Source organism: Rhinolophus ferrumequinum, chromosome X, assembly GCF_004115265.2.
Source record: "Rhinolophus ferrumequinum isolate MPI-CBG mRhiFer1 chromosome X, mRhiFer1_v1.p, whole genome shotgun sequence".
Classification (NCBI taxonomy): Eukaryota; Metazoa; Chordata; class Mammalia; order Chiroptera; family Rhinolophidae; genus Rhinolophus; species Rhinolophus ferrumequinum.
The window spans coordinates 36,281,758-36,425,936 of record NC_046284.1 but is presented as its reverse complement, the minus strand read 5'-3'; the positions used below and the strand labels follow the sequence as shown (position 1 = coordinate 36,425,936).

The 144,179-nt window shown below is 39.2% G+C and overlaps 3 protein-coding genes across 5 annotated transcripts in view; 2 read left to right on the top strand and 1 right to left on the bottom strand.

The window, feature by feature from the left end:
* ATP1B4 (ATPase Na+/K+ transporting family member beta 4) overlaps positions 1 to 16,492 on the top strand; it is a 22,634-nt gene extending 6,142 nt beyond the window's left edge. The window contains exons 3-9 of the mRNA XM_033130252.1: positions 8,863 to 8,991; positions 9,251 to 9,355; positions 12,284 to 12,481; positions 13,133 to 13,188; positions 15,563 to 15,660; positions 16,161 to 16,167; positions 16,331 to 16,492. Coding sequence (XP_032986143.1) covers positions 8,863 to 8,991; positions 9,251 to 9,355; positions 12,284 to 12,481; positions 13,133 to 13,188; positions 15,563 to 15,660; positions 16,161 to 16,167; positions 16,331 to 16,492 — 755 coding nt within the window. The remainder of the gene's footprint in view (positions 1 to 8,862; positions 8,992 to 9,250; positions 9,356 to 12,283; positions 12,482 to 13,132; positions 13,189 to 15,562; positions 15,661 to 16,160; positions 16,168 to 16,330) is intronic.
* Positions 16,493 to 58,106: 41,614 nt separating this feature from the next.
* On the top strand, positions 58,107 to 61,592 carry LOC117024779 (testis-expressed protein 13D). Its single transcript, XM_033110310.1, has 2 exons — positions 58,107 to 59,498; positions 60,501 to 61,592. The coding sequence occupies exons 1-2, from the start codon at positions 58,534 to 58,536 to the stop codon at positions 60,517 to 60,519; spliced, it is 984 nt and encodes a 327-aa protein (XP_032966201.1). The 5' UTR covers positions 58,107 to 58,533; the 3' UTR covers positions 60,520 to 61,592.
* An 8,110-nt stretch (positions 61,593 to 69,702) lies between these two features.
* Positions 69,703 to 110,602, bottom strand: LAMP2 (lysosomal associated membrane protein 2). Of its 3 annotated transcripts, none has more exons than XM_033103323.1 (9): positions 110,396 to 110,602; positions 99,950 to 100,068; positions 97,304 to 97,517; positions 92,929 to 93,087; positions 91,418 to 91,596; positions 90,512 to 90,634; positions 86,115 to 86,178; positions 85,395 to 85,559; positions 69,703 to 72,355 (listed from the first exon to the last, which is right to left on the bottom strand). In XM_033103323.1, the coding sequence occupies exons 1-9, from the start codon at positions 110,598 to 110,600 to the stop codon at positions 72,213 to 72,215; spliced, it is 1,371 nt and encodes a 456-aa protein (XP_032959214.1). In that variant the 5' UTR covers positions 110,601 to 110,602; the 3' UTR covers positions 69,703 to 72,212. The 3 variants fall into 3 exon arrangements, with proteins under 3 accessions (XP_032959214.1, XP_032959223.1, XP_032959231.1); XM_033103332.1 differs by lacking the exon at positions 69,703 to 72,355 and adding an exon at positions 74,313 to 75,635 and having other exon boundaries at positions 110,396 to 110,601; XM_033103340.1 differs by lacking the exon at positions 69,703 to 72,355 and adding an exon at positions 82,717 to 82,915 and having other exon boundaries at positions 110,396 to 110,601.
* Between the last annotated feature and the right edge of the window lie 33,577 nt (positions 110,603 to 144,179).

Here is a 144,179-nt window from a genome sequence, read left to right as displayed (position 1 = left end):
CAGACACAGATGCCCAATGTAAGAAAAATCATAACAGAATGGGTAATATGAGGCATAGATGGCATAGCATTCCTAAGAACATCAATAAACTCAGAAGCAGCCTGGGCTGCATCAAATTTCAAGGGTTCAGCTTCTCTCATATTTTGAATTTCATCATGAAGCCGAAACATATCTAAAGACACATTAGCATCATGCCAAATTCCTTGAAGATGTAAACGAACCCGATTCCAATCATATTGACTATTATTATACCTTTTAGAAGTAACACATATCCAATGATATTCTGAATGACATTCTAAATAAGATTTAACTTTTATACTCTGAATCACATCTCCCATATACTGAACCGTATCATAGAGGGCATTCACCTTTTGTTCTAATTTCTCATTAATAACTTCTTGGGTCCCTAAAGCCAAAGTAACATTTTTTGAAAGAATATTAACATAGTGAGCATTTTGAATGGTTTGGGATAAGGCTACAGCTGCAGTAGCAGCAGTGGCAATGATAGTGACCAATGCCATAACTCCTGCTATGAGAAGTCCAACGAACCGTTTCTGTCTACTCAAAGCAGACTTAATTTCTTTGAAAATCTGTAAACTTCTTTCAGCATACCAAGGTCCAGAGATATTAACAGGAAGCATAACAAAAGAAGGTTGCTTAAGTACCATAACTTGAGTTCCTAAAGGCACCCATGAAATACAATTTGTTAAAGAACAATTATTACAAGATACATGGAATTGATTTCCTACAAAATACACATTAATATTTCCAATCAACAAAGCATAAGGAGAAGGAACACAAGCGGATACATTAACAGTTTTAGTAACTGCTGACCAGTCTCTGGTCCCATCCTGCAAGACAGTCATAGGAGTACAGGGAGTACCTGATTTACAAAACTCAATCATTTGAACAACTTCATCCATTACTCCCATAAGTCTCCACAAAGTACTTTGCTGATATTGCGTATCAGAAGTCCAAAGTCCAGAGATCAAGTCTCGAGCCCATCCTGACTGGTTACTCCACGACCAGTCAATAATGCATCTCTCCGTCCCAGGGATGTTATAACGGAATGAAACATTGCCAGGGCAGTCTTTCCAGGGAACAGTCTCTGTATTTAACTTTGGATTTTTGTTGCAAGATGGACGCGATGGGGGGATAGGCAAATCGACCTTCCGTCCTCCGGACCGATCTCCTAACAAATTAATGCGAACAGTTCATCCTACTAAAGAATCATTGGCATGCATAAGAACAGAAGAGCTATGTAAACACCCAGAAACAGATCTATTCTTAGCAATACAAATAGGGATACCAATGCCTTTGCCAATGTAAGTAAAGTTCTTTTCCAATCTTGGCTTCATGTGCCCATCAGAAGGCAATCCCAAAGCGTTAGTATCATTGACATAAACTGGAATCTCCGGACCATCCCACACAGCAGGGTGGAGAATAGGTGGATCAGGTACTTAGGCCCAATATGTTTGGTCCTCCTCTGCGTTGCTTTGGAGCATCAGCATCATCAGCAGGTAGAGGGTCCACATGTCGCACCAATCTTTCTGGCAGCCACCGAGGACTATCTGCATCCTGTGGAAAAACACATACATGTCCTCGGCCCCATATGAGGACTGGGTCTGGGCCTTGCCATGATCCAGTAAGTGGATCCTTCCATCTGACCAAAGCCTGAGGGCCGGCAGAAGGATGCCAGAAACGTTCAGCTGCACTCTTACCATAGGCATCCAAAGTCAAAAAATTTTGAATAAAAAGAGAATGAGACAAGTAATTATGGGGCGTTAGGGGATATAACTCCCCCTTTTTTATTTTTTGTAAAATGACTTTTAATGTGCCATGAGTACGTTCAACAATCCCTTGCCCCTGGGGATTGTAAGAAATGCCAGTAACATGATTAATTAAAAATTGTTGACAAAATAAAGCAAAATTTTTTACTGGTATAGCCAGAGCCATTATCTGTTTTAAGTTATTTAGGAGTGCCAATCATGGCAAAAGCAGCAAGACAATGTCTAATAGCATGAGATGTAGCTTCTCCTGATTGAGCAGAAGCAATTACAAAGCCAGAAAACGTGTCTATAGAGACATGGACGTATTTTAATTTTCCAAATTCAGGTATATGAGTAACATCCATTTGCCACAGATTATTGGGACGCAAGCCCCGAGGGTTAACACCATAATGAGGCACAGGCTGTAAATGTGAACAGTCAGGACATTGTTTTACAATCTGACGTGCTGCTTCTCTGGGGATCTTATACTGTAATCTTAGGCTCTGGCTGTTTTGATGGTGGAGGCTATGAGCCTTTTGTGCTTTTTCTATTTGAGTTAAGGCAATAAGCTGCGTGGCAGAATCTGCAATTTGATTGCCTGCTGCTAAAGGACCTGGAAGATTAGAGTGAGCTCTAATATGGCCAATATAAAATTTTTTACAGCGCAGCTGAATGGCCTGTTGTATCTGAAGAAACAAATCCTGAATAACAGGATTACTAGTGCTAATAAAAGGTACTGTTTCTAAATTTCTGACTGCACGAACCACATAATGGCTGTCAGAGAATAAATTAAAAGACTGAGAAGCAAAATCAAGCAGCACCATATGTACTGCTCGAAGCTCAACTATTTGAGCTGAAGCTGGAGGTGTCTGGATCTTTTTAATTTGTTTATTGAGTGCATAAACAGCGACACCATTGTTAGATCCATCAGTAAAAACATTTGGTACCGCAGGAAGAGGAGCATGTGACAAATTGAAGGAAAAATTGGATCATGATGTTGAAAAAACTGAAGCAATTTATGCTTAGGATAGTGATTATCTAAAGTTCCTGTAAAATGAGCCAAGGCGATGGGAAAACTGTCTGTAAACTGCATCAAGCCTTGAATCTGCATTTTTGTAAAAGGAACAACAATCAAATCTGGCTCCTTTCCGTAATATTTTCGAGCTTCCAAACGACTTTCTTGAATTAAGCTGGCCACAAACTCATGATATGGGGTGAGATTTCTCTGAGCAGCTACATGAAGATGTATCCATCTAAGTGGCCCTTCTTGCCACAACACCGCTGTAGGCGTGTGTTTGGTCTCTAAAATATAGGCATGTAAAGGTTTAGAGTAATCCAAAAAGGAGACGTGCTGTTGCTGAATAGCTTTCTCAACCTTAGAGAGAGCTTCTCTTGCGGGCTCAGTAAGAGACCTAGGGGAAGTTGGATCAGAGTCCCCTTTTAGAATTTCAAACAGTGGTTTTAAATCTCCAGTAGTTAATCCCAGAGAAGGGCGCAGCCAATTAATGTCTCCCAACAGTTTGTGAAAATCATTAAGAGATTTAAGATGATCTTTTCTAAGCTCTATTTTTTGTGGAGCAAAATATTGAGCAAACAACTGAAATCCCAAATAGGTATAAGGCTCGCTTCTCTGTACCTTCTCAGGAGCAATAACAAGACCTGAGGCCAGAAGGTTTTCTTTCATATTCACAAAGCAAGCTAACAATACCCCTTCCTTCTTGCAAGCCAGCAAGATATCATCCATATAATGAATGATGTATACAGAAGGAAATTGTTTTCTGGTATTATCAATTGCCTCACTGACAAACTTCTGACACAAGGTAGGGCTATTAGCCATGCCTTGGGGAAGGACCTGCCACTGATATCGCTTCATAGGTTCTTGAAAATTTGGACTAGGAATGCTGAAAGCGAATCTTTTACAATCCTGGGGATGAAGCAATATGTTATAAAAACAATCTTTTAAATCTAGCACTATTTTGTAGGTATCCTTAGGAATGGCAGAAGGGTGTGGTAACCCTGGATGGAGGGCACCCATAACTTCCATAGTTTCATTTACTTTTCTCAAGTCCTGTAACAATCTCCATTTTCCTGATTTCTTCATGATTACAAAAATAGGCGAATTCCAGGGTGAATTAGATTCAATCACATGGCCTTTTTCAAGCTGCTCCTGTACAAGTGCTTGAGCGGCTAATATTTTTTCTTGAGTTAGGGGCCATTGATCTATCCACACAGGCGTATCAGATTTCCAAGTTATTGCCTTTGCAGTTTTTTGGTGGAGTACAGGTAAATCTATGACCCCTGGGGAAAATATCCTAAACCTGTTCTTTGTAAGTTAGGATTGGGTGAAATGGGTTCCTGTCGTCCCTGTCCTTCAATTCCTAAGCCCTGTCCTGGGAGGAGCCCTTGATCAAACATTTGCTGAGTTACTTGAAGGCTTGGGCTAAAAAGATAAACTCCCATATCACTCATAATATCTCGTCCCCAGAGATTGACTGGGAGGCCAGGGATAATATACGGTTGGAAAGTTCCCTGATGACCTTCCTCATCCTGCCAAGATAAAAGATTACTACTTTGTTGAGGAGAATGAGATTGGCCTATGCCTTGTAGATCTGTATTAGTAAGATGCGTCGGCCAGTTAGAAGGCCAATGTTCAGCAGATATGCAGGACACATCAGCTCCAGTATCTAAAATTCCTTGAAAACTTTTCCCATTTATTTTAAGTAGCAACACTGGCCGATTTCTCTTTATTTCCTGAATCCAATAAGCATCTGAGGAGCCAAATCCTTGATCTCCACGCTCCTGATCCTGTCTATTTTTTCCTATCTTGATGCAAGGCAGAATAATTAACTGTGCAATTCGGGTACCAGCAGGTATAGCAGAAATGTTTAATGGTGAGTGTGTCATAATTTTAATTTCACCAGTAAAATCCTCATCAATAACTCCTGGGGAAACATGAATTCCTTTCATGATTGTACTACTTCTCCCTAACAATAAACCTACAGTTTTTGGGGGTAGGGGCCCAAAAACACCTGTGGGCAATGCTTGCATTCCCATTTCAGGAGTTAATACGATGTCGGTGGTGGAACACAAGTCCAATCCTGCGCTGCCTGCGGTGGCCCTGAATAGATCTGTGATATGTTTTCTTTCAGGGACCCGTTCCCTTTTTGTCCCTGTATCTGCTCCGGAATTTGCAGTGCCCCATAACATTGTTGATTCGGGGCCTGGGGCTGGCCCCTCACCCAGTTTCCCTGGATCGGCTTTCCATCCTTATCTGTCTTAGACTTGCATTCATTAGCCCAATGCTTTCCTCTCCTACACTTAGGGCATATATCTGGCGGCTTTTTTGTGGGAGCCGCTGAATTCTCGGGCTCGGCTTTGCGAGGGCATTGAGCCGCTCGATGTCCCAATTTTCCACAAGTAAAACAAGCCCCAGAACGACTCCCTGCATGGAGTTTTGCCTGTTGATACATTACTTCTTTGATAGGTTTGCCTTGTAAAGCTGCGGCTAGGGCTATACCTTGAGAAAAAGACGGGCCCACATCGGCACACAGGCGAATAAAATCAGATAAAGTTCCTTTTTTTCTAAATGGTCTGATAACTGCTTGACAGGCAGAATTAGCATTCTCATAAGCAAGCTGTTTAATAAAAGCCTGAGTGGCCACTGTTGAACCAAAAGTTCGCCCCGCAGCTGTACTAAGGCGAGACACAAAGTCCTGAAAAGGTTCATCGGCTCCTTGTCTTATTTGAGTAACCTGTTCTTCTTTGCGGGAGGAATCAGGCAGCATTCGCCAGGCATCCTTAGCTGCCGCAGCAATCTGGCCGTAAGCACCAGGCATGTAGCCCATCTGATTTCTTAACTCGGCATACAAGCCTTCTCCCGCCAGCATATCGAAAGTAACAGGAATTTGTCTCAATGCATTCTCATTAGCCTTTGTCTTACAATTTTCATAAAATTCTGATTTCCATAAAAGGTAATCGCCTCCAGAAAGGCAGGCATGAGCGATGTGTTTCCAGTCCTCCGGGGGGGTAGCGTCCCCCGTTAATGCATCAATAATGGCCATAGTAAAAGGAGCTATAGGGCCATACTGAGCACATGCCTCTTTCAATTCTTTTACCTGTTTCCACTGAAAAGGTCTCCACTCCCTAACTTGATTTCCTGCCTGATCAGTTCTCACAAAAAGGGGATATACGCCAAAGTGTCTTGTAGATTCTCCTTGCGTGTGAGCTTCCTCACAAGCCAGCTGAAGTGGAGATCGTACAAGTGAATCTGACCCTGGCTTAACATAACCTGGCGGGGGCTTTGTAAACATGTCCCAAATCGGTGGCTGCGGTGGTGGCAGCGGAGGATCCCACACACGGGGTCCCTCAGGAGGCGGCGCAGTGGGATTGCTCACAGGGGGATTTTTACCCCCTGGATTCCAAGGATTGGTATACATAACTAATGAAGGTCTGGTAAGACTTTGAGGAGGCCCGAGACTCTCTTCAGTATACGGCACTCGGGGAGGTCCAAAAAGGCTCTCTCCCTCCCGAGTGACTTTAAGTTCCTCTAGTTGGCCTTGTAGAATTTTTATTTGTTGTGTAAGTGTATGTATAGGATCAGGAGGCTTCCTACTCTCCTGTGCCACAGCCACTACTGGCGGATATTTTTCTCTATCATATCTAGCTGCAGCCTCCTCTAAATCTTCCTGATCTTGAGGGTCTAAATCTTCCCATTGCTCGTCTGGCGGATCTTGACTAACAGGCTCCTTATCATGCTTAGCAAGTCCCTCTGCATACCTGACTTCCTCCCCCTCCTCCTTCTCCTCCGGAGAGGCGGCAGATGGAAGAATTTTTTCATTTCCAGCCTGTTTCACTTTCTCGAGCTTGCAACCTTCCCTCTTTAAATCTAGACAATCTCTAATCAGTGTCCACAATCCAAATGTTTCCACCAGGACCTGCTGCGGTCCATGGACAGTGTAATAATCCTGCAATCTGTCCCCAACCTTTTCCCAGGTTTCCAGGCTGACGGTACCTTCATCTGGAAACCATGGGCAAACTTCTCTTACAAATTCTAAAAATTTATCTAATTGCTCTTTGCTCACCCTGCTGCCACGGGCGGCAAGTAATCTCTTAAGTCCTCTAACATACAGGTCCTTGCTGCTAGCGTGACCCATTTCTTTGTTCCCTAACTCGGCCCTTCTTTCACACAAATTTCACTCAGATGCCCGTCTGGCCGTGCCCCTCTCGGGACCAAATCTGTCGTAGCTAGAGGCGTTTCGGTATAACCCCCCGAACTGGTGGGACGGAGCCCCAATCGCTGTTATGCCATATGACAGAACCGGAACCTCAGATTAGGGCCCAAACAAGCTCCGTAACACGAAGTCGTGGAGCTACCATTCACTCACACACACATTCGACCGAGGGGACTGTGCCTCACTCACCGCGCATCCATGAACTAAGCCCCACAATCTGAGCCGGATCCTAACCACGCGGTGTTCCTCACCGTTACCCCTATATTCAGGTCCCTGTTCGGGCGCCAAAATGTAGCGGACCAGCCGTTACGAGTCGAACAGTTCCTGACAAGGGGAGTGGGAATGAAAAAGAGACACTCACACAATTGATGATGCGGCCGGTCTTCAGTGATCCTGAAGCACGGAGTTTACTTTCCTATACCAATTTATACCACCTGTGTACGTGCAGCTTAACAATCACGAGTGTGCATTACCTCATTGAGAGTAAATTTTTAACTTCTACATAGAAACTACAAAATCACTGAAACTTCCCCAAAGTCATTTTCTCAATGACAAAGCCCACCAATTACCCTGATAATCATCAGTGATCTGTGTCCGGGAACCGGCCACTCCCACCTCATTCCTCAGCAGCTTGCAAGCACCCTCCAGGTGTAGGCAGAGACAATGCCTTAAGAGCTAAAACAAGTTAACCATAAACTGAGCCAGTCTGCAAGGCTACAGAATAACAAGAAATTATGGCTCCCCACAAATTATAACAATATACTGTGATAAAAGTTATGTGAATGTAGCATTAAGTAAAATAAGGTTACCTGAACACAAGCACTGTGATAATTGTGACAGTCAATCTGGTAACCAAGCCAGCTACTAAGTGACAAATAAGTGGGTAGCATATACATCATGGATGCTCTGGGCAATGGGATGATTCACATCCTGGGCAGGATGGAGTGGGATAGCGTGAGATTTCATCATGCTACTCATCACGATGCACAATTTAAAACTTATGAATTGTTTATTTTGGGGATTTTCCACTTAATATTTTTGGACCAAGGTTGACTCAGGTAACTGAAACTACAGAAAGCAAAGCCATGGATAAGAGGGGATTACTGTATTGTTACAGATATAGAGAAGAATATGAGGTAAGTGATAAACTTATTCCCATTTTACCTGTGAGGAATATGGGGTGCAGAGAGGTTCTGTAACTTGCCTAAGTTCACAGGTAGAGATCACAGGTAGCAAGTGTCAATAATTAAGTATAGTTTCCTCCTCCTCCTTTCCCTGTCCTGTGTTAGAGTTCTTTTTGAATAGCAGAGCCACTTAAACTTTTGCTAAAAATGAAAAAGATTTCAAATAAGTGGAGTGAAACCTCACTTTGCTTTGATTAGAGGCAAGTCCAATTGGAAATTAATCAAAAGTTTGAATTATAGACTGTGACAAGAAATACTGTTTTCATTCCTTGAAAATACATACAATCACTGGAACCAAGTTGCTAGGACTCTTCAGGGCACCTGCTTTAATGAATAGCAAAGAATGATTTATACTTAGGACATCAACTCTTGCCCAGAGGACTCCCAAGAAATTTGCCTTCTGTAGTACTTTAAACTCCCCTGTAATCTTGTTCATGGTCATCATTTGCTCAGCAAGCCCTTCCATCAGAGATGGCTGTAAAGGTAAACTGCAATCAGACCTCTAACACAATTCTCACCAATTCCAAATTGGTGAAATCTGAATGTGCAAGGATATGCTGAATCTGGGAATTTTTTTAAAAAGCCATCTTATGTGTTTGGATTGATTCTAGCTCATGAGTTCAAGTGAGGAGGCAGCGCTTGTTGGCAAGTATTGACCACTCTTATCTTGTTCTGCAGGTGTGACCTTAGTCATTTACTTCTTTTTCTACGCCTCCCTGGCTGCTGTGATCATCCTCCGCATGTACACGCTATTTCTGACCATCTGTCCTTACATGCTGACCTTCACTGAGAGGGTGAAGCCTCCTGGTGAGTGCCCAAATGCCCTGTGTTGTCAGAAGTTGCTAGACAGAAATCTGCTTACACAGCATGTTCAGCTTCAATTAATTTTGGTTCTTCCAGTAATGACTTAGGGATTCAATTATTAAGAGTAAAAGTAAAATGGTACTTCGCAAATTACTGTCTTTTTCATTTTGATTGCCTAGGGGGAAATGGTTTCATGGGAATCAACACCAAAAAATTATCCCAAGAATGGGTTAATATATCCAAGACCTGTTTCCATTGCCAGGAGTTATGATCAGACCCTTCGTCCATAGCCTTAACTTCAACTTCAACGTTTCTAAACCTGACACTTGGCAGCATTATGTGATTAATCTAAATGTCTTTCTGCAGGGTAAGTTCCTCCAATTGGTGCAAATCTCTTTAGAAAGGTGATGGGTGGGGATTCAAAATTCACCTGGCTCAGAAATCCCACTCTTACTAACCACAGCCCATCCTAGCTTTTCCTTACCTTGCATCCTCCTCAGCACCTGTAAATACAATCAAAACTGCTCTAATTTGTGGTTGTATATTGCTTTGAAAGCATATAAGCCAACTCTCCAGCAATACGGTAAGTGCATTTAGGCAGAGAACTTGTCTTCTCTTCTTCAACACCTTACAGCACCTAGTTATGTCCTGAGCACATCCAGATGACTCAGTAATGATCGATTATAAAAAAAATAATTTTGGGAGGAGGTAGTGGTGAGAAAAGAATAGTGTTCTCCAGAGCTGGAAGATCCCTGTCTCCTACACTTTCTCAAGCTAAGATAATTCATTTCTTGGAGATCAGCCATCTTGAAGTCAGAGAGCAAGGGTCTTAATTTAACAGCACTTCAGAAAGTAGTTAGAGGGAGTTTAAATTATCCAGAGGTGGCAGACACTCCAACATTGTGATCGGAAGTGTTTTCAAGATGCCTGTCTCTATACCATCATCATATACATTTTCAGGAACAAATGAATGGCTTTTTGAGAAGCCTTCCCACAGGGTAAAAACTGAGGTAGCAGCTTGCTTAGGGTTAAACACAGATAGCTGTATTTATCCAGCTATCAAACAGGAACTCCAGTGGGTTTACATTACTGACCTATTACTTGTGGGAAAAAGCCAGTTAGACTAATATGGTTGGCCTGGCCTAGCTGAAGTGGGGGATGGGTTAGGAGTGACCAGTAGAACATGCACTGAAGTAAGAGGAAAACAATCTTTTATGTGACAGGAAGTGTTATTTAAAAGCATAAATTTTGTCCTTTAACTTTAACCCTGCATAGCAGAGTCTATCATCCCCATTTTACAAATGGGAAAACTGAGGCTCAGAAAGAGGAAGTAATGTGATCAAAGTCTCCCAGCAGCAGAACCAGTATTTAAACCTGCATTCATATTCTTCACATCCTTGCCATTCAAAGCATGATCCAGGGACCAGCCGCATCAGCATCTCCTGGGAGTTTGTTAGAGAGGTAGAATCCCAGGCCCCTGTTGAATCAGGATCATTTTAGCAAGATCCGCCTGTGATTTGTATGACCTTTAAAGCTTGAGAAGGGCTGCTTTTCATAATCTTTTGCTGCTGCCATATGACCAGGAGTTAGAAACTCAGCTTTGTTTGAGTTTAATAATACTTGGTGTTATTTTTGGTAAGTCTAAGCTTCAGATTCCTCACCTGCAAAATGAGGGGGGGGTTCTTTATGAGTCCATGTAGTTCCATTTTGGGCCCCCAAATGTCTTGGACATCATAGCCAGTACAGTATCTTCTTTATTTTCAAAATGCTTGTGAGTTATGGCAAATGTACTGCCAGAATCTCTGACGAGGAAATCCCTCTGAGAAGCTAGTAGGTGGAGAAATACCAATTCTGATCTGATGACAGAGGTGGGGAACGTTAGGAAAAGCATTGCATTTTTCATTCCTAAGCATAGGTAATATGCCCTGATTAAAAGGAACATACCTCTGAAATAGACATCCCAGAGTATCAATTTCATTCCCATGAGGACTGGGATTTTGCAATAATGGTCATACCCATGTCACATTATTTTTAATGGAACTACCTCAAGAGAAACAATGAGCACATCATTAGATTATATTTAGAAAGTTATTATTTGAACATAGTTATAGCTTTGTCTGAGGAATAATAAAGGCTTAGCCATAACTGGAATAGATTTAAAATTCCCAGTTGCTTCCTAATAATATCAAACCCAGGTCACAACCATGTCTAGATGAGGATCTAGCAATACATTTGGACTTTTGCCTCTGGTGGATCACAGATACGCAATCTCTTCTGAAAACCTGAGCTACTTGGAACATGAATACATGGGGGTTGGATCTAACAGGATTACCTGACTCCATGGTTTAGAACCAAATGAGAAATAATGCAGTAATTTCCAAAGCCTAGATCTATGGCATTTAGTAGCCCAAAGATTAGCTCACAGATAGCCCCTTTCAGCTCTTTCCCTGGATATATGTAACTTGGACACATGTTGCATTCCATCCAATGTAAAGGAACACTTAACTCTGAGTGCTTCACGTCTCAGTAGACAAGATCTCACGCCCTCACCCTCTTGGTGGAGATGTTATGGTTGTCATTTGTTTCTGTCTTTCAATCTAAGTTTCTATTTTGCAGTGCTAACTTCCTCTGTAAAGAATGAGGAGCTGGTTTATTTCCTCCTCCCCCTCCTTCTCTGCTTCTTCCTCTTTTTTTCCCTCCTCCTCCTTTTCTTCTTCCTCCCCCTTCCTCCTGTCCCACAAAACACACTTCTCACTCTCTTGCATCAGGTGCCTCTATTGACCTCAAAGGGAGATGTTTTCAAGGCTGAATTTAAAGAGATTTAACCCAGGAGCTTTGCCTCCTTATAAATGCCATGCCTTAACATGATCCAGTCCCTCCTCCAAAATCTTCCTACTACATGCCTATTCCTCTCCCAGAAGTAGAAGAGGCAACCCTCTATGTATACAATATACCATATCTGAAAAGAAATAATGGAAAGTAGAAATTATAAAGTGATTAACATATGACCTAGAAATGGATATCCAAAAGTTCCAAGGGAATGAGAAACAAGGGGACAGGCAAACAATGTGGGCTGAGGGGACTAGCCAGGAAGTCTTCCTGGAGGTATGTTGCTGATGAAGGGCTTTGGGCACTTGATGTCATGTCACAGGGCTTAAGACAGATTGAGTGGGCTTTCCAAGGATCACAAGCAAGCTGGAAAAAGTTTGAAACTAGGGAGAAGGACTAATGAAAACATGGCCTTCCCGTATAGTAGCTGTCTAACATGACCCTTTGTCACCCACACATGCTTTAGGTTATAATGACAGTCTTCAAGAAGAAATAAATGCAGATTGTACCCCAGGGCAGTACTTCATCCAAGATGGCAATGAGGATGAGGACAAGAAGGCCTGCCAATTTAAGCGCTCCTTCCTGAAGAACTGCTCTGGCCTGGAAGACCCTACTTTTGGCTACTCTACTGGACAACCCTGCATCCTTCTAAAGATGAACAGGGTATATTTACCCTTGACACTCTGGTGATGATAAGTGGATGAGCTGGGTAGGAAGGCTCTGGTCACTCCATTTCTCTTGGGCGCTGTCTTTACACACTGCAAATTTGGCCATTTTTTACTGACAGCATCAGTAATATAAACAACCAGACAAACTATCAAGCAACAATTCTTTTTTCCTCCTTGAACACTTCCTATGTCTATTCTTCTCCCACACCCCCAAACCTGCCCTTTGATGCCCTCTGTCAGGAATGAGATCCTGAGCTGTTTGTAACAGGGAATTGACATGGGGGTGGGGTGGGGGACAATTTTCGTACCATAAGAAATGCATTTTCCTTCTCTCCTGCCATGCCTTAGGTATGGGAGAGCCCTCTTGAAATCAGGAAGTTCTTTCTTTACATCTCAGGTTATCTTGCTGCAGTTATTATTGTATGAATATCAGGCACAAAAAGGAGTAAGCTGACCTGTACAGTGCTGAAGATATTTTTCATTTTCTGCTTTTTGTAACTTTTCTGAGAGGGCAAAATAGATTAAGCTTATGCCTAAGGAAGGGATGACTCGAGGGAGATAAAAGCCCTATTTTTACTGTCAAATCTTGTTTTATGTTTTATTTTGTTTTTAAAAAAAAAAAACAATGCTGGTTTTCTTTTGATAAATGGTAGGCTTTTGTCCTGAGCTTGGAGATCCTGTGAAGGTTTCCTGCAAAGTTCAGGTAAAATGCCTTTTTGAGTAAGCATTGCTAGCACATCTATTTCATGTAAAAATGTGGTTCGTCCCTTTCAAGGGCTTGACCGTGGATAGTTGGCTATGGGTTAGAAAGGGTTAATCTTTTCATAATTACACCTCCCTTTAGTAACCTCAAGTCTCCTATTTCCAGAAAGCATTCAATTCCTGCGTGTTTTTGTGTGTAACATATATGTGTATGTGCTGATTTATACCTGAGAAAGCCAAAACCTGAACCTCAGCTAAGGACCATAGCAGGGAACAACAATGTGCCAAGTCATTAACTGGGATTCTGTTTACACTTTTGCTTTTAGCTCTAATTACTTGTTTCTTTGAACTAAACAAACAGCCATTAAAGTCATTAGTCCCTGTTTTTATTGTTTTTTTTTTATTCAAGTTTATTGGGGTGACAATTGTTGGCAAAATTACGTAGATTTAAGGTGTACAATTCTGTAATACATCATCTATATATCACATTATGTGTTCACCACCCAGAGTCAGTTCTCCTTCCATCACCATATATTTGATCCCCTTTACCCTCATCTACCAACCCCCTCCCTCCTTACCCTCTGGTAAAGTCCCTGCTTTTAAAACTGAATTTCACTTTCTGCAGCAATGACCAGTGGCACTGGTGTTGTAATAACAAATGATTACAAGGGAGTGTAAACAGAACTCCACTAATATGCTAATTAACTGTCCTTGGAGGGACCATTAATTGCTATCTCATCTGCACCAATTAGCTCCTTTGTAGGAAAAACCCCTAGACTTGGGGTTTGCTTCTTAAACTGGCTGTAGCACCCTCCTGTTTGACAACATCAACTGCACCCCCAGCCCTGGACAGTTGTCTTGCAAATGTGTGAAGCCAGGTAACTCTGTTCTCAGTACCAGAAATACAACTCAAAACTCCAGTCTTGATGGTGGCAGATCAGAAAGGAGCAAAAGGCAGCATTTATTCACTCAATGGTCCACATTCAGCAAGCATTTATTGATCACTTATTACAGACTGGGTACTTTGCTAGGTGTTGGAAGTGCCAAGATAAATATGACTTTCTGAAATCAGGGCAATCAAGTATTGTAGGGATATTGATAAGAGGCCAGTTCCACATAGGGGGTGGTGATGCTGAAGATGAGCTTTGAAAGGTGAGGCCATGTTTGCCAGATGAACAAGGTAGGAAGGACATTCATTCTGTTCACATGTACGTGACTATACATAAATAAATATACCCACATGTGAGGTGTGACTACAAACTAGTGGAATTGATTCCACAGACCATTCACGAAAAATGAATTTCATTGCTTTTCAGAATATGTAAACACACCATAAAGACCAACTCAGTCTCAAACTAGCATATTAATTGGATTGAATCCTGCTTATAGTTCCCTAGTGGAAGCCATTCACTTTTCAGCTTGCATCGAACTTTGCTAAGAACTGTCCTTTTATATAAAAAAAAGAAATATTAAGAGTCTTTATACATTCTATACTAATCAATACTGGTCAACTCCACGCCTACTTGTGGAAATCAAGCAGGATGAAGTAATTACGAGAATAAATTAAGAACTTAGTTTATACTAAGAATGACTATACTATATTGACAGAAGTCATCACATGACCCTAGTGAGTGATTTGTTAATAGTGATGAACAACTGTCCCTTATTAGCCCCAGATCTCTGCTATTTAGGGCAAAACTAATGCATAGGCAGAATGGACAATCCCCTACCTGACATGATATGATGAGGATAGACTTGTTTATTTAATCAGTTCTAGTAATGGGCCCCTCTTCCTTATCCTCCCGACTCCACCTACTGTACTTAAGCACTACAGAGAATGTGGTCAGATATGAGTTTAGGTAAGCGAACTGTGCACCTGGTCTAACTTCCAAAAGAACTGAGCCCACAATGTGCAAGTTGTTGTGGAATGAGATTTATTAAACATGTTCCAAATTACACCTGCCTCAGCTCCCAAGTCCAACACTGGGAGCCAGACCCAGTATGATTCTTTGGAGAGGGGCTGGCATGGTAGGCCCTCTTGCCAGAGCAGCACCAGATACTGCAAGTGCTTTGGAGCCCTCTGTCTGGGTCCCCTAGAAACCAGCAGCATAGAACCATACTGAGCACCTTCAGCCTCCTCACTCCAGGACCTTCCATTAACTATTTTTTGAACTGAAAAGCCAAGGCATAGTCTCTCCCTGAAATGCTCCTCTGGGGACATCCAGGCTGAGCTATGCCACACTCTGCTTTTGTGATCTTCTTGGGACAGTTGGTTGTGTGTCACACAGTGATTTCACCTGGGATATACAGGTCCCTTTAGTTCAGGCTCCAAGTGAGTGACCCAGCACCCCACATATATCTGCTTTTACTTACAGAGAGGCAATGAAAACGACATCCGATCCATCAATTACTACCCAGAGTCAGCTTCTTTTGACCTCCGCTACTACCCTTACTATCCCTTTCGCTCTTTGCTGTCAGAAAGGGCTCAGAAGCAAAGGAAGGGCTGGCTGGGATCTATGTGAATTAGGGAGCAGCAGGCAGTAACAGAGGGGTGGTAGCCCACCCTATCAATTTCTATCACTCCTTTCCATATCTGAAGAAATCTGGGATATAGTCTGGTCTAACTCATTCAGTTTACAGATGGAGAAATTAGAGTTCAGAGAGAAGTGACTTGTCCCATTACACATAACTAATCAGTGGCAGAGCCAGGAGCAGACAAAATCATTCCCATTACACTCAGTTATGCCCAAATAATCCTACTTCCGTTTTTCTCCCATTTGAGGCCTTGGGGCAGTGAAGCCTTCATCTCTAACACAGAGACTTGACAGACACTAGTTCTGGTTTGATTTGTGGTCTCATATCCAAAATGTCATATCATACTTAGTTAAAATTGGTTTTCCCCAGAGGACAATCAGACCTCTGACAGTGACTTCTGAGAGAAATGTATAATTTCTCCACTGTCCCAATTCAGAGAAAGCATGTTATTTGCTTCAGCCATTTGTGACTTGGCATCATGGGATTTACTCATTTCCCTTTTGGAGCTTATCCCATCCTGCACTGAATATCTGACCATTTCCATCTTATTACCCTCCCACACAGCCACCCCTCCTCACACTTAGAAATCATTATTCTTCAACCTACAGGTTAACTACACCTCCTTGCTGGTGGCAATGGACTTTACAGATGTGGTAAAGAACCAAGCCATGCCTGTGCAGTGCCAACTGAAGGGCAAAGGCATCATAAATGATGGCATCAATAATCATTTTGTGGGTAGGGTAATCTTTACTTTGAACATAGAAACCTAAGAACTTCAGGAGACCACAACCAGTGGTTATGTTTCTGTTTTATTTCATGTTACCCCTGATAGCACCTGAATACTTTTTCTCCAATCAAGACTGTGGGGACAGAGCCCCAAAAAGCAGTTTCCAGGCTCTCGGCCTCACATAGAAAGGTGTTGGCTCAGGTAGTAAATGGCCGTCGACTGTGATCAAATGGCCAGCAGCTGTGGCTAGTTGGCCGTCAGCTGTAACCAGTGAGCCATTGGCCACGAATATAACTGCTGTGGCTACGCTAGCAAAAAAAAAAGGGGGCTAGCAAGAAGATGGTGGCTGAGCCTGCAAGCGGCGCAGTGAGGGTTGAGAATTGTGTGGCTCCTGTTTCCTGTTTCTCCAACCCAGTCGCCAGCGAGAATATAATGGTATGACTCCCCTACCTATGGCTCCGTGGGTGTTCCTTTTTGGCCTCACCATGTCCTGCGTTCTTATGTGGGGAGAGGGACCAGAGACCCTGCAGGCCGCCCTGCGTGACACTTGGCGTAGTCAGCAGGATACCCCGCAGACCCCGCAGGCCGCCCTGCGTGAAAACTGGTCCAGCGAGTGTGGGGAGCCAAGGTTTCTTGTAACTCTGGGCCTTGCAGACTGGCTCAGTTTATGATTAACCTGCTTTTGCTCCTAAGGCATTGTGTTTGCCTGCGCCTGGAGGGTGCTTACAAGCTGCTGAGGTATGGGGTAGGAATGGCTGGTTCCCGGACACAGAGGACTGATGATTATCAGGATAATTGGTGGGCTCTGTCATGGGATAATGACTTTGGGGTAGTTTCAGTGATTTTGTAGTTTCTATGTAGAAGTTAAAAATTTACTTTCAATGAGGTAATGCTTATTTGTGATTGTTAAGCTGCATGTACCCAGATGGTATAAATTGGTGAAGGAGAATAAACCCGGTGCTTCAGCATCACTGGAGACCGATCAATCGCATCATCATTTGTGTGAGTGTCTTTTTTCATTCCCACTCCCCCATTTAGGTACTGATCGATTTGTGGCGGCTGGCACGCCACAAGCGAGCAGGGTCTCCCGCACGACAAAGGACGCAGGGAGCAGGGTACGGTGCAGGCCAAAGCTCTCCGAAGGGCGGTGGAGCAGTTTGTGCCTATGAACACTTAGTTGCAGGAAGACTAGGAGGAGCAGCTGCCTGAGAGCTGGAGCCCCGTGGAGGGGTGGGAAGACGTGGACGGTTCCCCAACCAGCAGAGGCCGGAGAAAGCGAAGGTTGTTTCGGCCCTGTGAGCTGGGAAGTGCTTGCTGAGGCAGCCCGGATGCAGGACTTGTAGTCCCAGGAGGAAAGGCTTGCTGAGTCCTCCGTGGGAGCTGAGGGTGAGGTCAAGGTCACCCTCACCCCCAGGACAGCCCTGGCAAATGACTATGGACTATGGGGAATTGCCTTCCATCCCTAATTTAATTGACCACTTGACTGTTTGGGAACATACCACCATGTAATGGAACTGGCGGATATTTGCTTTTGTGTCTTGACCGGTCGCCATCGAGAATATGTAAGCACCTTGACTGTGGGCCGCTATTGTTCCAGCACGGTACCCTGAGAGGCCCAGAGAGGGGCAGTGCCCTGAGAGCCCTGGCTGTGTCCAGGAAGTCTGGCTGTGTCCAGAGAGAGTGGCAGTGCCCTGAGAGCCCTGGCTGTTTCCAGGAAGTCTGGCTGTGTCCAGAGAGAGTGGCAGTGCCCTGAGAGAGTGGCAGTGCCCTGAGAGGCCCTTGTGTGCCTGGGTAAACTAGTGGTACCCTAAGAAGTCCAGGAAGTCTGGCTGTGCACAGAAGTACTGGTGGTGCCCTGAGAAACCCTGGCTGTGACCAGAGAGCTTGGCTGTGTGCAGGAAATAGCTTTCACCTCCAGGCTCCTCGCATAGGGCCCCTCGTGGAAGACGCTTGTCGCGTAGATTGTGAGGCGAGACCCTGTAGGGGTGGAGTGTGGGGACAGAGCCCCAAAAAGCAGTTTCCAGGCTCTCGGTCTCACATAGAAAGGTGTTGGCTCAGGTAGTAAATGGCCGTCGACTGTGATCAAATGGCCAGGAGCTGTGGCTAGTTGGCCGTCAGCTGTAACCAGTGAGCCATTGGCCATGAATGTAACTGCTGTGGCTATGCTAGTAAAAAAAAAAAAAGGGGGGCTAGCAAGAAGACGGTGGCTGAGTCTGCAAGCGGCGCAGTGAGGGTTGAGAATTGTGTGGCTCCTGTTTCCTGTTTTTCCAACCCAGCCGCCAGCGAGAATATAGTGGTGTGACTCCCCTACCTATGGCTCCGTGGGTGTTCCTTTTTGGCCTCACCATGTCCTGCGTTCTTATGTGGGGAGAGGGACCAGAGACCCTGCAGGCCGCCCTGCGTGACAAAGACACAGCCAGATGGACACCTAAGATCATCTTTCCTTGCCTTTGACATATGTATGAAATGACATTGAGGGAGCTATTTGATTTTTTAAAAATGGTCTCTCCTGATGACAAGTAGATTATATTAATTTCCATCCCCCCCACTTAAAACTAAAACCTATTCTTGCTGTTAGACGTCTCACTACAGTATAAACACAGTATCTGATAAAATTCACAATATCAATGAAGGAAAATTTTTATGATGATTATCAGTTCATCATGTTTTCTAAAACTTTGTTATTTTCAGAGGTGAAATTCCTCCCAACCAGGCTGATAACTAGCCCCCTCCCCCTTTTCTCTCACCTGCCTGGCAAGGTCCTTCCATGGGAATCACCAATCAGACCAATCCAGAATAAACTTGGGCCACCATACCTAGGGAGCTATATATCCAGGGATGCTTGAAAAACTGGCTGACTCGCATTGGCAACTAAATACTGATTCAAAGACTAGGTTATCTTTAACTGGGACAGAAAGCAGTGCTAACTGGGTATGGTTCTGGATAGAAATGAAGACTTTCCCTGTGACTTTTTTTGGGAGGTGGGACCAACTGCAATGGGGGAGAACACCTACCACAGGGATGTGATGGGTATTTGATTCCTTGCTCTCCAGTGTAGTCATCCAAAAACAAGCATTCCGCAAACAGGGTTGTCTCAGCTTCAGGAATAGGAAAGAACAAGGAAGAAGATCTCCATCAGCTATTTTTTCTTGCACTATTTGTTTGATAGTAGTGTGATATTCCTTGAGACCACGAGGGATGGGTGTGTTGACCTCCCAGCTCTGGGGATTGAAATCAGAGTCTGCCAACTGGTAAGACAGAAAGCTCCTGCCAGGCCAGTCTAAATCCAAGGCCCATTAGCCAGTTTTTCATTTACTTAAAAAATGATATGAGGCAGATGTTTATCCAGGTTGTGGATCAGCACGGCTGCTTTGCCTTATTTTTGGCCATGTGACCATTCTACTGCTTCACACTTCCACCAGAGGGAGGGCTGGGACAAGGAGAAAAAATGAGCATTAGATAATAGCACAGTGTCCCAGGGTCTGCAGCAAGCTTAAATGCCACCTAGAAGCATACAGAGTCTGAATCTCCTCTATGATGTTTACCTTCTCCTCAAACAGGGAACTCGCAGTCTGGTAGTAAAGACAAACAAGTGAAGAAGTAATTACAATGTAATGTGATAAGAGTAATAAAATCAGGATGTGAAAATGCTATGGGAACATGAGGAAAATTAACTCCAGCTGACATAGTAGCAGACAAATTCTCATGCAAAGTCACAATCACAGAAGTCATCAAAACGGAAGTGTGAGGTGAGCCTCCGGAAATCTCCCCTGGAATTCAACAAATTCAACAACTATAACTCCACAAAGGACTCCCTCCATGGCAGACACGCAAGATGAAGAGTCTTACTACTGAATACACCTAAAGATGGGTAAATGGCGCGAGCAGGGGACGAGGGAAGGGAGAAGTGCGGAGACGGACCTGTGTGGGCGCAGGACGCAGACCTAGCTCACTGCTACGAGCTCGCTGCATCCCAGAACTACCGCAGCTGCAGGGGAGGGAAGAACTCGGACTGCTAGGGCTCCGTTTATGGCCCACAGGGCTGAGGGGACAGCATATAACACGGCTGAACCCAAAGCTCACAGCAGAGACCTCGGAGCAAAGACTCAGGGAAGAAGGCTGAAAACAGTGGTTTAAGCCCTCACTGCCGCAGAGAACAGAAGCCTTAGGCACTGAGACTGGCCGCCCCCTCCCCAACCTCCCAGAGCTCGTCCCGGCCCCAGCTGCCCAGTACTACAAATGAAACAGTAGCAGTATCAGATAAAAAGAACAGAATATATGCTGTTCTGAGAACTGTGGTCCTCAGACACAGATTCACAGCACAACTAGTTACGGCAAAGGAGAGAGAGGTGTGGAAGCAATACTGGCTGTGGTGGTTGTCACCACCATTGCTCTGGGCCACCTCACACAACGCACTCTGCCCCTCTCCCCACCTATCTGGGTGGATCCCTGCAGGAGTAAACAGAACTGCTGAAACACACGGGCTCTGAATCTGGTGCAGGACGAGCTTTGGAACTTCAAAAGCTCTCTGCATCCCCACACGAAAACAGTGCACCATAACCCAGGCGAACTGTTAACAGAGAAGCCCACCTTCCCAGGAATCCCCCCATTGTGTGAGAAGCTGGAATAGTGCAGAGAAAATGTAACACTACAGTGTGAGAGAGAACAAAAAGCCTGCAGTCGGAGAGAAAATAAAACATTCTACCAACACGTACTGAAAAACAAAAGAAAGACATCTTCCTATCAAGCTGTTGTAGAGGACACTTCTCTAGATGTACAGGAAGAGAAATAATAAATCAGTAATTGCCATGAATAACCAAGGCAACAAGACAGCTCAGAAAGAAAGTGAAAAATCTCTACAAAAGGAACTTAAAGATATGGAAATATGTGACTTAAACGACAGAGAATTCAAGATTGCAGTTCTGAAAAAACTCAACGAGATGCAAGAAAACACAGAAAGGCAGCTTAATGATCTCAGAAACGCAATCAAAGAGCAACATGAGCATTTTACAAAAGAGATTGAAATTTTAAAAAAGAACCAAATACAATTTCTGGAGATTAAGAACTCAATAGAAGAAATTAAGAATGAAATAGCCAGCTTAGGTAGTAGACTTGACCAGATGGAGGAAAGAATCAGTGACATCGAAGACAGAAACCTGGAAGTTACACAGATGGAAGAAGAAAGAGACTTGAGACTTAAAAGAAATGAAAGAACTCTACAAGAACTTTCTGACTCCATCAGAAAGAGCAATATAAGAATAATGGGCATACCAGAAGGAGAAGAAAGAGAGAAGGGAACAGAGAATATATCCAAAAAAATTGTTGATGAGAACTTCCCAAACTTGTGGACACAACTGGATCCTCGAATCCAAGAAGCAAATAGAACACCTAATTACCTCAATCCCAACAGGCCTTCTCCAAGGCACATTGTATTGAAGCTGTTTAAAATCAACGACAAAGAAAGAATCCTCAAGGCAGCCAGGGAAAAGAAGATGGTAACCTACAAAGGAAAGCCCATTAGATTACCATCAGATTTTTCAGCAGAAACTCTACAAGCCAGGAGGGAGTGGAACCAAATATTCAAACTATTGAAAGAGAGAAAGTATGAGCCAAGAATAATGTATCCAGCAAAGATATCCTTTAGATATGAAAGAGGAATAAAGATCTTTCCGGACATACAGAAACTGAGGGAATTTTCTAATACACGACCTGCACTACAAGAAATACTAAAGGAGGCTATTCGACCACCATCAACAGGGACAATTTGTGGCAACTGAAACATAAAAAGGGGGAGAGCAAAGGCCTGAACCAGAATATGGGAATGGAGAAAGTAAGTGTGCTAAAGAAAATGGAATACTCTAAATATCAAACGTTCTTTTACTTAAACTTAAGGGTAACCACTGAAGAAAACTCCAGCACTGAAATACATACTGTAATAAAAGAAGAAACAGAGGGAAACATCATAGAATACCACCATACAAAAATAATAGACAACAACAAAAAGGCAAAAAAAAAAATGCAGACACAGCCTTACCAGAAAACTAAAATTAGAATGACAGGAAATCCTCACATTTCAATAATCACCTTAAATGTAAATGGACTGAACTCACCAATAAAAAGGCACAGAGTAGCAGATTGGATCACAAAACTAAACCCAACCATATGCTGTCTCCAAGAGACACATCTCAGCTACAAGGACAAGCAGAGACTCAAAGTGAAAGGGTGGAAATTGACACTCCAAGCAAATGGTACCGAGAGAAAATCAGGTGTAGCCATAATGATATCAGATGAAACAGACTTCAGGGTGAAAAAGATAACAACAGACAAAGATGGACATTTCATAATGGTAAAGGGGACTATAAAACAAGAAGACAAAACAGTCATCAATATTTATGCCCCCAATCAGGGAGCAACGAAACATAAAAAGCAACTACTAACAGAACTAAAGGGAGAAATTGACCAAAACACAATTAGGTCATAGGAATGGCGGCAGCGGGGCGCACTTTCTGAGTTCTCCTCCGGATCTTATTACAAACCGGACCTATAACCCATCAAAGAACTCTTTGCTCATCACACAGAACAGCTAAGAGACTCATGGAAGGATTACTTGAAGGTGCTCTAATTGGGCAAGCAGGGGAAGCAAGGAAGGGAGCAGAGTGAAAACGCGTGGGCCCACGGCGGGGTCTCGGCTGGCAGCGGCGGCGGCGAAAACCGCGGTGACACCCGCAGTTCTGGGCACGCACGGGATCCCAGGGCGAAAAGGAGAGCACAGAGACCAGGAGGTGGGCTCTTTCCCTGCGTCCCACGGCTGATTTCTCACGCCGGGAGGGCGGCTAGTGGGACCTAGGGCGGACAAAGAACACAGACTCCATACCTGGGCCCCTCCTCCGCCCCGCTCTTCCAATCCTACACCTGCCCTTCCAGAGACTTAAACTGGCCCCTGAACTGAGGAGTAGTGTCAGATTACAGAGGAGCCGTAGTAGTGCTCAGGCTCTGAGAAGACTGACAGGCAGCCCTGACCCAGGGAAGAGGCTGGGAAGAGTGTGATTTTGGCTGGGCTAGGAGAGAAGAGACACTTCCACCCCTAGCCACCACCTTTCCTGGCCTGCGGGAAGAGGGTGACGCGCGGCTGGGCTGGGAGAGAGAAGACCCCTCCATCCCCAGTGTGACGTGCCAGCCGCCACAAATCGAACAGTACCTGAATGGGGGAGTGGGAATTAAAAAAGACACTCACACAAAATGATGATGCGGCCGGTCTTCAGTGATCCTGAAGCCCAGAGTTTACTTTCCTTTACCAATTTATACCACCTGTGTACGTGCAGCTTAACAATCACGAGTGTGCATTACCTCATTGAGAGTAAATTTTTAATTTCTACATAGAAACTACAAAATCACTGAAACTTCCCCAAAGTCATTTTCTCAATGACAAAGCCCACCAATTACCCTGATAATCATCAGTGATCTGTGTCCGGGAACCGGCCACTCCCACCTCATTCCTCAGCAGCTTGCAAGCACCCTCCAGGTGTAGGCAGAGACAATGCCTTAAGAGCTAAAACAAGTTAACCATAAACTGAGCAGTCTGCAAGGCTACAGAATAACAAGAAATTATGGCTCCCCACATCTCCCCCTTTTTTATTTTATAGGAGCAAAACCCATCCGGCTAGGATGGCGAGGTGACAGCGCCTGACTTAGGTGTCTCGGGACGCCGACTTTAACTTATCCATCCTTGGAACTTATATTTTATAATACAAGCCCTGTCTTAGGTGTTGAAGCGGTGCCTAAGTACAACCCGTCTTTGACTATCCTGTCCCTCTGAATGCTCGGGGAGGAAGGCTCAGGGCTTTGTCTTAAGTTTAAGCTGATGGATGTCAGCTTGCAAGTCTAACATCCTGCTGATGAAACATTTGATGAGAATGGGGAGAAGGCACAGAACCAAACAGACACAGATGCCCAATGTAAGAAAAATCATAACAGAATGGGTAATATGAGGCATAGATGGCATAGCATTCCTAAGAGCATCAATAAACTCAGAAGCAGCCTGGGCTGCATCAAATTTCAAGGGTTCAGCTTCTCTCATATTTTGAATTTCATCATGAAGCCGAAACATATCTAAAGACACATTAGCATCATGTCAAATTCCTTGAAGATGTAAACGAACCCGATTCCAATCATATTGACTATTATTATATCTTTTAGGAGTAACACATATCCAATGATATTCTGAATGACATTCTAAATAAGATTTAACTTTCATACTCTGAATCACATCTCCCATATACTGAACCGTATCATAGAGGGCATTCACCTTTTGTTCTAATTTCTCATTAATAGCTTCTTGGGTCCCTAAAGCCAAAGTAACATTTTTTGAAAGAGTATTAACATATTGAGCATTTTGAATAGTCTGAGAAAGGGCCACAGCTGCTGTAGCAGCAGTTGCAATAATAGTAACCAAAGCCATAACTCCTGCTATGAGAAGTCCAACGAACCGTTTCTGTCTACTCAAAGCAGACTTAATTTCTTTGAAAATCTGCAAACTTCTTTCAGCATACCAAGGTCCAGAGATATTAACAGGAAGCATAACAAAAGATGGCTGTTTAAGTATCATAACATTAGTTCCTAACGGTACCCAAGAAATACAATTTGCTAAAGAATAATTACTACAGGATACACTAAATTGATTTCCTACAAAATGTACATTAATATTTCCAATCAAAAATGCATAAGGGGAACATTAACAGTCTTAACGACAGTGGTCCAATCTCTAGTCCCATCTTGTAAATCAGTCACCTGACTGCAGGGAGTGCCTGATTTACAAAACTCAACCATTTGAACAACCTCATCCATTGCTCCCATAAGTCTCCATAATGAATTTTGCTGATATTGCGCATCAGAGCTCCAAAATCCAGAAATTAATTCTCGGGCCCATCCTGACCGGTTACTCCTCGACCAGTCAACAATATATCTGCCTGTTCCAGGGATGTCATAGCGAACAGGATTATTGCTAGGACAATCTTTCCATGGAACAGTCTCAATGTCCAATTTCAGTTTTTTATTACAAGATGGACGCGATGGAGGGACAGGCAGATTTATTTTGCATCCTCCGGACCAGTCGCCTAGCATGTTGATGCGAACAGTCCATCCAACTAAAGAGTTATTAAGATGCATAGTAACAGGAGAACTGCGCAAGCACCCAGAAATTGACTTATTTTTTGCAATACAAATAGGCAAACCTATTTCTATACCATTATAAGTGAAATTCTTTTCCAAATGTTGTTTCATGTGTCCATCAGAAGGCAATCCTAGGGCATGAGTATCATTGACATAGACTGGAATCTCAGGACCTTCCCATACAGCAGGGTGGAGGATTGGTGGATCGGGAACATAGGCCCAATACCTCTGGTCTTCTTCTGCATTGCTGAGGGTCATCAATGTCATCAGCAGGTAGAGGGTCCACATGTCGCACCAATCGTTCTGGCAGCCACCGAGGGCCCTCTGCATCCTGTGGAAAAACACAAACATGCCCTCGGCCCCATATGAGGATTGGATCTGGGCCTTGCCAAGAGCCTGTAAGTGGGTCTTTCCATTTGACCAAAGCCTGAGTGGCAGCAGACGGATGCCAAAAGCGCTCTGCAGCACTCTTACCATGGGCATCCAAGGTCAAAAAATTTTGAATAAAGAGAGAATGAGACAGGTAATTATGGGGCGTCAGGGGATACAACTCCCCCTTTTTTATTTTTTGTAAATTGACTTTTAATGTGCCATGAGTGCGTTCAACAATCTCTTGAAAACTTTTTCCATTTATTTTAAGCTGTAAAACTGGCCTATCTCTTTTTATTTCCTGAACCCAATAAGCATCAGAAGAACCAAATCCTTGGTCTCCACGTTTCTGATTTTGTCTATTTTTTCCTATTTTTATACGAGGCAAAATGATTAGCTGAGCAATGCGAGTTCCAGCAGGTATGGCTGAAATGTTTAAAGGTGAATGGGTCATAATTTTAATTTCTTCAGTAAAGTCCTCATCAATAACTCCCGGGGAAACATGAATCCCCTTCATAGTAGTGCTACTTCTTCCTAATAATAAACCTACAGTTTTTGGTGGTAATGGCCCAAAGATCCCTGTGGGCAACGCTTGCATTCCCATCTCGGGAGTTAATACGATGTCGGTGGTGGAACACAAGTCCAATCCTGCACTGCCTGAGGTGGCCCTGAATAAATCTGTGATGTATTTCCTCTCAGGGACCCGTTCCCTTTTTGTCCCTGTATCTACTCCGGAATTTGTAGTGTCTCATAACATTGTTGATTCGGGGCCTGGGGCTGGCCCCTCACCCAGTTTTCCTGGATGGGTTTTCCATCTTTATCTGTCTTAGACTTGCATTTATTAGCCCAATGCTTTCCTCTCCTACATTTAGGGCATATATCTGGCGGCTTTTTTGTGGGAGCTGCTGAATTCTCGGGCTCGGCTTTGCGAGGGCATTGAGCCGCTCGATGTCCCAATTTTCCACAAGTAAAACAAGCCCCAGAACGACTCCCTGTATGGAGTTTTGCCTGTTGATACATTACTTCTTTTATAGATTTTCCTTGTAAAGCTGCAGCTAGCCATACCTTGAGAAAAAGACGGTCCCACATCTGAGCACAAACGGATAAAATCAGATAAAGTTTCTTTCTTTCTAAACGGTCTAATAACTGCTTGACAAGCAGAATTAGCATTTTCATAGGCAAGCTGCGTTATGAAAGACTGAGTAGCAACTGACGGACTGAAAGTCCGTCCTGCAGCTGTGCTGAGGCGAGACACAAATTCCTGGAAAGGCTCATCTGCGCCTTGTCTTATTTGAGAAACATGTTCTTCCTTACGGGAAGTATCGGGCAGCATTCACCAAGCATCTTTAGCTGCTGCGGCAGTTTGGCCATAAGCGCCTGGCGCAAATCCCATTTGATTTCTTAGGTCAGCATACATGCCTTCTCCTGCTAGCATATCAAAAATAATAGGGATCTGTCTTAAGGCATTCTCATTGGCCTTCTTTTTACAATTTTCATAAAATGCTGATTTCCATAAGAGATAATCGCCTCCGGAAAGGCAAGCATGAGCAATTTTCTTCCAGTCCTTTGGAGGAGTAGCCTCACTGGATAAAGCATCTAAAATTGCCATGGTGAAAGGGGCAATAGAACCGTACTGTACGCAAGCTTCTTTTAATTCCTTTACTTGCTTCCACTGAAAAGGTCTCCATTCTCTAAACACATTTCCTGTCTGATCAGTTCTTTCAATAAGAGGATATACTCCAAATTGTTCCGTAGACTCCCCCTGCTTGCGAGCCTCCTCACAAGCCATTTGAAGAGGGGAGCGCACAACAGAATCTGAACCTGGCTTAACATAACCTGGCGGAGGCTTAGTAGACATGTCCCAAATCAGTGGCTGTGGTGGTGGCAGCGGAGGGTCCCACATATGAGGTCCCTCTGGAGGTGGTGCAGTGAGGTTAATTACAGGGGATTCTCCACCCCCTGGATTTCCCGGATCTCTATAAGGAATCTGGGGAGGCCTGGGACAATTTTTCCCTTCCCTAGTAATCTTGAGTTCTACTAATTGTCCTTGAAGCATCTTTATTTGTTCTGCAAGCGTAAAGATAGGATCTACAAACCGCCTGCTTTCTTGAGCCACAGCCATTATGGAATATTTCTCCCTGTCATATTTAGCTGCAGCTTCTTCTAAATCTTTCTGATCTTGAGGGCCTAAATTTTTCCATTGATCATCTGGAGGTCCCTGGCTAGCAGGTTCTTTATTATGCATAGGAGCTTCCTGGGCACAGTCAACCCCCTCCCTTTTTTCTAGCTCTTTATTATGTTTAGCAAGTCCCTCTGCATATCTGACTTCCTCGCCCTCCTCCTTCTCCTCCCAAGAGGCGGCAGATGGAAGAATTTTTTTTATTTCCAGCCTGTTTCACTTTTTCTAGTCTACAGCTCTCACTTTTAAGATTTAAGCAGTCTCTTATCAAAGTCCATAACCCGAATGTTTCTACAGGGACCCGCGGAGGTCCTTGGACAATATAATAGTCCTGTAATCGTTCTCCAAACTTTTTCCCAGTTTTCAAGCTGACGGTACCTTTATTTGGAAACCTCGGGCAAACTTCCTTTACAAATTCTAAAAATTTACCTAATTGTTCTCTGCTCACCCTGCTGCCACGGGCGGCAAGTAGTTTCTTAAGTCCTCTAACATACAGATCCTTGCTGCTAGCGTGACCCATTTCCCTTTTCCCTGACTCGGCCCTTCTTTCAAACAAAGAAAGCAATCAGATGCCCGTCTGGCCGTGCCCCTTATGGGACCAAATCTGTCTTAACAAAGGCGTTTATGACAGAACTGGAACCTCAGATTAGGGCCGAAACAAGTTCCGTAACACGAAGTCGTGGAGCTACCATTTACTCACACATTCATTCGACCAAGGGGACAGTGACTTACTCACCACGCATCCATGAAATAAGCTCCTCAATATGAGCCGGGCACTAACCACGCGGTGTTTCTCACTGTTTCCCCCCGTATTCAAGTCCCTGTTCGGGCGCCAAGTGTGATGTGCCAGCCGCCACAAATCGAACAGTACCTGAATGGGGGAGTGGGAATGAAAAAAGAAACTCACACAAAATGATGATGCAGCCGGTCTTCAGTGATCCTGAAGCGCGGAGTTTACTTTCCTTTACCACTTTATACCACCTGTGTACGTGCAGCTTAACAATCACGAGTGTGCATTACCTCATTGAGAGTAAATTTTTAACTTCTACATAGAAACTACAAAATCACTGAAACTTCCCCAAAGTCATTTTCTCAATGACAAAGCCCACCAATTACCCTGATAATCATCAGTGATCTGTGTCCGGGAACCGGCCACTCCCACCTCATTCCTCAGAAGCTTGCAAGCACCCTCCAGGTGTAGGCAAAGACAATGCCTTAAGAGCTAAAACAAGTTAACCATAAACTGAGCCAGTCTGCAAGGCTACAGAATAACAAGAAATTATGGCTCCCCACACCCCAGCCCCCACCCTTTCTGGCCTGCCTAGGGCAGGGCAAGTGCAACTGCAGAGACACTCCCAGGGATCAGCAGTAAGCAGCTCTGGGCTTTCAGCAGCTCAGAAATCTCCCACCCGCACGCCCCCCCATGCACACACACACTGAAGAAGTGCCCTAAGACTCAGGAGTACTGGACACGGGGCTGGTGGGGCTACTCTCAGTGTGCATATGTGCAGGCAAGGGCAGAAACTGCACTGACTTTGTAAAAACTATCATCCAGACCCCTCAGGCCCATGCATTTAAATCTACAGTCCCAAAGTCACTCTGGGCACCAGGAGACCGGCTCTGCCTGCGCAATAAGCAGGGGGATCTTTGGTACAGCAGAGGACAACCTGGACATTACTTGGTGGGCATAAGCCAAGACTGGCGATGCTTTTTGTTTTGCTTTGTTTTATTTTGTTTTGCTTTACCTTTATATCTTTGATATCTTTGCCTGTGTCGAGTGGGGGTTATCGGGTGTTTTTACATGTGAATGTATGTGATTTGATTTTTTTCTTCATTGTTGTTGTTGTTGTGCTTGGTGATTTGATTTGTTCTGAAACTGCCATACAAGGGCCCAGCTTAAGAGGCACAAGATTCAACATATCCAGAGGCCAACTCCAGACCAAACCAGAGTACTACTGGGTTTGACGTACAAGTCACACACCCAGAGGGAATTCTCTGCAGGCAATAGAGCCCATAGAGGCCAAACCACATTTAAGTGGTCAACTCTCACGCAGCAGAATGCCCTGCGGTGGGCAGAGATAAGTCTCACATGAGTCAGCCTAGGAGTTAACCCCACCTACTCACAAGCAAAAAGCAATTAAAGATCTTCTTCAACAGGACAATATACACAACACAAGAGTCACCTTGGAGCACACGCAAAGAAGAATGAAGTAGTGCAAGTCAAATATAAAGGACACATACTACATAAGATAACCTAGCAAGAACTAAGAACTCTAGGGAATCTACCTAATACATCACAGCAAACACAGAGAGTCAGCCAGAATGGGGAAACAAAGATACACGTCCCAAATAAAAGAACAGAAGAAACCTCCACAACTGGAACCAAATGAAGCAGAGGTAACCTTTCAGAGACAGAGTTCAGAACACTGGTGATAAGAATTTTTAAGGGGCTTATAGAAGACATAAAGAAGGATGTAGAAATCATAACAAACAACCAGTTAAAACTAAAGAACACAATTAATGAAATTAAGAACTCGATTGAAGGAATTACCAGCAGGTTAGATGAAGCAGAGGATCGAATCAGCGACTTAGAAGACAAGGTAGCAGAGATCACCCAAACGGAACAACAGAAAGAAAAAAGAATAAAAAACAATGAGGATGGCTTAAGAGACCTCTGGGATAACATCAAGCACAACAACATGCGCATCATAGGAATACCAGAAGGTGAAGAGAGGAAGCAAGGCATTGAGAACATATTTGAAGTAATAATGTCCAAAAAATTCCCCAACCTGATGAAGGAAACCAACATACAAGCCCAGGAAGTGCAGTGAGTTCCAACCAGGATAAACCCAAACAGGTCCACACCAAGACACATTATAGTTAAAATGGCAAAGCTTAAAGAAAAAGGGAGAACGCTAAAAGCAGCAAGAGAAAGACAGAGGGTTACATGCAAGGGAACTCCCATAAGACTATCAAATGACTTTTCTACAGAAACATTCAAGGCCAGGAGGGAGTGGCAGGAGATACTTAAAGTGATGGAAAACAAAGGACTACAACCTAGATGGCTTTGTCCAGCAAGGCTATCATTTAAATTTGATGGAGACATAAAGAGCTTTCCAGAAAAAAAATAAGCTAAAGGAATTTATTGCCACCAAGCCAGCATTGCAAGAAATACTAAAAGGACTTTTGTAAAGAGAAGAAAGATCAAAACAACCTAACTACAAATTTAAAAATGGCAATAACTATGTACCTATCAATAATCACTTTAAATGTAAACGGATTAAATGCTCCAATCAAGAGACATAGGGTGGCTGAGTGAATAAGAAAGCAAGACCCTTGTATATACTTTATACAAGAGACTCACCTCAGAACAAAAGACACACACAGGCTGAAAGTGAAGGGTTGGAGTAAGATATTTCATGCAAATGGAAATGAGAAAAAAGCTGGAGTTGCAATCCTAATATCTGACAAAATAGACTTAAAATGAAGAACATATTAAAAGATAAAGATGGGCACTATATCATAATAAAGGGGTCGATCCGACAAGAGGACATAACCCTAGTAATCATCTATGCACCCAACATAGGAGCACCTAAATACATAAAACAGGTACTGACTGACATAAAGACAGAGGTCAACAGTAACACTATCATAGTAGGGGACTTCAACACACCTCTGACAACAAGGGACAGGTCTTCCAGACAGAAAATCAATATGGAAACAACAGCCTTAAATGATACATTGGATCACTTGGATTTCAGAACATTTCACCCCAATGCTGCAAAATACACGTTTTTCTCAAGCACACATGGAACATTTTCCAAGATAGACCATATGTTAGGCCACAAAACAAGTCTTGATAAATTTAAGAAAAATGAAATCATACCAACTGTCTTCTTGATCACAATGCTATGAAATTAGAAATGAACTACAGGAAAAAAACTGGAAGACACATCAATTCATGGAGACTGAATAACTTATTACTAAATAATGAATGGGTCAAGCAGGAGATCAAGGAAGAAATCAAAACATATCTCGAGACAAACGAAAATGAAAACACGACGACCCAAAATCTATGGGATGCCGCTAAAGCAGTCCTAAGAGGGAATTTCATAGCTTTGCAGGCCTACCTAAACAAACAAGAAATATCACTAATCAACAGTTTATCTTCACACTTAAGGGATCTGGAAAAAGAACAGCAAAATAAGCCCAAAGGGAGAACAAGGAAGGAGATAATAAAGATCAGAGCAGAAATAAATGAAATAGAAACCAGAAAAACAATACAAAAGATCAATGAATTCAAGAGTTGGTTCTTAGATAAGATATACAAAATTGACAACCCTTTAGCCAGACTCATTAAAAAAAAGAGAGAGAGGACCCAAATTAATAAATTCAGAAATGAAAGAGGAGAAGTGACAACGGACACTGCAGAAATACAAAAAGTTTTAAGAAGTTACTATGAGCAACTATTTGCCAACAAATTTGACAATCTGGAAGAAATGGACAATTTTCTAGAGGCATACAACCTTCCAAGGCTAACTCAAGAAGAAACAGAAAACCTGAATAGTATGATTACCACCAGGGAAACTGAATGAATAATCAACAATCTCCCAGCAAATAAAAGCTCTGGACCAGATGGCTTTACAGGTGAATTTTACAAAACGTTCAAAAAAGAATTATTACCTATTCTCCTCAAGCTCTTCCAAAAAATCCAGAAGGAGGGAAGGCTTCCAAACACTTCTTATGAGGCCACTAACACCCTGATCCCAAAATCAGACAAAGACACCACAAAAAAAGACAACTACAGGCCGATATCTCTAATGAACATAGATGCAAAAATCCTCAACAAAATATTAGCGAACAGATTTCAGCAATACATTAAAAAGATCAAACACCATGATCAAGTGGGATTCATCCCTGGTATGCAAGGGTGGTTCAACATCCGCAAAACAATTAATGTGATACACCACATTAACAAAATGAAAAATAAAAATCACATGATCATATCAATAGATGCAGAAAAAGCATTTCATGAAATCCAACAGCCATTTATGATAAAAACCCTTAAGAAAGTGGGAATAGAGGGATCATATCTCAACATAATAAAGGCCATATATGACAAACCCACAGTTAATATCATACTCAATGGGGAAAAGCTAAAACCATTCCCCCTAAGATCAGGAACAAGGCAAGGTTGCCCACTATCTCCGCTTCCATTCAACATAGTGCTGGAAGTTCTAGCCACAGCAATCAGACAAGAAAAAGAAATAAAAGGCATCCAAATTGGTAAGGAGGAAGTAAAATTATCATTGTATGCAGATGACATGATACCATATATAGAGAAACCTAAAGACTCCACCAAGAAGATCTTAGAGCTGATAGATGAATTTAGTAAAGTAGCAGGATACAAAATTAATATTCAGAAATCAGTTGCATTTGTATATACCAATAATAAAACATCAGAAGGAGAAAGTAAAAAAACAATCCCATTTACAATTGCTCCAAAGACTATAAAATACCTGGGAATAAATTTAACCAAAGAAGTAAAAGATCTGTACTCAGAAAATTATAAGACACTGAAGAAAGGAATGAAAGAAGATATAAATAGATGGAAACACATCCCATGTTCATGGATAGGAAGAATTAATATAGTTAAAAGGTCCATACTGCCTAAGGCAATATACACATTCAATGCAATTCCTATCAAACTGCCAACGTCGTTTTTCACAGAAATAGAACATATAATCCTAAAATTTATATGGGAGCATAAAAGACCCCGGATAGCCTCAGCAATCTTGAGAAATAAGAACAAAGTGGGAGGTATAACAATACCTGACTTCAAATTATACTACAAGGCTACAGTAATCAAAACAGCATGGTACTGGCATAAAAACAGACACATAGATCAATGGAACAGAATAGAGAGTCCAGAAATAAATCCATGCCTATGTGGCCATTTAATCTATGACAATGGAAGCAAGAATGTACGATGGGGTAAAGACAGTCTATTCAATAAATGGTGCTAGGAAACCTGGACAGACACATGCAAAAAAATGAAGCTGGACCACCTCCTTACACCATATACAAAAATAAATTCAAAATGGCTTAAAGACTTAAATGTAAGATCTGAAACCATAAAATACCAAGAATATATAGGAAGAAACTTCACAGACATTACCCGGAGTAAGATTTTTACTGATATATCCCCTCGAGCGAGGGAAGTAAGAGAAAAAATAAACGTGGGATTACATCAAACTAAAAAGTTTTTTCACAGCAAAGGAAACCATCAATAAAACAAAAAGGGATCCTACTGAATGGGAAAACGTATTTGCCAATGACATATCTGATAAGGGATTAATATCACAAATCTATAAAAAAACTCACTCAACTCAACTCCAAAAAAACAAACGATTAAAAAATGGGCATAGGACTTGAAGAGACATTTTTCTACAAAGGACATACAGATGGCAAACAGACATATGAAGAAATGCTCAACCTCACTAACCATCAGAGAAATGCAAATGAAAACCACAATGAGATACCACCTCACCCCAGTCAAAATGGCTATCATCAATAAATCAACAAACAACAAGTGCTGGCACTGATGTGGAGAAAAGGGAACGCTTGTGCACTGTTGGTGGGATTGCAGATTGGTGCAGCCACTATGGAAAACAGTATGGAGGTATCTCAAAAATCTGAAAATGGAACTACCCTATGATCCAGTAATTCCACTCCTAGGAATCTATCCGGAGAAATCCAAACCTCCAATTCAAAAATCTTTATGCACTCCTATGTTTATTGCAGCACTATACACAATAGCTAAGACATGGAAACAACCGAAATGCCCATCGGTAGATTAAGAAACTGTGGTACATTTATACAATGGAGTATTACGTAGCCATAAAGAAGACAGAAATCTTACCATTTGCAACAACATGGATGGACCTAGAGAACATTATGTTAAGTGAAATAAGTCAGACAGAGAAAGATAAGTACCATATGATCTCACTTATATGCAGATTCTAAAGAAAAGAATAAGTGAATGAACTAATCAGAAACAGCTTTTGAGACAAAGAGGAAAAACTGAGGGTTGCTAGATGGGCGGGGGTGGTGGGGGTAGGGGGGAAGGTGAGGGGATTATAAAGCAATCAGTAACCACAAGATGGCCATGGGGTTTTGAAAATTAATTTGGGGAACGTAATTTAGTGGTTACCAGAGGGTAAGGGGTTTTGGGCGGTGGGATATGAGGGAAAGGGGGATTAAATATATGGTGATGAAAGGAGAACTGACTCTTGGTGGTGAACACAGAATGTAATTTATAGATGATGTGATACAGAATTGTACACCTGAAATCTATGTAATTTTACTAACAATTGTCACCCCAAAAAATTAAATAAATAAATAAATAAATAAATAAATAAATAAAACACAATTATACTAGGGGACCTAAATACATCACTGACAGCAATGGAGAGATCATCCAAACAGAAAATAAAGATGGAAATAGCAGTCCTAAATGACACATTAGATGAAATGGACATAATTGACATATATGGAGCACTTTCTCCAAAAACATCAGACTATACATTCTTTTCTAGTGTACATGGAACAATCTCAAGGATAGACCATATATTGGGACATAAAATCAGCCTCAGCAAATATAAGAAGATTGAAATCATATCAACCATATTCTCTTATCACAAGGCTTTGAAATTGGATATCTACTGCAAAAAGAAAGGTGGAAAAACACAAATACTTGTTGATGAAACAACATACTTTTAAAGAATGACTGGGTCAAAGAAGAAATTAGAGGAGAGATCAAAAGATACACAGAAACAAATGACAATGAAAATACATCCTACCAAAATTTTGGGGATGCAGCAAAAGCAGTTTTAAGAGGCAAATTTATATCATTACAAGCCTATCTCAGGGAACAAGAAAAATCCCAAATAAATAACCTCATGTTACACCTTAAAGAACTATAAAAAGAAGAACAAGTGAAACCCAAGGTCAGCAGAAGAAAGGAAATAACAAAAATCAGAGCAGAACTAAATGAAACGGAGAACAAAAAGACAATAGAAAAAAATTAATGTGACAAAGAGCTGGTTCTTTGAAAAGATTAACAAAATTGACAAACCGTTGGCTAGACTCACTAAGATAAAAAGAGAGAAGACACTAATTAACAAAATCAGAAATGAAAAAGGGGAAGTTATCACGGATACCACAGCAATACAAAGGATCATCCAAGAATACTGAAGGACTATATGCCAACAAATTCAATAACCTAGAAGAAATGGACAAGTTCTTAGAAACATATAGCATTCCAAAGCTGAACCATGAAGAACTGGAAAATCTAAACAGACCGATCACCAGTAATGAAATTGAATGAATCATGCGAAACCTTCCCAAAAGCAAAAGCCCGCGACCAGATGGCTTCACTAGTGAATTCTACCAAACCTTCAAACAGGATCTAATACCAATTCTGCTCAAACTCTTCCAAAAAATTGAAAAGGAGACAGTACTCCCTAACACATTTTATGAGGCCAACATTACCCTGATACGAAAACCTGGTAAGGACAACACAAAAAAAGAAAACTACAGACCAATATCTCTGATGAATATAGATGCAAAAATCCTAAACAAAATTCTAGCAAATCGAATACAACAATGCATTAAAAAGATCATTCATCACGACCAAGTGGGGTTCATCCCTGGGGCACAAGGATGCTTCTATATCTGCAAATCCATCAATGTGATACATCACATAAACAAAATAAAGGACAAAAATCATATGATTATATCAATTGATGCAGAAAAAGCATTTGACAAAATAGAACATCCATTTATGATTGAAACACTTAATAAAATAGGTATAGAAGGAAAATACCTTAACATAATAAAGGCCATCTATGACAAGCCCTCAGCTAATCTCATAATTAATGGTGAAAAACTGAAGCCCTTTGCTCTAAATTCAGGAACACGACACGGCTGTCCCCTATCACCTCTGCTTTTCAACATATTGTTGGAAGTCCTTGCCGGAGCAATCAAGCAAGAGAAAGGAATAAAAGGCATCCACATTGGGAATGAAGAAGTTAAATTATCACTCTTTGCAGATGACATGATGCTATATATACAGAAAACCCTAAAGACTCCATCAAAAAGCTATTAGAAACAATCAACGAATACAGTAAAGTTGCTGGCTACAAAATCAACGTACAAAAGTCCATTGCATTCCTATATACTAACAATGAAATCTCAGAAAAAGAAATAGAAAAAACAATTCCTTTTGCAACTGCAGCAAAAAGAAAAATATACCTAGGAATAAACTTAACCAAGGATGTGAAGGACCTATATGTTGAAAACTATAAGACATTTTTGAAAGAAACTGAAGAAGACACAAAGAAATGGAAAGACATTCCGTGCTCATGGATTGGAAGAATCAACATAGTTAAAATGGCTATATTACCCAAAGCAATATACAGATTGAATGCAGTCCCCATCAAAATCCCAATGGCATTTTTTAAAGAAATAGAACAAAAAAATCATCAGATTTGTTTGGAACCACAAAAGACCCTGAACAGCCAAAGCAATTGTAAGAAAAAAGAACAATACTGGAGGTATCACACTCCCTGACTTTAGCTTGTACTACAGGGCTACAATAATCAAAACAGCATGGTATTAGCAGAAAAACAGACACATAGACCAATGGAATAGAGTTGAGAACCCAGAAATGAAACCACATAAATATGGACAGATAATTTTTGACAAAGAAGCTAAAAACATACAATGGAGGAAAGACAGCCTCTTCAATAAATGGTGCTGGGAGAATTGGAAAGCCACGTGCAAAAGAATGAAACTCGACTGCTATCTGTCACCATGTAGCAAAATTAATTCAAAATGGATCAAAGACTTAAGCATAAGACCTGACACAATAAACTACATAGAAGAAAACATAGGTACTAAACTTATGGACCTTGGGTTCAAAGAGCATTTTATGAATTTGACTCTAAAGGCAATGGAAGCAAAAGCTAAAATAAACAAATGGGACTATATGAAACTTAAAAGCTTCAACATAGCAAAAGAAACCATCGACAAAATAAAGAGGCAACCAACTGAATGGGAGAAGATTTTTGCCAACAGTGCCTCCGATAAGGGGCTAATATCCAAAATATACAAGGAACTCATAAAACTCAACAACAAAAAAGCAAACAACCCAATTGAAAAATGGGCAGAGGACCTGATGAAACATTTCTCCAAAGAGGACATACAAATGGCAAATAAACATATGAAAAAACGCTCAACATCACTAATCATCAGAGAAATGCAAATAGAAACCACAATGAGATATCACCTCACCCCAATCAGAATGGCTATCATCAACAAGACAAATAGTAACAAGTGTTGGAGAGGCTGTGGAGAAAAAGGAACCCTCATACACTGTTGGTGGGAATGCGATTGGTGCAGCCACTATGGTAGGCAGTGTGGAGGTTCCTCAAAAAATTACGAATTGAATTACCATATTACCCAGCAATCCCTCTCCTGGGTATCTACCCAAAAAATCTGAAAACATCTACACATAAAGACTCGTGTGCTCCAATGTTCATTGCAGCTTTGTTTATGGTGGCCAAGACATGGAAACAACCAAAATGTCCTTCGATAGATGAATGGATAAAGAAGTTTTGGTATATATACACAATGGGATATTATACAACGGTAAGAAAAGATGATATAGGAACATTTGTGACAACATGGATGGATCTTGAGAGTATAATGCTAAGCGAAACAAGTCAGACACAAAAAGCAGAGAACCATATGATTTCACTGATATGTGGTATACAAACGAAAAACAACAAAATAACAAGACAAACAAATAAGAAACAAGAACTCATAGATACAGACAATAGTTTAGTGGTTACCAGAGGGTCAGGGGGGTGGGGGGTGGTATTTGAGGGTAAGGGGGATCAAATATATGGTGATGGAAGGAGAACTGACTCTGGGTGATGAACATACAATGGGATTTATAGATGATGTAATGCAGAATTGTACACCTGAAATCTATGTAATTTTACTAACAATTGTCACCCCAATAAATTAAAAAAAAAAAGATATTTCATGCAAATGGAATTGAGAAAAAAGCTGGAGTTGCTATACTTATATGTGACAAAATAGACTTTTAAATGAAGAACATATTAAAAGAGAAAGATGGGCACTATATAATAATAAAGGGATCGATCTGACAAGAGCACATAACCCTAGTAAACGTCTATGCACCCAACATAGGAGCACCTAAATATATAAAACAGGTATTGACTGACATAAAGAAAGAGATCAACAGTAACACTAGCATAGTAGGAGACTTCAACACACCTCTGACATGGGATGACAGGTCTTCCAGACAGAAAATCAGTATGGAAACAATGGCCTTAAATGATACATTGGGCCAGTTGGATTTAAGTGATATTTTCAGAGCATTTCACCCCAAAGCTGCAGTATACACGTTCTTCTCAAGTGCATATGGAACATTTTCCACGATAGACCAAATGTTAAGGCACAAAACAAGTCTTGATAAATTTAAGAAAATTGAAATCAAACCAATTGTCTTCTCTGACCATGGTGCTATGAAATTAGAAATGAACTACAGGAAAAAAACTGGAAGACACACCAATTCATGGAGGCTGAATAACTTATTACTAAATAATGAATGGGTCAAGCAGGAGATCAAGGAAGAAATCAAAAGATATCTCTAGACAAACGAAAATGAAAACACGACGACCCAAAATCTATGGGATGCCGCGAAAGCAGTCCTAAGAGGGAAATTCATAGCTTTGCAGGCCTACCTAAAGAAACAAGAAACATCACTAATCAACAGTTTATCTTCACATTTAAGGGATTTGGAAAAAGAACAGCAAAATAAGCCCAAAGGGAGCAGAAGGAAGGAGATAATAAAGATCAGAGCAGAAATAAATGAAATAGAAACCAGAAAAACAATACAAAAGATCAATGAATCCAAGAGTTGGTTTTCAGAGAAGATAAACAAAATCGACAAACTTTTAGCCAGACTCATCAAAAAAAAGAGAGGACCCAAATTAAGAAAATCAGAAATGAAAGAAGATAAGTGACAACAGACACCACAGAAATACAAAAAAAAATAAGAAATTACTATGAGCAATTGTATGCCAACAAGTTAGAAAATCGGGAAGAAACTGACAATTTTCTAGAAGCATACAACCTTCCAAGGCTAACTCAAGAAGAAACAGAAAACCTAAATAGACTGATTACCACCAGGGAAATTGAATCAGTAATCAACAAGCTCCCAACAAACAAAAGCCCTGGACCAGATGCCTTTACAGGTGAATTTTACAAAATATTCAAAAAAGAATTATTACCTATTCTCCTCAAGCTATTCCAAAAAATCCAGAAGCAGGGAAGTCTGCCAAACACTTCTTATGAGGCCATTATCACCCTGATTCCAAAATCAGACAAAGACATTACAAAAAAATAAATAAATCGATATCCTGAATGAACACAGATGCAAAAATACTCAAGAAAATACTAGCAACCAGAATTCAGCAGTACATTAAAAAGATCATACACCATGATCAAGTGGGATTCATTCCGGGTATGCAAGGGTGGTTCAACATCCACAGATCAATTAATGTGATACACCACATTAACAAAATGAAAAATAAAAATCATATGATCATATCAATAGATGCAGAAAAAGCATTTGATAAAATCCAGCAGCGATTTATGATAAAAACTCATAGATAAAGTGGGAATAGAGGGACCCTATCTCAACATAATAAAGGCCATATATGATAAACCCACAGCTAACATCATACTCAATGGGGGAAAGCTAAAATCATTCCCCTTAACATCAGGAACAAGGCAAGGTTGCCCACTTTCTCCACTTCTATTCAACATAGTGCTGGGGGTTCTAGCCACAGCAATCAGACAAGAAAAAGAAGTGAAAGGCATCCAAATTGGTAAGGAGGAAGTAAAATTGTCATTATATGCAGATTACATGATACTATATATAGAGAACCCAAAACACTCCACCAAAAAACTGTTGGAACTGATAAATAAATTTAGTAAAGTAGCAGGATACAAAATTAATATTCAGAAATCGTTGCATCTTTATATACCAATAATAAAGTTTCAGAAGGAGAAATTAAGAAAATAATCCCATTTAGAATTGCCTCAAAGGCTATAAAATAACTGGGAATAAATTTAACCAAAGAAGTAAAAGATAAGTACTCAGAAAATGATAAGACACTGAAGAGAGAAATTAAAGAAGATACAAATAGATGGAAACACATACCATACTCATGGATAGGAAGAACTAATATAGTTAAAATGTCCATACTGCCTAAGTCTATATACAGATTCAACGCAATTCCTATCAAACTACCAAGGACGTGTTTCACAGAAATAGAACATAGATTCCTAAAATTTATATGGAACCATAAAAGACCCCAGAATGCCTCGGCAATCTTGAGAAATAAGAACAAAGCGGGAGGTATAACGATATCTGGCCTCAAATTATATTACAAGTCTACAGTAATCAAAACCGCATGGTACTGGCATAAAAACAGACACATAGATCAATGGAACAGAATAGAGAGTCCAGGAATAAATCCATTCCTATATGGTCATTTAATCTACGACAATGGAAGCAAGAATGTACGATGGGGTAAAGACAGTCTATTCAATAAATGGTGCTGGGAAACCTGGACAGATACATGCAAAAAAAGAAGCTGGACCACCTCCTTACGCCATATACGAGAATAAATTTAAAATGGATTAAAGACTTAAATGTAAGATCTGAATCCATAAAATTCCTAGAAGAAAATATAGGAAGAAAGTTTACACACCTTACCCGGAGTAAGATTTTTACTGATATATTCCCTTGGACAAGGGAAGTAAGAGAAAAAATAAACATGTGGGATTACGTCAAACTAAAAAGTTTTTCACAGTAAACGAAACCATCAATAAAACAAAAAAAGGATCCTACTGAATGGGAGAAGATATTTGCCAATGATATATCCGATAAGGGGTTCATATCCCAAATTTATAAAAAACTCACTCAACTCAACTCCAAAACAACAAACAACCCAATTAAAATATGGGCAGAGGACATGAAGAGAAATTTTTCTGAAAAGGACATACAGATGGCAAACAGACATATGAAAAAATGCTCAACCTCACTAACCATCAGAGAAATGCAAATAAAAACCACAATGAGATACCACTTCACCCCAGTCAAAACGGCTATCATCAATAAATCAACAAACAACAAGTGCTGGCAAGGATGTGGAGAAAAGGGAATCCTCATGCACTGTTGGTGGGATTGCAGATTTGTGCAGCCACTATGGAAAACAGTATGGAGGTATCTCAAAAATCTGAAAATGTAACTACCTTATGACCCAGCAATTACACTCCTAGGTATCTATCCGGAGAAATCCAAAACTCTAATTCAAAAAAATTCGTTCACCCCTATGTTTATTGCAGCACTATACACAATAGCCAAGACATGGAAACAACTGAAATGCCCATCAATGGAAGACTGGATTAAGAAACTGTGGTACATTTATACAATGGACGATTACACAGACATAAAGAAGAATGAAATCTTACCATTTGCAACAATATGGATGGACCTAGAGAACATCATGTTAAGTGAAATAAGTCAGACAGAGAAAGACAAATACCATATGATCTCACTTATATGTGGAATCTAAAGAAAAGAATAAATGAATGAACTAATCAGAAAAAAATCATAGACTATAACTTGAGACAAAGAAGGACCCAATAATCCCACTTCTGATATTTATCCGAAAAAACTCAAAACACTATTTTGAGGGGACATGGGCATCCATACGTTTACTGCAGCATTGTTTACAATGGCCAAGATGTGGAGGCAGCCTGGGTGTCTATCAATGGAAGAATGGATAAAGAGGAGGTGGTGTATGTATCCAATGAAATATTGCTAGACCATGTAAGGGAATGGGTTCTTGCCATGTGCAATGGCATGGAGATGAGTAGAGTATAAGACAGACAAAGACAGATGCAATGTGATTTCACTCATATGTGGAATCTAAAGAACAAAATAAACAAAATAGAAACAAACTCATAGATACAGAAAACATTTTGATGGTTGCCATATGGGATGGGAGTTGGGGGTGTGAGTGAAGAAAGGGGAAGGGATTAAGAAGTAAAAATTTGTTGTTACAAAGTAGTTATGGAGATGTAGGGTACAGCATAAGAAATATAGTCAATAATATTATAATAATTATGTATGATGTCAGATGGGTACTAGATTTGTTGGGGGTGATGCCTGGGAGGGGCAGGGGGCAGGGTGTAAAAGATGAAGGGATTAAGAAGTACTAGTAGGTACAAAATAATCATGGGGATGTAAAGCATAAGGAATGTAGTCAATGATATGGCAATAACTATGTATAGTGCCAGGTTGGTACTAGAGTAGTCAAGGGGATCACTTCTTAAATTATATAAATGTCTAACCACTGTGCTGTATACCTGAAGTTAATATAAGATTGAATGTCAACTCTAATTGAAAATTTGAAAAAGGGAGGGAAAGTTGAAGGATAATAAGAGGTCCAAATTTCCAGGTATAAAATAAATAAGTCATTCTTGTCTCCCCACGTGGGTTCTGTCTTTTCTGTTCCACCTCCTTTTCCAGCCCAAATGTGCTCTACTTCTCCTTCCCCAGTACTTTGCTGTCCTCCCTCTTCAGGTAATGATCACAGATGTGGCCATTGGCACATCGTACCTGCCCTTCCTGCCTCTTGGTTCCACTTAGCTGTTAGCCTGTCTGCTGCTTCCTCCATGGGCTTCTGAGAGATGGGGAGTTTGCAGGCAGACATGGTGTGGGAGCTCGCTTCACTGGAGGACATCTGAATGCCAGAAGTGACCAGCCTGCTGCCTTGGAGAAATGGTTCACCCACACGAGGATGGTTAGGAGACCTCAGCACAACCAGCCTCTGTCCCAGGGGCCAGACTTGACGGTATTCAGATCAACGTGCCTCTCAGGACTGTTCTCCAATCAGGTGGGAGACATTAGTCCTGGGACATGGGCCAAGACCACGTAGATCCACAAAGCCAAGAACTGCCCAGTGGAGTATCTGTTATCTCCAATTCAAGCTCTGAGCCACAGGGAATATCTCCATGGAGGCAACAGGGCAGGGTGGAAAATTCCCTGGAACCTGCCAGCAATTTGTTGCTTACGGCAGGTGGAATAAAGAGTTGTCTGTTTGGGTATGAATAAATAGATAAATAAATAAATAAATAAATAAATAAATAAATAAATAAATCATGGGGATGTAATACACAGCATAGGGAATATAGTCAATAACATTGTGATAGCATAGTATGGGATCAGATGGTGGCTGGACTTGTGGTGATCACTTCTTTAGGTATATAAATGTTGACTAATTATAGTGTACCCCGCAAACTAATATAATATTGTATGTTAGCTATATTTTTAATACAAATCTTTAAAAAAAATAAAAGCCGATAAAAAATAAATGATCACCATGATATGTCTATAATAACCAGAATGTATAAAGAACACTTACAACTCAACAATAAAATGACAAATAACCCAAGTAAAAATGTAGAAAGAATTTAAATAGATATTTCCCCAGAAAGATATATGAATGAAGATAGGAGTATGAAAAGATGTTAAACATCATTAGTCATTAGGGAAATACAAATCAAAACCATGCCCACTGAGGCATCAGCGGTGGTAAGTGGAGGGTGAAAGAAATTTAGAATGGATAGTAGAGGAAGATGAAATGATGACTATCAATTGTGAACCCAAGACTGACTTCTATAATGTTGGTTGTAGTTTGTAATGCTAACCGTTCTCTTTTAAGTTTGCCCTCAAGAGGAGGCGACCCTCTAGAGTCCTGTAGAATCTGCTCCTCAAATATTTATAGAGAAATGTATCCAAGCGGCACAAATGGTGGATTGTGGCAGACAAAGAGATACACTACCTAGATCCTTTTTCAAGGGTGAATTTGCTGCTCAACTCTGGAAAGGGCAGTCAGCAGACTATGCAGCTGTCAGCTTCTTCACGGTGTGCCTCAGCTGCAGATTCTCTCTTTGCCCAAGTTACATCCTTCCTGGGGCAGCCCATATGTAGTACCTGAGCGAGTTTGACATGGGACCACTCTGATGGGACCAATATTCATTACAGAGCTCTCTGTGGGGTAACCCAAGTCTTTGTTTCGCTTACATCATACGTCAGCTTCTCCATTGGCCCAATCCTTCTTTATCCGCCTTCTACAGGTGTAAATCTCTAACAAACATCTTGCACCCTTACTCCATTTCAGCACCTATTTCTGGAGAACCCAAATGGTAATACCAGCCATGATGTTCAGATCCAGATTTAGAGGAAAAAATATATCTTGGTATGTCAAAATATACTTTACGTTGGCATTTTTAGTGGCATAAATTTATTCACAATATTTCCTTACAATTATTTCAATGTTTGTATGAATCTATAGTAATGTGTTTTCTCTCATTCCTATGTAGGTAATTTGTGTCTTTTAGCTTTTTTTCCTTAAATGAGTCTGGCTGGAGGTTTATCAATTACATTGATTTCCTTAAATACAAACATTTGATTTCATTGATTTTCCTCTATATATTTCTATATTACTGTTTTCTTCTTCATTGATTTCTGCTTTTACTATTATTATTATCATTATTAATATTAATCATTTTGGGTTTAATTTGCTCTTATGGTTTCTTAACATGGAAAAGCTTCCATTGAATTGGATCTTTCTTCTTTTCTTTTTGTTTTTAATTATTATTAGTTTCAGGTGTACAAAACAACATAATGATTAGACATTTACACCCCTCACAAAGTGAGAACCCCAAGGCTACTATCCACCTGACACCATGCACACCTATTACAATACCATTGGCCATATTTCCTATGCTGTACTTTGCATCCCATGACTATATATCTTTAAATAATAGTTGGTATTCAGTATTATTTTATATTAGCTTAAGGTGTACAGTTTAGTAGTTCTTTAGATTCCACATATAAGTGAGATTATATGGCATTTGTCATTCTCAGTCCGACTTCACTTAGCATAATGTCCTCTGGGTCCATCTACGTTGTTACAAAAGGTAAGATTTCATTCTATTTTATGACAGAGTAATATTCCATTGTATCAATGTACTGCAATTTTCTTTATCCAATCGTCTATTCCTGGGCATTTTGGTTGTTTCCATATCTTGGTTATTCCAAATAGCACTGCAGTAAACATAGGGGTGCATATATATATATTTTTCAAATCAGTGTTTTTTGGATTTCTTTAGATAAATACTCAGGAGTGGAATTGCTAGGTCATATGGCAGTTCTACTTTTTTTTTTTTTTTACAACATAGAATGCAATGTTTATTAAAGGATAATTTGTTTATTAGTTTCAGGTGTACAAAGCAACATAATAGTCAGACATTTACACCCCTCACAAAGTGATAACCTCCCTCCCCTAAGCTACTACCCCTCTGACATCTTATATAGCTGTTACAATAACATCCACTATCTTCCTTATGCTATACTCCACCTCCCATGACTATATATATTTTTTTCTTATAGGTGACATACAATATTATTCTACTTCAATTTAAGTTGTACAGTGCATTGGCCATGCATCTACACAGTCTATGAAGTGAGGTAGTTCGATGTTTAATTTTTTGAGGAACCTCCATACTATTTTCAATAGTGGCTGCACCAATTTGGAATCCCACCAACAGTGTATGAGGGATCCCCTCTCTCCACATCCCCGCCAGCACTTGTTGTTTGTTGATTTATTGATGATAGCCCATCTAACAGGAGTGAGGTGGTGTCTCATTGTGGTTTTCATTTGCATTTCTCTGAAGATTAGTGATATTGAGCACCTTTTCATATATCTATTGGCCATTTGTATGTCCTGTTTGGAGAAATGTCTATTCAGGTCTTCTGTGAATTTTTAAATTGGATTGTTTATTTTTTTGATGTTGAGTTATATGATATATATAACTCAGCATATAATATATATTAACCCCTTATCAGATATATCATGGGGAAATATTTTCTCCCATTCAGTAGGATGGCTTTTTGTTGATGGTTTCCCTTTGCTGTGGCAAAACTTTTTAGTTTGATGGAATCCCATTTGTTTATTTTTTTCCTTTTGTTTCCCTTGCTCAAATAAATACATTACTAAGGTTAATGTCTGAGAGTTTACTTCCTATATTTTCTTCTAGGAGGTTTATGGTTTCCAGTCTTACATTTAAGTCCTTAATCCATTTTGAGTTTATTCTTGTATATGATTGGTCCAATTTCTTTTTTTCTTTTTTTGCATGTATCTGTCCAGTTATCCCAGCACCATTTATTGAATAGATTGGCCTATGTAACCCTATGTAAATTCTTGCTTTCTTTTTCATAGATTAAATGACCATATAGGCATAGACATACTTCTGGGCTCTCTATTCTGTTCTATTGATCTATGTGTCTGTTTTTAGGCTAATACCATGCTGGTTTGTTTAATATGGCCTTGTAGTATAATTTGATATCAGGTATTGTGATACCTCCCACTTTGTTCTTCTTTCTCAAGATTGCAATGGCTATTCGGGGTCTTTCATGGTTCCATATAAATTTTAGTGTTATTTATTCTAGTTCTGTGGAAAATGCCATTGGTATTTTGATAGGGATTGAATGGAATCTATAGATTGCTTTGGTAGCAAGAACATTTTAACTATATTAATTCTTCCTGTCGATGAGCATGGTATATGTTTCCATTTATTCGTATCTTTTTAATTTCTCTTTTCAATGTCTTATAATTTTCTGAACACAGGTCTTTTACTTCCTTGATTAAATTTATTCCTATTTTATTTTATTTTGATGCAATTGTAAATGGGATTGTTTTCTTAATTTCTCTTTCTGATAGTTCATTATTGGTGTATAAATAAAGCAAGCAATTTCTGAATATTAATTTTGCATCCTACTACTTTACTAAATTCATTTATTATGTTGAGGTATCTTCTCTCTATTCCCACTTTGCTGAGATTTTTTATCATAAGTGGATACTGGATTTTGTGAAACACTTTTTCTGCATCTATTGATATGATCATATAATTTTTATTTTTCATTTTGTTTATGTGATGTATCACGTTAATTGATTTACAGATATTGAACCAGCCTTGCATCCCAGGAATGAATCCCACTTGATTGTGGTGTATGATATTTTTAATGTATTGCTGAATTCTGTTTGCTAATATTTTGTTGAGAATTTTTGCCTCTGTTGATTAGGGATATAGTTTTCTTTTTCAGTAATGTCTTTGTCTGGTTTTGGAATCAGGGTAATGATGGCCTCATAAAGTGAGCTTGGGAGCCTTCTCTCCTCTTGGGTTTTTTGGAATAGTTTCGGAAGAATAGGTTTTAATTCTTCTTTGAATGATTGGTAAAATTCACCTGTGAGGCCATCTGCTCCAGGACTTCTATTTGTTGGGAGCTTGTTGATTAGCAATTCAATTTCATTGGTAGTAATTGGTCTGTTCAGATTTTCTGTTTCTATCATCGCTTCTCGGCCTTTTGGCTAAGATCAAGTGTAGATTTTCTGTTTCTTCTTGATTCAGCCTTGAAAAATAGGATGCTTGGAGGCATTTATCCATTTCTTTGAGATTGTCCAATTTGTTGGCATATGAGGTCAGACAAGTTCCTGAACTCATCCTAGAAAAAGTGCTACATATCTCATTGCTAAATATCACTATGGTCACCTTCAAAGTACTACCCTTGGGAAGCTATGCACCAATGCCAGTGTCTAGTCCACCCTTCAAAGCAATTTTGGAACTCTTTTTCTGGAATGACCATCAGAACTGTCATCATATTACCTTTGATATCCTGAATGTCATCAAATTGTCTTCGTTTCAATATTTCCTTTATCTTTGAGTAGAGAAAGAAGTCACTGGGGGCCAGATCAGGTGAGTAGGGAGGGTGTTCCAATACAGTTATTTGTTTACTGGCTAAAAACACCTTCACAGACAGTGCCGTGTGAGGTGGTGCATTGTTGTGATGCAAGAGCAATGAATTGTTGGCAAAAAGTTGAGGTCATCTAACTTTTTCATGCAGCCTTTTCAGCACTTCCAAATAATGCATAGTAAACTTGGTTAACTGTTTGTCCAGTTGGTACAAATTCATAACGAATAATCCCTCTGATATCAAAACAGGTTAGCAACATCGTTGCAGCAAGTTCGCAAACTTAATTGTCAGACTATGTATATTTGCTCATATTATTCTAAATTTTTCTGTATTTCTGTGATGTCTGTTGTCACGTTTCCTCTTTCATTTCTGATTTTATTTATTTGGAGCCTCTCTCTTTTTTTCTTGATGAGTCTGGTTAAAGGTGTGCCAATTTTATTTATCTCTTCAAAGAACCAGTTCTTGGTTTTACTGATCTTTTGTAACTTTTTTAGCCACTATTTCATTTACTTCTGCCCTGACCTTTATTATTTCCTTCCTTACACTCACTTTGGGCTATTTTTTTTCCAGTTCTCTTACGTGTGAAGATAGACTGTTTATTTGAAATTTTTTTTGTTTCGTTAGGTAGGCCTGCATTGCTATGAATTCCCCTCTTAGGACTGCTTTTGCTGTGTCCCATAGATCTTTGGTCACTGTATTTTCATTTCATTTGTCTTGAAGTATCTTTTTATTTCTTCCTTGATCTCATTGTTGACTCATTCATTATTTAGTAGCATGTTATTTAGCATCCATGCATTTGTTTTTCAGTTTTGTGTGGTTTGTTGTTGTTTATTTTGTAATTGATTTCTAGTTTCATACCATTGTGGTCAGAGAAGACACTTGATATGAGTTCAATCTTCTTAAATTTACTGAGACTTGTTTTGTGGTCTAACATGTAGTCTTTCTTGGAAAATATTCCATGTGTACTTAAAAAGACTATATTCTGCTGCTTTGGGATGAAATGCTCTAAAAATATCAATTGAATCCATCTGGATCAGTGTGTCATTTAAGGCCGCTGTTTCCATGTTGATATTCTTCTGTCTGGAAGATCTGTCCATTGGTGTCAGTGGGTGTTAAAGTCCCCTACTATGATTGCGTTACTGTTGATCTCTGCCTTTATGTCAATTAGTATTTGCTTTATATATTTAGGTGCTCCTACATTAGGTACACAAATGTTTACTAGGATGATGTTTTTTTGTTGGATTGATCCCTTTACTATGGTGTAATGTCCTGTTTTGTCTTTTGTTATAGTCTTTGTTTTAAAGTCTGTTTTGTCTGATATAAGTGTTGCTTCCCCAGCTTTTTTTCTCATTTCCATTTGCGTGAAATATATTTCCCTCCTTTTACTTTCAGTCTCCATGTGTCTTTTGATCAGAGGTGGGTTTCTTGTAGACAGCATATGCATGGGTCTTGTTTTCTTATCCACTCAGCCTTTTGATTGGAGTATTTAATGTATTTACATTTAAAGTTATTATTGTTAGGTACATAGTTATTGCCATTTTATTATTCATAGTTTTGATCTTCATTTGTTTGTTTTCTCCTTTCTTCTGCTTAAAGAAGCCCTTTAACATTTCTTGTAATACTGGCTTGGTGGTAATGAATTTCTTTAGCTTTTTCCTGTCTGGGAAGCTCGTTATCTCTCCTTCTGTTTTAAATGATAGCCTTGCTTAGTAGTGTAGTCTTGGTTGTAGGCCCTTGTGTTTCATCACTTTAAATATTTCCTGCCACTCCCTTCTTGCTTGCGAAGTTTCTGTTGAGAAATCAGTTGATTGGCTTATAGGAGCTCCCTTGCAAGTAACTAGTTTTCTTTCTCTTGCTGCTTTTAGGGTACTCTCTTTTTCTTTAACCTTTGGCACTTTAATTATGATGTGTCCTGGTGTGGGCTTGTTTGGGTTTATCTTGCTTGGGACTCTCAGTACTTTCTGGGTTTGTATGTCTATTTCCTTCACCAGGTTAGAGTAGTTTTCAGTCATTATTTCTTCAAATAGGTTCTTGGTTCCTTGCTCCCTCTCTTCTCTTTCTGGTACTTCTATGATGAGAATGTTGTTATGCTTCATGTTGTTCAAATAATCCCTTAAATTATCTTAGTTTTTTTAATTATTATTTTTTCTTTTTGTTTTTCCTATTGGATGTTTTGTGCTACCTTGTCTTCTAAAACACTGATTTGATCCTCTGTTTCATCTAATCTGTTGTTGGTTCCTTCTAGTGTATTCTTCATTTCAATTATTGTATTCTTTGTTTGTAATTGGTTCTTTTTATGGTTTCTATGTCCTTCTTTACTTTCACTATCTCTTTTTGAAATTCTCACTATGTCCTTGAGTATTCTTATAACCAGTGTTTTAAACTCTGTCTCTGGTAGGTTGGTTGCCTCCATTTCATGTAGTTCTATTTCTGGAGGTTTTTCCTGTTCTTTTATTTGGGAAATGTTTCTTTGTTTCCTTATTCTGGCTGCCTCTCTGTGTTTACTTCTATGTATTATGCAGCTCTTTATGTCTCTCAGTCTTTTCTGGGTGGCCTTCTGTAGTATGTGTCCTGTGTGGTCCAATGGTGTAGTCTCCCTGATATCCTCTGCATGCATTCCAAGAGTGTCCCTTGTGTGTATTGTGTGTATTCTCCTGTTGTAGTTTAGCCTTGATTGCTTTTGGCAGTGGGTGAGATTGACTCCCAGGATGACTGTGAGGATTGGCTATGCCCACAGTGTATGAGCTGCTGTGTAGGGGGTGATTCCTCAGAGGAGGATCTGCTGCTGCAGGTTCTTGTTCCTGTTGAGACCACCCTTTGGGTGTGCTGCTTGTGTGGCTAACCAAGTAGTGCTCTGGTGTGGTCTGAAGCTGGCCTCTGGGTGTGTTATTTCTGGTATCTCTTGGGAGGGGCTCCCATGCAGGCCAATTTCAGTTTTGCCTGTGACTGGCCCCGGGCTGCCTGGTAGAAATCACAAAGCTACCATGTTTCCCCAAAAATGAGACCTAGCTGGACAATCAGCTCTAATGCATCTTTTGGAGCAAAAATTAATATAAGACCCAGTCTTATTTTACTATAAGACCGGGTATAATATAATATAATATAATATAATATAATATAATATAATATAATACAATATACACAACATTACATAATATAATACTGGGTTTTATATTAATTTTTGCTCCAAAAGATGCATTAGACCTGATTGTCCGGTAGTTGTTTTTTTTGTTTGTTTGTTTGTTTGTTTTTATTGTGGTAAAAAAAAATACGTAACATAAAATTTAACAACTTAACCATTTTTAAATGTATAGTTTAGTAGTGTTCAGTATATTCACATTGTCATGAAACAGATCTTCAGAACTTTTTCATCTTGCAAATCTGAAACTTTATACCCATTAAACAACTCTTCTTTTCCCCCTCTCCACCAGCCCCTGGCAACAACTATTCTACTTTCTGTTTCTATGAATTTATATACCTCATATAAGTGGACTCATACAGCATTTGTCTCTTTGTGGCTGGCTTATTTCACTTAGCATAATGTTTTCAAGGTTCATCCATGTTGTATCATGTGACAGGATTTCCTTTCTTTTTAAGGCTAAATAATATTTGATTGTATGTATATACCATACTTTGTTTTTCCATTTTTTGTTTTGAGGGGGTGAAGGGAACAGGACTTTATTGGGGAACAGTTTGTACTTCCAGGACTTTTCCAAGTCAAGTTGTCCTCTCAATCTTAGTTGTGGAGGGTGCAGCTCAGCTCCAGGTCCAGTTGCTGTTGTTAGTTGCAGGGGGCACAGCAGGGGGCACAGCCCACAATCCCTTGCAGGAGTCCAACTGGCAACCTTGTGGTTGAGAGCCGGCGCTCCAACCAACTGAGCCATCTGGCCACCCAGGAGCTGAGCGGCAGCCCTTTGACTTCATTCTAGTTGTGGAGGGCGCAGCTCACTGGCCCATGTGGGAATGGAACTGGCAGCCCCGTTGCCCAGAACCCTCACTCTAACCAACTGAGCCATCTGTCTGCCCCTGTTTTTCCATTCTTCCATCAATGGACATTTGGGTTGCTTCCACCTCTTGGATATTTTGAATAGTACTGCTATGAACATGGGTGTGAAAATTTCTTTTGGAGATTCTGTTTTCAATTCTTTTGGATACATACCCAGAAATGGGATTGCTGTATCCTATGGTAGTTCTATTTTTAATGTTTTGATGAACTACAATACTGTGTTCCCTAGCAGTTGCATCATTTTAAAATCCTACCAACAGGACACAAGGGTTCCAATTTCTTCACATCTTTGCCATCACTTGTTATTTTCTGTTTTTGTGATAGTAGCCATGCTAATAGGTGTGAGGAGATAGCTTGTTGTGGTTTTGATTTACATTTTTTAATGATTAGTAACTACGTTTGTACATCACCTTTGGAGAAATGTCTATTAAACCTTCACTCTCTCCTTGTGCCCCACATCTGGGCAAGCTAATAATAAAGCCTGAAAACATCCTACTTTAGTGCAGCAGGAGTTTCAAAACATAGAAGCCTTTGCCCACACAGAGGAACTGTCACCCCAGCCCTAATCCTAACCACAATTAAAATCCCAAACCAAACTCCTTTCCTTGGTTTCTTAAGCCACTTTTGGACCAACTTGAGAGGCCTGGCTGCTCTCCACAGAAAACCCCATTATGTAAGTAATAAACGTTTTCATACCCTCTTAGTGTGTATGTGGTGTCATCAGTCTTGACGTCTGAACCAAATTTTGGGTGAGGGTTCAACCTGTTCCTGCATGATGGTCACAAAAGATGTCTGTCATATCTTTCATCATGGCCTCCAGGTAACTACTGCAACTCTAAACAACACATCTTCATACCAGCATCGCAAGTATGAGTGCTTATGATGGAAGATTTTCACATCATTGGTCCTCTATCTATCACAAAAGAAAATGTTTCCCTGAACCCCCCAGCAAATTTCCTGATATGTCTTACTGACCAGCACAGGGTTACATGCCCACCTCTCACCCAGTCACTGACAAATGAATACAAGATTGGCTGAGCAAATCATGAGATACTGCCTAGGGCCTCACATATCATTGTCTAAGCAATGTTAGAGGTTCTGTTAGCAAGGAAGAAAGTAGGATTTGCTCTTGGCTATTAACCAACTGACAACATCTGCCACAGGAATATTGATACAGTCCTTTTTCAGATATTTTATGTAGAATTTTTACAGATGGGTCAGTATATTTTATACTATATTATTTTGTACACTGTTTTCCTGATTAACTATTAAAATTGTGTTGGCTTCACACAATGAACTGGAGAGCTGTTCATCTTTTTCTATGGTGTGGAATATACACCTTTAACTTACAATACGCATCTTTAACTTATTTCAATATATCTTTAGGTAAAAAATGAACAAAACAAACAAGCAAAAACTCACAGACACAAACAACAGTTTAGTGGTTACCAAAGGGTAAGGGGAAGTACGTAGAAGAGGATAAAGGGGGTCAAATATATGGTGATGGAAGGAGATTTGACTTTGGGTGGTGAACACACAATGCAATATATAGATGATATATTATAGAACTATAAACTTGAAATCTACATAATTTTTTTAATCATGTCACCCCAATAAATATAAATAAGTAAATACATAAATAAATAAATATTAGAACTGGAAAAAATAAAATGGACAGATATCAAGGCTACTCAACATCTTGGCATAGCTAAGAAGGTATGCTAATCAATATTTATTGAATGCCAGCAAGGAAAAACAATGTGATGCTAGATCCTGATACCTCACAGCACATCAATTATATCTGTTTTGCACATTATTGATGCTCAATAAATGTGTATTATTTTCTTTAAAAAAAGAGTTATTATAATCTTTTGTGTATAATGCAAGAATCTCACTACAAGGAATTGCTCTTGGATATTAACCAAAAGTTACATAGAAATGTTGGTACAATCTCTTTGCAGCTATATTTATAAGTAAGGTGGGTCAACAGCATTCTTTTTGGTAATATATTTTTCTCATTGGATATTATATTATAATGGCTATACAAAATGATCTTGGGAGCTTTTCACATTTTTCTATGTCTGAAATGGCATATATCATAACTATCTGATTTTAAAGGCTAAATAAGAATTAGTATGGAATCATTTTTGTGCTTTTAATAACTGACTACACTCTATGCTTCTGTAAGTTGCAGTGCTCCAGGAACTCAGTCCTCTAAAGTCTGGTTGTTAAATACCATCAATTCACTATTAATTTCTAAATTTATATTTCCAAACCAATTTCTCCCCCATGCTCCACGCCTGTATATCCCAGAAGGCCTACTTGATACCTCCACAATGGTCACAAGGAGACATCACAAACCATATCTCTGAAATAGTACTCTTGCTTTTTGCTTTCTTCTGCCAGTCTTCTCCATCTCAGAAATGGTAACACCATCCACCCACTTACTCAAGCCTAAAAACTAGGAGTCACCCTTGTCTCCTTCCTTTCTCTCAGTCTTTACAATCCTTATACAAACAATCTAAATACCTGCTAGTTTTACTCTCAAAATGTATTCTCAGTCCATATATTCTCATGTCCACTAACATCACTTTAGACTAAGCCAAATCATGATCATTTCTTGCTGGGTAACTGCAACAGATTCCAAACTGTTATCCTTATTTCTACACTTAATTCCATATACAGGCATACCTCATTTCATTGTGCTTCCCTTTATTGTGCTTTGCAGATATTGCTTTTTTTTTTTTTTTTTACAAATTGAAGGCAAGACCCTCCACCAGCAAAAAGATTATGACTCATTGAAAGCTCAGATTATGGTTAGCATTTTTTATCAATAAAATTCTTTTAAATTAAGGTATGTACATTGTTTTATTAGACACAATGCTATTGCATACTTAATAGACTACAATATAATATAAACATAAACATAACTTTTAGATGCGCTGGGAAACAAACAAAATTATGTGACTCGCTTTATTATGATACTCGCTTTATTGTGGTGGTCTGCAACCAAACCCACAATATCTCTGAGGTGTGTTTGTAATCCCTATTCTATGCAACATCCAGAGTAACACTGTTCAGATCTGATAACACCACTACTAGAAACACTACGATGTTGCCCCTTCATACCTTAAATAAAATTCAATCTTTTTTTAAGTTTTTATATGATATTTTTATTGGAAAATTTAGTAATCTGTAACCAAAGAAAATAAAAGTCACCCAGAGATACTATTGTTAAGATGTAGTCTGTTTCTTTCTACATGAAGATTTAGAAAAAAATGAAATTGCAGTCATATGCTGTACATAAAACATCACAGATTGCTTTTTTTACATAACATTATATCATGTGCCTATTCTCTAAATAGTCTTGTAAAACACTCTAATAGCAGAATTACCTTCTATTTACAAGTATCCCATAATTTATGTACCGTATAGGATATTTAAGTTATATCTAAGCTTCTACTATTAAAAATAAAGCTGCCATTAACTCATTTAAATATAAATTTTTACTATATTTCTCATTTAATATTCAATCTTCTTAATATTGCTTCTGAGTTCAATATGACACTTTTGTCTATGTTTCCAATATCATCTCATTCCACTCCATACCTAACTTACCATGTTCTCACCACCCTGGGATCTTTTCTACTCCTTGAAGATTTGGAGCTTTTCTATACCAAGACTTTCGCCACTGGACTTCTGGGTCTCAGATCAAATATTACCTTTTCATAGACACCTTCGTTAAATTCCTTCTTTACAGGGGCAATCTCAAACTACTCTGTAATCTATCTCTCACATCAATTTATATATTAACTTGATATCACAATGCTTATTTACCTTTTTCATTTATTATTCCAATATTATTATGCTTATTTACCTTTTTCATTTATTATTTCATTTATTATTCCTCATATAAATGGCATGAGGGCTGGGAATTTTTCAATATTTTCCACCACTTTTTGTCAAGTGAACATACTATGTGTTCAATAACTATGTGTCAAAGGAAGAAAAATGTATGGATCTGATGATTAAGAGAGAGTCTAAGTTGGAAATATACAATTGTGATAGAGGTAGTATTTAAAATTATGAGAGTGACTAAGCTCATCCAAGGAGAGCATATAAAATGAAAAGAGGAGGGGTCTGAGGACAAAACTGGGGAAACATCAACTTTAGGGCCTTGGGCAGAAGAAGAACAAGCAGTTCAAAGAAACTGAGAAAGATAGGTCAGGGATAGGAGGAACATCAGTAAATGTGATGTCACAGAAACCAAGACAAGATGAAATGTAAAGGATGAATGGTCAACAGAATTAAACCCTATTGAAAAATCATGTGAAAACTAACGTTCACAGTATCTACTAGCTTTTATACTGAGGTAGGGACTGCTGGTGATCTTATCACAGAATTTTCACTAAATTTGGGGGAGGGGGCAAAAACCAAAGTGCAGCAGGTTAAATGGTGAAGGGAGCACAATGAAGTGGACATAGTGTAGACAACACTAATGAGAAGGGAGAAAGGCCACGACATAGGATACAGGGAGGACATTATTCTAAGGACAGAGGGAACTTGAACAAGTTTGTATATGGGGGGAAAATATCCAGTAGCACAGGAAAACGGGGACAATAAAATGTGTTGAAGTCCCTGAGGAAATGGAATAGGACGGACTGGGATCTGTAGCATAAAGACAGGATTTATTTTAGCAAGGAAAGCTAAGGGACATCATGGCTCAATCGCTTGATTTTCTTAATGAGAGGAACTTCAAGGTCATCTGCTTAGAATGAGGAAGGGAGGAGTGCAGACAGCTTGAGACTGTATAGAAAGTTTGATATAGCAACTGAGAGTTGCGGAAACGGGAGATGAACCAAAAAGAGACCACCATGCACCCACTCACCCGACTCCTAGGTTAGAAATTCATTCCGCGTGTCTGGGTGTTATCCTTCAGAAGCTCTTGGAAACAAGAGTAGTCTCTGGGCACACTGAAGTCTCCAGCTCAGTCACCCAGCCGGCCTGCCCTGTAGGAGGCGTTGTGCCAAGGAAAGTAGGTCTCGGGCAGAGCCCAGCGCAATCGCCCAACTTGCCCGCCAAACAGGGGTCGCACTGCTGAATCTGGTGTGTCGCAACACGCCTTGCGGCATAACTCAGAGCCCATATCTGTGACGTGTTACTTAGTCGACCCCGGTAGGGGGTGGTGTGGGAAGTGAATCGGCTTCACTCTTTGTTAGGAGAACGAGTGGGAGACGAAGGAGGTCGAAGAGGAGGCCAAGACTGGGCAAGGACGGAAGTAGGACTGAGCGAGGAGGTGAGGGGCCGGTTGGGAAGTGGCTACCGCTTACAACAGTAGCGGTGGGGGAATCTGCTGACTAGGCCGCGGCAGCCATGGCCTTAGACTTAGGGGACGTCAGGAGTGGTTTCCGCCACATCGAGGTAGTCATGTTCATCAACGAAGAGGTGCTCAATAATGGCGGCGGCCCGGACTTCTACTTGACCTTCCGCTCGCGGCCCTGGAACGAAATAGAAGATGAGCTGCGATCCATTATAGCTGACCCTCACGTGCCACAGGCCACCAAGAGGGCCTGTACCTGGAGCGCGCTAGCTTTGAACGTGCGTGTGGTCGCGAGGCAGCTGGAGCAGCAGGCGTACGGGGTCTCGCGGCTGCAGGAGCAGATGGAAGAGCGCGAGACGGCTGCCTGGGCTCTGGCTTCCCAGCTGCAGAGGCTACGCAAAGAGCGCGATTTGCTGGTCTCCCAGTTGCGTGGAGTGCGGGAAGACCTGCGGCAGGCGCTGAATGACTGCGAATCTATGCGCCGCTGGCAGCCGGCAGAGAGGTGGTCCCAGGAGGTTGTAACAGAGTCTCGACCCCAGCGGCTCGGGTATGATGTGTGGCCTATGAATGCGGATGAGCGAAACAAGGTGCTAGTTGAAATGAGGCAGCGTAGGAAGGATGTGGATTCCCAGAGGCAGGAAGCCCAGATGGTATCGACAACGGGTGTGCCCTATGTGCCAGGATCTACAAGTCCCTGGGCCCAGGTTGTCGAAGCCCCTCTGCCAATGCCATTCCCAATGGCGGTACCCACCACCTCCCGCAGCCATAGTGGTTTCAGGAGGAACAGTAGCAGGAACCGAATTCCCACCCCAGATGCCTACTGGGATGATCTACCCACTTGGCATGTGGCCTGCAGTTGGGTCCCAGGAGGAGATGGCTCTTCAGCTGAACCAGAGAATCCAAGGCCAAGAGAAAGGTCCTGTGAGGCCCCACTTCGTAAACCCCTCAGGGCACAGCTGGAGCCAAGAAGACCAAAGGAAGCAGCAACCTCAGGGACAGGTGCCCACACTACCAAAAGGTAAGAAATCCTTTGAATCCCAGCAAGAGGAGAAACTTGCCACAGACCTCAGGAGGAGGGATCGGGCATGCCTATGGTATAGAGTGTGTTTAATTTTTCCTGGCACTTGGCTTGCGATAAATGCAAGAAAATCTATATACTAAGTGAGGTAGGAAGCCTTGACCCAAAACAAGCTCCTCACTGAATTCAGGGATATAGAAAAAGAATGGACACATACTTCAAAGAGAAATCAATTTCTGGAGGCCCCCTTCTGATCAAAAACTGATTTTTATTTACATCATAGAAAATTTGAAAACCCAGCAAACAAAAATTTTCACTATGCTACCATCAAGCAATAAGCATTTTTAACACATTAATATATCTATTTCTGCATGTGGATCTCTTTCCCCCAGTTTCATATTGTATATGTGTGTATATAATGCATATTGTTTTGAAGAAAGATGAGATTCTATTGAATATGTTCATTAATCTTTTAAAGGAAAATTTCTCCAATTGCATTTCAGTTCACAGATGGTAGACTCTGGATGGCTGTTGCCCTGGAGAGGCTGCCATGATGACACATTGTCTTTTTCTCCTTTCTGTATTCTCTTTAAACTCCTTTCTCCCATAATACCAGGTCTTTGGCAGATAATAACCATTTATTTATTTATCTATTTATTTTATTATTTTTTGACATTTTAAATTTTTTTATTAAATTTATTGGGGTGACATTGGTTAGTAAAATTATATAGGTTTCAAGTGTACAATTCTATAATACATCATCTATATATTGCATTGTGTGTTCACCACCGAAAGTCAGTTTTTCTTCCATCACCATATGTTTGATGCACTTTACCCTCTTCTGAGAATAACCATGCTTTTAGAACATAAGATGTATATGGGGAACTGCTTTTCCTTGAGAATGCTATTATTATGCTATAAACTGCAGTAGTGTTCATATGTGCTTCTTGATTTGGTTTTTATAACATTCATAGGTGAGGGCTTGTTCTTTGTGTCTCTAAGCTCCAGGAACATTATATGAAGTTGAAAAAGCTCCAGCTCCCATTGTGTGAATTCTCACAAAATACCCTTCTGGCTCTCAGCAAGCAGCCTTCACCTCAATGAGACCTCAACTGGCTAGAGCTAAAAAAGAATGTGAAGGAATCTGGCACACATCTTGGAACAAGGAAGAGCAGGCAGATTTTTATTAGAATGTAATGCTTCTGTTGGGGAAAAGGGATTGACAGCACAGTTCAAAGAGGATTTGGAAGATAGTGTTAAATTTTAGATATTATAGCAATTTTATTGCATGTCATTCATTAATTAAACAGTTATTAATTGTCTAATATGTGTTAGGAACTACAATTATATGTTATTATCTGGTGCACACATTATAACCCAGTTAGGTGAGTTTTGATTAGATGACAGGAGAAAGCCTAATTTGAGATGCAGTGTAGACCAGGGGTGTTTACTTTGTTTAGCATGTACTGTGGCTTTTGAGTGAACCCAACTGAAATAATGTCAAGATCCATTTCTACAGTTCTGGAGGCAAAGTGAGAGAGACTTTCATGGAAGGACTTGAATAACTGAATAGCTCATCACATCAATCCCAGTGGAGACGAATGTGCAGTGGCAAATATAGGGAAAGTGGCCTCACAATTATGGGAGCAGGACTTTTCTGATACTCTTGCTGATTTCCTCCCTTGAGAGGGACAGCTATCCTGGTTGTCTGAAAAACCGCTGGGTGACTGTCTTAAAGAAGGACAGTGCTTGGGCTTCAGCCTCGGCCACTTTCACTATACACTCAAGGCTTCAGCCGCGGCCACTTTCATCTCAAGTCCCTTTCCAGTCAAGAGTGGATGAAGAACAAAATGGATTCCAAGGACAGACATCATGCTAACATCATTGGGACATCATTGGGAGGACTAATTGGATTAAAAATAGAATGGACTGGGACGGGCACTCTTGAGAATGCCCCTGGGCCCCTTGTCATCCACTTGGTGTGTTGTTTGTTCTCTGGACTCCCCAGAGGCAGGTGAAGCCAAGGGGGTGGGAAATTAGATCAGCTTTCAGTCTGAAAAAGATGGCCTAAAGTTTGCCCCTTGAGATCCCAGTTCACCAAAGGTTTTTCTCATTCTAACTAGTAATAAAGTGTGTGCACTTGCTGGCTGTGTCTTCTGTGTAGTGTGCATCTCGGTAGGTTTGCTCAGAGGCAGCGGCTTAAATCTGCATCTTCCCTCCATCCCACTGAGGTGAAAGTGCTATCTCATTCTCTATTGAAGGGCCCCTCTTCTTCCCAAGAGTTACTCAAGAATGGCTGGGGGAGGCTCTGTTGGCCCTTCAATTCATTTCATCATTGTGCCTGCTAGCCTCACTTTCCAAGTCCACATGATCTTTCAAAGGTGGGCGTGTCTGCTGCTCCTGGCCCTGTAAGGCACAAGAGGTGAGGTGGTGAGGGGGCTTCTGCCTAGGCTGGGAGACCTAATGCTTGGGGTCCAGCCTCCCTGTGTGCACCAAGAAGCCATTTCCTTGAAGCCCTGTCTCTCTGAGTAGAAATTTCCCTTCTGCGTGTCTGTTCTCCAAAGCACTGTCCCCTCCCTCCTGTGCATAATCCCATCAAGGTGCTCAGGATTCTGGAAAATAGCCAGGCTTAGACAGTCTGCTAACAAGACAAATGTTCCCTGAGGCAAAGTGGGGTGGCTGGCTACAAGCTTGGTATAAGGGCAGGGATGGGGCAGAGCACAGATGTGATCCTGCCCCACCAGCTTTCTCCCTTCCCTCGGAGGCCTGATTACTGGGAGGCCTTGGTTGCTTGGGAGGACACTGAGAAGGAAGGGAACCATCAGGGACATCAAAGCACGGTTTTCTGGACTGGGGGCTTGGTTTTGTGATACGTTTGTGTGTGCTGCTGATAACACCCTGGAATTTTGGAAGGATGGGACACAAATGAGACTTGGGAATGTTATAGTACATTTTAATCTGGTGGTTCTCAGTGTGTGGTTTCTGGACCAGCAGCATCAGGAACACCTGAGAACTTGTTACAATTCCAAGTTTTCATGTTCCACCCCCGACCTGACTCTGGAAGTCCTGGGGGTTGGGCCTAACAGGTGTTTCTAATGTCCCCTGAAGTTCGAGAAACTTTGTTTATAATCCATAGTGTAATGTGAACAAATCACCCTAGATCTCGTTATGGTTAGTTCATTTAGGGTTTCACAACACACTCTGATGTCCACTGGAATGTCTGTAGCTCTCTATGAAAGCAGACCCATCCCTGGGTATAGCTCTTCTATAGCTCAATATGATTACCCAATATTTCAGGGATGACTCTTCATAGCAACCTGCATGAATCTTTGGCCAGAATCATTGATGTTGGCTGTCAATTATCCCTTCATTTTGGGCTGGACACATAGAGGTAAAGTTATTTAAGAGAAGAGCCTCAGCTTTTGAGCCAGAGACCTGGGTTCATATTCCTGCTTTGCTATTCACCAGCTGTATGAACTTGAACAAGCCACTGAATTTCTCTGATCCCCCAAAAGTGTTGGCTCCTTTCCCCTACCCTCAGGGTTCTGCTCTGTGATGATTAGGTAATGGGTATAAAGGATACCCTTTGAGTGCCTACTTATACCACTGAGTCCCTCCTGTGTGACACTTTACGGCCATCATCCCATTGATGACTGTTACAGATCTGTACAGATATAATAGATACCTCTATTAATAGTTATTTAAGAAGGATATTTTACTCCCATTTTATAGATGTGGCAACTCAATAACTTGCCCAAAGTCATTCAGGTGGGAGTTGGTGAAGCCTGGGTTCTAATCCCAATCTGCCTGGCACCAAACTCCATGCCCTTTCTACTGTATCACAGTGCCTCAACCTCTTGCCCTTACCAATTAATAGCAGTTAACAGGGTCTATCAATACCTTGACTGATAGAATTGACTCTGAGTCAAGAGGCAGTCTGGGGGAGTGGGAAATAGGTGGAAAAGGCAAAAGAGTCAGGTTTGGTAACTGTGGAGTTTCGGTGCTAGAAAAGAAGGTGTTGGAATAAGACGATTGTGGACATGACTTCCAGAGGTGTCAGCCAGTTGAAACCAGCAGAAATAGAGGAAATGAAGCAGCATGCTGTGATTGGTATGTTCCCTGCCCCACCTCCACAGAGCCCCTTGCCATCAATACTTTCCACTCCCATTCCTCTGGACTGCAGTAGTGGCTCCAATCCAGACCTTTCTTGTGGCGGACTCTGCAGGCAGCATGTGGAAAACTGTCGGGATGGGGAGAAGCACCTCTCAGGCGTCACAGGAGGCAACAACAGACTGATGGTAAGTGTGCCTCTGCATCCCTTTGGGGGTGAGAAAGCTGTGCATTATGCATGGTAAAGGCCAGGTGATGGGACTAATGAACAATGTAAGATAATTTTTCTTTAACAAAAATTTGTTTCAAATGAGGGGAGACCCCTGATATCTATAGGAATGGAGGCTTCATCCTCATGGAGCCAGCTCTCATTTATGAGCAGAAAGCAAGAGAGAGGCAAGGAAATTCAAAACCCACTCTCTTGGGAAATCATTTCCCTGAGGCCCTTTCTGATTATCAAAGTAAACTTGACTTACCAAACAGGAATATGAAAAGCAATTAGAACCACTCACAATCCCAAAACCTGGAGGTGACTGCTGTTCATATTTTAATGTATTTACTTTATACACATACATACACACACACACACACACACACACACACACACACACATATACATACATATGCATATGTACCAATACAGGATGAAGTCCAAACTATTTCGTAGCCTCCTCAACTGTAGTAGTGGCTCCAATCTGGACTCCTCCTGTGGGGTGTGTAGGGACAGGGAGAAGCACCTCTTCGGTGGCAGAGGAGCAGTCATAGATATAGATATATCGATATAGATTTATTTACTGAAACAGAATAACGGTACACATTTCTTTCCAACATTCGTTTTTCACTTAACAGTAACACACGAGCATAGTCTCATATTCGTGTTATTTGAGGATTTTAAATGGCCATGTAACATTCTGTCGTGTCAATGTTTCAATTTACTTAACTAGTTCTATTTTATTGGGCATGTAGATTGTTTTCAAATTTTTGCTTTCACTCTCAGCATTATGTTAGCGTGCAGTTTTCTGTACCATGGCCAAGAATAAATATGATGATTTAAAATATCTTAACCAGTTTGAAGGATATCTTGTTTTAATTTATATTTCTTTGCTTACTAGGAAGGTGGAATATTTTTTCAAGGTATTTATCCATCTGGATTTATTCTGTCATGATTTAGCTATTCATGTTCTTATTCAAGTTTGCTCACGGAATATTCATCTTGTTTTGTATTTGATAGTAAGGATATTAACCTAAACCTTTGTTATTCTTAAGATTGCAAGTATTTTCCCTTGTTTGTACTTTATCTTTAATTTTGTGTCTGGTGGCATTTTGATGGTCAAAAGTATTAAGTTTTCATATATTGAGATTTTTCGTCTTCCACTGTCATTTTTTCTTTTTCTTTTATTAATAATGAAAGGACTTTGTTTTGAGATAAGATATATAACCATTTATATTTGATTCTATATCTCATATAGTTTAAAAAATTTGAACTTTTTAATCATCCCTGAGTTTATTTTGGTACTTATTGTGACATAGGTATCTAAACGTATTTTCCCCCAAAATAATTAACCTTGTATCTCAGCATAATTTTTTTTTAATTAAAATTTATTGGGGTGACAATTGTTAGTAAAGTTACATAGATTTCAGGTGTACAATTCTGTGTTACATCATCTATAAATCCCATTGTGTGTTCACCACCCAGAGTCAGTTCTCCTTCCATCACCATATATTTGATCCCCTTTACTTTCATCTACCATTCCCCTCCCCCCTTACCCTCTGGTAACCACTGAACAATTGTCTGTGTCTATGAGTTTCTGTTTCTCACTTGTTTGTCTTGTTCTTTTGTTGTTTTTGGTTCATATACCACATATCAGTAAAATCATATGGTTCTCTGCTTTTTCTATCTGACTTATTTTGCTTAGCATTATACTCTCAAGATCCATCCATGTTGTCACAAATGGTCCTATTTCATCTTTTCTTACCACCGAATAGTATTCCATTGTGTATATATACCATAACTTCTTTACCCATTCATCTATTGAAGGACATTTTGGTTGTTTCCATGTCTTGGCCACCGTAAATAAAGCTGCAATGAACATTGGAGCACATATGTCTTTATGGATAAATGTTTTCACATTTTTGGGGGTAGATACCCTGGAGAGGGATTGCTGGGTCATATGGTAATTCTATTCGTAATTTTTTGAGGAACCTCCACACTGCTTTCCATAACGGCTGCACCAGTCTGTTTTCCCACCAACAGTGTATGAGGGTTCCTTTTTCTCCACAGCCTCTCCAACACTTGTTACTATTTGTCTTGTTGAGGATAGCCATTCTAACTGGGATGAGGCGATACCTCATTGTGTTTTTTATTTCCATTTCTCTGATGATTCGTGATGTTGAGCATTTTTTCATATGTCTATTTGCCATTTGTATGTCCTCTTTGGAGAAAAGTCTCTTCAGGTCCTCTGCCCATTTTTTAATTGGGTTGTTTGCTTTTTTGTTGTTGAGTTTCATGAGTTCCTTGTATATTTTGGATATTAGCCCCTTATCGGAGGCACTGTTTGCAAAAATCTTCTCCCATTCAGTTGGTTGCCTCTTTATTTTGTCGATGGTTTCTTTTGCTGTGCAGAAGCTTTTAAGTTTGATATAGTCCCATTCATTTATTTTAGCTTTTACTTCCCTTGCCTTTGGAGTCAAATTCATAAAATGCTCTTTGAACCCAAGGTCCATAAGGTTAGTATGTAAGTTTTCTTCTATGCAGTTGCAGCATAATTTTTCAATGTCCTATTCCCCCCCCATTGATCTGAAAAGAGCATCTTTATCAAATATCAAATACACAGCTGTGTGTGTGTGTGTGTGTGTGTGTGTGTGTGTGTGTGTGTGTCTTGTCCGTTAAACTTTTGGTCTATTCTTATATCCATCTAACATTTGATTCTGGCTTTGTAGCACATTTTAATAAATGCAGTACAAGATATCACTCATTATTCATCTTTTTCTAAACTTTCTTGTCATCACCTGTTTATTCTCTCAGTTAAAGCTTTATAATTTAACTCTATTCTTTAGAGTCCCGGATGTCCTTCCTTCACCTGGATTCTGTGAGACTTACTCTATAACTTCATAATTCATTCCTTTTTTAAAAAACTAGGTTGAGTTGATTTCTTCTCCTTAAGATTTTATCTCAGCCCTATTCTTGCTCTTCACTGCCTCCTTCCGTGATCTTGTCTAAACATTTGACTGTCGTCTTTAGGATAAAGATCCCAATCTATATCACTAAAAAAGCTCTTGTTTATTGCTTACTATGTATTTGGTGGCATTATGTTATTTAATTCTCTTTAAAAAACTACAAGATGGGTAGTAGTATCATCTCCATTTTACAGATATAGAAACCTAGGCTTAGAGAGGTTAACAACTTGTCTAAGCTCACACTGGTACTGTGTAGTAAGATCCAGGATTCAAGTTCTGTTCTGACACATCTGCCATGCTATACTATATAGCATTTAAAAGAAGGAAAAATGAATACTAAAAATTCTGTCTGCTTTAAAGTTGAAAATTATAGCAACTAGTGATACAGACTTCTGTTTTGGAATTGAAACTGACACCAGAAGCAATATGCCATAGTAAAGGGAGGTTGTAATGGCAGAGTGCTTAAAGACATCACCTCCAACTGCTGGGCTCTGAATCCCAGATGCATTCAGTGGGTTAATAGCACTCTCCACATACAGCACTCTCTACAGTGCCTGGCACACATTGATTCTAAGATGTACATTTTTTCACATTTTAACACCTTTGAAACCTGCAGGCCTCTCACAACCACAGTTTAATCGGCAGTATTTATCTTACAATTGATGGCATCTGAGATTTGATGAAATAAGGTATTAAGTGCTTAATAACAGTTTAGCTCTCTAACACACGATGACCACTCATCCATTCAGCAAATATTTATTCAGTGTGAACTATGTGCCAGGCACTCTCTAGGGACTGGAACAGAGTAGTAAACACAGCAAAAATTCCTGCTCTCATGAAGTTTACCTTCTAGTGGGAGACATACATGAAACACAGATTAAGTAAAATATATAGTGTGTCAGATAGGTGATAAGAAGTGAAACAGAGCAAGGGTAATGGACAGTGGTGGGGGCAGTGAGTGCAATTTTAAATAGAGTGGTCAGGGAATGCTTCACGGACTGGGTGACATTTGAAAAGAGAAGTGAATGGAATGAGAGAGTGAGCCATGATTGTTGCAGGAAGATCTTTCCAGGTAGAAGACAGGTCAAGTGCAAGGGCCTTAAAATGAGAGCACCCTCGGGATCGTTGAGGGGTAGCTAGAGGGCCAGTATGGCTGGAGTGGCTCGAGTACAGCAGAACAGTAGATGAGGTGGGGAGGGGAACGCTGCAGATTAGGGCTAGACATTTGAAGTTTGTGGGTAAGGATTCTTTGAAATCCTTTCAAAAAGGCTTTAGATCTGAATAGGAACTGCGTATTGGGGCACAGAACCACCTAGCAAGAACTGCTGAGTGTCATGGCTATACTGCACTTAAAACCAGGGGATGGCTCAGGGTAGGGATGGTATTAATTTAGGGAAAGTGAAGAAACAGTTCCATTTAGTCTCTTAAACACATTAATGCAGTCAAAATAACTCATGGTGCAGAACAGTTTGAGGGCAGAATGATAATGATACGTGATCAGAATAACTAAATGAGAATACTCTGAAAAAAAGTGACATTCAGGGCTTAAACATCACTGATGAGGTACAGCACAAACTGGCCTTGGTTTGATCTTTCAAAAGGCATGCTGCCACAGCATCTGTCCACCCCTCAAGTGGGTTGGACAAAACTCAAGTTATTTTAAGACTATTGAAGAACATTTGCAGAGTGATTACATATAGAAGAGTACAGAAATCAGAGTTCTATAACCACTTAATGTAAGGCGTATCTTTTAAAAATATTCTTTCTTAGAAACCAGGATGCATAGTGGTTAAGAGCATAGTCTTTAAAGGCAGACAGAACTAGGCTCAAATGTCAGTGTTGTCACTTACTCCCTTGTGACTCTGGCTAAGTAACCAATTCAAGCCTCAGTTACTTCATTGGTAAACTGGGAATGATACTGCCCAAACTCAGTTGTTATGATTAAATGAAATAATTTATGTAAAGTTTATAGCACTGTAACTGCTCGATAAAACTACAGCTGCTTTTTCCTACTAAAAATGCATTATATGCCAAGATTTCTCCTGTTCATTATGCATAGCTCTTGAAACAAAGGGACTCAAATTTACAGTCATCGAAATACAGATAGTAAATAAGTCATTGGGAGGTAACATACAGCATAGGGAATATAGTCAATAATATTGTGATAGAATGGTATGGTGTCAGATGGTTGCTGGACTTATCATAGTGATCACTTCTTTAGGTATATAAATGTTGAATAACTATTGTGTACACCTGAAACTAATATAATATTGTACGCTAACTATATTTTAATAAAAATCTTTTAAAATACAGATAAGTAAAAGCAAAGAGAAAATGAAACATTTCTTCAGGATTCTAAAGGCAGTTCTAGCATTCAGAGTATACACTGAACTTAAAAAAGGTGAACCACCAAAATGATTTTTTAGATACACAGTAACCCTTACAGCAATATAAAGAACCACTCCTCTTGCTATCAGTAATCTTAAAGTGCTTCATTCAGAAGCCCTGTGAAGTGCAGAGTTGTGAAGTATATTCAATGAATTAGCTGAGACAATAAAAATAGGTTATATTGTGAACCTCCTCCTCAGTCCCATAAATGCAAGGTAAGGCCATTTTCCGCCCTTAACTAAAAGCCATTAAATGTCTAACAATCAGAATATGAAATCCCAGTACTCAGAAACTATAGAGAGATCCACTGTTTAATTCCTTCTGCCACCAAAAATTACCCCCTATGTAAAATGGAGTGTTATCATTTAATCCAATCATATAACAATTGAGCATCAGACTTTGTAAGGAATATGACGGAATTTTCAGAAAATGGATAGCTCCTCCTGTGCCCCGCAATATTGCTGAGCTGTATCTTGCTCAGAATGGCATGAACTTCAGTGAATACAGTTCATTAATGCAGATAGACAGATGTATGCTAAAAGTACATTTATTAAGAAGCTCTTACATTTGTTAGATTTCCATATTTTATTCACAATATTTTCTTGGAATTTTCATGAACAGATAGGCCCCCACATATCTGAAGTGTCTGAACTAATGGTTCTAATGCCTTCATAACACACTTGGTTAATTTGCAGACCTATGAGATCATACGATTCCTATTGACAATTCAAGAGACTAGAATTTGAGGAACTTAGATTATACAAATCAATCCAAGCTCTTAAGGCTGTGCACATGGAATAAAAATGAAGTTACCCATGGTGATATGGATTGTATGATCTTTATTACTTTTAATCCATTGATCTAAAAATCACACAGATCAGATCAAACAGGAGTACCACAATATGCTTTATTTTGCAGGTATTACTTAGTTCATTAAATTGATATATCCAAAACTTTAGTTAGCAGCAAGCATCAGTTCTTTCAAAGCTTAGGTAAAAAACAATTGTTTTTATTCATGAGCTCAAAGTCCTACTGTCTGATCCACTGTTGTACTAACATAAAAATGAATTCAGTGGGCAAAGCTAATTGAACACTCAGTTCATAGATTTGGGGCTTCCTGTATTTTATCGGAGTTGAAGCAGTGTTTGTTTTAACCCTCTGTTAGTATTTTGTATTTTAATCTTAATTCTCAAAGAAGATTAAGCACACATTTGCTAATTATCTAAGAGAATGCCATGATACTTAATGAAGAATTAGTGATATTAGTCTCATACTTAAAAGGTAGAAGACTTTTAAATGAATCTGTAATTTTTAATGTATCTCAATTTCTAATTCATATACTTAGCAAGGTCACAACTGATATAAATAATCTAGCTTCTAGACAATCATCTCAAAAATATTTATTGAAATGAAGCCACTGTTCTTTATGGTGCCATCATTTTGACCAAATAATAAACAAGCAATTGTTTTCACAGGAGAACATTTAAAAAGAAAACATTTTTTATACACTTAGCAAATAGAGGAGAGCTTGAATCTGCAAGTCAGAACTAGAATGTTCTAAGGGAGAAGTAATTGAGCAACCTGACTTTCTACTCGTTTGGAATATGTGCTTTTGAGATGCATATATAGGTAAAATAGTTGATAAATTTTCTTTCTTTTTAACAAAATGTTCTAGTTCCAGTTATTGGCAAAGACTTCTGGCATCAGTTGATGGCAACAATACAGTGGTGAACATCTGCATTGTGCTGAGAGGTAGATGGGGACTTGATCCTTGCATTTAATAACAAACTAACTTCGCTTAAGATTTAAGCTTAATTTTTTAATCCTATGGAACATTTTTGAAGTGAAGGTAGATCTTTGGAAACTTTTGTTTTTAGTTATATGGGGATAAAATTGCTTGATATAATAAACATCTGCTTTATGCTAATAACAGGTGTACAAAGCAGCCATTTGAGCCCTAGAGAAATACAACACTGTACTTCCAAATCAAAGGGCAATTCAACAGCCTAGCCAACCAATCAGATACTGGGATGAGTGGTCTCTAGTACCTTACTCCAAAAGCCAGAGCCACTAGACTAGAGGTCTCTACCAGGATATGTCTATATCGAGATCAACACAAATAATCATAGTCCAGTTTTGGCTAGGCAGCCATCTGACAGATGACACTTCAGGGCCCACTAGAAGCTTTGAGAAGAAAGAAATCAATACTTAAAAATATCAATTAGAACTTATTCATATAGGGAATGGGAGAGTGCAGGAGGTACACAAAGTATAGAAGTTTTGTTTTGTTTTTTAATGGAGGATGAATTAACTTTCTGAACAAGTTAAGACTCTAAGGGGGAAAAATCACATTGTAAATCATAACCCTAAAAAACCATAACCTACCTACTCTATATCAATACCTTTTTTAAAAGCTGAAGATCTTACTTCATCCTGTCAAGTCTGAGATAATCAAAATATTCCAAACTCCAGAAGGGAAAAAAAATACATCCTTGTTAAGATATAGTAGCCACTAACAGTAATAAAGAAAACAGCCAGACTTTTGCTATTAAACACAGTATCATGAAGCCATTTCTTTCCTTCTTTTTTTAACTAACAGAAAAACACAGATTTAAATAATCCTGATCAGGAGGTTAGGAAAGTCAGTCTTATTATGAACCAAATTTTATGTTTGCCTCCATAACAGCTTTAATTTTGCAAATATCAAACAAAGTAGCAAAATACAAGTAACTGCAACATAAAATTATACTTCAAGTAGAAATTCTTTCATAATTGGATCCAAAGGCTTAAAATTATTACTAAAAAAACATAGTCTAAGCCACAATTTTTTTTTCAATTACACTTTAACAAAGGAAGGAAAATAGAAAAACAAAAGAAACTGGTCCGAATACATTTTTTCTTAAGTGCTACTCATGCCCAAGTTAGCTAGCAATTCAGTGAGGTTAGTCTGCATATCAAACAATCGATTGCGTAGCATTTCCTGGCTTTTAGCCAATGGAAACCTGATGGCAAATAACAAGAAGCACTAAATTTAATTGACTACACAGACTGATATCCAGTACGACTTTTCCTTCTTCCAATCATATAAGAGATAAAGACAACAATTATAAGGAAGCCCAAGGCCACACCTACTGCAACAGGAATAAGAAAGTTGAGGTCAGAGTCACCAGAACATTCTTCAGCTGTTAGAAAAGAACAAACAGAAAGCAAGGAAAGAAAATTAGTAAGGAATGCAATTAAGCAGAAACAAGCAACAAGAAACAAGCATTTTGAAAGTGTACATAGGTTAGTCTTTTAGAGCATTACCCAGATTTTCTTATTTTCTCTATATCCACCCAAATATTTCTAAGCAACCGATCCTCTTACAGCTCTCATTATCACTTCATCTCAAATCACACCAAATTTCTCAGTACAAAAAGCAGAAGTTAAGGAAAGAAAGGGAAAAGGTCCAAAACACAGAATTGTGCTTACCTAATATGGGTATTTTTTTATGTTTAAATGTCACTGGGGGAAAGAACTGTCATCTACACTTAAGACCATTGCCTGCGTATTTCCACACTCCCTTTTTCCCTTGCCACAACTACCATCAAAATACAAATAAGAATTCTGTATGAGTAATAAAATTTAAGTTGAGTAAAAAGAACTTAAAATCAAGAAAATGCAGTATAATTTTTTCACACAGGCAATAGGTTAACCATTGGGTTATACATAATTATTTTTAGCTGAGCAGTAGCCTGGAAGAATAATAGCAGAATCCAGTACATTGCAGTCCATTCCACTGGAGCACCAGGAAGGCAATGTGTGCAACATTGATTTTTAACTCTGGATTCAGACAGAACTGAGTTTGCATCTTGACTCCATCAGTTACTAGCTAACGGACCTTGGTCGTTATTTAAACTGGGCTTCACTTTCCTCATCTGTAAAAGGGGGATAATAATATCTATATTATGATGTACTTGAGGATTAAATACAATTGTATTTCTAAAGCATCTGATACACATCAGATGGTCAACAAGTGTTCATTCCCTTCTATTCTCCTCCCATGTTTGTGATCCCATCCAAGGAGGTTTAGGTTTTCAAGTAGCAAATAGAGATAAAAATAGGAGTGTTTCAGTACATTATTATTGCAAAAGCCAATATTCAGTACTTTAAAAAAATACTTAAACAAAATTGAGATCATGTGTTATTTATTGAAAGTAGTTAGTACAGAAGCTCAAAGTGCCACATTCTGAGTCAGACAGAGAAAGATAAGTACCATATGATCTCACTTATTTGCGGATTCTAAAGAAAAGAATAAGTGAATGAACTAATCAGAAACAGTTTGGGAGACAATGAGGAAAAACTGAGGGTTGCTAGATGGGCGGGGGGGGGGGGGGGGGGGGGAGGGTGAGGGGATTGGAGGGCAGTCGGTGACCACAGGATGGCCACGGGGTTTGAAAATTAATCTGGGGAACGTAATTTGGTGGTTACCAGAGCGTAAGGGTGTTGGGGGGTGGGGGATGAGGGTGAGGGGGATCAAATGTATGGTGATGGAAGGGGAGCTGACTCTGGGTGGTGAACACACAGTGTGATTTATGGATGATGTGATACAGAATTGCACAACTGAAATCTATGTAATTCTACTAACAATTGTCACCCCAATAAATTAAAAATAAATTTAAAAAAAAATGATCTCATAATTTCGTTTAAATGAGTTTTACAATTGAGTGACTAGATTTCATTAGGACAATTTTTATCAAAATGCTAATAATGATTTTGTTGCCCACTAGGTATGTAACCTTGGTGAAGTCACTTCCCTTTCTGTAAAGTTATAGGATTAGAGTAAATAATCTTTAAGGTCCTTTCCAGTATAAGCCTAATGCAATTAACATAATGTGACATTTGGTGTGATTTATAATTAAGTAATAATGTATTTTCCTCTAATTTTATCTTTTCTTCCTCTTGCACTTTTGTCATTCGTAAAAAAAGAAAGCCAGTTGCTATGGTTCTAAGTATATGAATTTCAGTAATTACAGCAGCCTGTGTTGAAAGACTTTACTGTATTTTACTGAAAGCCTTCAGAGACTGATAACTGGGTCCAAAATACTGTAATCAGTGAGTTACAGAAATTCTGAACAAGCCCATATAATATAATATATATATATATATATATATATATATTGAATTAATAAAATAATTATTTTAATGTAAAAGTCTTCTCAAGTCTACCGATTAAACTTCCTTCTTATCTATACATTCAATAACTGTACTGCATGTATAACAAGGAGTATGCTTCAATAGGGACTGATTATCTAGCGCATTTTAATGCCAACAGCTTCTTTCTACCCCCTCATCTATGACCTGGCCCACAAGGGCTGTCTTGAAGAAGCAAGAGCCCAGTTGCTATGCTTCACTGCATCCCTTCTGAGATTGCTATTAGCTTACATTTCATGAGTATCGACCTGATGACAACACTAAATACATTTTAATGCTCTAGAGATCAAGATGAGGTAGAAAAACACAACACACTCTGCCCTAATTAGTTCATAGAATATTTCTATCTTTCAATGCTAATTAGGCATCCAAAGAAGAGAATGACACAAGAAAAAAAAGTGGTTAAATATGCTTGAATCTTTTCAGTCTCTATCGCTGAAAAAGAAACAATTTTTAAAAAACAAATCCTGAAGCCAGTTTAAGTTCTGTTGTGGCCTTTTGAGTCTGTTACGTACCTAGGGAAAAAAATCACAAGCCTGAGATACTCGCTTTATCCTTAACTCAAAGAAATCAGCAAAAAGTCACATAACCTAAAAAATGCTGATGGTCCTGAGGACATTCAACTGAAAACCAAGTTTGAACATATGTGATGGGCATTTATGCCACATCAATATTTATTTAATGGAACTATATGCAAAGGCATTGTGATGAATTTAAATCAGGATAGTTCTTATACATTGAAATAGAATACCAGTAGTAAAATAATATTTATAATTCCATTAAGAGACAGCTACATATTTTATTTGTATAATTGCCATATTAATAAGTTTAAGGCATCTTAGGTTAGGATCAATTTTGGCCAAGGCTTCTTAAGATAGACCTTAACACATTGCACACCAATGTTTTCTTTAAAAAGTTTGTCTTCAGGACCAGTAAATACAACATTTTTTATTTTAAGTTGATCAAAGAGAACAGTTTTTATTAATAAAGATTTATCTCAAAATGCTGGGACTGATTTAAGAATTAGTTTCAACACATCGTGCTTAAGAAGCAAAGTGTTTCAAAACTAAGAGACAAGAAAATCCTGTTATGTGCATGTATTTTTATATAACCAATCAGACTGCAGGTTCTAAAATTGCTCATATCCAGCATGATGGCGCTTGAGACCAATAAAGTAAGACAGCAACACTAGAATAAGTACTCCTGCCAAGGCTGCTCCCACCGCTATGGGCACAAGGAAGTTGTCGTCATCTGCACTGCAGTCTTGAGCTAGATGTGGAGAAAGGACAATTGAGAACAGAAACAGCGACAAAATTTCAAATCTGTAAATTTTAAGTTAAAATGGTAGGACTCCCCAATATACATATTTGTTTTTTACACCAAGGTAGCAAGTCATTGACATTCATTACCAGCAAATGAGATATTCCACAAAAGTGATTTTCTAAATAATCAAATCGTACACTTTTAAGTAAACCCCCCAAATGCAGTCATTTTGGATAAAAGCTATATAAAATGATCACATACTTCCCAGATTTTTTAAACAGAAGATAATGGATAAATATAATTAGCCTTTCCTTGATGATCAGGCTGTAAGCTTCCAGAGGCAAACTGTTATGTTAAAGAAGCACAGTGCCTGGAACACTGCAGATGTGAAGTATTAATGAAATGAACCAAATGAGCTATACAGTGCAGACCTAAGAACTCAATGCACAGCAATCTGGGGTCACCTAGTAGTGGGAAAAGATAAAAACTGGCCTTGATGGCATAACTGTTTGTCTCAAGATGTTCAGTCTAGTGTGAGAGTCAGACAAGAAAATTGGCAGTTGTAATTTCAAAATGGGCTGTAATAGGGGCAGGCAACAGACAAAGAGTCATGTTTCAGAGGCGCACTCAGTCTTGTTATACAAGGCATACTTTGAAAGAATTGACACTGGAGCTGGGTTTTTAAGGATGAGTAGGAATTAACCATGCAGGTAATGGGGAAAAGGCCTTCCAGATATAGGAAACAGCACAAAAATAAGGAGGGTAGGAAAATATGGCACAGGGGAAATGCAAGTAGGTTCACATAGCCAGAACAATGGACCAAGAGGTACTCTTGGCTGGAAAAGCAGCAGAAGAAGGGTACTAGGACCAGCTCACAAAGACATTGTATGCTGTAGGTAGTTTGGCCTTATACTGATGGCAAAAAACAAACAAACAAAAAAACAGTGCAGCAGGATTTTAAGCAGGGTATTTGTTTCAGAAGTTATGCCAGATGTAAGCCTGGTGGTATTGTTAGTGCCCACATGTCCAATAATACTGTTTCCCCAAAAATAAGACCTAGCTGGAAATCAGCTCTAATGCGTCTTTTGGAGCAAAAATTAACATAAGACCCGGTATTATATTATACCGGGACTTATAGTAAAATAAGACCGGGTCTTATATTAATTTTTGCTCCAAAAGACGCATTAGAGCTGATTGTCCAGGTAGGTCTTATTTTCGGGGAAACACAGTATGGTTCTGAAGTGGGTTAACAATGTGTAGATGCATAAGGAAAGACTAGAGATCCACTTAGAAGGCGGAATTGACCAAATGGATGTTGGGGGTGTGGTAGGAGATAACTGGATGGTTTCCAATTCCATGCTTGAATGATTATGTAGATGCCAGCACCATTCATCATGATAGGAATATAAGAGGAAGAATACATGCATTTCGGTTTTATTTGTAGTCGTTTTTGTATGAGTTTTTTTTTTTGCGGGGGGGGGGGTTTTGGCATGTGTGGGGAGGGTGGAGAGGAATATGTGGAAGAGGGGGACATTCAGAGATCTGCTGAGTTTAAGATACTTGTGTCCCAACCAACTAGTTGATGAACCTAAGTAGTAAAAACCATAGACAAAGATATTTCTCAGTGAGGGCAAGTATTAAAAAGAGGACCAGAGACAAAACCCTTGGGAACAGCAATATTTGAGGGAGAAGGAAAAAGTGAAAAAGGCAGGTAGAAAATGGTGCTACAGAAGCCAAGGAAAAACACAGTTTCAAGTAGCATGGGAGAATAGTGTAAAATATTAGAAAAATCTGAGAAATGCCCATTGGATCTAGCAATATGGAGGGTGGGGGTTATGAGTCAAATTGCTGTAGGTTTAGGAGTGAATGGGAAGTGACCAGTAGGAGCTCAAGAACTTGGGATGGGGAACATACTCTTCATTTTCAAGAAGTTTAGAAGGCAATAGGGAGGTAATTACAAGTGGGACATATGGTCAAGAAAGGCTATCTTCAGGGTGGAAAAGACTTAAACGTATTTAAAGGATGAGGGAAGGAGCCATTACCATCTGACAGGTTGAAGATGCTGAATGGTATAAGTTCTCCTCGAAGGTAGGATTCCAAAAGCACTAACTAGGAAAACAAAACCTACTGAGACTGGAGAGGAGGAAAGGATGAATGGTGCAGATGGAGATCCATTTGCAGAATGAAGAAGGCTAGGATGCTGAATCACCATTTCTCACTATTTTCTATTTCCTTGCCTCTTACTGCCCTAGTTTTCCTCCTAGCTTGCAACCTACCAAGGATGGATAAATCAGATAATTAAGCTTATTAGAATTGTGCCGAAAATAAGAATTTTTTCTGATTGTGCTTGCATTTAAGAAATGTGCCATTCTAGCCTCTGGAGCAACAACTCAGAACAAGAGGTAGTCCTGAAGTTTATGGACTTTATGACATCGATGGCTCAGTGATCTTTTTTATTTGCTTCTCGGTTCTGTTAAAAATCCAGGTATCTGAGGTTGCCAGATGTGACTTGTGAATATATGATGTTAAGAATACCCAGTTAGGGGGGCGGCCTGATGGCTCAGCTGGTTAGAGCGCAAACTCTGAACAACAGGATTGCCGGTTCAATTCCCACATGGGCCACTCCACAACAAGATTGAAGACAACTAGCTGCCGCTGAGCTTCCCAAGGGGCAGCTGGATGACTCAGTTGATTAGAGCACGAGCTCTCAACAACAAGGTTGCTGGTTTAATTCCTGCATGGGATGGTGGGCTGCGCCCCCTGCAACTAAAGATTGAAAACGGCGACTGGACTTCGAGCTGAGCTGCGCCCTCCACAACTAGATTGAAGGACAACTGCCAGGAGAAACACACTGTCCCCCAATAAAATTTATATGTATACACATACATATATATGTTCATGTATATGTATGTGTATATATAAACAGTACCCAGTTAGCTCCTCACCTTCAATTTCCCAAAGTATACCACCCAGCAGATAAACTATTAGGGGACATGTACCATAAAGTATTATACCTTGGATTTAATATAACTTGATTTTTTTAAAAAAATCATTAATTTCTTATTCTGGTAATGGATTCATAGTATTCTTTCCCAAATTGGGTATTTGACCTAGTACTGAAATGACTTTCATAAATACTGTCAATAAGGCTATCATGTAAGACAAAAATCCCCAGAGTAGAGCAAAAAGGTAATTCCACTAATACAAGGATCTTTCTAGATGTTGTTACTTACTTAAAATGCTCTCAATTAGCATGTGAAGTACTAATTTATAATAACAATTGATTTTATGAATTCTACCTTTAAGAATTCTGTAGGTAATGGAAAGAAATTTTGGTAAAGCAGTAATATTAATAGGATCACATCCTGAAGAAAAAATCTCATTCTATAAATCATTTTGATCTAATCTATTTGCCTAATGTACACTTGAAAAGTTATTCATTAAAGAGTTTAATAGTCACAGAAGCAGTGAAGATTTTTAAAGATAAAGAAGTCACAGACATTGAAATTTCAATGAAAAGTTTTATGTAGATTAAAAATACTGCTATCTTCGACTTTGTCAGTTCAGAAATCTTTCAAATACAATTTTCAGCTAAATTTGAAAGCTGAGATATACATTTATTACAAAACATAAAACAAAAATTCCTCTTAAAAACCAATTGTGTCAAATTTTTCTTTGGAAAAATCAGCATTAAGAATCACATTCTTTTGTGACACCTTATTTGTTATATGCCTTTTAGATCTATAATCAAACTGAAGTATACATGAATCTTGAAGATACTTGAAGCTACTCAGTATCACCCAAACATGTCTATACTATTTTCAAAAACAAGATATGGCAATTATTGAGAAGAAAGTTAGCTACCAAAGTAAAAGATAAGGAGATGGGTGGAAGAGAGATGAGCCCAATTTAACATTATCTATCTAAAGAGAGATGAAATCCTATAATCTTAAAAATATCAGAATCTTGTGAGAATTCCTCCTAAAGAATACAAAGAAACTTCAGATGGTGCTTTTTTACACTGTATGTAAAGTATGTACTTGATACCTAACAAGGAACTTCTTATCAGATCCTTCTAAAATTACTCAAATCTTCAATGAAATGGCAACTACCACTCAAAAAAAATAGAGCAACAGGATTTTAAAGCCCTCATCCCCTAGATGAAGAAGCTGAGACTCCAGAAGTTAAGGAGCTTGGCCCAAGTCACATGGTAGTTAGTAGCAGAGATGGGAGTTGTAATGATTAATGGCAGTCACATGGCTTAACCGGGTAATCCAGAGGAAATTTACTAGCCAGATTGCTAAGGTTTTTGTGTGTGATATACTAAGGTTCAAGTATTTTAGGGTATCTGAGAGAGATTACACACAATGCTATTTTGGTTCGGATCAACAGCTTGGATTATTTGGCTGCAATGTGCAGCTGCTATGTATAGATATTAAATATCAGCCTCAAGGAGTTGAACAAGGTGCACAATGAAATAATCTGAAGGTTTTATAAATATTTTGAACACTGGTTCCCCAATTAGCTACCATATTCAGCTGGGGAGCTTACACACACACACTCACACTCACACAAACACACACGCATGCCTCATCCAAGTCCTGCTAAATTAAATCCTCTAGGGATGGAGGCTGGAATCTGAATTTTTATAACAAGCTTCCTAAGTGATTCTTATTCTGTAGACATCCCAGCATCAGTAGAGACCTATGTATGGGACCACTCTTCCAGATAGTAGTAATACAACAGAACAGTTTGGAAATAATTTAGTTCTACTTCTAAGCTCTTGAAAAGTTTTTCCTTTTGGAAGCAATTGCCATTATTGTGGTGTACAAAATCTTGACTTTAACCAATGGGGAAAAAAATGTGAGCAAATTTCCTTAAGAAATAAAAGAATCTTTATTGTTTGTTTTAAAAGCAATATGTTGAGCAAATGGACAAGCAAATATCTAAAGAAGAATACCATACATCAACTAGTGGTTTAAACATTTGAGGAAAAAAACATAAGAAGTATTTACATGGACCAGTTTCTTAATACAAATGATAAAACATGAAAATACCCAGAACCATAGAGTATTAGACCATCAAGGTGTAAACCCAGTACAGCAAATGAAACTACGAAAGGTCAAAGAACATGTGGCTTTTGGAAATAATAATGTCAATAACCATATATAAAACTGGCCCATGTAAAACACAGAAATATTCAATGAAGTCAGATTTTCTAGAAAACAGTGCTGATTAGAGGTATTTTAATATGAATCAGGTATATAATCTAATTGTAGAAACATTAATAGCGATAAGCCAGTGCCACCCACTTGTGCTTCCAATTTTTTTTTTTAAAGCTGCTTTGTTTTGACTCATGAGAAATATCTAAGGCCTACGTTCTTGTAAGCATTATCCATTCTTCTAAGGTTAACAGTCTTACACTAACACATTATTTAAATAAAAATAATTTTAAAAAATCAGATTTATATTTAGTCTTTCAAAAGTGCCTTAAAATGGTAATACAGCTCAATGTAGCTTTAAGAGAGGGGCTGGTGAAGAATCTAATTCTGAGCCAGTAAGACTTTCAGGCTACTCTAAACAGAGAGCAAATTTAAGTGGGAGAAAATATTTAGCACTCCACTGTAACTCGAAAGATAGTTACAGACATACACATGCTAACATGCAATTGCTTGTGTGTGTATGTGTGTGTGTGTAGCTAGACTACCAAATTAATTCAATATCAATCATATTTTCAAACCCAGATATCTCATTTGCTAGTGAATGGGGGGACATATAATCTCCCACCCAAAAAAACTCAGGAACCTTCGATATATGGCTGCATATTAACAAATTTTTAATATTTGCTCAGCCATTCCAATAAAAAAAATCCTAGAAACAGCAAGAATACTCCATGTGTTAACTATCAAGTTGAAATGTTTTGCTTTCTCATATAAACATTAGGTGGTGCAAGGTAAATGGACAACTGGTACATCTCCCCACCCCATATGACAAAACTGAACACAAAATACATGAATTAATAATGATTCTACCATAATGAACAATAATAATCTAGGTTTTGATTTGCATAAAACCATTTAAATGGGAAAGCCAAATTAGTAAGTGTTGTAGCAATCAATGTAAGCTGGAACAAAGACCAACTTTTTAATGGACTAAGAAGACCAAGACTTTTGTGTTAGGTACAAGTTACTTTATAAGTGTAAGTGCACTTCCTTATCTAGGTTCTAAGACATACTGACATTTCTTCTTCAAGGAAAAGACAAGAAAGGAATAAAACACAGTACCACCACCAAGGATACTGGAAGGCTAAAGAGAAGTCTACATTAACTTTAGCACTGTATGTAAAGGCCAATTTATAAGTACAAAGGATTAATGTCCAAAATTGGCACTGCCTAGCAATTATCTCTAAAGCACCTAGAAAATGGACTGAAATGCCCAGTTTGGAATAGTTTTATATCTTGCAATTTAAAAGACTGAAATATCCAGTTCTTTAAAAAAGGATTAAACAATAACCTTAACACTTCTTCTAAAATTTAAAAAGCTTTTGAATCTTTTGTTATTATAGTCACATTAAATAAAAATGTATTCAAATAGCATTCATTGCTAAGAACATAATAATACTAAACTCTGTCCAAATCTACTAGCATATCTCTCATAGGTCAAATACACAGCAATGTCAAAGCAGCTAAGTTAACCTGCAAACAAAATCACAGAAAAAAATGCAAAAGGAGCAAGTACAAATCCACTGTAGAATGTGTTGTCTCAATTTAACTACATGCAGGAAAAAAAAACCTCTTTTTAAAACTGTTTTTCCTAAACTATATTTCTAGTCAGAATAGCGAAAGAAAACAAATAAATACTATTTCAAGACAGTAAAATACAACCTATAATCCAGGTGATTTTGCACATGCCTTTTGCTGTGGAAATAATAGTTTTAAATCCTTTGGTTGGGGAAATCAAAATCATGTGACTAATTTGTAATTTATAGTTTTTGGAGTGTTTGTATTTATTTAAGTATAAAATCCCCCATATTACTGGTTCTAAGATCAGAACTACAATTAAATATACCTTAAATTGAACAGTATTGCATGTTGTAACTTGTACTTGCTTTATTATTTTGTAACAGAGATCACATATGGATTAGTATTACAGAGTCTGATATCCAGCATAACTTTTTCTTCTGCCAATTAGGTAAGCAATCACTATAACGATAATCAAGCCTGAAAGACCAGCACCAACTATAATTGGTATTAGAATGGTGTCATCATCCAGCGAACACTCCTGGGCTGTAGGTGAGAAAAATTGTGTAACAAATAATGAGTATAATCAAAAAAAATGTACAACAGTAAAAGATGTTGATTCAAAAGTCAGAAATGCTCTTACAAGTTCAACTTTAAGTAATTAAGACATGTATATTTAATGATAAACTACAGAAAATTATGGATTGTTCTAGAATTAAAATCCTAAAACATGTTTGTCTTTCCATTTGTGTAAGTGTGTATATATAGATATTCATATATATATATGAATACATATATAATTATACCTATGAGTAAACACATACGTGTGTGTGTGTGTTTCTTTGTTTATATTTCAAGTCCTTTCCAAAATAGTAGTATTACTTTATCAAAAATGAAGACAGCTAATATAGTCCATTTCACACAGCCAAATTAGCATCTTAGTGGTAGAGTGAATGTCTTTTGGGACCAGATCAGGAAGGTTTAATCACGAGATTAGAATGACCAGGCTTGCTCTGAAATCCTTTAGAACAGAGATGGGCAAGTTATATATAGCCTGTGGGCTAAACCTGGCCCAAGAGCTAAAAGTGGCTTTTAAACATTTTTAAATGGTTGGAAAAAAACAAAAGAATATTTTGTGAGACATGAGGATTATAAGAAATTCAAATTTCACTATTCACAAATAAAGTTTTATTGGAACACAGTCATTCATTTGTTTATTGACTATGGCTGTTTTCCTGCTACAATAGCAGAGTTGAATAGTTGTGACAGATACCACGTGGCCTCCAAACCTAACTTACTGTCTGGGCCTTTACAGAAAAATTATGCAGATCTCTAACTTAGAGTACATTATTTTAGTGGCTACAAAAGTCAAGAAACTAGGACTTCTTACTAATTTGTGTGTGTTTATTACATTTATCAATCTGGTCAGGACTGACAGTCCACAGGCTATTTTTTTCTATGTTTAGGGAGTAGTCTGATCCAGTAAAATCCAATCAACACTGTTTTACCTTACTGCAAGTCTATTTCCCCCTCCTGAAGTATTACCAATGTGTTGTATTTATAGATACCCACAGTCAAGAACCTAGCTCCACAAATAGATTATGCATTCATTATCAATATTAAATGTTGTATGTTCCTTTGGGTGACATTTTTAATTCTATGAACATAAAAAAACACAGTTTCAAATTAGACAAAGGACAGAGCTCATATCTATTACAGCTGACTAAACAGGCTTGAACAAATGATTTTAAATTTTAAACGCAAATCTGAACCTAAATGTAGAGTAACAATGTAGGGGAGCTAGATAAACACTCATAGATAAAACTATTAGAGGATCAAAATAATTGACGTAAAAAGAAAAACAGACAAAAGGGAAAATGAGGTTTTGAAAAAAATTTTGAAGTGTGATTAACCTCTAGTCACAAGAATGGTAGGTTGAAGAGCCTACCATTTTGGCCTAACCAATTCAGGCTAGGTATTCAGCACTACTACAAAAATACTTCAATGGCTCACAGCATTCACTTTTTTTTTTTCTTTCTTTCTTTCTTTCTTTCTTTCTTTTTTTTTTTTTTTAAAGAAGGGCGCAGCTCAGTGGCCCATGTGGGGATCGAACCAGCAACCTTGGTGCTACCAGCACTGTGTTCTAACCAAGTGAGCTAACTGGCCACCCCAGCACATTCACTTTTAAACACAGCTTCCACTTTTCCTTCTAAACCATGGAATTACATGTTAAAAATGCTGTAGATGACTGGAATAGCTGTGCTCAGCAGAACTGCAATCCACAAACCCCAATTCTAAATAATCAGTTTAAAAGGATAAGTCAATTAAGAAATTTTATGCACTTTTTTCTTCATGTAAATTTTAATCTTGTAATCTCAAATGCATCTTTCATATTTGTATAAACACACTGTATGTAATGAGCACTTCACAAAGTTTGCATTAAAAATCTGATAAACACTACCATCAGGCCCGAGTAGATCTTCAAAAAGCCTCATTCACATGCTTTTAAAATTCTCCAGACCATTCTGGCTGGCCAAAATATAGTTCACGGTATTTGAAGTTTTGCTACTACAATCTTTTATCTCAACAAAATAAGACCAAAATGCTTTTATTCGAGTATGAAAATGCTTCCAGTGAAAAGACGGCCTCAAGAAAGCAGATGCAAGATACCCAAAGCTGCTGCTCCTAAGTGCCACCCTTCCCACAAACTAAAACATAGGGAGAGTGTTCCTACGTTAAGTAAAGCTCACTTAAAGCTTCTATTGGGGGGGGGAGGAAGCTTCTATCCGTTTTTAAGTTAGCTTTAAGAACTTTGTTGCAAATAGTTTTCAGATCACAAAAAACATCTAGCTTGAGTAAAATAATGAACCAAATATAGAGTGATATAACTTGGTCAAGGCTATGAGAACTCTACACGAGTTGGGTGGTGAATTCACATTTCTGTTTCAATGCTTAAATTTCCAAGACCCAAAGTTAAAGTCAACGTAAGAACATAAATTATTAATAAAACTTGCTTGATTCTTACCTGTAGAATACTTTCCTTCTACCACATTGAAAGGCTGAACCCTAAGATCAAAGGTATTTATCTGAAATGCTCCAGACACTGAAACCGTCTGCTCTTTATTGCACATATAAGAACTTCCCAGGGGGGCATCCCAGTAGGTAAGATTGTTATTTGCAATGCTGAAAACTTTAAAGAAAAAAATATGTTAATAATTTCTTATCCTATCAACATAAAAAGAGGGCAGTCTTCAGGATTTTTCAGTGAAGTATGGGAGCTTGGGGTACAGGGTCTACCTACAAAAAACAATTCTTCCAATCACTGGGTTCCCTACCTTTTTAAAAAACAAATTAAGTATAGTTTGATACAATATTATGTTAGTTATATTAGTTTCAGGTATACAATATACTGATTCGACATTTTTATACCTTACAATGTGATCACCCTACTAATTCTAGTAAACATCTGTCACTGTTCCCTATCTTTCTATAGATGTTTCTATAATCTAAAATTCAGTCACACTCTTAACTATTAGCCACCATGCTTTGAAAATACGAGATACTGTAAAACATAGAATGCTATAGTTCTAAGTTTCTGATTTTTAAGTTGTGGTCAAGGTCAATTTTCACATGCAATCTTCTGTCCCATTAAATAAGGCACTGTTTGGTAACAAGACGATTATGGTTTCTATTCCTTCTGTGTAACAACCCACACTCTTTTCCCCAAGGCCAATTCTTTGCTTACCAGAGCCATTAACCAAATACATGCTGACATTCACTTCCTTCAAATAGAATCGGTTTTCATTTTCCTGTTTGAAAAAGAGCTTCCAGTTAATCAACACATCTCAATTGTCTGCAGGTACAGTTACTATCTACAGAAACAAAGCAATCTAATACTATTACCCAAAAAATAAAACTATAGATTAGACCTGGGCCAGCAGAATAAACTGCAACTAAGTAAAGAGAACTCAAAATGTGACAGGAATCCTTTTCCTTTGCATTTGGTTTCCAATTTTTGGATCAGAGGTATAGTCATGTGGTTCTCAGACACTCAACAATTCATTGCCTCCATTTTATCCCTCCTATCACTTGCTGAGCCCTCATCACCTCTAGCCTGGATCACAATAGCCTCTTAACTGGGCTCCCTGCTTTTCAGCCTCTCCAGCTCAATCTTTCCTTCACTGTTGTTATCTTTCTGAAGCACTCATCTCATCTGCCAGTCATTCCAGTTATTTCAGTGCTTGGTATGTACAAGGTAACAAATCAAAGTGCTCCAGGAAGCCAGCAAAATGAACCAGACTTGGATCCTGCACCCACTATGTTTGCAATCTGCCAGAGAAGATAAGCTAAATACAACAGTACCCCCCTTATCTGCGGTTTCGCTTTCTGCAGTTTCAGTTATCCACTGCCAACCACAGTTCGAAAATATTAAATGGAAAGTTCCACATATTTTGAGAGACCACATTCACATAACTATTATTATGGTATATTATAATTGTTCTATTTTTTTCATTATTATTGTTAATATCTTACCATGCCTAATTTATAAATTAAACTTTATCGTAGGTATGTATGTATGTATAGGAAAAAACATAGTATATATAGGGTTCTGTACCATCTGCAGTTTCAGGCATCCCCTGGGGGTCTTGGATACGTATCCCCCATGGATTGGGGGAGCTACTGTACATAAACATATTACAAAAAAGAAAGTGTTAAGTTATGAAAATGAAAATTACTTCCAACTAGAGGATGAGCAAAAGTAATGCAAGCTTAGGGATGGGCCATTTGAATTCGGTAGGATTCAATTAGGAAACAAGCAGAAAAGGGTATTTGAGAAGGCAACAGCATGAATAAAGGTAGAAAATAAGTATAATCACAAGTACACTAGCATCTGAGAACTTACTAAGTGCCAAGCACTGTTCTTAAAACATTACACATGAAGCATCATTGAATAATTACAACACCCTTTTTGAGATGGGGTAATCGAAGTACAGAGATTATTAAGTAACTTCCCAGAGGCTATATGGTTAGTAGTCAGTGAGCTGGGATTTGAACTCAGGAAGTTGGTTGCAGAGCCTGTGTGCTGGTTACCACTGTGTTTCCCCGAAAATAAGACTGGGTCTTATACTAATTTTTGCTCCAAAAGACGCATTAGGGCTTATGTTCAGGGGATGTCATCCTGAAAAATCATGCTAGGGCTTATTTTCCGGTTAGGTCTTATTTTCGGGGAAACACGGTACTGTCCTCTCCTACCTCACTGGATGTGCACAGGAAACAGGGTGAGGGAACCATGAGACTCATGAAGGGGGAAGGAAGGAAACAAAGATGGATATGCAGATTACATTGCATGGTCGGTGGGAGGAAGGCTAGAACTACTTTGCTAGGGAACTTAGATGTTATGATGGCAAAATAAAACCACTGAAGGTTTCTGAGGAAGAGCTATGCTTCAAGAAGATTAAGCTGATCACAAGTACACTAGCAGAACACTGAGGGAATGGAGGAAGAGGAGGGACTAGTTACGAGGCTGAATAGTCCAGGTAAGAGGTAACGCTGGCTGGAATCAGGGCAAAGGCAGTGGGTAATGAAAACAAGGTGACAGACTCAGAAGAATTTCAGGAGGAAGCATAAAGGAGGATTTGATCACCTCTACACATCTCTCCTCCACTTAGGATATGTCTCGACTCAGCATTCAAGGCTTTCCACAATTTGTCCCAACTACTTTTCCATACTTATCTTTCACTAAACATGATACATGCCTCATTCTCCTGGTTGGTGTTGATTGTGTTCCTTGATCCAAGGGTAACCCATACTTTTGCACTTATTCCCCCTATGTACAAATCTGACCCATCCTTGAAGTTCTAGCTTAAATATCATCTCTTCCATTAAAACTTCTCCACTCGCCGCCAGCCAGAATTAACCTCTCCCTCCTCTATACTCCCACAGCACCTTGTATTTCCCTCTGGTCTAGCACTCATCCTACTTTGTATACGCCTTCCTCAGTACTCTATGGCCCACAGAACCAAGTTCAAAAGCCTTAGCATGACATTCAAGGCCTTCCACAAAAATGGTAATAATTTTTGTATTTCTATCTTTACCACTAAAGTGTGGCCACCTTAAGAATATAGGCCTTCTTTGTATCCCATCATAGCATTCTATAAATAACACACTCAAATTCAATAAATTCTATTTAGAAGCATCTATCATGACAGGGTTGAAGGTAAGATGGGCCCCAGTGAACCCTGGTGACATTGCAGGTGTTTCCTGAGTTTTCAAAGTGCCTGTAGCATGGTTAAAATGTCACTATTATGGATTACATTTTAAAATAGTCTGCTGGGTAAATTAAATATCACAATTATTAAACGTTAAATATTTCTCCATGAGAGTCAGAAGAAATCATGGTCCTTTTAGGATCTTACCATAGCTAGAAATACCTCTAGGAAGGCCTGCTCTCATCACATTGGAAAGGACAAGCTTAACTAGACATTTTTAATAGTAATTCACTGGTGATATATGTACTATAATAGAGGGATGATTTGAATGTTAGAAAAGGGAAGATTTTTGTAAACCTTTCTAAAATATAATTGTTTGATATAATCCTCAATTACTTGGCATCTATTCCATAAGGAAAAAAGGCTTTCGACTCAAGAAACCAAGTTCATATATGGAACAAGTAACAACAGACCTAACTTTTTCTATATCAGATGTTGAGACTCTTTACCCATCCCTACATACAATAATTTGATTTAAAAGCAGAACTGTGGTTTTTTTTTACCCACTTATACAATAACTCTTAGTTTGAGAACTGTTGGCAGTTCAACAGTTTCCCTCACCAATAGCTATTCCCTTTTCCATTCCCATTTGCTATAACATGTCTACACACACACATCCCTCAAAAAACTGTGGAGATAATAACTGCTTCTGAGAAGGTGAAAAGAAAGGTCCCCAATGACTAATTTATGCTAGCAAGAAGTAGAGAATGTATACTTAACGTGGAACTTTCTGCTTAAGGTTCAGCCCTTGATACAAGCATGAACAACAAAAATCTGAATGCTGCCATTATAAACTGGCCTGATTTAATGAATTAATGCACGTAAAGTACTTACACAGAGCCTTGTACATACCAAGTACTCAAAAAATGTTAGTATTGGGCCGGCCCGGTGGCTCAGGCGGTTAGAGCTCCATGCTCCTAACTCCGAAGGCTGCCGGTTCGATTCCCACATGGGCCAGTAGGCTCTCAACCACAAGGTTGCCAGTTCAATTCCTCAAGTCCCGCAAGGGATGGTGGGCTCCGCCCCCTGCCGGCACCTTGAGCTGAGCTGCCTCCCGGATGGCTCAGTTGGTTGGAGCACGGGCTCTCAACCACAAGGCTGCCAGTTCAATTCCTCGACTCCCTCAAGGGATGGTGGGTTCCGCCCCCTGCAACTAAGATTGAACACGGCACCTTGAGCTGGGCTGCCTCCCGGATGGCTCAGTTGGTTGGAGTGCATCCTCTCAACCACAAGGTTGCCGGTTCAACTTCCGCAAGGGATGGTGGGCTGTGCCCCCTGCAACTAGCAACGGCAACTGGACCTGGAGCTGAGCTACACCCTCCACAACTAAGACTGAAAGGACAACAACTTGACTTGGAAAACAGGCCTGGAAGTACACACTGTTCCCCAATAAAAGTCCTGTTCCCCTTCCCCAATAGTTAGTATTATTACTGATACTATTACAAATAGTATAGCCCCCCAAAAAACTAAATTATTATAGTAGACAAACATGAGTTTCCTAACCAATAATAGAGAAAAATATTATGGAAATTACTTTATATCTTTTATATATATACTTTATATATATGGATAGATTAGACAGTTTTTTGATGTGGGTTAATTCTTGCTCCTACCCTAAGGTCTATATAATAGCAGAATAGATGCTTTTGGTAATGATTAATATAAAAGTCCAGCCCACAAACCACTGAAGTGACCCTGAGGGATTAACAGGGATTAATGGACTATACTCTATAATTAAGTAGTGTTGAAATAGAAAATAGAGGTAAATAACCCCCCACAACACAGACACACACACACGCACACACCACCTACTTAGACTTTCAGATGTGTTTCTAAGAGAATGAACCTGATTTTAGAAAAACCTATTACTCACCACAGCAAAGACAAAGTCAAGATATTTAATGTTGCTGCTGTTCAGCCTAAGTAGAGCAGTTTGAGAATGGCAGCTGCCAGTGAAGTCAGTTGTATTGGGGTTGATGTTAATAACTGAAGCAACCTTTAAGGGAAGAAGAGGGGGGGAAAGGTACGGATAAACCATAAATGTCTATAGCAAAACCTTATACTCTAATAAGACCAACTTCAGTGGAGAACAAAAAAATCCTTTTGCCTGGATACTTAAGTTTATGGAGTCTTACTTTCAAACAAAGTTGGCACAGGCCTTCAAACTATGACTCAGACGACTTTAAAAAAAAGAAAAACAAGAGGAAAGCTTCCTAACTAATGAACCAAATGAAAATACACATATTTTATGAAGCATATGAGTCATCTGTCTAGCTTGTTTAAGTCATGGGACTCTGGAAATGGGATTTGCTCATTGGCACACCCTCTGTAGCCTCAGTGGAACATTGCAACCAGAAGTGCCATCCTGTACTGGAGCATATCTATATGATTTGAGTCATCACATAGCTGGAGAAACAGCTGCACTGTTTCTATACATCAATCTAAAGTGTGTTTCAGACAAAACTGTGAAGAAGTTATATTTAAACTGACTAAAATAACGATCAACTGATTATACACTGATCTACTGATGGCAAATAGAATCTAAACCCAAAGAGTCCCTTAAACTGTTGTTTCCTCCTGGCCAAAATAACAACACCTTGACAGTAACATTAACTCTTCAGGGTTATAGTAACTGCAAACTAATCAAAACTCAATGAGTCAACATCAAATCTCCAATTAAAACGGCATCATTCTAGTAACACTACTCGGGCTGAATGTAGAATACGTTATTTGAAAAGAGATGCAAATAGAATGTATCCATAAAAATAGACAACTATACCTTATCTTGAGTTATGTTCAGTTGCAGCCCCATGGTAGCCAGAAGACAAGTACCATTGCCGTTATTAACTGAATAGGATCCAATCTCTGGTTTTTCCTTTGGAGTAGGTGTTGTAGTAGGAGATGGCACAGTAGTGGGCACCACTGTGGTTGAAGTTTTATCTTTATCACACAGAAACTCTAAAACAAAGGACAAAATAAACTAAAGTAGACATTTTCTTAATTCATACGTTCAGGGAAGAGCAAAATATTTCTCACAATAGAAGTCCAAAAGGATTATATTAGGGGAAGAGAATACCTTGACAGGACATTTTAAATCAAATGAGGTAGAGTTCTTAAACTGCTGCTTCATATGCAGATCATCTCTAAGAGTTATGAGACAGCAGACAGGTTCCAGACACATCCAAATGCTTTATCTACTCACACATGGCCACACATCCATTTTTTTCAGACCTTTAAGTCCCTTTATTCCCAAAGAACTTTACCTGCCTCTGATGTGAAAACCACAGATTTAAGTTTGAAAACATTTTGCACCAACCTAGGCCTGCCCTCTTCTCTCCCACATACAACCACTGTAAGAAAGGATAGTGTGTACCAGAAAAAAGTTTACAAATCATTGAAGGATTTAAATACAAATGGACCTTTTATTCATGTTACCCCTACAACAAATCACAGGCATTTGAACCTCTTTTTAGGAAGTGTTGGTAGTTTCCTAGGACTGATGAATGAGAAATTATTACATTTCCATAAAGTCATATAAAAATTTTTAAAAAATTTATAAAATTCAAGATTAGAATCCAGAAATCTAAATTCTATGCTTTTGTCTTGGATCATCAATAGCTAAGGAGCTGATGATCAAATACTATTTGAGAGTCTCTTCAAAGACTAGGTTTTATCAGCTGAAAATACTATGGGTAGAGCATTTTAAAAGACCATTCCACAACATGTACATCATAAACTTAAAACTATAAGTTCCACAAGAGTAACAATTGCTATTATTTATAAAAACTTTACAGTCCAGTGTAAACTATAAGTCTTAACTCTTTCACTGTGTTAAATGATTTCAAGTTTTTTTTTCAAAATGTGTCAAAAATCCACAAAAAATAATATGTTGACATTTTGACTATTTTATGCATTTAATAACATTTTGAGCTGCTTTGTATATAAATGACATTTTTATTTTAAACTGTTGTTATATAGTAATAAATTTACCATTATATTGAATTTTAGAAAAAAATACTCAAAACATACTAAGTGGCATCAATTATATTTAAGTATAGATAAATTAGAATTTTCTTTTTACAAAAAAAATTATTACAAAATGTTACACAATATGGCATACAAAACACCTCTGTTGTTGATAGTGCAAGCCACAGGAAAACATACCCAAACGTCACAGCAAAAGAGTTAATATATAAATGCTTGCAGGTAACGACTTCAACTAAAGCTACCTGATATACTCTAATCTTAAATTAAGACCCAAGTATAGAAATATACACTTTAAGCAGTCACCTTTTGTGCTCACTGTGCCATTTTGGACAAAAGCTTGTACATGAACATCCCAATAGTGTTGGACTACACAATTCTTTTCTAAAGTTGATATACTATTGCATCTAAAGATGTCATTCAATGGAATTCCAAACGCCACAGTGTCATAAACAGTAAACAGTCCTGTAAAACAAGATTAACAATAGCTGTTTTCAAGAAGGTAAGGAAAATGTGACAATATAAATATATATTAGACTCTTCTCTTTTGTCTGCCTGTCCCATCCCATCCCCTAAGTGACAAAGGACATGGCATATTCAGGGAATGGCAAATTCGCTGTGGCTGAAACAGGGAGTAAGAAGATGTGATGGGAGTTAGGAAGGGAAGACACGTTGCAGGTGGTCACACACTTTGAAGCATCTTATACAATCTATGGATAGGTTAGTTGGGCTTTATTTTGTTAGCAATGGAAGGTTAGCTTCAGTTTTTGAAGCCGGAAATAAATAACATGCATACAATTTAAGAAAGACTGCAAAATTGTAGAAGATAGGGAGGGGAGAAAAATTTTAAGGAAAGTCATTTAAGAGGGAAACCAGTTAGAATGCTGATGACCTAGTTAAGGTGAAAAGCGGGGAGGGGGGGGTTGCCTAAATAGTACTTTGTGATGAAACAATGAAGAGAGATGGATTAATCAAGGATTTTATTTTTGTGCTACTAATCTAAAGTAAGTTATAGTAACTAAAATGAGCTTTTGAAATCTCTTCCTGGATAGAATTTAAAGACTATTCCATTTCATGAAATCCTCAGAATATAAAAGCAATAAGTTGCAGCCATTCTGTAGACTTTTTATTACAATTACTATAGTAAAACTTCAAAAGACTGTGATCACACTTATCTACCCAAATGACTTAGTTTCTTTTGAAGAAGCAGCAAGGAAGGAGGGCATTCAAGGTCCTTAATATAGGCTGCCTTTTGTGCCTCTCCAACATGTAGCACAAGGCAGCCAATTAATGCTGCCTTGGCACCCCCTAACGGCCAAAGGAAAAATTCTTTTAACTAATGAACTAGAACATTTTTTTTCCAAAACTGTTTCTCACCGTTAACATAAGTGAACAGATAGATACATGAACTCATTGTACATAGATAGACCTCAAAAACAAATGAGTGTAAAAAACAAGTAGATATATTGGAGTTGCACTATAAAACTATATCGATTTTAAGCTATGTATTGCTTATGAACATATAATATTGACATATCTATTCGTCAAATATAAACACATAGACAGGAAGGCTACACTCCAAATTCATGACAGTGGTTGTCTCTCAGGAGGCAGGGAGGAAAATGGCTCTGGGGAGTGGGTACAAAGGAAACCTCATGTGTATCTGTAAGGTTTTCTTTTAAAAGATGAGGCAAGAAGAAAGAAATCTTACCATTTGCAACAACATGGATGGATCTAGAGAACATTATGTTAAGTGAAATAAGTCAGACAGAGAAAGATAAGTACCATATGATCTCACTTATTTGCGGATTCTAAAGAAAAGAATAAGTGAATGAACTAATCAGAAACAGTTTGGGAGACAATGAGGAAAAACTGAGGGTTGCTAGATGGGCGGGAGGGGTGGGGGGTGGGGGGGAGAGTGAGGGGATTGGAGGGCAGTCGGTGACCACAGGATGGCCACGGGGTTTGAAAATTAATCTGGGGAACATACAGGCCGGCCATATTAGAGATGGAAATAAAACTTTCTTAACGTTAAAAAAAAAAAAAAAAAGAAAAGAAAATTAATCTGGGGAACGTAATTTGGTGGTTACCAGAGCGTAAGGGGGTTGGGGGGTGGGGGATGAGGGTGAGGGGGATCAAATGTATGGTGATGGAAGGGGAGCTAACTCTGGGTGGTGAACACACAGTGTGATTTATGGATGATGTGATACAGAATTGCACACCTGAAATCTATGTAATTTTACTAACAATTGTCACCCCAATAAATTAAAAATAAATTAATAAAAAAAAAATAAAATAAAATAAAATAAAAAAAGAAAAAAAAAGATGAGGCAAAAATGAAGAAAAAAGGCATGTACTAATTCTGAGTAATGGGTGCATATGGGTCTGTTATATTATTCTCTGTACTTTTCTGTATTTTAATCATGAAAAAATTTTTAAAAAGAAAGCAGTTTCAAAGTCACTTCAATTACCAGATGCCTAAAAATAAAATACTAAATTATTTCAAAAACCATTAACAGTCCATTTAAAGAATCCCTTTTAAATTCTAAATAGTTTCATATATTACACAGATGCCAGTGATAAAAAAAATTGCACTCTCACTTCTTTAAAATAAAAGGGGGGAGCGATAGATGTTAACATTTTAGGAGTCTACCAAGTCTGTCAGATATAAACCCCACCTCCTTTCCCTGCTACCTCCTTGGTCCAGGCACTCATTACATCATCCCTTAATTCCTTATAACAGCCTCCTAAACTGGCCTCTGCCTGTAGTCTCCTTACTTCCAAATTAATCCTGCAGAACATTCTTTATAAACTACTGTCTCTACCTTTGTGATATCATTCTCCTGCTTAAAAACCTAAAATGGCTCCCCTAGTGCTCACCCCATCAAGCTAAATGTCTTGCCTTGGTTTCCAGGGGCCCCTATAATTTAGACCAACTGCCACCTAGCTAAACTGATTTTCCTTCTGCTACACACACAGCCTCTATTTTAATCAGGTTGCTCTCCAATTACTGCTGCACATATCATGCCTCCCCCTACTGGAAATACTCTGCTCAAAATTCTCTGCTTCCTCAAATTCTACCATTAGCTGAGTTTCAGCTCAGGTCCTACTTCTCTACCCAGCTTTTCACTCCTCCAATGCATGCTAACCGTTCCTTCTCTCTGCTCCTAATCAGGACTCCTTGTGACAATACTTTGAATCTGGCCTCTTAATCACAGGCATGCACAGATGGGCTCAGGGATTATGTACCATATACAAAGTTCACTCTATACTTTGACAGAGAGGGTCCAGAGCTTCCCTCACATTATCAGAAAAGATTAATGAACCCTCAGTGCCCCCACACCCTGCAAACACAAACAACAAGTTCACACGGATCTCAATGCTTTCTGATTTTTCCATACAACCTGGGAAAACAATTTCGCTTTGTCTCTCCAACTAGTCTTTAAGCTCCTTGAAAGTGAGATGCAAATCTTATACTAGTTCTGAAAGACAGTGTAGGGCACAAACCTAAGTATCGAAGCTATCCCATAACAAACTTGCTTTAGCTATCCTCTCAATCTAAGAGATTAGTAAAAAGAAAACTAAGATTTAATTTCTAAGTCTCAGTCTGTGATACCTCCCAAGTTTTATATGAACTCATTCACTTCTGGGTCTTTAAAATATGATCTTTTGATATCCATATATCCAAATGAGTCATTTACCCCCAGGTCTAGGCAACTGAAGCCCACCTACCTGTTTCTGGGGTCAGAATGAAATACTAATCGGTGAGAAATGCTAAGGTCCTATAATACAAACACCATGTTAACGCAATCTCAATGGAGGGGGAAGAAAGGAGAGAAATATATCCCTAACAGAATGGAAATCTCCATTATCCATGCCTTCAAAATATTTTAATACACAGTTCAGTTTCTAGTAGTTACAAGAGTGACCTTATTGCCAATGCTTTTACAAGTCCATTTTGACCTGAAACTATCTCATAATAGCAGCAAATGTTACCTTCAGTCATTTTACTTTTAATTAATTGTCATTTACTTTTCAGTCAAAATCTTATCTATTAGGTTGGTGCAAAAGTAAATGCAGCTTTGCAATTATTTTTAACCTTCTAAACCGCAATTACTTTTGCACCAACCTAATAAATGACAAAATGATTTGAAGAAACATTCTGCTGGTCTCAGGTTACTAAACTCGTACACATTTAAAATAATTATTAGTAAAGGATTTGCTCATTGATTCAACATTTGTTGAGTACCCACTATGGAATGAAATAAATAGTAATAGTTAAGTTCATGAACTCTGTAGCTCAAAACTAGCTCACCTACTTACTAGTAGCTTCTGTGACCTTTGGGAAAGTCGTTTAATCCCATGAAGGCTCATTCTTTTTACCTGTAAAGTTGAAATAATATTTACTTCCCAGGCTTACTGGTAAAGATTAAGTGAGATGCTGCTGGTAATGCACTTAGGATACTATCTGGTACAAAGTAAAGCACTCAAGCAATGACAGCAAATACCATCGCTGTGTTGAACACTATGCTGCATATGGGGTGAGGAGGATAGAAAGACATGAATTTTCCACTCTAGTTAGGAAGACAGACATACATAAGGATGAATTTTAAATTATTTACATTTTTTATTATTAGTAAAGAGCAAGAGAACATAAAACAAATCCAATTCTTAAAGTTACCTTTCTCTTTAGCATCAGGAAATGTTGTGTTATCACTAGTGTCATAGGTAAATGAAATGCTGTCAATTGAATAAGTAGACACTTCCTTTGTAAAATTCACTGTCCAGGAAAAACCAGATTCAAATTGCACCGCGATTTTGGAACCATTCTGATAATCCCCACAGATGCTTCCACTGTATGTTGCATTGCCAAGGTCTGAAATGTTTACAGTTGTCTAAAAGAAAAAGAAGTTTGTTTTGTGGATGATTAGATAAAGAAGACGTGGTATACAAGGACTAACAATTAAGTTCACGAACTTGTTGCAACGCTGTTGCTAACCTATTTTGATGTCAAACAGATTATTCATTATGAATTTGTACCAACCGGACAAACAGTTAACCAAGTTTACTATTTGGAAGTGCTGAAAGGTTGCATGAAACAGTTAGACGACCTGAACTTCTCTCCAACAATTCATGGCTCTTGCATCACGACACTGCACCACCTCACATGGCACTGTCTTGTGAGGGAGGTTTCAGCCACTAAACAAATAACTGTATGGAACACCCTCCCTACTCACCTGACCTGGCCCCCAATGACTTCTTTCTTTACCCAAAGATAAAGGAAATATTGAAAGGAAGACATTTTGATGACATTCAGGACATCAAGGGTAATACCATAAGAGCTCTGATTGCCATTCCAGAAAAAGAGTTCCAAAATTCCTTTGAAGGGTGGACTAGGCACTGGCGTCAGTGCATAGCTTCCCAAGGGGAGTACTCTGAAGGTGACCGTAGTGATATTCATCAGTGAGGTACATAGCACTTTTTCTAGTATGAGTTCACAAACTTAATTGTCCAACCTCGTATATAATGGAACACTACTCAGCCATAAAAAAGATGAAATATTGCCATTTGCAACAACATAGATGAATCATGAGAGCTAAGTGAAATAAGTCAGACAGAAAAGGACAAAAACCATAAAATTTCACTCATATGTGGAATATAAAACAAAAAGTAACAAACTAACAAAACAAACAAAAACAAGCTCATAGATACAAACAACAGAATGGTGCGTTACCAGAGGGGAAAAAGGGTGGGGGGAGGGCAAAGTGGGTAATTCCATTACCGTATATTATATATATGGAAGGAAACTAGACTTTGGGTGGTAGGCACACAATAGAGTATACAAATATAGTATTATAATCTTGTATACCTGAAAATTATATAATGTTATTAACGAATGTTATCCCAATAAATCTAATGATAATATAAATAAGTAATAATAAAAGAGATGAAGTTGAAAAAGAAAAAGAAGTTTCTGGATAAGGAACAAACAGGCAGTAATGAACACCAAGCATTTCTGAACTATGTGCCACTTCAGTCTACATCACACATCCCCCATAGCCAGGCTACCCTTTGCCTGGTTTGCTGTGTAAAACAGTCTCAGATACTTCAACTACACACCAATCCTCTGGACAAATTCATGTACTATGTCTAAAAGGAAAAGGAAAACTGGTCTGAACTTCTGTTCTTCAGTTAATTTTTTTAAAGATTTTTATTAAAATATAGCTAACATATAGTATTATATTAGTTTTATGTATATATCGTAGTCATTCAACAGTACCCACCTAGCACTATACAGTTATTAACACATTGTTGATTATGTTCCCTATGCTAAAGAAGTGATCACCATAAGTCCAGCAACCATCTGACACTGTATCTTCAGTTTATTTTTAAAGAAATCAGGTTGTAAGTAGGCAGCACCTTAACTAAAGGAAGTTAAGAAGGCAAAAGGATTGTGAGGATACCGTCAAAAAAGATTTTAATAACAAGCTTTTAAAAAGGGGGCAAGCTTTGGGCAGGCCCGGTGGCTCAGGCGGTTTGAGCTCCACACTCCTAACTCCGAAGGCTGCCAGTTCGATTCCCACATGGGCCAGTGAGCTCTAAACCACAAGGTTGCTGGTTCACCTCCTCGAGTCCCACAAGGGATGGTGGGCTCCGCCCCCTGCAACTAAGATTGAACACGGCACCTTGAGCTGAGCTGCCACTGAGCTCCCGGATGGCTCAGTTGGTTGGAGTGCATCCTCTCAACCACAAGGTTGCCGGTTCGACTCCCCCAACGGATGGTGGGCTGTGCCCCCTGCAACTAGAAAACGGCAACTGGACCTGGAGCTGAGCTGCGCCCTCCACAACTAAGACTGAAAGGACAACAACTTGAAGCTGAATGGCACCCTCCACAACTAGGATTGAAAGGACCAGAACTTGACTTGGAAAAAAAGCCTGGAAGTACACACTGTTCCCCAATAAAGTCCTGTTCCCCTTCCCCAATAAAATCTTAAAAAAATAAAAAATGAAAATAGAAAGAGGGCAAACTTTGACGTTAGTACATGTTAAAAACATTACAGAAGTGTTAGACCTGAATATCATATAGTCTTCAGATCATTTGCCCTTAAGCAACTCCAAGAAAAACTCCAAAGAACCAATTAATTAAAATATTGTTTACAACACTAATTAGAATACCTTCAAGTATACGTGTTAAAACAACAACACAGAATTTAAGTGTTAAGTCAGTTAACATATGAAATCTTATTTGTATAAATGTACATAAAGGACAAAAAAGAGAAGAATTAAATTCCTGCTATAAAATTCAGAGAAAAATAAAAATACTTACATAATTTTTGCTTGTAGTCTCATAGCATATTGTGAAATTCATCTGCCATTTTGCATAAAGGCAAGTGGCTTTTTCTGAATCTGTCAAATTAAGCTCTAATGCATAAGATGAGACAGCTCCTAGATTAAAAAGACTAAGATTTTAAAATTGTACTACAAAAACACATATAAAATAAAAACAAGTTCCACCCACCACCAAAGTTCAGCCAGCTCTAAATTGAAACAGTATTTTTAATAGATATGGTATCTTGATGATTGTTTTTCTTTGTATTTTTAGTGGAATTCTATTGATAAAGTTAGCATTACCCCTTCGCAAAAGAATGGTTACTCAACCTAGAATGCTTAGGTAATGACACAGACTGGTGACATTTCCCTTTTGCCTCCTAATAATAATTTCCATATTCATCTGTGCCTTGCTAGTTTTGTTTTAGGCAATTATAGTTTGCCTGTTAGTACTTTTGTCTTTTAAAGTAAATAAGGTAAGGGGAAGCTTGGAAGGGGTGTTAAACTCCTACTTCTCTCAAACCAGCTCATGGTACTTTCTCTGCAAAAATAACAATAGATCTGACGTTCTATGGCCTTGCTACTTTAAAGCCTGTCACAAACTACATGACATGACATGACAGACAGATGTCTTGGTAAACTACTCTCTTTTGATGTGAAGAGGTGGGCATGTGTACCATGTGACCAAAGGAACAGAGTTGCAAAGGTTGTTAGATCCATAAGCAAAAGGTTAATTTTTATAAATGTAATACTGGTTCACCCCTTTGTTTCACTTTAAAATCCAATTGATTAGAAAGGCTGATGGATCCTTTGACGTGGACTCAAAGTCACTTCCTACATTCTCAACCTACTGCCTCTTTAGGCAGAGAAACCTTACAGAGAGAAAAGCCTTAGGACTTTTCAGCTAACTTGAGTCAGATCTACTACACTAGGTTAAACATAGGGAGGACATTACCTATTATACTGTATACTGAAGAGCTTGAGGACTCAAAGTACTATATGCCAGCAAACACGCCAGCAACATAAATGATGGACAACCATCTAAAGATTTTCTTCAGTCTCACACATTACCCAAGGAGTGAGCTCAGAGTGAGCTGCTTTCTGTTAAGATGCTGCAGATCCTTTAATGATATCTGAGCAATCCAACATCATCTAGCAAGTAGGGACGTGCTATAGACTACAGAGAATAAAGTCCTAAGAGGAATACCAAGAAGGCATGCCTGAGCAACAGCTTTCAAGCCATATATAAAAGCCTACTGTCAGGCTCCAGAGTCTGGGCTGCCTTGCCAAGCCTGAGTATTATGTTAAAACTTGTGGTTACTGGCAGTGCCTAAATGTATTGGCTAAGGCTCAAAAAGCCCTTGTGAGGCCTAAGTAAGTTTTACAGCCATTCTTTTCTAAGTAAAATATGGAAGGGAAGTGTCATCCCTGATTCAAGGCTACCCTGTAGTGGTGCTGAGAACTCCAGCTTATAATTTTTCTAATTAACTGGAGGCCTACTTTTTATATGCTGTCTCTCTTCATCTTGTTTAAAGCCCCTAGTTTTAACATATTCTCCTTATATTCAAAGCATTCAAAATTATTAGAAATAACCAAGACAAGCTTCACATGTATTACTTTCCAAAGACATTAGAGTAACAGAAAGAAAACAACATAAAATAATAATAGTTAGCAATGTGGGCTGAGGTGAGAGAAGTGAAGCTTTATGAAGCAGAAGGTGCAGGTTATGGTTCAAATTTACCACGATGAGATTTGACAATTAAGTTCACAAACTTGTTTGCAATGATGTTGCTAACCTTTTTTGATATCAGAGGGATTATTCTTTATGAATTTGTAGCAACTGGACAAACAGTTAACCAAGTTTACCATGTGTAAGTGTGGAAAAGGCTGCATGAAAAAGTTAGATGACCTGAACTTTTTGCCAACAATTCATGGCTCTTGCATCACAACAATGCACTAGCTCACTGTCTGTGACGCAGTTTTTAGCCAGTAAACAAATAACTGTATTGGAACACCCGCCCTACTCACCTGATCTGGCCCCCAATGACATCTTTCTTTACTCAAAGATAAAGGAAATATTGAAAAAAAGACATTTTGATGACATTAGGGACATCAAGAGTAATACAGTGACAGCTCTGATGGCCATTCCAGAAAAAAGAGTTCCAAAAGTGCTTTGAAGCGTGGACTAGGCTCTGGCATCGGTACATAGCTTCCCAAGGGGAGTACTTCAAAGGTGACCATAGTGATATTCAGCAGTGAGTTATACAGCACTTTTTCTAGGATGAGTTCTCAAACTTAATTGTCACACCTTCATCTATTAAATTCAAGATGTCTACCTACCAATTTATGAGATCTGAGAAATGCCCTGAGGGCTCCAGCACATTCTGTTCTAGTCCCTTCACAGCCTCTCTCCCTGTGAGAGCTATTTCTTCCACAGAGCTTACTTCACTTTCTGGTCTATATCTCCAACTGTACAGGGACAGCTTTTACTCAAAAACCTATCACCTCAACAATTCCAAAACTAAAATTAATTCTTCTGCTTCCTCCAAATTGGTCCCCTTCTCAGCCTCTCTAGCTCTGAATGAAAGGCAGCACCACATACTCAAGCTCAAAAGTTTGAGAATTAAATTAGCTTCTACTTCATTCTCTGCATGAAGTCCTACTTATTTTTCTCCTTCAAATTTTCTCTTAAATCCAATCTTTGCCTTTTATTTCTATTTCCAATCCACCTCCCCATCCCTAAATTACTACAGATGCCCTGTAGCTGCTCCTAGAAATACTGCAAGATTAATGGTCCTTAAATACCTTTCCCTTTCAGGACACTTTCTTGTTCAAAAACTTTTCCTGGCTCCAAAATTCCCATATTAAATTTAAATTCCTCTGCTTGGCTTTCAAAGTAATCCTTAATCTTTCCTACCCTATTCTTTCAACTTCTCTCAAACCGTCTTCCCAGAACACACCCTTTGATACCAGTTAAACTTGTTCCACTGGACCCAAATGCCATGCTGTATTCACCTGCTACCTCTAGGCTTCTATTGTACGTAACATTTGGAATTTTTTTTTCTTTTACTTACCTAAATGTTCATCTCAGGAAGAATTTCACTCTAAAACACCTCCCCAGGCTGCCTTTTGTTGTTTTTGTTACAATTTCTGGCAGATACTACTGTCCACTATAAAAGCTGAAAATGTCAGGTATTTGCTTTCCCAGGCTCCCCTACAGCGAGGATGGGATGGATCCTGTGCCAGGCTCCACCTAACAAAGGTATCCACACCAGATTTTGAATAGATGGGCCACAGAATAGAGCCAGGAATGGAGCTATCACCCTCAGGTGGAAGTAGCTACAGCAGGATCAAGGTCCCAGGGACAAGGCAAGCAGAACTGGTAGTGGCAGTGGCCAGTGGTACAAGCTGCAATTTAATGATTGGCAGTGGAACTACAATTCAGCATGATTTGGGGCACTGAACGAGGCTTTGGGATATATAGAGCTTGGAGCTCCAGTAATTCAAAATTACTTAGTATACATATTTTATAACGTAAAATTTTATTGATGTGCAACATGAATATGGAAAAGTACACAGCATAACATGCGGAAGGGAAACGTGCACATAACATTAAGCATATAGCTAAAAGAATATTAATATTCACAAACTGAACCCATTTGTGTCAAGAAACAGAACATTCCAAGTACTCCTGAAGACCACCTGGTTCCCCCTTCCAGTTACCATTTCCTTCCCATGGGCAACCATTATCCATTATCCTGACTTCTAACATGATAGATTAGTTTTGCCTGTTTTCAACTTGATATAAGTAGATCATTCACTGTGCTGTCTTTTGTGCCTGGCTATTTTCATTCAATATCATGTTTGTAAGATTCACCCCGGTTGCTGTGTGTAACTGCAGTTTGTCCATTCTCACTCTGTATGTATAGCTTTCTATTATTGGGTGACCACTCCACTATTCATCTATGCTATTGTTGATGGGCATTTGGATAATTTCCAGTTTGGCTCTAATACAAATAGACACATCAGTGCACACATGTGTATGTGCATCTGTTGGGTCTAGGAATGAAACTGGGGGGGTCAAAGGGTATGCACATGCCCTGGTATCTTTTATAACAAATTATTTTTCTTCTTAAAATTAATCAGATTTTATTTGTGTTACTTATAATTAAGAACTTGGACTGATATGCTATCCATTTTTCAGCAGCCATTTTCTCTACAAAGATTCCCTTGACTATGGAAGGAGAATTAACTCTGGGTGGTGAACACACAATGTGATATGTAGATGATGTATTATAGAATTATAGAATTATACACTTGAAACCTATGTAACTTTACTAATCATTGTCACCCCAATAAACTTTAATTAAAAAAAGCCCTCGAGGAGTAGTCATAGTACACATCCCCACATTTCAGTATATCTTATACTATTCTGAATTATTCAGTTATTTTATGCCTGTAAATACTGCCCTCCCTATTTTCATATGCTCCAAAACAGCAGTTTTAAACTGTCACTTCACAACAAACTGATGTATCATGGCATATTATAACATAGTAAGTTGTTAACTAATAAAAAAAAGTACCAAAGTCTGTGAATGAATTATATATATGGATAGATTCAAGATTCCCTTTTGATAATGCCTTTACAACTCATTTGAATTTCAATAAGCTCCTTTAAACAGATGATCTTATCTATGCCACAGCCCCTAAGGAGTGTATCTTTCATATGAATGCCATCCATCATGGGTATCATGGTGATGGAGGCTACGTCTATTACAGTTCCTCTATCTCCTATCATTACTACCGTAGTAGTGCTGAATACATTATTAGATTCTCAATAAATACTGATTGATTGTATCAAGGTAAAAAACACCCTGAAATAAGGACCTGAAATATAGCTTAATTTATTTATAGGAAGGCCAATCTTTTACCTCTTCCAAATCATGAACCCAACCTATCAGTCTTCTGGATACTCCTTCAACCCCCATGTCAGTTTTCCCAATAAATTTTGACATGGATTCCAAGCTAGGAATAATACCTTTCTCATAAGGTAAGTTTATAGTTGAAACATTTACAATTCAGTAAAAAATCTCCAGCAAGCCATTTCCATCCTGATTCCTGTGTTTGATTTTAGAACAACCAAAAAATTTTTGTTTAAAGGCTTTATGACATTAAAAAAACAGTTTATGAATCTATCCTAGAGTATGTAATTATAGAGCTGAGAGTTCATTCTCCAAAGGAAGAAAAAGGCATACCTCAAACTGAACTTTTTCAAATTCAAATATCCTCTCAATCTTGTTTCCAAAGAGATCATTTATAGGTTATTTTAGAATTTAAAACTTATTTCTCCAAGTATAAGTCACTGCAAAAAACTGGCTGTTTTACAAGTCTATTTGACCCAATGAAGCTGAAAAATATACATTTGTAAACAAGACGGGGGGTAGGGTGGGAACCTAATACTAGTAGCAAAACAAAATCAATAAAAAACAACAACAATGATCTAAGATGCAATATTATGAGGTGATTAAGAACCCCATCCCTGGAGTTGAAGAGCTAGAATTCAAATCAGGCTGTCCAATTTACTAGCTGTGAGACTTTGGGCAAGTTAACCTTGCAAAAAATTGCAGTGTGTGTATTTCTCTAATAGGTTCTTCGAAAGCATGTAAACCCTTCAGAGCTAAGAGAACTTTGCCAAGCAAGTTAGAGATTCCAGCTTACAAGCTTCCCTTTTAGTAAACACAGCACCTAAAGGGATGCTTCCCAACTTTTAGGTATATGTTTACTTTCATCATATTAAGTTATGTTTTCTTGTCCTCAAACTCATCAATCCAGAATGATGTTGAGCAAAGGGTCTTTAAAAAAAAAAGAAAAAACAGGACATAGGTATACAATACCTATACTCTTTCTTTTCTATTGATAGGTTTGTTAAGTCAGATTAACTGTTCCTCATTTACAATCCCTAATATAGGTATAATCATCACATTCATTTGCTGATACTCTTGATTTCTGGTAAATCTCTTAAAAAGGAAAAGTAATGATTGTAAGTTACAAAATAATTTAATTTTTTAAGGTCAGAGGGTGGGTAAGGAAATAAAAATCAACACTATTCAACTAATGGAAAGAACTTATTGCTGAGTGGTACCTGGCAGACCTCCAGAACTCATTTGCAATGCACAGTAGGATACCAACAAGTACTTGTAAAGTATACTTTCCGATCAGAGGAGATCTCTGATCACTTTAATACAAAATTATGATCGGAATGCTTTTGTCACTATAGGAGGAAGATCACTTAAGCCAGCCACAGTGCTGTGAAATAATCCTTGATCACAAATTCCACCCAAGGATAGAGGAAGAAAGCTGTACTCATGGGAAATATTTGAATATCTATAATCTTATCAAGTCTGATAACCAATGACTCATGAAAGAATAATAAGCCTATCCTTTCAAGTATCTCTATTATAGCTAGAATAATTTTAGGAGAACCTTGAAATCAGTTTAACCAAATGTGGTAAGCTACAGAAAAATCTCTGTGTTTACATTCTCTTTTAAATCACCTCCGAAAGGAGAGAGGTTGATTCTTTGTGAAAACCTTATTCTCCTGCTCATCAAGGACTTCCTAGTTCTCCATGTTAACCTTCACTATGTAGGTATATCTAGAGGGGTACAGGTAAGATACTAGCATTATTATATGAGATTATACTTTAGTAAATAGGTTTATAATTATCTGTACTTCTTAGCACTGATCTTGAAGTTCTCAACCCAAAGACACAAAAAAACTTGCAAAACATAATATAAGGTTCAAGAAGAATAAGGAGATCAAGCTGGTCTAGTTCACCATCATATACCCAGTGCCTACCAATGAATACCCTCAACAACAATTTATGGAGGATTAACCATGTACGAGGCCCTGTGCTAGGTAGGCACAGGGAATTAACAGTACATAAGATAGTCTCCGTTCTCAGAAACTAACACCATAGGAGAGACTTGACTGGTACTGGAAGAAAAAAAGAGTAGAAAATAGGCTAGCCTAATAACTTAAGAGTTTGGGAAAGACAAGATTTACTCCTATTCCTCCAGCTGCTCACCTGGCTGACCTCCTTCCAACACTCAGTTCTCTGCTCAAATGTCACACAACAATCCGAGGCCTTCTGAACCCATCCCCACTCCTATCATCTGCTCATTCTTCTTCCGAATTACCTTTCACATTTTCTCCAGTGCTTATCACTATATGAAATTATGTTATTTATCTGTTTGGGATGTCTTCTGACTCTAAAATGTAAGCACCATGAGAGCAGGGACCTCATCTGTCTTTCCCGTTGCTCTATCTATCCCTTTCACCTAGTATAGTGGCTGGTACACAATAGGCATTCCATAAACATTTGTGAGAGGGAGGGGCTCCAAACAGTGAAACACACACTCAGGATATTTCTATGAGTTTTTTCCCTGACCAGAAAAGCCTCAACCCTATAAAAACCAGCAGTCACTAGTTGTAAGAATCAATAACACAGAAGACTTCTGAAATCTATAATGTCACAAAAAGGGAACAGTTAGACAATGATGCTAGGAAAGGATTTTCATCCACTACTCTCTTCCTAATGCCTATATATAGCTCTTCTCCAGAAAGTTCTCTAGTCAGTCACAATTCATTCAAATAAATATCAGCATAAATTAATCTCTGTGAAAAACACCAATATATAGACTCTAAGAATTCTTTCTATACTTACTCTGAAGCAGCGATTTTTAAAAAGTAGAGTTGCCGGTGGAGCTGGGATAGAATTATAGTCACAAAGTGAAAGTGGCACAGCTAGAGCACTAATGTTAATGAGACTATAAATTCAGTACAGATCCTCCTTCATGGGTACTCTCTGCAGTACCCAGGAACAGCATGACATTCATAACAGGTACTTTGCAAATATTTATTGAGTTTTCAAAAACCCATTCTTGCCATTTTGAAATATAAAAGCAACGTGCAAAATGCACCAAGCAACTGAGGACCTGCTAAATTCTCAAGAGACAAAACCACATGGAAGGAGTTTGAGCACCACACTGAACCACCAGCTGACAGAAAAAAGCACGGTATAGAAGAGATGATTTCTACTCCATCCTGGTACTTTTTAAAAATCTGATCTGGGTATATTATTAACTTGTACTCTTCCAAATCCTATTCTGAACTTGGAAGTGAAGGTAATCAACCTTGGAAATCTTCCAAGAGGATGAATCTAGTTAGTCCCAATCAATAATTGGCAAACTAGCAGATGAGCTGATGGGTTCTTTTATGTGCTTCTTTTTGCCTGTTTATTTTCTGCAATGAGCAAGCATTGCTTTATAAAAACAAAACAAAAGCTTTCATTAAAAAAATTAATGACATGAAAATCAACAAGTAGAACAACTATTTTTTTTCACTTTCTCTAAACAATAAGTGCTGTATTTGTGCAGATTCAATTAGCAATGAATTACTGGTTAACATGCCTTGTTCGGATATGTTCTAGACACTGATAAGATGCTTTTCTGGTAAACATGCCTCTCTTAGGGTTGCTGGGCCCTCAGTAAGTGCTTCACAGTGATGTTTAAGCTTTGAATTCTGCTTGAACAAAGCCTCCACAGCCCCTTTTCAGGGCTACAGAAGAGTTTCCTGCACTGTGTGGACAGCTGACTAGATCAGGATTCACAAATGTTTAGGGTGTCAGGACCCCCTTTACCCTCTTATTCACTGAGGACCTCAAAAAGCTTTGGTTTATGCCAGTTATATCTATTAGTATTTGCCATATACCATTATCAGAGCCAACAGAATGGTGATGTCATCACTCATTATGTAGTCTATGGAAAACTCCACTGTGCAACGGTGAGAGGATGAGAGTGAAAAAGACAAATAACTTCTTAGTATTCTTCTGGAAATAGTTTTGATCTGACAGGCCCCCAGCAAATATCCTTTAGAATCAGTAGATCAGATCACCAAGAACCCTTCCAATGCTATGACTGGAGCAAAATTTCTCAACTTTGGCACTATTGACATTTTGAGATGGATACTTCTTTGTTGGGGGGAGGGTGCTGTCCTGTACATTGTAGGATATTTAGAAGCATCCCTGGCCTCTACCCACTAGATTCCAAAAACAATCACCAGTTGTGACAACTAAAAATGTCTCCAGGTATTGCTAAATGTTCCCTGACTGAGAATCCACTGTTTAAGGGTGTTGGTTTTATTCTACTGAAATGTGAATTACAAGATGTGTACCTCTCACTGTCTTCTCAGGTCCCTAATATATCTATTTCTTCTCCACTCCCATCTGAGTCTATTCCTTCTGGGTTTTGTTTGTTTGTTTTTGTTTTGTTTTAATTAGGTCACAAACAGTAAGAGTCAGTGGGTAGTGACAAATAGGATTAATCAGGTCAGGAAGAGACATTCTGGTCAAAGTTCACCTTTCAGGCATTAAAGTTAGCAGGGACCCACTGCTTATAGAGGAAGGGTGTCACAGCACCATCAGGCAACATTCACCCAGCCATTCTGAGGACCTGGTAACAACCCAAACCTTAGGAAGTTGCCTACCCTCCTCCTCCCAAAACCAGGTAATAGACCAGTTTGTATGATAGGGAAGAAGAAAATGAGCTTCTGAAGGCAGAGAGGCAGTATACAAGAGTCAGATACACCATCTCTAAAATCTCGCATCTAGCAGGTCCTCCCAAACTGAAACATCTGGGGATTTTCTGGCTGGGAGGAAGTAGCAAAACTGTAGAAAACTGACATCTTTAACAACTCCAAGTCAGATATTCACTCCCCACTGAAGTTTCCACTCATCACTTTAGTCTCCAGAGGTTGCAGCCAAGTTTTCTTGCCTGGAAATTGCCCCTGCCACCTTAGATTCCCTTCTCCCTCAAAACCCCAACTACCAAACTCAAATCCAGCATCATTCCTCATCTCTTTAACCACCCTTCCTCCACAGCCTCAAATTCTTACCCACAAAAGCCCCAACCCTCTTACTGTCCCTCAAACTCTACTACCATATCTGCCACCCTTCCCCCAAGCAGGCACAGTCTCTTTCCTCCCCAATTTTCTCTCGCCCCAGTTTTCCACCATCAAAACTCTTCCTTGATCTTAGGCAACCAGGACTCTCCTAATTGTCTCTGCCACCCCAAAATCTGCGTGTACCACCCTCCTACGCTCACTCCTTAATATCTCCCCCAAGTTACTCTTCCTACTCCTTCGGCGTCCACTCCAGCCCCCTTACTTGCCCCTTCTTACTCTGATGGGCCTTTCTTCCCCCACCATCCCTCGGTCAGGCCTTCTCTAGGTCACTGCTCCCCACCCCAGGGCAAGCGCCACCGCCCAGTGTCAGTCGTTCAGCCTCCCAAACCCTTCCCCCTAGGACAAGTCTTGCCAGTTGTGGCCTTTGAACTGGGCGCCCAGGGCCCAGGCGGAGAGACTGAGCAGGAGGGCCCAACAACTCACCCAGGACGAGGCAGAGCAGAACGAGCCCCGAGCCTGGAACCGGGGAGAGGCGGAAGCACACCATGTTCCCGCAGAGTAGGCGGTGGAGGCGGTGACGAGAGCAGCAACACCACGGAAAAGGCTCGGTAGAAACGGGAAAAGACAGCCACCGACCACCGACAACACTGCTGCAAAAGCCAGGACTAGGCGCTTCAGCGCGAGTCATAAGACTAGGGGCGGGGCTCTTCCTTGTCTTTAGCCTATCTCTGCGCTTAAAAGCGGCGAAAGGGGTGGTGATGATGTAGGGGCGGGTGGCTAAGTCGACCACGCCCTGGCTTTTTGGTTCACAATCATTCTTACGCTCCTAAGAGGTATACGCGGACGGCCTTATTTGAGGCTAAAGAGAGCGGATGAACTTTCAGGGGGTATAGGTAGTAGAGATTATTTCAGTTCCGACTCCTTGAGGAAGAAGAGAATAATTTTGCTGAAGTTAAAACGGTTGCTAGGCATCACAACGTAATACATACAAAAATCATACATGATGATTCTTTAAACACTGTTGTTACCTATGCAATTCATGCTGTTAAATGGGCAAGGGAGCTAGGTGATAGTATGGAGTCACTGACCGCCAGAGCAAGAGGTGGCTTTGAAGTTCACTAAGTTACAACACCCTGTTTTTCAGATGGGGAAATTGAACTCAAAAAAAGGAAGTCTTTTTTAAATACAGAAAGAAGGAAAATGCGGTAAAGAAAAATGAAATAGAAAGATAAGGAGGGAAAAAAAGAATCATCCATATTTGTGCTACCCAGAGAGAGGCACTGTTTATCTGTCTATCCATCCATTCATCCATCCATCCTTCCTTCCAGTTGTTTCTCCTATGCATATACACATGAAAATATTCTTTAATGAATTCATACTAAACATACTATTTGGTATACTTAACAGTTGAACAGATGAAACCTAAAATATTCAACAAATGAAAGCATTCAAAAACTATAAAAAAAATCTTAAATTGGGATAAAGCACTGCTTCTCTTTTTTTAAGTTTGTTTTTGTTTTTGTTTTGTTGTTGTTTTCATTTTTTGCACTGCTTTAAAATGTTAGTTTCTGGGAATTTTTAATAACGTACAGATTCCTGTACCTCATTCCCCAGAGATTCTGAAACAGTAGATCTGCGGAAGTCCTAGGAATCTGTTTTCTTAACAAGAGCTGTTTCTCAATCCTGGCTGCATGTTTTAATCACTTGTGGGGCTGTAAAACTAGAGATGACCCCTTGGTCCCACATCCTGAGATTCAGATTAGCATGGCGTGGGGCCTGGGCATTGTATTTTTCTCAAAACTCCCCAAGGCAATATTAGTGGGTCAGAGATGATCTCTAAAGTGGCTCCAGCTTTACAATTCTAGGGTTCTATAAGAGTAAATGATCACTTGAGTAAAATATAAGGAAACAAAGTGCCCCAATGATTCAAATAACGGGTTTAATAAATTTTTGCCCTTAACCTTTTGCAGATGTCATCAAGTAAAAAAAAATGGAACGCGGGGCCAACAGGTGGCTCAGGCAGTTGGAGCTCCGTGCTCCTAACACCTAAGGCTGCCAGTTCGATTCCCACATGGGCCAGTAGGCTCTCAACCACAAGGTTACCTGTTGAACTCCTCGACTCCCGCAAGGGATGGTGGGCTGTGCCCCCTGCAACTAAGACTGAACACAGCACCTTGAGTTGAGCTGCCGCTGAGCTCCCGGATGGCTCAGTTGGTTAGAGCAGTTCCTCTCAATCACAAGGTTGCCGGTTCGACTCCTGCATGGGATGGTGGGCTGCGCGCCCTGCAACTAACAACGGCAACTGGATCGGGAGCTGAGCTGCGTCCTCCACAACTAAGATTGGAAGGACAACGACTTGACTCTTCCCCAATAAAGTCCTGTTTCCCTTCCCCAATCAAATCTTAAAAAAAAAAAAAATGGAACGCAGTAAGACAGAGCAGCCTTAAATGCTAAATCCCCCCATCACAATCTTGCCCCCTGACAAAACAAATGCTGGTTCTTTGACTGGGACAGGCACCCATGAGACAGAGCAATGTTTTTGAAGTAGCAGGGAAATTGTGGGTATTTAATCAGAAAAATTAGGCTAAAAATACTCAAAAGTTTGTTTGATCTGAGTTTCCACAGTCACACCTGTTTAATGTTTGCCCCTAAACCTTACAGGAACTCCTCCCTTTTGTACGCAATTTCTCCCATTTTCCCTGCCTAGTTGAAAGAGCTTGCCCCAGGCTCTTCTGCAGTGGAGGCAAGCCTGTGGGACTAGGACCGTGTTTCCCCGAAAATAAGACCTAGCCGGACAATCAGCTCTAATGCATCTTTTGGAGCAAAAATTAATATAAGACCTGGTCTTATTTTACTATAATATAAGACCGGGTCTTATGTAATATAATATAATATAAAACCGGGTCTTATATTAATTTTTGCTCCAAAAGACACAATAGAGCTGATTGTCCAGCTAGGTCTTATTTTCAGGGAAACAGGGGACTATATTTGAGGGACACAAGGAGATCCCCTTCCATCTCAGCTTCGTATCTGTTGACTTGATTGTTAATACTGCTGCATCTAAAGTGCTTTTGTGTGTACTTCCTCTCTTGCCATACCTCATACCTCCCCACTGGGCAAAAGTCTTCAAAAAATACACACACACACACACACACACACACACACACACACACAGCTCTCTACTAGCATAGGTAGATTATGGCTGTTTTCAGCAGCATTGAGAACTCATGATATTTTGGCCAGGAAGCAGGGATCGCTGGCAAACACTTCCCTAATGTGAGGACACTGATAGTGTAAGAAATAATGACACTATCACATTGCGTAAATGATAGACAATGAAATGTGTGGATCAGAGGAAGGCAATGAACATAAAAACACAGATTTAAAATGAAAAATTATAAATGCTTATTAAACCAATGAATGAGTGGCCCTGAGATATTAGTGTCATCTACTTGCCAAATCATGATTTTTTAAATCTGCATTCTCTCTGCCATTTTATCCTTTCCTGACTCATCCTCTTGTTAGTTTCTCCTACATTCTTTTTTCCTTTCTCCCTTTAGCATGTTCCTCTTTTCTAGATAATGCCTCCAAACTGTGACAGTATGGTCAATCGCTCAACCCCAACATAGAGGTCACAGCGGGCTCAAAGGCTGCCCACTGGGTGAATGGGGAGATGCCATTTTGAGCTATTAGTTTTCCTCAGCAGGATTCTTCTCGACCTCCCCCCAAAAAAAGAAAAATCTGGTCTAACCTGCTTAAACAAAATGGTTCTCAACTTTGAGCCTGTATCAAAATTATCAAAAGAACTTTTTAAAACACAGATTACTGGACCCCACAATGGAATTTGAGCAGGTCTGAGGTGGGGCATGAGAATCTCCATTTCTAGAAACTTCCCAGATGATCCTGATGCTGTTGGTCTGGAAACCACACTCTGAGTAACACGGTCCCAAACTCATATCCAGGGTCACCCATCCTCTGGGATGGACTAATAGGTGGGGGAAAAGGGACTTTTATTAACTTCTGCAGTATTTAAATTTTTTCAGCAGTTGGATTGTTTTGGTACTAATGATTTTAAAATTAATGAATGCAAATCTTTTTTAAAAATCACATAATTGTAAACGGTATAAAATAAAAAAGAAACACACTTTCCCTTCCTCTGGACCCTACTCCCACTCTTCAAGGTAATAACTGTTAACAGTCTCTTTTTTATATACTATCAGGAAAAAAATTATGCATGTACCTGCATATGTATTTATGTTGTTTTTTTTTAATTAGACAAATACAAGCATGCCCTTCATATTGCTTAGTGATTTTTTTTCTCACTTAATGGAATATCTTGAGTATGTTCCTTTAAAGTCGTATGGCTTTACCTCATTCTTTTAAATGGCTGCATAACCTTTAATTGTGTGGCTGTACTATAATTTATAAAAATACTACAAATATTCTTAAACCCCTTCGCCCCAAGAAATCTCTAGATCTGTCTGCAGCATCACCATGTGGTTAACGTAGGAATTGCATCACAGAGCAACACCATTAATATAAGGAATTTTAATAAACCATTTAGGCTTATGTTGCTGTTTTGAAAACTGGAAACTTCCCACAAGATAAGCTTTACTGTTGTGGCAAGAGCAAAGTGGGGTCCAGCAGTTGTGATGCTGAAGTGGATTTCTGGAGCCCACTCAGTCATCAGATTATCGTGCAACCTTAGGAAAGTCACTTCATGCTTTTTGTGCATCTGATGTCCGTCTCCATACACATATGAAGAATCTCCCTTGACCCACACCTTTCCCCCTACCCTCTGACTTGGAGGAGACAGGGATATAGTCAGCTGATGGCAAGAAGTTGCTTCTTAGAAGAGGGCAAAGTTAAAACACTAGTTTGTCTCTTGTGTGTATCGCTTTGATCATGTAAAGAGGGGAAGTATAGTGTAGTAGTCAAGAGCCAGGGCTCTGCCATTGGACTGTCTGGATTTTATTCCTGCCTCTACCACTTACTAATTGTGTGACCTCTGGGCATCAGTTTCCTCAGCTAAAATGGAGATGATAAAATAACAGTACCTATCACACACGATTATTGTAAGGATTACTTGAGGTGCCTGGAAAACACGAACATGTAGTAAGTACTCAACAAATATTTTCATTACTGTTATTATTCGTAGTAATTGCAGTGTTCCCTTCTCTCCCTGTCAGTGTGTCACGGACCTGAGGAAGTTCTCATTGGTGCTCTCTGGTTAAGGGAGGGTCATAGCTATCCTTCATGTTTTAAAATTCTTTCTATATAAATGTGATATATATCCAATGAAGAACATTTGTAAAACACTGCTAAACACAAAGAAGACAATAAAAATAACCTGTAGTTCTACTTCTACTTAGAACATTCCTTCTCCTCCCACCTCTTCCAACACCAGGCTGGCTTCTGCTTCTCCTGAGGTGACATGATTTTCTCCAAAGAAACCTTCTTTAGTAAACCAAGGCTGAATTAAGCGGTTTCACCATTGTGCTCCCCTACTACCCTGGACTTCCCTCATCACAGCATTCATCACAGTCTGTTCACTGGTCCAGACCCCATAGCCGCCTGTGAGCTTCTTTAGAGCAGAGAACATGGCCATATTTTTCATTAATCTATTCTCATAGTAAGTGCTCAGTAAATGTTTATTGAATTAATGAATGAATGGCAGATCTAAGAATAGGTTCTGGCCTTTGGAGACTATATGACCTTACAGCTGAACTGGTGCAATGGTCTCCCCAGCAGAATTTTTCCCAGGTTTTTTCCATCTGTGTCACATTAGGGAAAGTGGCAGGATATCTGCCTTCTTTCCACTAGACTAGCCAGCTAACTGTTGACAAGCTTATGACTACCAATTCCACTACTTTCTCCTTCTCTCTCTCTCTCTCTCTCTCTCTCTCTCTCTCTCTCTCTCTCTCTCTCTCTCACACACACACACACACACACACACACTCACTCACTCACTCACTCACTTGCATGCCAGCCTTACTTGTCTCTCCTTTGTAATCTTCACCTTCTTCAACTCATTAGATTATGAAGGAAAGTGATCCCAGGACATTATGACCCATGAAACTGTGAAGTGATGTGTTGCTTAGGAAATAATTTCATATTGTTCTCTTCCTTTGCAGTAGGGGTTTGGAGGAGAGGGTTCAGATTTAGAAATTCTTACCTCCCCTTTATGACATTGTTGATGATGACAATGGCCTGACTCTTCAAGTGTAACTGAGAAGGCTGCAGCCAGCTCTTTGGCCTAAGATGGCAGCCACTTGTTACAGACTTGTGATATGGAATGATAGAAATTTTAAAATCAGAAGAGCCCTTGTCTGCTTCAACCCCTTCATTTTGCCCAGGGAGGTCAAGTTACTTGCCCAAGTAGGCAGTAGAGCTGACAATAGAACTCTTACCTCTGTATTTCTTGTCTGGTATTCTATTCTCAATTGTCTCAAACCCTGTGCTCTAAAAAGACCCCTTCATTAAAGTTTCATGTCAGTGAGAAAGACCAGGAAAACACTGAGGGCCCTGTTTAGTTCTGGTACAGAACTTATTAAATGGAGACCTTAGTATGCTTATGAATTGAAATGTGTAAGTTTCCTAGCAACTTCACTCTTCCAGATATTATTCATTCCCTTTACCGGCTAACTGTTCAGGAAAGTACTTGCCGGCTTTACAATGGGCTTTCAGGAACACAGTCCATCCCACCATTGGGGATTTACTAGAAGTTAAGAAAAGTACACTTCACTTGATTCTATCCCTTTCTTTCCATCCATATTTCTCCGTATTTTCTCCCCAGATGTAGTGATTTCTGAGAGCCAGGGTGGCTTTTGGTGGTAGACACATCAACCTGAAGACCAGTAAACCAGGCTAGAGATACCAACTACCTAGATAAAACCTAAGTGATGGGTGTCACAGGGCCCCACTGAGGCTTCCCTATATACTGCCACATCTAGCACAATGCATGTACTTAACAGTCGCTCACTCCCCTCAGCATAAAAACCAGGAAAGCTGGTTTCTGATCTCAGTTTGGCCACCACTCACTCTGTGGCTTCTTGAAGCCATGTAATCTCTTTGGCCATTTAATCACACTTTATTCTACCGTCTAAGTACTTGAACTCCATCAGTGTTTCTCAAAATGTGTTCCATGGAGTCCTTGGATTCAGAGGAGGTATCTAATAGCGGGTAAGGAAGAGATTGGGTGGGCATGACATTCTGCCAACCAGAATGTCTCCAATTTTCTTTGTTTTAGATCATGGGTTTTTGTTTGAAACTTTGTTTGAACAGGGCTCCATGACTAAAAAAAATTACACAAAACATTGGTTGAGAAAATTCCCATGGTCACTTTCAGCTATAACAATGTGAAATTCTAGGTTCTTTTTGGGTTTCCAAGATGGGCCTGTCTTATAATGAAAGAGTGTGATATATTTTGCTCTAAAAATAGTAGCTCAAATGAGAACACTCAAAGAGCACATCCATAGCAGGCCTCTAGGCACCTCTAAGCTGGTGACACCCAAAAAGTAATAATAGCTAAAACATCCTATATATTATAAGCCTTTTACATGTACTGTCTCATAATTCTCACAACGACTCTATAAAGTAGGTATCATTATCTCTGTTTTACAGATGAGGAACTGAAGCACAGAAAGGTGAAATAACTTGTTTGCTTTTGTCAGTTCGAACTGCTATGACAAATTACCATAGATTGGGTGGCTTAAACAACAAACATTTATTTCTCATAATTCTGGAGGCTGGGAAGTCCAAGATCAAAGTATCAGCAAATTTGGTGTCTGGTGAGAAAACGCTTCCTGGTTCACAGACAGCTACCTTATGGCTGTGTCCTCACAAGGTGGAGAGAGAATTCTTTGGAGCTCCAGAAAAAAAACCAGGAAGATTAGTTTGGAGATACAAGAAGCCATGCTTCAGTTTAGTAGGAAGCAAGAGTTTCTAACAATAAGACCTTAAAAAGGAGTAATTCATAGTGACTTGTTCCAAGTCACTGGAAGTGTTTAAAGAGAAGGAGAAGGAGCATTTGTCCAGACAACGTAGAATGAGTTTCAGCACTGAGGAAAAGTTAGATAAGATGACTTCTAAGCACTCTATCAACTTGGATCATACAGCTTTCTGACATTCCTTGTGCCTCAGTATTTGTTAGAAGAAGAAATTTACAGTGAATGAAAATACAAAGGACAGTGGTACTATGCAAGGAAAGGGACCATGAAATAATGAATGTGGGCAGCCTATATAAACTAGAAAACACAAGGAAACGAATTCTCCTCTAAAGACCCCAGAAGGAATGCAGCCTTGCTGACACTTTGATTTCAGGACTTCTGACTTCCAAAACTATAAGAACCTGTGTTGTTTTAAGCCACCACGTTTGTAATGTTCTGTTAAAGCAGTAGAAAACTAATACACTATTATTGAATATGTTCCCCTTCACTTTTTTTACCCATATCTCCACTTGCCTTCCTACTGGCAATCATCATTTGTTTGTTTCTATGAGTTTGTTTTTGTTGTTTATTTATTTGTTTTTTAATTCCACATGTAAGTGAAATAGTTAATAATATTGTAATAACTTTGCATGGTGACAGATGGTTACTAGACTTGGTGTGGTGATCACATCATAAGATATATAAATGTTGGATCACTATGTTGTACACCTGAAACTAACATAATATTGTATGCCAAATATACTTTAATAAAAAATTAAATAAAAAAGAAAACTAATACAACAATCCCTGTATGAAAGACTAGCACATTTTAGGGAAGAAGAGGTGGGTCTGTGAGCATTTTTTCCCTGGCATTGGCATTTATAAGATTTTGATGGAAAATATAGTTTGTTATTTTTAGTTTTGATTGGTTTGTTTGCTTCCTTTCACACCAAAAGTCCCAGAATAAGAGCATATGCCAGTTTTCAATCGTCTCAAGACAGGTTTCTCACCTAGCCCTCTAGAAATCTACACAAGTCGGGATAATGATTGTGAAGCTGTTTGAGGCCTTGGCTCCATTTTATAGGCCCCTCTCCACCTTTTCCTCCCTTCCACCACTCAAGTTCCAGGAAGTCTACCTAGAACCATCTTTATCTGATAATTTCTTTCCAACTCAGCAGCTGCTCAAGCACTCATATCTTCAATTTGCAGTATGGATAGAGGTTTTTTTCATACTTGCTAACATCTTACTTTGTAATCACATATCTAGCCATTTAATCATTTAAGCAATAAGCTTTGCTCTTCTCCAATTATGTTAGCTGCCTTGCTGTTGTTCAGGTACAGCCCCCCTGCAGGGCCTTTACACTGGCTGTTTTCTCTGCTTGCAACATTCTTCCCTCAGATATCCAGATGGCAAACTCTCTCACTTCCTCCAAGTTTTTGCCTACCTGTCACTTTCTTAATGAGGCCTACCCTGATTAGCCAATTTAATACTGAAACACACACACACACACACACACACACACACACACACAAAATCAAACTCCCTTTTCATGCCTTTTTTTCACAGCTTTTATCTCCTCCTAAGATGAAATACAGTTTATGTTTATTATTTAGGGTTTGTGGGGACAGAGCCCCAAAAAGCAGTTTCCAGGCTCTCGGCCTCACATAGAAAGGTGCTGGCTCAGGTAGTAAATGGCCATCGACTGTGATCAGATGGCCATCAGCTGTGGCTAGTTGGCCGTCAGCTGTAACCAGTGAGCCATTGGGCACTAATATAACTGCCGTGGCTAGGCTAGCAAAAAATGGGGGCTAGCAAGATGATGGTGGCTGAGCTAGCAAAAGTGGATTGCAGTTAGCAAGGGATCGGTTGGTTGATAGGCAGAAAAGCAGACGGTAGATGCGGATCATGTGGCTCCTGCTTCCTGTGTCTCGCTGGGCCTCCAGCGAGACTGGGGGGCAGGAAGACCCCTTGTTGGGGTTCTGGCAGATGTTTGCTCCCTGTGTCTCCAACCCAGCCTCCAGCGAGAATATAGTGGTATGACTCCCCTACCTATGGCTCTGTGGGTGTTCCTGTTTGTCCTCACCATATCCTGCATTCTTATGTGGAGAGCGGGAGCTGAGACCCTGCATGACACCCTGCATGACATATGGCGTTGAAGCGCTTTGGAAAATAACACAAAAGATGGTTAGAACAATAGTTTTGGGGTTTTTTCAAACATATACAGAGGGTGCCAAAAAAATGTATACACATTTTAAGAAAGAAAAAACTGTATGAAAATTGTAATACTCAATATATAAAAAATTGTATATAAAAATTGTAATACTCAATAACAAAAGATGAATACAAGTCACGTGTATACATTTTTTTTTTTTTGGCATCCTCGGTGTTTGTAGGAACACCTCTGTGGAGACAGAGCCCCAGAGAGCAGTTTCCAGGCTCTCCACCTCATGTGGAAAGGTGCTGGCTCGGGTAGTAGATGGTCATCAGCTGTGACTAGTTGGCCGTCAGCTGTAACCGGTTATCCATTAGCCACTGATATAACTGCCGTGGCTAAGCTACTAGGCGGCAGAGTATGGATTGTGGATTGCAGAGAAGTGGATGGCGGATTGCAGATAGTGTGGCTTCTGCTTCCTGTGTCTCCAACCCAGCCGCCAGCGAGAATATAGTGGTATGACTTCCCTATCTATGGCTCCGTGGGTGTTCCTTTTTGGCCTCACCATGTCCTGCGTTCTTATGTGGGGAGCGGGAGCTAAGGCCCTGCGTGACACCCTGCATGACACATGGCGCAGCGAGCAGGGTACGGTGCTGGCGAAAGCTCTCAGAAGGGCAGTGGGGCAGTTTGTGCGTATGGACACTCAGCCTCAGGAAGATGAGGAGAAGCAGCTGGCAGAGAGCTGGACCCCCGTGGAAGGGTGGGAAGACGTGGATGGTTCCCCAACCAGCATAGGCCTGAGGAAGGGAACGGTCGTTGCGGCCCTGTGGGCTGGGAAGTGCTTGCTGAGGCCTTCACCTCTAGTTGGGGAGGGCCCAGTATCAAACCAAATGGTATCTGTTTGGGGCTGCACACCAATAGCCGTCCAAATGGCTTCAGCTACTTGGCTAGAATCATCAGTAAACCAGGCATCCTCAGGTACTGGGGACTGTCCTTCTCTGTAGGGCGAGGGCTCCAAGTCCTCCCCTCTAGGCAGAGCGCTTAGCTGGCTATAGGAAACAGCTTTTACCTCCACAGTCTTTCCCCCATAGCCATCAATGCAGATTGTTGGTCCTGGGAACAGTTCTGGGTTCCCATTAACAAGACTGCAGTCTGCGCCAGTGTCAACTAGGGCCAAAACCTTCTGCACATAGAAGGTGACCAATGTATGGACAGTTCCACGTGGGGCCTCCAGTCCCTGCTTGTGCCCTCTGACCCGGTACCTTGGCCCCACCCCGAATCAAGCTGAAAGGAGTTGGCCTCAAGCAGCAGCGTGAAGTCCTGGAGAGACACGGATCACACTTTCCCAGAACCTCAAACAACTCCCAGACTTAAAGAAAACAAAATTCAGGTGTGCTTTACCTTAAGCAAACCCAATAAATGAGAACTCAAAAACTTCTGCAGCGGAGCAGAATATGACACCCAAAAATGTGCTGCTTTGGCATGTGGATTGTTTTGAGCTCAAGGCAATTAAAACCCAGCAGACTCAGGAAAAGCATTTTAACTCCCCCTTAACTGCCTAAAATTATCTAGATAGAGGGCCTATACCAGGAAGAGAGCTCGCTATTACCATAGGTAACTTTTTATATCAGAAAGACTTACCTAAATGGCATGGCAAACATTTGTTTACCAAACATTTGCTCTTCTCATCTAACTGTAAATTATCTTCCTCCCCCTTGAAGCCCACTTTTCCTTAGCTCGGGATAGCACATAAGCCTCAATTGCCTCACTGCCTGTGGGTCTCATAATCTTATGGGTCCCCTACTATGAAATAAAATATGTTTTTCTCCTGTTAATCTGTTTTATGTCAATTTGATTATTAGGCCTGTGAAAGAACCTAGAAGGAAAGAAGGGGAAACTCTTCCACTCTACATTTATAAAAATAAATTGGGTCCGGAAGTGGCTATTTCCATTTCAAAGGATGCCTTTACAGAAAGAATTTACCACAGGCTTATTTTAAATAGTTTGCTCAATTGAAAATATTGAACCTGAATATCCCAGAATGGAGGATTAAGTGATGCATGTTACATTCATACAATGGACTATTAAACAATCATTAAAAGTTATGCTCTAATACAATGAGAAAATGCTAACATTGTAATGAGGGAAAAGAAGTTGGGAACACTGCCTAGGATGTGGAGAAAAGGGAAACCTTGTACACTGTTGGTGAGATTGTAAATTGGTGCAGTCACTATGGAAAATAGTATGGAGATTCCACAAAAAATTAAAAATAGAACTACCATACAACCCAGCAATACCACTTATGAGGATTTATCTGAAGAAAGCAAAAACTCGAATTCAAAAAGACACGTGCATCCCCATATTTATTGCAGCATTACTTACAACGGCCAAGATATGGAAGCAGCCTAGGTGTCCACCAATAGACAAATGGGTAAAGAAGAAGTGGTACATATATACAATGGAATATACTCGGCCATAAAAAAGAATGAAATCTTACCATTTGCGAAAACATGGATGGACCTAGAGGGTATTATGCTAAGTGAATAAGTCAGATTGAGAAAGACAAATACCATATGACCTCACTTATATGTGAAATCCAAAACAAAACAAAACAAAGGAACAAACTAAAGAAAAACAGAAACAGACCCATGAATACAGAGAACAAGCTGATGGTTGCTAAAGAGGAAGAGGTGGCGGATGGGAGAAAAAAAGATACAAAGAAGTTGGAAACAAAATTGTACAATTACAATGTTTTTGAAAAGTCTGTAGTAAAAAGACTGGAAAGCAAGATACCAAGTATTTAACAGAGATAGTTTCCAAGTGTTGACATTGTAAATAATTTTCTTTTTGTCTTTCGAATTGTCTGATTATCCACATTTTCTAAAATGAAAACGACCTAGGACAATTAAGTTCGCAAACTCATCCTACAAAAAGTGTTACATATTTCATTGCTGAATATCACTATGGTCCCTTCAAAGTACTCCCCTTGGGAAGCTATGCACCAACACCAGCGCCTAGTCCACCCTTCGAAGCAATTTTGGAACTCTTTTTCTGGAATGGCCATCAGAGCTGTCATTGTATTACCCTTGATGTTCCTGAATATGATCAAAATGTTTTCCTTTCAATATTTCCTTTATCTCCGGGTAAAGAAAGAAGTCATTGGGGGCCAGATCAGGTGAGTAAGGAAGGTGTTCCACTACAGTTGTTTGTTTACTCACTAAAAACTCCTTCATAGACAGCCCCGCATGAGCTGGTGCATTGTCATGAAGCAAAAACCATGAATTGTTGGCGAAAAGTTCAGGTCATTTTCATCTAACTTTTTCACACAGCCTTTTCAGCACTTCCAAAAAGTAAACTTGGTGAACTGTCCAGTTGGTACAAATTCATAATGAGTAATCCCTCTGATATCAAAAAATGTTAGCAACACTGTTGCAACATGTTCACGAACTTGTCAGACATAATATTGTCAGACATAATATTTTTATTTTAAAGATTTAAATAAACTTTATTAGTTTCAGGTGTACAAAACAATGTAATAGACATTTCACCCCTCACAAAGTGATAACCTCCACCCCTAATCTATTGCCCCTCTGACATCATATATATCTATTACAGTTCCATTTTCTTTATTCCCTATGCTGTACTCCATATATGTTAATATATAATTTAACATATATATTAAATTATAGTTGACATACAATATTATTCAGCTTCAGCTTCAGGTGTACAGCACAGTGGTCAGGCATCTACACCGTTCATGACATGGTCTCCTTAATAAGACATGGGCCCTAAAATAAACTTTTAAAAACAAAAATCAAGGTTTTAGTTCTAAAAAATCAATTTGCACAAAACATTTTTTTAATTTTTAAAAATTTATTTTTCAATTACTATTGACATACAATGTTAGTTTCAGGCATACAAAACAACTTAGTGATTAGACATTTATATACTTCACAAAGTGATAACTCTAGTAAGTATTACTTATCTGACACTGTACATAATTATTATATTATTGACTATATTCACTATGCTGTACTTTATATCCCCGTGACTGTTTTTTTCCAATTATAGTTGACATTCAATGTTATTTTATATTAATATCAGGTGTACAGGGTAATGGTTAGACATTTATATGGTTAATGAAGTGATCCCCCTGGTAAGTCTAGTGCCCACCTGACACTATACATAGTTTTTACAATATTATTGACTATATTCCCCATACTGTACATCCCCGTGACTATTTTGTAACTACTAAATTGTACTTCTCAATCCCTTCCTCTTTCTCACCCAGTCTCCCAACTCCCCTCCCATCTAGTAACCATCAGTTTGTTCTCTTTATCAATGAGTCTGTTTCTGTTTTGTTTGTTCATTTATTTTGTCCTTTATATCCACATATAAGTGAGATCATATGGTATGCACAAAACTTTTCAGAATTATCACTATTGGGGTGTACCTGTGGGGGAGGGAAAAAAATTCCAGGACAGCTGTTTATCAAGTCTTTATCTAATTCTTTCATTTGCTTAATCAAGAATTTAAGTAAAAGAGTGAGAAAAAAAAATCCTGATGATCCATTTAAGAAAATGTGTGGCACTTGCTTCCCTGGAGATTGTGTCAAGTGATTATTTAAAACCCCTATATCATTCTATGGGCTTGAAATGAAGTTAACAGATCATTTATTTGTTCTTTGCATCTAATGGGAGAATTATGATTAAATGTTCAAAACTGGTAGGTAGGACTAGACAAGAAAAGGTGAAGGCGGTGATGACAAACCAATAAATTAAAGGAGGCTGTTAGGAGAAATTGCTGAGTCAAGAGTCGGGCAATCACGTGAAATTTTTAATAAAAACGAAACTTAGCCAGAAATGGTTGGCTTTCCCTCCCCTCCTTACTCCTCTTGGTATAGTTACAGGCGCCCAGAAGGTCAGTTTGATCCATCCTTTGGATTCTCGACTGGGCAGACCGGGGACAAGCGGGAGCGACAGGGGTGGCAGAAGGAGGGGGAATCTGGGCCTCCTGGTGTGCCTTTGGACTTGCAGGTCATCGTTTCAAGAACGCGAACATATCGATCTGGGCGAAACATTGGCTTTTTTGTGTCCTGCGTTTGTTACCTTTCGAAGGCGGCTGCAGCTGTGGGAGACCGTGCTTGCTTCCTAGCAGTCAAGGCGACCATCCTCAGCAAAGCTACTATTGACTGCTCTTTGAGCTAGTGACTCCAGAGGCTTTGCCGCTGTCCAGGCATTCCTCCAGGAACTTTCTCCCCCTGGAGGTCTATCCTGTAAATGCAGTTTGTGGTTTTTTTTTTTGGTGTGTGTTTTTTTTTAATTTAACTTATTGGGGTGACAATTGTTAGTAAAATTACATAGATTTCAGGTGTACAATTCTGTATCACATCATCTATAAATTACATTGTGTGTTCACCACCCAGAGTCAGTTCTCCTTCCATCACCATATATTTGATCCCCCTCACCCTCATCTCACACCCCCCAACCCCCTTACCCTCTGGTAACCACTAAATTACGTTCCCCAGATTAATTTTCAAAACCCCGTGGCCATCTTGGTTACTGATTGTTTTCTAATCCCCTCACCTTCCCCCTTACCCCCACCCCACCCCTCCCCATCTAGCAACCCTCAGTTTTTCCTCTTTGTCTCCAAAACTGTTTCTGATTAGTTCATTCACTTATTCTTTTCTTTAGATTCCGCATATAAGTGAGATCATATGGTACTTATCTTTCTCTGTCTGACTTATTTCACTTAACATAATGTTCTCTAGGTCCATCCATGTTGTTGCAAATGGTAAGATTTCTTTCTTCTTTATGGCTGCGTAATACTCCATTGTATAAATGTAGCACCGTTTCTTAATCCAGTCATCTGCTGATGGGCATTTCGATTGTTTCCATGTCTTAGCTATTATGTATAGTGCTGCAATAAACATAGGAGTGCAAAAAGATTTTTGAATTGGAGTTTTGGATTTCTCCGGATAGATACCTAGGAGTGGAATTACTGGATCATAGGGTAGTTCCATTTTCAGATTGTTGAGATACCTCCATACTGTTTTCCACAGTGGCTGCACCAATCTGCAATCCCACCAACAGTGCACAAGCGTTCCCTTTTCTCCACATCCCCGCCAGCACTTGTTGTTTGTTGATTTATTCATGATAGCCATTTTGACTGGGGTGAGGTGGTATCTATTGTGGTTTTTATTTGCATTTCTCTGATGGTTAGTGAGGTTGAGCATTTCTTCATATGTCTGTTTGCCATCTGTATGTCCTTTTTAGAAAAATGTCTCTTCAAGTCCTCTGCCCATTTTTTAATTGGGTCGTTTGTTTTATTGGAGTTGAGTTGAGTGAGTTTTTTTATAGATTTGTGATATTAATCCTTTATCATATATATCATTGGCAAATATCTTTTCCCATTCAGTTGGATCCCTTTTTGTTTTATTGATGGTTTCCTTTGCTGTGAAAAAACTTTTTACTTTGATTTAATCCCACATGTTTATTTTTTCTCTTACTTCCCTTGCACAAGGGGATATATCAGTAAAAATCTTACTCCGGGTAATGTCTGTGAAGTTTCTTCCTATATTTTCTTCTAGGTATTTTATGGTTTCAGGTCTTACATTTAAGTCTTTAAGCCATTTTGAATTTATTTTTGTATATGGTGTAAGGAGGTGGTCCAACTTCATTTTTTTGCTTCTGTCTGTCCAGGTTTCCCAGCACCATTTATTGAATAGACTGTCATTACTCCATCGTACATTCTTGCTTCCATTGTCGTAGATTAAATGGCCACATAGGCATGGATTTATTTCTGGACTCTCTATTCTGTTCCATTGATCTATGTGTCTGTTTTAATGCCAGTACCATGCTGTTTTGATTACTGTAGCCTTGTAGTACAATTTGAAGTCAGGTATTGTTACACCTCCCACTTTGTTCTTATTTTTCAAGATTTCTGAGGCTATACGGGGTCTTTTATGGTCCCATATAAATTTTAGGATTATATGTTCTATTTCTGTGAAAAACGTCATTGGTAGTTCGATAGGAATTGTGTTGAATATGTATATTGCCTTAGGCAGTATGGACATTTTAACTATATTAATTCTTCCTATCCGTGAACATGATATGTGTTTCCATCTATTTATATCTTCTTTCATTCCTTTTTTCAGTGTCTTATAATGTTCTGAGTACAGATCTTTTACTTCTTTGGTTAAATTTATTCCGAGGTATGTTATAGTTTTTGGAGCAATTGTAAATGGGATTGTTTTTTTAATTTCTCCTTCTGATGTTTTATTATTGGTATATACAAATGCAACTGATTTCTGAATATTAATTTTGTATCCTGCTACTTTACTAAATTCATCTATCAGCTCTAATAGCTTCTTGGTGGACTCTTCCCGGTTCTCTATATATAGTATCATATCATCTGCATATAATGATAATTTTACTTCCTCCTTACCAATTTGGATGCCTTTTATTTCTTTTTCTTGTCTGATTGCTGTGGCTAGAACTTCCAGCACTATGTTGAATAGAAGCGGAGATAGTGGGCAACCTTGCCTTGTTCCTGATCTTAGGGGGAATGGTTTTAGCTTTTCCCCATTGAGTATGATGTTAGCTGTGGGTTTATCATATATGGCCTATATTATGTTGAGATATGATCCCTCTATTCCCACTTTCTTAAGGGTTTTTATCATAAATGGCTGTTGGATTTTATCAAATGCTTTTTCTGCATCTATTGATATGATCATGTGATTTTTATTTTTCATTTTGTTAATGTGGTGTAGCACATTAATTGATTTGCAGATGTTGAACCACCCTTGCATACCAGGGATGAATCCCACTTGATCATGGTGTATGATCTTTTTAATGTATTGCTGAATTCTGTTCGCTAATATTTTGTTGAGGATTTTTCATCTATATTCATTAGAGATATTGGCCTGTAGTTTTCTTTTTTCGTGGTGTCTTTGTCTGATTTTGGGATCAGGGTGATAGTGGCTTCGTAAAAAGTGTTTGGTAATCTTCCCTCCTTCTGGATTTTTTGGAAGAGCTTGAGGAGAATAGGTGATAATTCTTTTTTTAACGTTTTGTAAAATTTACCTGGAAAGCCATCTGGTCCAGGGCTTCTGTTTGTTGGGAGATTGTTGATTACTGATTCAATTTCCCTGTTGGGGAAATTGAATCTATTCAGGTTTTCTGTTTCTTCTTGAGTTAGCCTTGGAAGGTTGTACCTCTAGAAAATTGTCCATTTCTTCCAGATTGTCAAATTTGTTGGCATATAGTTGCTCATAGTAATTTCTTAAAACTTTTTGTATTTCTGCGGTGTCCGTTGTCACTTCCCCTCTTTCATTTCTGATTTTATTAATTTGGGTCCTCTCTCTCTCTTTTTTAATGAGTCTGTCTAAAGGTTTGTCAATTTTGTTTATCTTCTCTAAGAACCAACTCTTGGATTCATTGATCTTTTGTATTGTTTTTCTGGTTTCTATTTCATTTATTTCTGCTCTGATCTTTATTATCTCCTTCCTTCTGCTCCCTTTGGGCTTATTTTGCTGTTCTTTTTCCAGATCCCTTAAGTGTGAAGATAAACTGTTGATTAGTGATGTTTCTTGTTTCTTTAGGTAGGCCTGCAAAGCTATGAATTTCCCTCTTAGGACTGCTTTCGCGGCATCCCATAGATTTTGGGTCGTCGTGTTTTCATTTTTGTTTGTCTCGAGATATCTTTTGATTTCTTCCTTGATCTCCTGCTTGACCCATTCATTATGTAGTAATAACTTATTCAGCCTCCATGAATTGGTGTGTCTTCCAGTTTTTCTCCTGTACTTCATTTCTAATTTCATAGCATTGTGATCAGAGAAGACAATTGGTATGATTTCAATTTTCTTAAAATTATCAAGACTTGTTTTGTGGCCTAACATATGGTCTATCTTGGAAAATGTTCCATGTGCGCTTGAGAAAAACGTGTATTTTGCAGCATTGGGGTGAAATGTTCTGAAAATATCGATTAAATCCAAGTGGTCCAATGTATCATTTAAGGCTGTTGTTTCCATATTGATTTTCTGTCTGGAAGACCTGTCCCTTGTTGTCAGAGGTGTGTTGAAGTCCCCTACTATGATAGTGTTACTGTTGATCTCTGTCTTTATGTCAGTCAATATCTGTTTTATATATTTAGGTGCTCCTTTGTTGGGTGCATAGATGTTTACTAGGGTTATGTGCTCTTGTCAGATCGATCCCTTCATTTTTATATAGTGCCCATCTTTCTCTTTTAATATGTTCTTCATTTTAAAGTCTATTTTGTCAGATATAAGTATTGCAACTCCAGCTTTTTTCTCATTTCCATTTGCATGAAATATCTTACTCCAACCCTTCACTTTTAGCCTGTGTGTGTCTTTTGTTCTGAGGTGAGTCTCTTGTATACAGCATATACAAGGGTCTTGCTTTCTTATCCAGTCAGCCACCCTATGTCTCTTGATTGGAGCATTTAATCCATTTACATTTAAAGTGATTATTGATAGGTACATAGTTATTGCCATTTTTAAATTTGTAGTTAGGTTGTTTTGATCTTTCTTCTATTTACAGAAGTCCTTTTAGTGTTTCTTGCAATGCTGGCTTGGTGGTAATAAATTCCTTTAGCTTATTTTTTTCTGGAAAGCTCTTTATCTCTCCATCAACTTTAAATGATAGCCTTGCTGGATAAAGCAATCTAGGTTGTAGGCCTTTCTTTTCCATCACTTTGAGTATCTCCTGCCACTCCCTCCTGGCCTTCAGTGTTTCTGTAGAAAAGTCATTTGATAGTCTTATGGGAGTTCCCTTGTATGTTACCCTCTGTCTTTCTCTTGCTGCTTTTAGGATTCTCTCTTTGTCTTTAAGCTTTGCCATTTTAACTATAATGTGTCTTGTTGTGGACCTGTTTGTGTTTATCCTGGTTGGAACTCTCTGCATCCTGGGCTTGTATGTTGGTTTCCTTCATCAGGTTGGGGAAGTTTTCAGACATTATTACTTCAAGTATGTTCTCAATCCCTTGCTTACTCTCTTCACCTTCTGGTATTCCTATGATGTGCATGTTGTTGCACTTGATGTTATCCCAGAGGTCTCTTAAGCCATCCTCAGTGTTTTTCATTCTTTTTTCTTTCTGTTGTTCCGTTTGGGTGATCTCTGTTACCTTGTCTTCTAAGTCGCTGATTCGATCCTCTGCTTCATCTAACCTGCTGGTAATTCCTTCAAGTGAGTTCTTAATTTCGGTCATTGTGTTCTTTAGCTCTAACTTGTTGTTCGTTATGATTTCTACATCCTTCTTTATGTCTTCTCTAAGCTCCTTAAACATTCTTATCACCAGTGTTCTGAACTCTGTCTCTGAAAGGTTGGTTACCTCTGCTTCATTTGGTTCCAGTTTTGGAGGTTTCTTCTGTTCTTTTATTTGGGACGTGTATCTTTGTTTCCCCATTCTGGCTGACTCTCTATGTTTGCTTTGATGTATTAGGTAGATCCCCTAGAGTTCTTAGTTCTTGCTAGGTTATCTTATGTAGTATGTGTCCTTTATATTTGACTCGCACCACGTCGTCCTTCTCCTCTGCGTGTGCTCCAAAGGTGACTCTTGTGTTGTGTATATTGTCCTGTTCAAGAAGATCTTTAATTGCTTTTTGCTTGTGTGTAGGTGGGGTTAACTCCTAGGTTGACTCGTTGTGAGACTTGGCTCTGCCCACCGCAGGGTGTTCTGCTGCGTGAAGGTTGACCACTTAAATGTGGTTTGGCCTCTATGGGCTGTAGTGTCTGCAGAGAATTCCCTCTGGGTGTGTGACTTGTAGGTCAAACCCAGTAGTACTCTGGTTTGGTCTGGAGTTGGCCTCTGGATATATTGAATCTTGTGCCTCTTAAGCTGGGCCCTTGTAGGGCAGTTTCAGAACAAAGCAAATCACCAGGCACAATAACAACAACAACAACAACAACAAAGAAAAAAATCAAATACATTCACATGTAAAAACACCCGATAACCCCCACTCGAGACAGGCAAAGATATCAAAGATAGAAAGACAAAGCAAAACAAAACAAAACAAAGCAAAACAAAAAGCAGTGACAGTCTTGGCTTAAGCCCACCAAGTAATGTCCAGGTTGTCCTCTGCTGTACCAAAGAGCCCCCTGCTTATTGCGCAGGCAGAGCTGGTCACCTGGTGCCCAGAGTGACTTTTGGACTGTAGATTTAAATGCGTGGGCCTGAGGGGTCTGGATGATAGTTTTTACAAAGTCAGTGCAGTTTCTGCCCTTGCCTGCACATATGCACACTGAGAGTAGCACCATCAGCCCCATGTCCAGTACTCCTGAGTCTTAGGGCACTTCTTTAGTGTGTGTGTGTATGGGGGGTTGCGGGCAGTAGATTTCTGATCTGCTGAAAGCCCAGAGCTGATTACTGCTGATCCCTGGGAGTATCTTGGCAGTTGCACTTGCCCCGCCCTAGGCAGGCCAGAAAGTGTGGTGGCTGGGGATGGAGGGGTCTTCTCTCTCCCAGCCCAGCTGTGCATCATCCTCTTCCCGCAGGCCAGAAAAGGTGGTGGCTGGGGGTGGAGGCGTCTCTTCTCTCCTATCCCAGCCAAAATCACACTCTTCCCAGCTTCTTCCCTGCGTCAGGGCTGCCTGTCAGGCTTCCCAGAGCCTGAGCACTAAAGCTCCTCTGTAATCTGATACTACTCCTCAGTTCAGGGGCCAGTTTAAGTCTCTGGAAGGGCGGGGGTAGGATTGGAAGAGCGGGGGGAGGGGCCCAGGTATGGAGTCTGTGTTCTTTGTCCGCCCTAGGGCCCACTAGCCGCCCTTCCGGTGGGAGAAATCAGCCGTGGGACTCAGGGAAAGGGCCCACCTCCTGGTCTCTGTGGTCTCCATTACGCCCTGGGATCCTGTGCGTGCCTGAAACTGCGGGTGCCACCACAGTTTTTGTCGCTGCCATCGCCATCGCCGCCGCCGCTGCCAGCCGGGACCCGCCGAGGGTCCGGGCGTTTTCACTCCGCTCCCTTCCTTCCTTCCCCTGCTCGCCCAATTAGCGCACCTTCAAGTAATCCTTCCATGAGTCTCTTAGCTGTTCTGTGTGATGAGCAAAGAGTTCTTTGATGGGTTATAGGTCCCGTTTGTAACAAGATCCAGAGGAGAACTCAGAAAGTGCGCCCTGCTGCCGCCATTCCTATGACGTCATCTCCTGCAGTTTGTTTTTGCGTGTGATGCTACTTATTCTTGGCTTTGGCACCTAGAGTAGTATGTAATTCTTATCAGTTAATGATGGTTTTTTGGAGAAAAGAACAATATATGCTGTCCTTTATGTCTAAAGTTGGTGCTTCTGAGTTCACTGGCAGTAGTTGCTTTGAAGTTTTTCTCCAGCATACTGACTCAACTGGTGTTCTTTATGACTGCAAGAACTTGCATCAAAGCCTCGGTGCTTTCCTGGGGTAGCTATAGATGACTTTGACATAAAGAGACACCACAATCATTCCATATATATATATATATATATATATATATATGGCCAAGGCGTTGTTAGGCTGACATCATATATATATATATATATATATATATATATATACACACACACACATCATATACATATAGGCTGACATCATATATATATATATATACATGTATATATATGTGTGTATATATATATACACACATATATGTATGTGTGTGTGTGTATATATATATACACACACATATATATTTATACACACACATACATATATATGTCAAAACTTATCAAATGGTGTACTGTAAATATGTGTCATTTATTAAATGTCAATTATACCTCAATAAGGCTGTTTATTTTTTACTGTGAATTACCTGTTCACATCTTTATTATTAATTTGTAAGACCTCTTTTTATGTTCTTAAAAGTAATAATTCCTCTGTAATAAATGTGGTAAATAGTGTATTTCAGACTATTATTTCACTTTTTGTTTATGATGTCTTTTGTAAAAACAGAAGTTTTGAATCTGAAAAATAGCCTGGCAATCTCTTTCTTTGTGACTTCTGGGCCAAAGAAATAGGTAAAGGTGTAAGGCTTCTTGATAACTAAAGAAAAAAATGTGCGTATTTATAACACACTTTTTTTTCACCCATCCCCTCCCCCCACCTTTGGCAACCATCAGCTGTTCTCATAATGGTTCTGTTTCTGTTTTTTTTTAAAGTCCACATATAAGTGAAATCATATGGTATTTGTCTTTCTCTGACTTATTTCACTTAGCATAATACCCTCAAGTTCCATCCATGTTGTCACAAATGGCAAGATTTCATTCTTTTTTACTGCTGAGTAATATTCCATTGTGTGTATTTGTGTTTGCGTGTATACATATCACATTTTCTTTATCCATTCATCTATTGAAAGACATCAATAAGGCTGTTTAAAAGAAACACAGAGGATTAAGTAATAAATGATAAGTAACGGACAAGATACAAAAATATTTTTTTAATCTGAGAAATGAAAAAAATCTTATCTATTGCCCTTTATTGGTGAATTAACTGTGATTTATTTTAAAGCCTTAAATTTCTGAAAATATAGGCACATGGTTTTACTTGCAAGTTTTTTCCTAAATGAGTATATTTCATTAATATTATATTTACTATGGCTGTGAAACCTCAGAAAACACAAAGCGAACATGCCTCAAAAAAAGAAAAGAAACAAAACAGCACAGCACAGTAGGAGGCAACACCATACCAGAGTCAAAGGAACCCTGCTAAGTAGCCAGGCTGGCCTAGGTCTGAACTCAAACTCTGCCACTCGCTAGCTGTGGAAGCGGAAGTGAGTCCCTTATTTTCTCTGATCCTGACCTTGCTCCAAGAGTCCTGAGTAATCAGGGTCAGCAGAGGATGAGCAGAAAGAGACATCATTTAGCCTTGACTCTATGTGGGCCTCAAATCTGGGCTGCTGCCTGGTAGTAGTTTTGTGCGGAATTACTGGGAGAATGATTATCACAAAGTTGATCCTAAGTGAAATCCATGGAACCCTGGTACTAGAGGGTGGAGGGTTTGTGAATGTCTTCAGAATTTGAAAGCTTCCCAGGCCTTGAAGACCTTTAAGGAATTAATGTGATAATAGTGAATTATGTAAGCTCAGAACAGTACCTGATACATAGTAAGTACTGCACCCAGTCAATGATACCTGTTTTTATTTTATTGTTATTATTGGTGGTGAAACTGTGTACGTCATAGTACCATGGGCAGAGCATTAATAAAATAAAGCAAGTAAAGTTCCTGGTAGACAGCCTGAGACATGAGGTACTCAGTGGGGAAGTTCTCTTCCCCACTTCTTGTTCCTTACTTTGAAATGTTCATGTCAAATTCAGCCCACTCCATGAAGCTTTCCCTGCTTCATGTCCCCCACCTTAACACATGTAGCCTTATTGTGGCCATGGAGCAGGATACAGGGAAGCATGGTGTGGGAGACCTGGGTTGAGTCAGCTGGTACTGAGCTGCAGGGAAACATCTAAGTTTGCACTGAGATTGCCCTGAACTTTGTGGATTTTAGTTGTAGTCAATTGTAAGGGCAGGAAATGGGGTGTCACAGGTTGGGTTTTCCAGAAGCAGATGCTGAGGTAGAATTAGGGTTACAAGATGTATAGAGATCAATATCTGTGAAAGGAATGGTTGTGAGGCAGGATTGAGCAGAAAAGTTGAACGGTGATGTCAGCCTAACCAAGCCTTGGCCAACCCCTCAGGGAGGTCTGGAGGGAGCATTGCCCACCAGGGTGTTCCACAACGAGCTGACAAGGCCAGGCCTTATACACCTGCCCTCTCAATCATTGGACATGGGCTACCCCAGAAAGAGCATGACCTCATGACCTAAAGTGAAGGCAGATCCTGAAGTGGCACCTGATAGCTGGTGTCTGAGCAGTCTCCACAGCTGGGCAGCAGGTCCTTCTTTGAATGGGGATCAGGATGGCATAGTCTCTGTGTCCACCACCCTGGGGGGTAAACAAACAATGGAGCAACACATACCAAACTGTTGACTGTTCTGAACAGCAAATTCCAATCATATCTCAACACGTTAAGGAAGAGCATTTACAGCCATCTCTTGATAGAGGATAGTTGGAAAACTGTGTTGAAATGTCTGCACTAGATAACTTTTCATGTGCAGTGAGGGAAGCTGTCACTGAGAAAAGTTTGCTCTACTCAAGAAGGAAGGATACCAGGCTATTGCCAAATGGATCATGTGCAATTGGTAGGATTTTATCTAGCATGGGAGCAGGGAGAAGTTAGGATGAGGAGAGGCGAGGGTTAGTGGTAGAGCACATCTTAGCCCAGGGCTGTCCCAGAAATCTGCATGGCCTCACAACTTTTTTTTCATCACTTGGGATGCTTGCTAAATTCCCATACTCAGCACCCCACACCAGTCTACTCAATCAGAATCTCTGGGGTTAGATTCAAGAATCAGCATGTTTGATAGACATCCCCAGTGCTTCTTCTGCAAGTTACAGTTTGAGAATCCTGCAAAGGATGAATCAGCACCATGGATCACACTCCACAAGGCTGCACAGAGTACCCTCATTGTTACAGACTCTGTAAGAAGAGCACCCTAAATACAAGACCCTAATGGAAGAGATGGCAAACCCAGTGGGAAAAGAACCAATGGCACAGGCCACACGCGCATATGTAAGATTCAGTTATTGAACTTATCAACCAATTACCATCATATAGAGTGAATCATCCATAAGCGTTGAGGAGATGTGGTAAAGAAAGGGCAACCTGAATGAGATCCTGAGTTACAGAAATAAACAGTGTGGCCTCTCTCTAGTCAGTGTCCTGACCTCCCTAGCTCTACGGCAGGAGTCTTTCAGCCAGGGTATAGACATAGAGTTCAGAGGGGTTCATGAACAGGGATGGGGGAAAAACATAGCATCTTTAATGAACCAGCATTTTATTGACATTTAGGATTTCCTTAAATCATGTATATAGGCAACAAACCACAGTAGAATTAACAATATGTATGGCTTGGTCACCAGTAGAAACCACGGATATGTTTTATATCACATTACTATTATTGTCATGAAATATGGTTTATACTCATCAGTACTTCAACATTTTTAATTTTTAGATCTCTAGATTTTGATATTTAGTGTGTTAACGAAGAAGTGCATGTATTATTACGTCGCATTTCTTATTACCATATTTTGCCGTGTATAATGCACACTTTTTTGCCCAAATTTGTGAGGGAAAAATGAGGATGTGCATTATACATGGGTAGTACTAATTCCATATCCATATAAATGTTTTTAATGCTTTTATTTATGCTTATGAGTTAAAAGTGTAACTCTAGAAATCAATAATCCATATGCAAAATAATACCCTGGACTATGATAATTGGTTTTGTTGAACTTATGACAAACTTGCAACGAGGAGGAGTTCTTGGCCTTCTATGATGAATAAATATTGTAAATTTGTTACCAGTACATAAAATTTGTTCTACCTTGTATCTGTTCTTGTATTTTATAATTACTTGTTACATAAAATTTCTTGTACCATAATATGTTAAAAAATAAATGTTAAAATTTCTTTATAATACAAAAAAAACCAAGTACCTAAATATAAATAAATATAAATTTGAATTAAAAAATTAAAATAAGATTTTTTCCCCTGAAAGTTTAGTCCAAAAATGTGGGTGTGCATTATACACGGGAGCACATTATACACAGCAAAATACAGTAAATATTTTGATAATTGTATTTTGATATAATTGGTTTTCTTTGTAAGTATATATATATATATATATATATATATGTATATATGTGTGTGTGTGTGTGTGTGTGTGTGTATATATATATATATATATATATATATATATATATATATCACATTTAAACATTATTCTATGTAAGGGTCCATAGGGGTCATTAAATTCTTTAAGATGTTCATAGAACAAAAAAAGTTAAGAACTATAGTTGAAAAATCTATGTGGCTAGTGATCATCTACATTATTAGGTCATTTGTATCCCAACCACCCCCAACCCATACAACAGAACTACTCCCAAAATTTCTCCCAGTTATTTTAAGTTGGGGCATGAATTTCATTCATTCATTCATTCAATCATACATTCAATCATTCAATTCAGCAAATATTTATCGAGCACCTATTTTGAACCAGGCACTAGGGTGGGTACTGAGGCTACATTGATGAATAAGACAGATGTCTTTACTCTCAAGGAGTTTAGGTTCTAGAAGGAGAGACTAGTGAGAAGCAAGTAAACAGACAAAATAATTTCAAGTTTTATTGTTTTACGAATAAAACAAATCAGGGTTTGAGATAATAGCCAACATTCACTGAGTGGAATGTTTAATATGTGCCAAATATTGTTCTAAGCTTTACACTAACAAGTCTATAAGATCCCATAGGTTTATTATTCCCATTTTAGAGATAAGCAAATTAAGACACATACAAGTGACCAACACTTCACAGTCAGTAAATGTCAGAGCCAGGATTCAAACTCAGACAACAGTTCCTTTTTAGACATGTTAAGTTTGAAATGTCTATAAAACATCCAAGTAAATATGTTGAGTAGGCAAGTGGAAATATGAGTCTAGGCATGAAGGAGAAACCTAAGCTACAGATATTAAATCAGGAGCCATCAGCATAGAATTGGTTTTTATTTTTTTAAATTAATTTCAGGTGTACAAAACAACATAATAATTAGATATTTACACCGGTCACGAAGTGATAACCACACCAACTCTACTAACCATCTGACATTGTACATAGCTATGAAAATACCATTTACTATATTCCCTATGCTGCACTTTACATCCCGTGGCCATATATATATGGCCTGAAACTATATAATTATATAACATAATTATATATATATATATATATAATATATATTATACATATATATATTATACATATATATATTATACATATATATATTATATATATATATATAATTATAGTTGACATTCAATAATTTATACTAGTTTCAGGTGCACAATGCAGGGGTTAGGAATTTATATAATCTATGAAGTGAACCCCTAAATAACTCCAGTACCCATCTGACACCCTACATAGTCTTTACAACATTATTGGTTATATATTCCCCATACTATATTTCACAAACCTGTGACTGTTTTCTGACTAGCAATTTGTACTTCCTAATCCCTTCACATTTCTCATGCATCCCACAAATCCCCTCCAATGCAGCAACAATTAATTTGTTCACTGTATCTATGAGTTTATTTGTTTTGTTTGCTCATTTATTCTGCTCTTACTTTTTTAATTTATTGGGGTGACAATTGTCAGTAAAATTACATAGATTTCAGGTGTACAATTCTGTATTACATCATTTGTAAATCCCATTGTGTGTTCACCACCCAGAGTCAGTTCTCCTTCCATCACCATATATTTGATTCCCCTTACCTTCATCTCCCAACCCCCACCTCCCTTACCCTCTGTTAACCACTGAACTGTTGACTGTGTCTATGAGTTTTTGTTTCTCATTTGTTTGTCTTGTTCCTTTGTTGCTTTTGGTTTACATACCACATATCAGTGAAATTATATGGTTCTCTGCTTTTTCTGTCTGACTTATTTCGCTTAGCATCATACTCTCAAGATCCATCCATGTTGTCACAAATGTTCCTATATCATCTTTTCTTACTGCCGAATAGTATTCCATTGTGTATATATACCACAACTTCTTTATCCATTCATCTATAGAAGGACATTTTGGTTGTTTCCATGTCTTGGCCACTGTAAACAAAGCTGCAATGAACACTGGAGCACACGTGTCTTTATGGATAAATATTTTCAGATTTTCTAGGTAGATACCCAGGAGAGGGATTGCTGGGTCATATGGTAATTCTATTCGTAATTTTTTGAGGAACCTCCACACTGCCTTCCATAGCTGCTGCACCAGTCTGCGTTCCCACCAAAGGAGTATAAGAGTTCCTTTTTCTCCACAGCCTCTCCAAAACTTGTTCCTATTTGTCTTGTGGATGAAAGCCATTCCGACTGGAGTGAGGTGATATCTCATTGTGGTTTTTATTTGCATTTCTCTGATGATTAGTGATGTTGAGCATTTTTTCATATGTCTATTTGCCATTTGTATGTCCTCTTGGGAGAAATGTCTCTTCAGGTCCTCTGCCCATTTTTCAATTGGGTTGTTTGTTTTTTTCTTGTTGAGTTTCATGAGTTCCTGGTATATTTTGGATATTAGCCCCTTATCGGAGGCACTGTTTGCAAAAATCTTCTCCCATTCAGTTGGTTGCCTCTTTATTTTGTCGATGGTTTCTTTTGCTGTGTAGAAGCTTTTAAGTTTCATGTAGTCCCATTCATTTATTTTAGCTTTTACTTCCATTGCCTTTGGAGTCAAATTCATAAAATGCTCTTTGAACCCAAGGTCCATAAGTTTGGTACCTATGTTTTCTTCTATGCAGTTTATTGTGTCAGGTCTTATGCTTAAGTCTTTGATCCATTTTGAATTAATTTTGGTACATGGTGACAGATAGCAGTCCAGATTCATTCTTTTGCACGTGGCTTTCCAATTCTCCCAGCACCATGTATTGAAGAGGCTGTCTTTCCTCCATTGTATGTTTTTAGCTTCTTTGTCAAAAATTATCTGTCCATATTTACGTGGTTTTATTTCTGGGTTCTCAATTCTATTCCATTGGTCTATGTGTCTGTTTTTCTGCCAATAGCATGCTGTTTTGATTATTGTAGCCCTGTAGTACAAGCTAAAGTCAGGGAGTGTGATACCTCCAGTATTGTTCTTTTTTCTTAACATTGCTTTGGCTATTCGGGGTCTTTTGTGGTTCCAAACAAATCTGATGATTTTTTTGTTCTATTTCTTTAAAAAATGCCATTGGGAGTTTGATGGGGATTGCATTAAATCTGTATATTGCTTTGGGTAATATGGCCATTTTAACTATGTTGCTTCTTCCAATCCATGAGCACATAATGTCTTTCCATTTCTTTGTGTCTTCTTCAGTTTCTTTCAAAAAGTCTTATAGTTTTCAGCATATAGGACTTTAACATCCTTGGTTAAGTTTATTCCTAGGTCTTTTATTCTTTTTGCTGCAATTGCAAAAGGAATTGTTTTTGTATTTCTTTTTCTGAGATTTCATTGTTACTATACAGGAATGCAATGGACTTTTGTATGTTGATTTTGTAGCCAGCAACTTTATTGTATTTGTTGATTGTTTCTACTAGCTTTTTGGTGAAGTCGTTAGGGTTTTCTATACATAGCATCATGTCATCTGCAAAGGGTGATAATTTAACTTCTTCATTCCCAATGTGGATGCCTTTTATTTCTTTCTCTTGCCTGATTGCTCTGGCAAGGACTTCCAACACTATGTTGAAAAGCAGAGGTGATAGGGGACAGCCCTGTCGTGTTCCTGAACGTAGCGCAAAGGGCTTCAGTTTTTCACCATTAATTATGAGATTAGCTGAGGGCTTGTCATAGATCGCCTTTATTATGTTAAGGTATTTTCCTTCTATACCTATTTTATTAAGTGTTTTAATCATAAATGGATGTTGTATCTTGTCAAATGCTTTTTCTGCATCAATTGATATAATCATATGATTTTTGTCCTTTATTTTGTTTATGTGATGTATCACATTGATGGATTTGCGGATGTTGAACCATCCTTGTGCCCCGGGGATGAACCCCACATGGTCGTGATGAATGATCTTTTTAATGCATTGTTGTATTTGATTTGCTAGAATTTTGTTTAGGATTTTTGCATCTGTATTCATCGGAGATGTTGGTCTCTAGTTTTCTTTTTTTGTGTTGTACTTACCAGGTTTTGGTATCAGGGTAATGTTGGCCTCACAAAATGAATTAGGAAGTACTGTCTCTTCTTCCATTTTTTGGAAGAGTTAAAGCAGGATTGGTATTAGATCCTCTTTGAAGGTTTGGTAGAATTCACTAGTGAAGCCATCTGGTCCCGGACTTTTGCTTTTGGGAAGGTTTTGGATGACTGATTCAATTTCATTACTGGTGATCGGTGTGTTTAGATTTTCCAGTTCTTTATGGTTCAGCCTAGGAAGGCTATATGTTTCTAAGAACTTGTCCATTTCTTCTAGGTTATTGAATTTGTTGGCATATAGTCCTTCATAGTTTTCTTGAATGATCCTTTGTATTTCTGTGTTGTCCGTGATAACTTCCCCTTTTTCATTTCTGATTTTGTTAATTAGTGTCTTCTCTCTTTTTATCTTAGTGAGTCTAGCCAAGGGTTTGTCAATTTTGTTCATCTTTTCAAAGAACCGGCTCTTTGTCACATTAATATTTTCTATTGTCTTTTTTTTCTCTATTTCATTTAGTTCTGCTCTGATTTTTGTTATTTCCTTTCTTCTGCTGACCTTGGGTTTCACTTGTTCTTCTTTTTCTAGTTCTTTAAGTTGTAACATGAGGTTATTTACTGGGGATTTTTCTTGTTTCTTGAGATAGGCCTGTAATGATATAAATTTCCCTCTTAAAACTGCTTTTGCTGCATCCCCCAAATTTTGGTAGGATGTATTTTCATGGTCATTTGTTTCTATGTATCTTTTGATCTCCCCTCTAATTTCTTCTTTGACCCAGTCGTTCTTTAAAAGTATCTTGTTTAATCTCCATGTATTTGTGTTTTTCCCTGCTTTCTTTTTGCAGTTAATATCCAATTTCAAATTTTCTGATCAGAGAATACGCTTGGTATGATTTCAATCTTCTTAAATTTGCTGAGGCTGAGTTTATGTCCCAATATATGGTGTATCCTTGAGAATGTTCCATGTACACTAGAAAAGAATGTATAGTCTGATGTTTTAGGATGAAGTGCTCTATATATGTCAATTTTGTCCATTTCATCTAATGTGTCATTTAGGGCTGCTATTTCCTTATTTATTTTCTGTTTGGATGATCTATCCATAGCTGTCAGTGATGTATTTAGGTCCCCTAGTATAATTGTGTTTTGGTCAATTTCTCCCTTTAGTTCTGTTAGTACTTGCTTGCTATATTTCGGTGCTCCCTGATTGGGGGCATAAATATTGATGACTGTTTTGTCTTCTTGTTGTATAGTCCCCTTTACCATTATGAAATGTCCATCTTTGTCTCTTGTTATCTTTTTCACCCTGAAGTCTGTTTCATCTGATATCATTATGGCTACACCTGATTTTCTCTGGGTACCATTTGCTTGGAGTGTCAATTTCCACCCTTTCACTTTTAGTCTATGCTTGTCCTTGTAGCTGAGATGTGTCTCTTGGAGACAGCATATGGTTGGGTTTAGTTTTGTGATCCAATCTGCTACTCTGTGCCTTTTTATTGGTGAGTTCAGTCCATTTACATTTAAGGTGATTATTGATATGTGAGGATTTCCTGTCATTCTATCTTTAGTTTTCTGGTAAGGCTGTGTCTCCTTTTTTTCTTTGCCTTTTTGTTGCTGTCTATTATTTCTGTATGGTGGTATTCTCTGATGTTTCCCTCTGTTTCTTCTTTTATTACAGTATGTATTTCAATTCTGGAGTTTTCTTGAGTGGTTACCCTTATGTTTAAGTAAATAAAGTTTGATATTTAGAGTATTCCATTTTTTTTAGCACGCTTACTTTCTCCATTCCCATATTCCGGTTCAGGCATTTACTCTCCCCCTTTTTATGTTTTGGTTGCCACAAATTGTCCCTGTTGATGGTGGTCGAATAGCCTCCTTTAATATTTCTTGTAGTGCAGGTTGTGTGTTAGAAAATTCCCTCAGCTTCTGTATGTGTGGAAAGGTCTTTATTCCTCCTTCATATCTAAAGATATCCTTTAGATATGAATAAATTGGATACATTATTCTTGGCTCATAATTTCTCTCTTTCAATAATTTGAATATTTGGTTCCACTCCTTCCTGGCGTGTAGAGTTTCTGCTGAAATTCTGATGATAATCTAATGGGCTTTCCTTTGTAGGTTACCGTCTTCTTTTCCCTGGCTGCCTTGAGGATTCTTTCTTTGTTGTTGATTTTAGATAGCTTCAGTACAATGTGCCTTGGAGAAGGCCTGTTTGGATTGAGATAATTAGGTGTTCTATTTGCTTCTTGGATTTGAGGATCCAGTTCTGTCCACAAGTTTGGGAAGTACTCATCAACAATTTGTTTGAATATATTCTCTGTTCCCTTCTCTCTTTCTCCTCCTTCTGGTATGCCCATTATTCTTATATTGCTCTTTCTGATGGAGTCAGAATGTTCTGTAGAGTTCTTTCATTTCTTTTAAGTCTCACGTCTTTTTCTTCTTCCATCTGTGTAATTTCCAGGTTTCTGTCTTCGATGTCACTGATTCTTTCCTCCATCTGTTCAACTCTACTACCTAAGCTGGTTATTTCATTCTTAATTTCTTCTATTGAGTTCTTAATCTCCAGAAATTCTATTTGGCTCTTTTTTAGAATTTCAATCTCTTTCGTAAAATACTCATGTTGTTCTTTGATTGCATTTCTGAGTTCATTAAACTGCCTTTCTGTGTTTTCTTGCATCTCATTGAGGTTTTTCAGAACTGCAATCTTGAATTCTCTGTCGTTTAAGTCACATATTTCCATATCTTTGAGTTCCTTTTCTGGAGACCTTTCACTTTCTTTCTGAGCTGTCTTGTTGCCTTGGTTATTCATGGCAATTACTGACTTACTATTTCTCTTCCTAGACATCTAGAGGAGTGGCATCTGTAACAGGTTGATAGGAAGAGGTCTTTCTTTTGTTTTCCAGTACTTGTTGGTAGAATGTTTTATTTTCTCTCTGACTGCAGCCTTTTATTTCTCTCACACGGTAGTGCTATGTTTTCTCTGCACTATTCCAGCTTCTCACACAATGGCGGGATTCCCTGGGAAACGGGCTTCTCCATTGTTACTAGTTCGCTTGGGTCACAGGGTGCAATGTCCGTGTGGGTATGCGGAGAGCTTTTGAAGTTCCAAAGCTCTTCCTGCACCAGATTCAGAGCCCATATGTTTCTGCCCTTCTGTTTACTCCTGCAGGGATCCGCTGAGATAGGTGTGGCCAGGGGCTGGGTGAGTTGTGAGAGGTGTCCCAGAGCAATGGCGGCGACCACCACCACAGCCGGTCCTGCTTCCACAGCTTCCTCCCCTCTGCCGGAACTAGTTGTGCTGCCAATCTGTGTCTGCGGTCCACAGTTCTCAGAACAGCAAATATTCTGTTCTTTTGATCTGACACTGCTACTGTTCCACTTCTAGCTCCAGCCAGGTGGGGGCGGGGCGAGCTCTGGGAGGGTAGCAAGGGGGCTGCTAGTCTCAGTGC

Coding starts and splice junctions, on each gene's coding strand:
- LOC117024779 (XM_033110310.1), top strand. CDS start 58,534: ATGGCCTTAGACTTAGGGGACGTCAGGAGTGGTTTCCGCCACATCGAG.
- LAMP2 (XM_033103323.1), bottom strand. CDS start 110,600: ATGACTCGCGCTGAAGCGCCTAGTCCTGGCTTTTGCAGCAGTGTTGTC. Junction 100,069..110,395: donor TCTGCTCTGCCTCGTCCTGG/GTGAGTTGTTGG, acceptor TTTTTAATCTAG/GAGCTGTCTCATCTTATGCA. Junction 86,179..90,511: donor TTGACTTTGTCTTTGCTGTG/GTGAGTAATAGG, acceptor TTTTTCAAACAG/GAAAATGAAAACCGATTCTA.